The 137,775-nt window shown below is 43.4% G+C and overlaps 7 protein-coding genes across 12 annotated transcripts; 3 read left to right on the top strand and 4 right to left on the bottom strand.

Annotated features, from left to right (window-relative positions):
• The first annotated feature begins 16,935 nt into the window (after positions 1-16,935).
• l1cama (L1 cell adhesion molecule, paralog a) lies at positions 16,936-54,716 on the top strand. Of its 4 annotated transcripts, XM_030056328.1 has the most exons (28): positions 16,936-17,067; positions 30,008-30,408; positions 34,133-34,235; positions 34,780-34,982; positions 36,522-36,644; positions 37,815-37,985; positions 38,858-38,972; positions 39,344-39,528; positions 39,929-40,060; positions 40,437-40,583; positions 40,684-40,795; positions 41,553-41,710; positions 42,162-42,321; positions 42,838-42,962; positions 44,618-44,719; positions 45,217-45,414; positions 45,518-45,588; positions 45,712-45,937; positions 46,761-46,876; positions 47,309-47,522; positions 47,863-47,985; positions 48,250-48,426; positions 49,207-49,320; positions 49,459-49,608; positions 50,081-50,212; positions 51,445-51,517; positions 51,698-51,709; positions 51,983-54,716. In XM_030056328.1, exons 2-28 carry the CDS (start codon positions 30,279-30,281, stop codon positions 52,236-52,238), a joined length of 3,828 nt encoding a protein of 1,275 aa, XP_029912188.1. In that variant the 5' UTR covers positions 16,936-17,067; positions 30,008-30,278; the 3' UTR covers positions 52,239-54,716. The 4 variants fall into 4 exon arrangements, with proteins under 4 accessions (XP_029912188.1, XP_029912190.1, XP_029912189.1 ...); XM_030056330.1 differs by lacking the exon at positions 50,081-50,212; XM_030056329.1 differs by lacking the exon at positions 51,698-51,709.
• A 571-nt stretch (positions 54,717-55,287) lies between these two features.
• ribc1 (RIB43A domain with coiled-coils 1) lies at positions 55,288-58,570 on the bottom strand. Its single transcript, XM_030056216.1, has 7 exons — positions 58,372-58,570; positions 57,865-58,082; positions 57,584-57,698; positions 57,117-57,235; positions 56,264-56,500; positions 55,968-56,134; positions 55,288-55,402 (listed from the first exon to the last, which is right to left on the bottom strand). The coding sequence occupies exons 1-7, from the start codon at positions 58,568-58,570 to the stop codon at positions 55,321-55,323; spliced, it is 1,137 nt and encodes a 378-aa protein (XP_029912076.1). The 3' UTR covers positions 55,288-55,320.
• A 590-nt stretch (positions 58,571-59,160) lies between these two features.
• Positions 59,161-70,814, top strand: smc1a (structural maintenance of chromosomes 1A). The gene is made up of 26 exons (XM_030055592.1): positions 59,161-59,552; positions 59,978-60,166; positions 60,654-60,766; positions 61,194-61,397; positions 61,738-61,976; positions 62,165-62,423; positions 62,684-62,824; positions 63,738-63,820; positions 63,940-64,039; positions 64,372-64,479; positions 64,642-64,827; positions 65,250-65,429; positions 65,831-65,977; positions 66,243-66,380; positions 66,476-66,592; positions 66,684-66,790; positions 66,870-67,011; positions 67,124-67,269; positions 67,397-67,550; positions 67,643-67,750; positions 68,399-68,555; positions 68,762-68,916; positions 69,058-69,209; positions 69,334-69,403; positions 69,520-69,630; positions 69,868-70,814. Exons 1-26 carry the CDS (start codon positions 59,444-59,446, stop codon positions 69,946-69,948), a joined length of 3,696 nt encoding a protein of 1,231 aa, XP_029911452.1. The 5' UTR covers positions 59,161-59,443; the 3' UTR covers positions 69,949-70,814.
• Positions 70,815-72,679: 1,865 nt separating this feature from the next.
• Positions 72,680-94,648, bottom strand: cacna1sb (calcium channel, voltage-dependent, L type, alpha 1S subunit, b). Its single transcript, XM_030055141.1, has 45 exons — positions 94,464-94,648; positions 92,722-92,827; positions 89,383-89,522; positions 88,388-88,521; positions 88,048-88,200; positions 87,751-87,956; positions 87,416-87,519; positions 87,144-87,289; positions 86,973-87,054; positions 86,704-86,864; positions 86,368-86,593; positions 85,906-86,113; positions 85,317-85,437; positions 85,067-85,181; positions 84,876-84,975; positions 84,723-84,792; positions 84,130-84,262; positions 83,802-83,931; positions 83,651-83,710; positions 82,737-82,843; positions 82,497-82,584; positions 82,260-82,367; positions 82,090-82,142; positions 81,700-81,846; positions 80,960-81,161; positions 80,582-80,740; positions 79,882-79,992; positions 79,712-79,795; positions 78,971-79,018; positions 77,727-77,753; positions 77,506-77,631; positions 77,314-77,379; positions 76,952-77,043; positions 76,716-76,875; positions 76,447-76,574; positions 76,207-76,303; positions 75,956-76,058; positions 75,741-75,842; positions 75,428-75,561; positions 74,772-74,897; positions 74,347-74,555; positions 74,140-74,204; positions 73,825-73,871; positions 73,653-73,745; positions 72,680-73,015 (listed from the first exon to the last, which is right to left on the bottom strand). The coding sequence occupies exons 1-45, from the start codon at positions 94,646-94,648 to the stop codon at positions 72,680-72,682; spliced, it is 5,598 nt and encodes a 1,865-aa protein (XP_029911001.1).
• A 1,157-nt stretch (positions 94,649-95,805) lies between these two features.
• tmem9 (transmembrane protein 9) lies at positions 95,806-100,076 on the bottom strand. Its single transcript, XM_030056558.1, has 6 exons — positions 99,917-100,076; positions 99,613-99,758; positions 99,410-99,501; positions 99,143-99,251; positions 98,479-98,610; positions 95,806-97,820 (listed from the first exon to the last, which is right to left on the bottom strand). Exons 2-6 carry the CDS (start codon positions 99,703-99,705, stop codon positions 97,680-97,682), a joined length of 567 nt encoding a protein of 188 aa, XP_029912418.1. The 5' UTR covers positions 99,706-99,758; positions 99,917-100,076; the 3' UTR covers positions 95,806-97,679.
• Positions 100,077-118,313: 18,237 nt separating this feature from the next.
• On the top strand, positions 118,314-127,062 carry c1ql4a (complement component 1, q subcomponent-like 4). The gene is made up of 2 exons (XM_030055844.1): positions 118,314-118,924; positions 126,285-127,062. Exons 1-2 carry the CDS (start codon positions 118,379-118,381, stop codon positions 126,462-126,464), a joined length of 726 nt encoding a protein of 241 aa, XP_029911704.1. The 5' UTR covers positions 118,314-118,378; the 3' UTR covers positions 126,465-127,062.
• A 2,990-nt stretch (positions 127,063-130,052) lies between these two features.
• LOC115361664 (myosin light polypeptide 6) lies at positions 130,053-137,136 on the bottom strand. Of its 3 annotated transcripts, none has more exons than XM_030055207.1 (7): positions 136,966-137,136; positions 136,514-136,541; positions 133,109-133,252; positions 132,649-132,822; positions 132,286-132,363; positions 131,730-131,777; positions 130,053-130,664 (listed from the first exon to the last, which is right to left on the bottom strand). In XM_030055207.1, exons 1-6 carry the CDS (start codon positions 137,113-137,115, stop codon positions 131,749-131,751), a joined length of 603 nt encoding a protein of 200 aa, XP_029911067.1. In that variant the 5' UTR covers positions 137,116-137,136; the 3' UTR covers positions 130,053-130,664; positions 131,730-131,748. The 3 variants fall into 3 exon arrangements, with proteins under 3 accessions (XP_029911067.1, XP_029911066.1, XP_029911065.1); XM_030055206.1 differs by having other exon boundaries at positions 131,743-131,777; XM_030055205.1 differs by lacking the exon at positions 131,730-131,777.
• Between the last annotated feature and the right edge of the window lie 639 nt (positions 137,137-137,775).

Raw genomic sequence — 137,775 nt, 5'->3', positions numbered from 1 at the left:
CACCCGCTCCTCCTTTTCTTTTCTTTTCTTTTCTTTCCTCCCTCTCTCCACTTCTTCCCCTGTGGTGTCGGCTCTCTGCTATCTTTTTATCTTTCGCTCTCTGGCTCCTAGCATCTCGTCAACTTTCTCAACACGTTCTCACTTTCCCACTTTGCTTTCCCTCACACCCTGTCTGCATATTTTTTGTGTGTGTGTGTGTCTGCAGCGCACACCAACACCTCACACACCTCAATTTGAAGTATCTCACGTCATGCCTCCCTCATTACTCCCTCCGTGAGACAGTATACTCTCCTCCCTTTATGTTTTAATCTGTTGTTCTCCCTTTTCTGAATATTTCTGGTGCACCCTCTCCCAGCCAGCCTCTCTACACGCCCATACTGCAGCAATTTACTATATTGCTTTTAAAGTTGATGGAATTCTCTCTCTCTCTCTGTCTCTCTCTCTCTCTGTCTCTCTCTTTCTTTTGCTGACCGCATCTATTTTTCCTGCAACTCTGGTCTTTAAATCGTTCATTCATAGCTTTAGTTTCTCCCTCTCTCTTTCTCTCCGTTCCCTCCATCCTGCTCATATATCATTCCATCGCTCGTGCCACTCTGCCAGCTGACTCACTTACAGTGGAGTCTAAAAGGAAGGGAGAGTGGGAAAAGGAGCCGAGAGCTTTTGCAAGGGCAAGTAAGGAATGCCTTACAGATGAAACGCTGTAAGGCGCAGCGAATGAGGGCTTGGACAGTTGGGGGTGTGTGTGTGTGTGTGTGTGTGTGGGACGGGGTGACAGCTGAAGTAAATGTCTCCTTACAGACGCGCTATGTGCTACAGAGGTCAGAGTGATGGATTTATTCCCGCTCAGCTCGCTTTAAGCCCTCTCTTATCATCCCCATTTCTGTGGAGTCAGGAAATAGACTCTGGAGCAGCGGAATAATAGAGATCCATATGCCTCTACTTTGGAATAGACACGAAACTCCGGCTGCGTAGAGGTGAAACAATCAGACAGAGACAGAGGAGGCATTAGCTCTATTGATCGGTCTGAGCAAGACTTCCTCCAAATTGTGCGCTAATTTCCCCACCACCCTCCCATCAGCCAATACTTTCTAAATATTACATTGGACTGGTTTTAACAGCCGCGTCTTAACATTCATATTTATTAGAAATGGCACATGGGGTCCCCTGGACTCTGTTAGGTCAGCTTAGGTTTTGATTTTCCCAATGATAAATCAACACTTAAGCCTGCTCACCTGACAGAGAGAGAGAGGTTCATTCAAACATGGACACACACACACACACACACGCATGATATGAACAGTAGTACAGTGACAGGTCTTCACATGTGCAGACTGAAACATTCATAGGCTTTAGCAGCGTAAAAATACATAGGTGCTGCAACATTTAAGTCGTACATAAATATCTGTTTCTTCCTCTAGTGATCACATAGGCAGATTGTCGGTACTGTCCAGTATCAGATTTAAGATACATTCCACTTTTGCATCCTAGACTTTTCTCATCATCACTCCTCCATAGATTTTTTTTTACAAATATATAAAAGGCAGTATCAGTATAGGTTTAAAAATACGTTTGGAGACAATATTTGGTTGATTGTGACAATGGAACTTGTTTTATCTATCTATTTATCTTTTCGAGGACGGTGTCTCTTAATACAACTGTAAAATTAGCAACAGGGTGGAACTAACATGGTCTGCTGTTTATGAAAATACTCAAGACAGGTCTGTCTGAAAGGCTTATCCTGTTTTGTACCTGCAGTTGTATTACAATTCTTACAAGAAATGCACATGTATATTGTCTGTTATGGGTGGTAAGATAGTGGTTATTGTGTCATCGGCGTTCAAGACCCCTGTTTCTCTCCAATTTTGTCCCCCTCTCAGCTTTTCCATTGTCTGTCTCAGTGAAAAGAGAAGCTGCCTACTTATTTTGTGGGTATAAAAAAAAAAGAAAAAAAAGAAAAAAAAAAAGCCCAGACTGTGGATTTGAATTTTCCTCAGATTCTGCAGTGGTAACTTTCATTCTCTCCAGCTCATCACAGCACACTACAGCTAAGCTACAGATAACCTCATCATCTCCATCCCATTTTGCGGTCCGATCTCACAACTAGCCCTGGCGTGCACGCAGCCGCAGTTTCGCCCCAGACTTGTCTCCCGCCTTTCTTCGCTCCTCCGGTCTCATCTGAGGATAATGGCCGAGGTTCAAAACTACCTACGCCGGTGTCATCAATCATTATCCTCGCGCCCCGGCCTCTGCTGCCTGCTCTTCCTAGCAGCTTTTGTCTGCATGCCTGGCAGATCCTGGGGCACGACGGGCAGATGGCACTTTTACGTTGGAGAGGCCTGGAAGAAGAAAAAAAAAAACAAAAAACATGGTAGCTCAGTGGAACCTGGGGCTTTTGAATTTATGATGCTGCTCCATTTACCTGAGCCGCTTTGCATACTGGAATTTCGAGTACAAATATGTCGAGTTTGAGTGTGCTGGTGCTCCAGTGTCAGTGTCTTTCCGTTTCCTTTCCTTTGTCGTCAGGATCAGATAAAAAAAAGACAGCACCATGTCACTATTTGTGTGTAATCAGCACCAGTCGCTCTACAACAGAGCGGGCACCGTATCGTATAGCAGTTCTCCGTCACCCTGCTTGCTGGATCACAGTTTATCAGCTCTGTAACAATTGCGCTTTCACGTCAAAACACAGCCAGACAACCCCTAGATTACCCGGCTCTTCATTACCCTCAAATCACTGCATCTCTGCGTCTGCTCGTCCCGCCTCCCAGACACAGATAAAAGACGACAGTAATTCATGACACATTTTTATTCACCAGCGTTACATAACTGTTGTCTCAGTCAAGGCTTTGATTACACTGTTATTAGCTGAAACCCAATCGATTCCTTAGCGACGGAATAAATTAATCCAGTTTATGTGAGATCACTAATAGAAACTCTCATATGGCCATTACCTCACCTGTCTGGGATATTAGCTCTTGTTTTGGTGCAGGGGAGAAGGGAGAGGAACTGCTAGAGGGCCATAGGCTGTGTGCTCTATGCTAATGTTAGTGTTATTATGCTGGCTCCACTTGGCTGAATATAGGAGCAGCTATAAGTGTGCTGTGGCTCTCTGGCACTGTGGCTATGGGCTGGAGCCTGGCCCCACTAATCCAGCCACCAAGACTGTATACAGAGCAGAGGAGAGGACAGAGGGAGTGGATGGAGGATGGGGAGGGAGGGAGTACAATAAAGGAATGGTCAAAATCCACAGAGAGCAAGGCAAAGAGAGCATAGGATGAGAGAGAGGGAGAGAGAGAGAGAGAGCAAGAGGGAGGGGACAGGGGAGGAGGGAGGCAGGCAGAGAAGCAGGGTGATGTCACCTCTATCAGGCAGCCAATGAGAGTCAGGGAGGGAGAGAGCGGCTGAGAGAGGGTGTGTTTTTCTATCACTGCAGCATCAGCACAGAGGGAAGGGGCACAATCAATTTGATAGAGAAGAAGAAGAAGAAGAAGAAAAGGCACAACTAGATAAGGAGAGGGGGGCAAAAGGACGCAAGGAGTTACCAGAGGAGAGAAGCATCCCTGTGAAGGTAAGATCCAGGAGCAAGCCGTGCCTGTTGACACGCACAGTTTGTCATTAACAGGAAAGAGAAAAGGGAAGGCTGGTGTGCAGATTAATTAGGCTGCTGGGTGGAGGTGGCTTGTTATGGAATCACACCTTTGGCATGTCTGTGTATCCTCTGGCAGCGCATGATGACACCCTGGTTCATGTAAATGACTTTAATAGTTTTACATGAACGCCTCTGGCACCCATCTATTTTTTGTCGGGTGTGTTGGCGTTTGAAAAACTGTACAGTTACAGTGATTTCAAGAAAAATTGCTTGAAATACAGAAATATTTCTTCATTCTATGAGTGTTGGTGGGGGTTGTGACGGAGTGTTTTGCGTTGTCGTATTGCATTGAATTACTTTAGATTGTGTCAGTAAATTATGATGGCAAGTAACGGCTGATTTGAGTAACCTGTTGGTACACTGCTTTTTGGGAAAGTTTTTTTTTTTTTTTTGGGTGTGTGTTTTCTTTTTTTGCTATGTGCGTCCTTATATTGCTGAGTGAACATTCAGTGTGTTGCATGCAACAGGGTCTTCTCTATTAATATTGAATATACAGCAGTGCTGTACGTTACTGTGCTGCCTCGCTGACCACACTGCACGCAGTACTGAAAATTAATCCTGAACACTATCACTCAACCATATAATGCTTCCTTAACATTACTTTCAAAGATTTTACAGCATGATTTCGTTATCTATGTCACGCCTACACTTATTTGAGTTTGACTGCTTGTGGTTTGGAAGATTTTAGGTTAAGATAAATGTGATTGCACTTGCTTGTAAAGTATCAAGGATGTTTGTGTGTTTTTATCATTGCAAGGATTATTTAAATTCTTTTAAAATCTGCCTCATTGCTATACATATATTGCAAATATGCATCAACAAGTCTACTTTGTAGTTTTCTACCAAATGTAAAAATTTGATATGCAAATATACTTGCAATCTGTTGCATTAAATTGCATATAGTGCATATTCAACTTCTTTACATTTTCCTTCCAGCTGTGAGTAATTTTCCATGCAAATTTGCTTTAGCTCTCCCTCTGCCTTTCTACCTTAATATAAATCTCTGTCTTCCCACACTCCCCTCCCCTCCCCCACCTAATAGCTGAGTGGCTTGATGTTGTTAAATACAGCCTGTGATTGCAATGTGTTGTTATGGTATTCAGTGGTGGTGAGGAATAAGCTCGACTGGATGGTGGACAGCACTGCACAGTGTTACTCTGCTGATCTCGCCTCCTGCTGCTGCAGTAGGCCTGTTCTCTGTCCCTAGGCAAACAGACAGAACTGGGTAACCTTAAACTACACACTGTGGAGGGAATAAAGAGGGAGGTGGGTAGAAGAGGGAGAGAGATTCATATATCAAAGACGCGTAGATTTACTCAGACATACGTTGCCGGCACACACATGCACATGTTTGATATGAACAGCTGAACAAAGATGCGTCTGCGTTTGTACACACTCCCGTACAATGACAGAGAGAGAGATGGAGGGGGAAATCAGGGGAGGTGAAAATAAGGGTGGGGCAGCGCTCAAAGCAGACTGTGGAGGTGTGTCCGTGAAAAGAATGCACTCACCTGGCTGGATGCCAGACATCTGCCTGCTGCCACCCTCTGTGACCTGTAACACATCTGTTCTACCTGACGGCAGTGATTAGGCAGCGCTGCACCACTTCTATTAATCGCAGAGAAAACAACAGCACTGCCATAACCAGGTGCTAAAGGCTATGAATGTTTCAGTCTGTTGGTTGTGGATGTGCATTTGTCTGTGTGTGTGTGTGTGTATGCAGGCCTACCTCTGTGAAACTGTTCATATCACGCATGTGTGTCCATGTTTGAGCGAACCTCTCTCTGTCTCTCTCTCTCTCTCTCTCTCTCTCTCTCTCTCCTTCTCTCTCTCCGCCTGTCTCTCTCTCTCCCTCCCTCCATGCCTCAGTAGCCTGCAGCCTGTCCCAGATGAACCGAGTCAGGGGACCGGAGGGGAGGGGAAGCGCTGCGCCTGACAATGACTTGTTACCATCTGTACAACATCCATAAACATACTGCACTGCACACACACATACACAATAGATCAAGATATAGCTACTGCTGAAGTGTGTATGTGTGTGTGTGTGTGTGTGTGTGTGTGTGTGTGTGTGTGTGTGCGTGTGCGTGTGTGTGCACTCTGTGGCAGAAATGCCCCAGAGAGCCGCTGCTGGTCACATTATCATACTATTTAATGCAACAGTGTTTGTATGGCAGTGGCAGGCAGTTTGCAAGACAGTCCTGTGAGCTGGTGCCGTGGCGGAGATGCTGTTGTCGGAGGAGCTGGCTAGACTTCAGTGTATGATTACCCTCGCTACAATATGGCGCAGAAAGTAATCTCCCCTCTGACGCTAGCTGGTTAATTGAGCTGTTCCATCAGAGAGATGGATGGACAGAGTGATTTACAGGAAGGGAGAGGGAAATGGAGGCAGATGCGAAATGGAAAGAAGCAGCAAGGGGGGGAAAAAAAGGTGAAAAAGGAAAAGATAAGGCAGAGGAGGAATAGAGTGGACTCTCCTTTGAAACACAAAGCACTCTGTCTCCAGTGATGTATATGTATTGCTGTGGGTATTGTCTGAGAGGAGAGAGCAGAGGAGGGATCAAGTAGGATAGAGAAAAGGGCAAGGTCACATGGAGGAGGGGTTGGAGAGAGAAGGAAATTAAAGGTGAAAACAATAAAAGTAGGATTTAAAAACATGTTCAGAGATAGTAATTGTGATTAATATTGTGACCAAACCAGAGAGGTGGAGAACGCTGCAGTGTATGGCCATATATTTATGGTTTTGCGCTATTAATTTTTATGGGATGATAATGGCAGAGACTGGCCTGTTTCCAGCCTCGATTTGTCCTGTGGTTGAAGTGGAGAGATTGTGTTGTGTGGGAGGACAGGGAGTGATCTGCTCTCAATCTGCCAGTTAGGAGGAACTGCAGGGAGGAGCAGTGCTGCACTGGCCCATCACTCCTAAACCACCTGTTCTAGCCTCAGGGCACCACTGCCAGTTATCCTGCTCCCCAAACACACACATGCACGCACACACACAAGCACAACTGGATAAGCGGTGCATGCAACACAACAGTCTGCAAGTATTACACATAGTTACGAGCGCACAAACAAACACTCTGGTAAATATACACTGCAGAACACCCTGTTGCAGTGCACCAAATTAAACATTCTCTAATGCTGCCTCGCTGGCCTGATTACTTAGCATCTGCTCCTGATCAAAGACCGCACCTGTCACTTTCTGCAGATTCATCCATTAAAGCAACGGTAAGGTAAAAGGAGGGGTTAAGAGAACGAACTAACTCATAGACTGAAGTGTCAGCAGCAGAGGTTTTATCTCTTAGCCTCCTTTTATCCTCCGTCGAGAATAACGGTTGTAAACTGTTGTTGTAAACTCACAAGTGCAAATTCAAAGGCTGGCAAGTCAATTCCTTTGAGGGTTGTTGTTTTTTCTGTGTCTGCTCGCATTTGCGTGCAGGCGCGCGCACACACGCCTGTGTGTCTTCAGGATGCTGTCAAAACGGAAAGTCGGTTTCCTTCCAGTTGCGGCTCAGAGGCTGTTTGATTTAGATTGTGCAGATGGGAGTCGGCCCGCTGGGTGTCAAGTAGGGGATCGTGTAGGCCCGCTGTCAGGGTTTGGGTGGAGAATACATTGTGGTGATTTAAAGAGCCAAGGGTCATCTGGATTGACAGGCTAACCACGGCTACATGATTATAGAGAACAGAGGAGGAAGGAAGAAGGTCTGCAGCGGGGGGAGACGAGATGTGCAGAGGTGGAATGAGGCGGCCTGGGAAAAAGACATAAAGAGGGAAGGCATCGATTTAAAAGCGAGCAGGATGGCATGGAGATGGTGTAGCGATAAAGGCTGTGTTGGAGGATCAGGCTGATGAGACAGGGTGGAGGAGGATTGTCAGAGCAGCTTCTCTGAACTACCTTAGCGTGCCAGTCATCACTTAAAAGTCCCGTTCCCTCCGCTTAGACATGTAGAGCAAACCTGTCAACCTGGGCAATCCACTCCTCCTTTACTGCCTCCTTTTCTCCATCCCTTTCCCCGTCTCTTTCTGCGGTGCGTTCCTTTGGTTTCACATGCCATGTCTGTAGTCGTGCAGCGGTGGTCTCCAAGCCCACTCTGGGGCCTTAATCAAAATAATGACTGAGATTCATATTGGCCTTCCTAGAGAGGGACCCTTAGACAAAGACTCATAAATCCAACCCAATTATACAATTGAACCTGCAACAGAGAGGAGGGCACAAATAGAGCCATCGTATATGGAAATTAAATTAATTTGACAGAGTGAATTACCTTATTACAGCTCTCAGCAGTGATAGTATGAGAGAGGAGAAATGGGAGAATTCCCTTGGGTAACAAATATGATATTGGCTGTTAAAAATGCCCAAACTGAAACCCCTGTAGCAGTTATTGCTTTAAGTCGTGAGAGGAATTAATAACTGGCAATCCAATAAGTCAAATATATATAGAGAGCACAGATGGTGTTATAGAAAAATGTTTCAAATTAGGAAAAAACTAAAAACCTCTGTATTGCTTAAAAATGGGTATAATCTCCTTATGTCATTAGTGTAGATCATAGATTCAGATTTTTTTTTTTTTTTCCCCATGAATGGAGTTTCTTAGAACCGAGCAGGAAACCAGAAAACCAATAAAGCTACAGATAAGAGTGAGGATGAGAGGGAGCCTGATCTTCCTGGCTTTCATTGGCCTTGATGCTCTCCTCTCCTGTTTTTTCGGCGTCTCTGACAAAACTATGTCTTTGTCTGAGCGGCAGAGAGAATTCCCCTTCCTCCATCATTTCATATGACCAGAAGTCAGCTCCCTCAAAGGGGCTTTATTGTCCAGATCAGCGGCCAAAATTAGACTCAATTGAACCTCTGTATGCGTCCTTATTATTTATGTGTGTCTATGAAGTGTTCTGTTGATTGTCAAGGAAGTGTGTCTGTGGGTGTGTGTGTGTGCGTGCATGCATTTGTGCATGAATGCATTTGAATCACCCGTGTGAAAGCTACCACTATGTAACAGATGGCCCCATGAATGCATTATTTACTGTTGGCTTATTGACTTTTGTTTGTGAAAGTTACAGTGTCACACGGCCACATAAGAGACACACATAATGTCTGTTGGTTTATTGGCTTTTTCCGTAAAAGGCCAGTGCTGTATAATCAGGCAGTGCACAATGTTTCTTCTGATTTACATGCCTTTTATTTCACCCCTCATCAACCGTTATAACTCTCTTTATTCCTTCCATAACTGTTAAGTGCTTTCTCATCTGCGAATAGTTCAGAATGCAGAAACGTTACTTTTACCAAGAGCTATGAGGAGACAGAGCGGTAACGTGAATGTCACCTTTACATGGCCTACAAATTATTGTGGATTTTGGAATTTTGATCATTACTTTGGAAACAAAAACAGCCAGGCCCTAATGGATCTATTAAGCCCACATACCCCCAAGACCCCAAGGAATACTCAAACACTTTTGGGCAAATGATCCTTTTTCTGATTTACCCAAGGTGGGACAAGATGTTCGATACCATTTTCACCTCTGTGTGTCCAGTGGTCTCGTTCATATGAGTAGCATTTTGTGTTAGCTTAGCATAAAGACTTGAAGTCTATAGGAATCATTAGCCTAGCTCAGGCACAGTGAAAAAAATAAATAAACAAACCTTGCAGCACCTTCAACGCTGTCTTATTTACACAGTGTATCATGTGTACTTGAAATACATGTTTTATAATTTAAAAAAAAAAAAAAAGCGAGAATTGTTTTCAGAGAAATTAATTTCTGCCGGATCTTCTTCTACCTTCAGCAGTGTGCAGATCACAGATCACAGGTGGAGGGATACATGTGTTCAGCGGTTATAGTTCCACCATATAACTTCTCCGAAAATGGCTCTGTTTTTTTAATTCCAAGATGTGTATTTCAAATACACATGATGCACTGTAAATATGAAAGCTTCAGAGGTGCTATAAGGTTTATTTTTTTCACTTTGATAAAGTCAGACAAAATTAGAGTTCAAGTCTTTATGCTAAGCTAACAGGAGATGCTAACACAAAGTGCTGCCTATAGGAACTGAATTACTGGATGGACGGAGGTGAAAATGGTATCCAACATCTTGTCTCAGTCTGGGTAAGTTGGAAAAAAGGTATTTTGCCTAAAAAGTGCTTCGATTTCCATAGCTTAAAGGAAAATTCCATGTTGCCATCGTGAATAAACCCGTATGTGTCTCTATTGTTTGGCATCATTTGTGCCAGGACACTTCCCTACACCATACACTGTGTAAGAACCGGACTGAGACGTGAGTCATCTCCTGCTTAGTTGATAAAGACGGAAAACATCACACAATGACCATGACAATTACATAAATTCTTTTGACATGTTTAATGTTTTTACATGTTTGCAGAGCATTTCTCAGTTTTGTGTAAATTGCCAATCAGTGGAAGTCCAAAGGTTGTGTAGTTCACATTTCTCAAACAAACTCCAAAAGGAGGTGAAATGATGATGCAATGTGGCAGAGCGTGAAAACCGACTGCACGTTGTCAAGTTCACACGCTGTGGACGACACCCTCAGCAGCTGATATTTGGTTTGACAGAGTGAGGCTTTCTCAAAATACTCTCACCCTAATGACAATTAAGAGTATGAAACTTTCAGAAAAGGAAGTGCAGTGGCTGACGGCTGCGTGGTTGCAAGACAGGAACGAGCACCAAGGAGAAATGTTTCCCCCCCCCTGCAGAAAACGGAGGCGCCACCCATCGTCTTAATGTTGGATGAAAAGGAGCTCTTAATGCCACATCTGTGATAAGAAAGGACACTGAATATGGTTGCAAATGAAAAAGCAAGAGATCAACAAGGAACACTCTCAAGAAGCAAAGAAATTCTCATTCAAGGTGGGGGGGAAACTGCACAGAGTGAAGGAGGCAACAGCGAGAAGACGAAGAAGAGGGAGGGCTGGAGTGGCACTCAGCTGTCAGATCAACTACAGAAGAAGAAGCTTACCCACCTGCACAAATGCCTGGAGAACATACAAATAGAATTATATCCAGGTAAGACTTCAGTGCTTGAATGGTAGGGGCAGTAGGAGCTAAACAAAAATGTGCTATAACCTGGAGGTGCAAACACTGAGGAACTATCTGCCACTTTGGCTCATCAACAGCAACGACACCTATCTGCAGATGTTGAGAAGAAAATACAGAAGTTTCTTACCACCACCTCTTGCCATATGCTGCCGCTTTCTGTGTGTGATCACTTCGGTGTGTGTGTGTGCGGTGTTTCCCGAGGCTCTCCATCATGTCCTGCAGCCTGCTTGACATCCCGGTCACAGAAGAGGAACGCCCACCACAGCTTGGTGACCTTTACGAGGCGGGAGGAGGATACTGACTTAGTTGTTAGGACAAGCGTGACATTTCAATCCACCGGTTGCATCCCCAGGTTCTGAAGCATGTAATTAATTACAATGCAGGGGTATTCGTTTTCCCAGGTTTTTCGACTGTCAATACGCGGCCTTTTCTCTCCACTGTTTATTTGTGCAAGCTAGATCTCTGGTATGGCAGTCTTGAAAATAGTCTTCCTATTTGTTCGCATCAGCTAAAGCACCATCCAGGGTATTCTTATCAAATAATTTTCTGAATTCTGTTGCCACCCTTCTTCTTCGTTTTGGAATCATACTTGGCTGTGAGATATCATGTCAGATGCCCCAGCGTTTCCTGCGAGACAGCCTCGGCACATCTTGCTGCTTCGTCCCGCTGAGGAATTGGCTCAAAAAACGTCTCCCATGTCCTAGTACTGTTGGTTCCTGTCTCATCTATGTTCAACCTTTTGTTTGCCAGACTCCTCCACAGATTTCACTGCATTTCCTTCCGTAATAACTTTCATCCCAGCCCACTTTTGTTTTCCGAGCCTGCGCTGAACTTTATGCGATTAAACTGCACTATTTACTGATTTTGGACAGCTGACCTTCATTTTTGTTCCTCACACCGGAACACCAGCTCCACCTGCCAGCAGAATTAATTTCTTGGCTCGGATCTGAAGCACTTACAATAATGAAATCACAGAAATAAATTGCTAAAGCAGTTGGCTCGTCACAACCACTGTTAGATCCCATCCCGTTCTACATTGACATGGAGAAGACCGCACACCAAATAAGAGCAATGAAATAAGTCTTAACCAAGTGCACAGAGCTCATCCTTAATACAGGGGGTGATGTCCGACATGTCACAGGTATTCAGCCACATTTACAAACTCATATTTTGCAGAGGAGGGGGTCTACACATGTTATTGCTTCATCAAGACTAAGGAGGCTGTCCAGAAAAACGTTGAAGACATTGGGTCATTGGGGTCAAGTTGTTGGCATGTAGCTCTTTGTGCTCCCCTGGAAGTGATCACAATGCCGAGGCCAAACTTTGTACATTTTGTCCAAACATCCAGGAAGCCTCATGCCCCTGTGACCGAGTGAGCAACTGGCCACCGAATCCTTGGCCAATAACCGTATGGTAGCGTCAAGATTGTATTGGAGCTTATTTTACTGGAATTCGCCCTCAAATTTCCCTGGAGCTCTGGCAGTCCAATCTGGCGACACTGCGGCTCCAGCGTTGTACACTAATTTGTCACACTGGGTCTATAATTGCAGTGATAAGCAGGGAAGTAGAGCGTGGTATGTTTGGGAAGAGGACTTAGCCGAAAAACAAATGCAGACAAGAACGGAGACAGAGGCTGTCTGTTAGACTTATTGAGGCGTTAGAGGAAGTGTGCTGAATTGAGCGTGATTGCTTGACATTGAACGGCTAACGTGAATGAGTCACTTGGAACAACTTCAGCGCAGGGCTTAGCTTGATCTTGTCAGTCCTAAAGAGGGCTTAGCTGAAGTGCTTAAATTTACATGGTAGAGCTGGGCGATACGGACAAAATCAAACATCATGATGTATTTGACCACCTCAATACATTTGACAATACGGAATGTATAATTAGTGGTGCTTTCATAGGATATTGTCATTACTAATGTAGATATGATGACAAAGCAGGGAGAGCCAGCCTAATAAGTGCAGAAAACTGCATCTTTTTACCGTAATGCAGTTGTTAAAACCGGCAGAAGGCAACACTTACACCATGGTTTGAAAGAATATCCAAAATCCCAGATGATATCAGGTGTTATATCATGATATTGACATAATGTAGTTATATCACCCAATTCTATTACAGCTATTGATTTTGTTTCAGATGGACTCCCACACTCTTTACCTAAACTTCACATGAGGCGAACTGCATCACTGACTGTCGCACGTGTTGAAAGTAAACAGGCTGACGGTGTTTCTTTGGTGTCTCTGTGGTGTTGTGACTGTAGTTTCCAGTGGGCGCTTGATATGCTGTGTCAGCCATGATATATTCATTAGGGCTGGATTACCGAAAGTGGGAGGGGATCAGGTTTTGAGTGGGTTGTAATCCCCATACACTGGCCTAATTTAATCTCACCTACTGTGCCATCCTATTACACACTACACCCACCACATACACACAGACACTGGCTGGAGGAGAGGAGACGTAGGGGGGCGAACGGGAAAAAAGAGGGTAACATAGGACAAGAGGCGTGAAGAGAAAGGAGGATAGGGAGGTAGGAAAAGAGCTGGAGAGAAGAATTGATTAGGAGCAGCAGGAGAGAATTTCAAATAGAGAAAAAGAAACTGAGAAAATGGCAAGGATTAAGTCAGGAGAGGGTGCCATGATGAGAGAGATGGGCAGAGAAAGCCAGAGGGGAGAGCATACATTTCGATAACTTCATTTTGCTGAGAATATATTGCCTCTGTTTCTCTCCTTCCCCAATAAGCCACCACCTCTTTCAGAGGCAATCTTAAAATAACTCTGTTTGTATTGAATTTATGGCATAGGTTTATGTAACGTACCACTTTGGTGAAAGCCTTGCATCTTCAAAATGCTGCATCTGAGCAGCTAAAAAACACAGCCCTAAGAAACACAGTTTGACCAGCATGCATTTTTTAGTTCATTCAATTGATTTTTGAAATGATTTTATAAACTCAAGGTTCATAATATTTTCTCAGCACAACGAGTAGGATGGACTCCCTCAACTGCGGCCGTGAGGTTTTCAACAAACAGTGATGATACTGAACAACTAAAACCATAACATGTTCTGTATTTGGTCACATAATCTGCTGTGGCTTGAAGTTACCCTCTACCAAACTTGTGTGTGTCAATGAATGACTCAGTGTGTGGTTAAAAAAAAAAAATAGCTATTGTAGGGAGGCTTTGAGCAGTGGAGCAGTCCACATATTGCTCTATCCATAAACACATTTATGAATTACATCCCTGTCATCATCCATTCTCATCAGCCTAAAGCCTAGTATGGCACTGTTGTGTGCCAAAATATCCAGCCATTGGAAACCAGTCATTTTGATTTTTTTTTTTTTTTTTTTTTTTTTTCATTCAATGGATTTCATCATGATTTCACTGATTTTTTTTTTTTTTTTTCAAACCTTATTTATTTAGTTAAAAAATGAAAATCACCAAAATTCATCATCTGTATGATCTCTATTACTGGTATTGTTTTTTTTTTTTTGTGTTGTGTTTAGTCACATAATCTGTTCAAGGGTCCCATCCATCACACTTGTTTGGCATCAATGGATTGAACATTTTGAAAAATTAAAAAAAGGGATTGAAACAATTTTGGCCCTGTCATGAAGATGCAACTCGTCCACGACGTCTACAGTGAGATAAGCTTCACTCAAAGATGAATGAATGAATGAATGAATGACTGAGCAGTGTCATTGAATGACTGTGTGTAAACATACAATTGTTCAGGGAGACTTTAAGCACTGAAGCATGAATTTATCTCACCCATTCTGCTATGTACATACACATTTATGGCCTACATCCCTCTCTTCATCCATCCTCATCAGCTCATTGCCAAGTATAGCCAGAGTGAATGAGGTCACGCTGGCAGCCGCACACACTATGCATGAGCTACCTGAGATGAATGCTCTCTCTCTCTCTCTGTGTGTGTGTGTGTGTGTGTGTGTGTGTACTTGTTTACCTTTGGTTAATGTGAGTTTTGTGCTTTTCCATCAGCTAGTTGGTGCAGTTTGAATTTGCATCGACTTGATCCGAGGTAATTGGGCATGGAGCTACTGAGAGTCTTGTACAGGGTTGGAGCTGGAATAATTACACTCTGTATCTGGCCATGAAACTGTGTTTACATCAGTCACCGTGCTCTGTAAACACAGCAGGAAAAAATCCAAACTGTAGAACAAGCTTGTGATTGTGGTCAAACTTGTTATGGGGTGCAAGTAATTATGTGTTGTTGTTATTTTTTTTTATTATTATTATTGTTTTTTGAACTCAGGTGGTGAGTTGAACTTGATGCTGCAAGGTGCAAAAGCTACTTTGCTGCTGACTGGCGGGGTGAGGGGCTGAAGGGAAGCCTGACTGAAGTGTGAGGAATCGATGCAGAGAGATGGGTTGAGGATAGCACTTAATGCAAGGACAAGAAAAGAAGGGCATTCCCCGAGAGAAAACACAGGTGCAACAAAAAGTCAGAATAGATTTTATTCAGGGATGCAGATGTCACACGGGGAGAAGGAGGGAGAGGACGGAATAAGTCCTAGTGAGATAAAGGGAGAGGCGAGAGGGAATATACAGAGGGCCCGGACATTGTTAACGAGCTTAATGAGGTAATTATACACATAAGCAAAGAGCTCATCCTCCAGGCCATACAAGGTTGGGTGGGGCAAAGCAAGCAGGAGGGGAAGTGCAATGCAGGGTGAGTGGAGGGGGGGTTGGGGGGGGGCATTGCTAACTAAAGAGAGGAGGTCTATTATCAGTGACCTTTTAATAATGTTGATGGTACCGTTAAAGTGTGATCCCGCTGCAGGCGATGAGCCGAGCCGAAGTGTGAGAATGTGGAGGCTAAGACGGGAGGACAATGTGGTAAGATAGAGAACGAAAGATACAGGGAATAGAGTGAGATAGTGGGGGGCGAAAGGAGAGATATCCTGTCGTGATTAAAATGTCACCGAGTGCAGAGGCACACATGCCATGCACAAACACACACACACAAACAAACACACACACACACACATAATTCACCTGAATCCTCTCAGGCTGTGCACAGAGTCACTCGGTGACACTAATTACATAACGGAGATGACATCCTCAGATTTGGATTACAGAATTGCCTCCAGACCGAAACGATATGATTGAATCAACAAGTCCTCAGCACCGGGAGGATTTCATTCTCTATGTGCATCCGTCCCTGTTCCTCCTCACGACTCTAAATCTCCTCCCTCATCCTTCCCTCAATCTTTTCCTGCTCTTTTTTTCCCACCTCTTCCACCTGTTCTTCTATCCCTGCCTGCGGCTTTCTCCCCGAACCAGCAGACCAGACTGTCTGTGTTTTATTCATGGCTGTGTAGTGAATCCTGTGGTTAGGAGGGCAACGACAAGCCAACAGTAAAAAGTGACAGGGCTTTTGCTGGTCCTACTGCCATCACACATGCTGTTCCCTCGGCGTCGGCCCGACAGCCTGCCTTCGGGGCGCGCCGTGTCCGCGAGTGTCACAAAACCTGGCTTCCCCTGTCAAGTTGAATAAATGAACAACAAACTTCAAGGTACTTCGGAGCGTGCCAGAGATGTTGTCATGCAAGAGTCGCATCGTTCGGCGGGGTGTTTTGTGATAAGTTGGCTGATGCAAGTGTAGCTGGCAGACTGGCTGACCATGTGTCCTAAATAGGAACCAACATGGTCAGCGTGGGCCGTGCTATCATGACGGCATAATTAAGTTACCAGACTTCATGGCAGAGGGTTTGGTGAACCACAATATCATCAGAGGCCCCTTTCGCCCATGAGAAGTGTGTGTGTGTGTGTGTGTGTGTGTGGCTGGTGTTTTGCTCCTGTTTATGCAATTCACCATGTTTGGGAATGCACAAGTATACACAAGGGCATCCAAACCAGGCCGTGTGCCTCTTTGTTTTGCGGGTGTGTGTGTGTGTGTGTGTGTGTGTGTGTACACTGTGTAGCTATGTGGATTGTCAGACCTCGTCGGCCTATCTCTGCATGAGAAGCTCATCAACTGGTTTTCCAGCCGCAGGGAAAGGTCACTGCAGCTTCCTCTGTATCCCCTCATCCTGTCTCTCTACTCTGTCTGTCTCTCTCTCTCTCTCTCTCTCTCTGTCTTCCTCTCTTCTCTCTCTCTCTGGAATAGAGTCCAGCCTTTTCTGTCATTTCTTGTAAATGAAGCAAAGTGGGAGGGAAAGAGAGAAGGGAGATTGGAGTGGAGCTCTGGCCACAGCTGGGCTTTCTGTGAGGCTGCAAAATCCCAGGAGGAAGAAGAGTGGAAGAGGGAGGAAGAAAGTATAGAAGAGTAGAAAGAAAAAAAAAAAAGAGAGAGGACCACAGACCCACTCAATGATTTTATTGCATATTGTTGCACTCACGTCCTCACTTTCAGGTGAGAAGCTAAGTTTTTTCATTTATGTTGCATTTCTTTCATTTTTGTGACATATTAACCTTCTCAATTTTGGATCCAGTGTAGCTGATTAGTGCGCCTGCTTCCTTGTAGCATACTTGGAAATTTCTCAGGCTTATTAATATCTGGTCCCTTCTTTTCCTGGTTGAGGCTGATGCTGTCATTTACACGCGGCCATGAACGCCCCATACTCCACCAGGTGTTGGCGGTCTCAGCTGGACCAAGTGGAAGCTGAGGGAGTAGGGAAAACACTGAGGGATTTTTATTTGTATTTTGTTTATTTTGTGTTTTGCCAGCAGCTTATGTGTAAAATTAACTCTAGCCTGGAGATGTAGGTGTCGAGTTACCGTACGGTAAAGCCTGCATGAGGACCTTTTTGGAGTGGCTGTGGGCTTGGTGGCATCACCTGCTTGTCTAGGATTTTCCTCCTGTTGCTCTTTTTAAAGAGCAAAAATGTATTCTTTTGTAAATAGCCATGCAAGAAAATAAAAAAAGAGCTCTAAACCAAGTCTTTAGACTGCTCTTCCTTGTTTCCTGCTGCTCTACACTTCCCAGAACTGCTGGTTGTCATCCTCAAAGTTACGGTTCTCAGATCTTTCCCCCCTACACATATACACTCTCCCCTCTGGATAGAAAAATGCAAAAATAGATAGAGTTGTCACTCCCTTTCACACACACACACACACACACACACACATGCACACAAACAGACAGATTGATACGAACACAGACGGGGCGGAACAGGTTGTCTGTTTACTCTCTTTCGCTTCGTGCCTTGTTGAAAATTGCTGCGCATTCCGGAAAATGTCACGTCCTTGATCTCTTTGCACCACTACACAGCGGTGTGTGGAGGGCTGGAGCCCGCGCAGTGACGTGGGGAGGGGGATTTGCCCAGACCGCAGCAGAGCCGGGGCTGCGCGCCTCAGATAACACTGCAGCCTTTGATGGAGCCTGGCCCTCCTCTGTTGGAGAGGACGAGCTGCTCCGCCTCAAATAGATTTCCACCACGGACCCCACTGGTAATGATTGGATTTAGTTACGGGGCTGAAATGGTTTGCTGATGATAATGATAACAGATGTGATGGGAGTTAGTCAGCCGCTAAGGTGCAGGGGACTGTATTGCTGCTGTGCCAGTCTGTGCAAATGTCCCTTTAGACTGGAATGGCTTCCAGAGGCTTGATAAGAGTTGATGGTACAGGTTGATAGGATGCTACCTGTAATTGCATCCTGTATAATCGAGGCTGTGCGATTGTAATGAAGATGTAACACAAGCCAGCTGGAAGACATTGTTCCATAGGCTTCTATAGGCAAAGAGGAGAGGGGTGGGGAAGGATAGTACGGGCGCTGAGGGGAGTGAGTGTATTTCCTACTGTTGAGACTGATGTAAGGAACCAGGAGCAGTCAGCAGGGTGCCGAAAGAAGCAGAGAGAGAGAGAGAGAGAGAAAGAACGAGAGTGAAAGCGAGAAAGGAGTGCAAATAAGAGATAGACTTTAGGCAACAGACAGCAGTCGGAAAAGAGGAAGTCTTTCAAGTACAGATAGCGTGTAGACATAACGGGAACTGGAGAAAGCCAAAGACGGGGAAACAGTGTGAGAAAGAGACACGGGAGACAAGAGATGAAGGTGGGGAGAAGAAAAGAGGAGACACAGGAGTACGAGAGAACGCAGGAGAGAGCGATGAAGAGAGAGAGAGAGAGAGAGAGAGAGAGAAGAAGATAGGGGAGTGGGGGCAGGAGAATGTACGTGTGGGAGGGGGGAGGGGAAAGAAATATTTGCTGTGTGCGGCTGGGCTGGAGTCAGGGGGTTGTCATGGTGATAGAGGGGTGAGAAGAGGAAAGGCAGGCGGGAGTATTGACACCTAGACTCGGTACACACACTGCCGAGATGCACACGCTCACACACATCGATACACACACGCACACATCCTACAACAAACAAAATGAGTCATGCATAACGATACCGATCCCCGACCTCCTAAGCAAACACACACACATGCGCGCAAACACTTTCTTTCTCTCGTGCAAACACACACACATGCACACACACACACACAGGTGGTGCCTGCAAATCAGCTAAGGCCAACAACCCAACATTACAATGGCTCAGATCTCCATGCAAAGTCTCCCATGTCTCTCTGCCCTCTTTTATCCTCACTCCACTCCATTTGAATGGCAGGCAAATCCCCTTAAACTGACTGCACTTGCCAGACAATTACCCAAACCATACCATTCAATGCACAGGCTTTGGCGTGCAAGTGTGTGTGTGTGTGTGCGAGCGTGTAAGTGTTCACACATCTGTGCTTGGCTACATGCCTGCGTGCGTTGAGGATGGAGAGAGAGAGCGAGGAAAGACAGGAACATGCAGTCGCGTTTGGATCAAGATGAAGACTGATGTGCGGAGAGGCAGCAGCTCTGGTGGGGCATGGTTCTCTGAGCCAGCGCGCGCTGTTACATAACCAAAATAATAACATAAATAGAATAATAAAATTGGTTCGAAAATCAACCCAAGAGCAGCGTGAGCAGTCGAGGATGGAGGTTTTACGGTGTGATCTCTCCGTTTGGTTCTCGTCGAAAGCCGAGCTGCAGACTAGAAACTAGAGTTGGATTCATTTACAAAAGATCTTTCTCTTCTTTTGTCTCCAGTCTGCCTCTTACTGGTTATCATCCATACTCCGTCTCCCTCCTCTCTCTTTCCAGTCCAGAGGCATTTACCTGCCTTTCAGTCGGGTTATAGCTCCTGCCTCGCCCCCCCACAAGGCAGAGCATTTGATTAGATCAGGAGCACTTAAGGGGAAGTGCTGCTTTTGCAACTTTTAACAAAGTTAATGGAGTTGCCAAGAAGCAGTTGTCTGTGCTGGTTAATCACTATGATGATGTGGATCGCCGGACCACGTGAGCCATTACACTAAACAGCATCCTTCCTTCCCCTCCTCTAGTCAGTCAACAACAACAACAACACAAAATTGGATACATTTGCGGTGTTGCAAGATAGCATTAATTGTTTTTTTTTTAACACATGATTTGCAGATATGTATGTTTCTTTCTCTTCTGCATTCGTTTGATGATTCTGACGATAATGCTACTTTTGGTTTTTGTAGATGTGTACATACTGAAAAAAACCTGCATCCTAACAAATGTCATTTCGTCTTATTCTGTGTTAAAATCTTGTTTTTCTTAGAACAACTGAAAAAAATCTGCCAATGAGATGAGCTAACCCACTTGTTTCCAATGCACTTTCACTTTTTTCAAGAGTTTTGCTGATAACCATCATAACTATGACGAAACAGTGCACAATAGGGCAGCTCAGCCCACTAGTATCAGGAAAATTTTAAGACTGAATGAAACTAAGACTTGATAAAATTGTGTTTTTTTTTGCAGTTCATGCATGCATGTGTGTCTGTGGATGTGCATGTGGATGTTTTCATTCATTCATTTTCTCTAATTTAATGTGCGATTCTGAGCTTGCCCTTACAAGCCCACAACCCAAATGAGAAAAAAACAAATCAAGCCTCTTTCCCACAGTCATGGAGCCACTGGGGCGCTTCCATGCAAATGTTGAGTTACGCTCCGTGTGTGACCTTGCCGTGCCCACAGCTCATTTCCCTGTGGTGGCGGTGGAAGAGAAAACTGGCCCGGATTACATCCAACCTGAGGAGACCTTGACAAATTTCTCCTGTGAAATCTGAATCTTATCGCTACGTTGTCTGCAGGGAAGTTTAGGGTAGAAACTTCACCTTTGTGTCGTATTATGAAAACAAACCGAGCCGCTGATTAGAAACTGGAGGAGAGAGACTTGTTTAGTCTCATATTCGGTGTTAAAATCTTGTTTTTCTCAAAATAAGTGAAAAAAAATTCTTTACTCCACTTGTTTCTGGAGCTAATCGACCTTTCTTGAACCAAGTGTAATGTTCTTGATTAATCTGTCTCATGTGAATGTATTGAAACTGAATTCTGAACCAAGTAAAAATGCACTGGAAACAAGGGCTGGAAATATAGCTCCATGCCAGGATGTGAACATGTGTGTGCACTGCTGTCTTTGATGCAATGCACGAGCCTTGGTAGGGAAATCCAACACTGTAGCACAGGTAGAAATGGTAGAAAACTAAAGAATAACTTAACAGATAGAAATATGTCCCAACACCTCCATGAAGCAGTATTTCAACATCCATATATCCCACTATCTGCACCATTTAACAAAAAAACATGGACAGTCAGTGGGTGAGGGTGCAGATGCAGATGATACCCTACTTCTAGATTCCATAATACTTTCAGAAAAACAGAAAAACGCCTCATAATGTGACGATTTCCCTGCTATTATTGTCTTTTCTTTGTTCGTTTTGATTGACAGTGTAATTGTGATCTACCTCTCCTCTCAGTCGCCATGACGTGAGTGTCTCAGATGGTTGACCTGTTGTGGAGGGTCGTATAGGTCATTAATCTCACACACACACACACACACACACACACAAATGCACACGTACGTACACACTCCTCCCCTCTCCGCAGGGCGTGGCGTGCTGATCGTCCCGGCGGAGGCGACCACGTGTCCTTGCATGTCACACGAGCTGCGGGCAGCTGTGCTCTCCAGCGCTATATGGGCCACTTATCACCTGACCCAGGGGACCCCTCCCTCCATCCCCCCTCTCTGTGTGTCTGCCGAGTGACTGACGGCGCGGCCCCTCCTTAAAAATCTCCACCTGCAAACAGACAACACAAACCCAACCTCGCCTCTTCAGATCGTGCAACAAACAAGCGCACACACACACATATGCTCCGGTTCACACCTGAGGCACAGCTCTGCCTCCTCGCAGCCTTTTCTCAGAGCCTTAAAGCTTTTTTCTTCTGCTGTTTTCCTTCATGGTGCGTTACGTGCGCGTGGCTGACTGGAATAATAATAATAATGTAACGCTATGGAAAAATGTGCACAAATACATGTAAATTTGTATGTTTCGTGCTCTTAGGCATATGCCACGATATGGTTATTCAAGCATCCGCCTCGGTGTCCTTTGCTCTTCAGTGCTGTGTGTGTGTGTGTGTGTGTGTGTGTGTGTGTGTGTGTGACGTTGGTGCAGGTTGTCATCTCCACCAGCATTTCGCTCCCGTCTCTGGTGTCTAACGCTGGAGGATGCTCTACTGATGTCAGCTGTTTTCTGCTGGACTACCTGACAAACAGACTAGACTCTAGTTTGATCCCCAAGGCTCTACACACAGACACACACAGACACACACACAATACACACATGCATATACACAAACAAAATCTCTTCTTTTCGCCCGTTTATTTCCTCCTAATCCTTCTCACTGAAGGCTGAGCGGCCATAAACACACACACACACACATTTATTGGAGGATCTCTGTGGAGCTCCAAGCAGTGCTGTTTTCTTTTTTTACAAAGGTAAAAAAAAATACAAAAACAAAACAAAAAACCAAATGAAAGTGGCAGTGAAGGTCAGGATGTGCGTCTAAATAAGAAAAAACAAGAGCGAGGCTGTTTGGCTCCAGAGGAGGAGGAGAAGGAAAGAGAGTCTGACGGTGGGAGATAAAGAGGGAGAGAGCAGGAGCTGCAGGATGAAGGCAAACACAGAGCAGGAAGCGGGGAAGCAGAGAGAGAAGGTCACTTCTAATAGCTCTTTCCTGCTTAATGCCATAATGTCACGATTGCTCCTCTTTGCTAACGGCATTACCTTTCTGCTGTATGTTCAGCACAGCGCGCACAATTAAGTTTCTGTGTGGAGCCCTCCGCGTTCATGATGCTGCTCCCAATTTGCCGCGCACTTGTTTGTCTGATTAACAATGTTAAGGGTCCATGAGAATGCTAAGAATGGGTGTGTATGTGGTTGTTTGTGTGTGTGTGTGTGTGTGTGTGTGTGTGTGTGTATAGCATCTTGTGTCTTCTGCGTGGCACCTTGGGTGTGTCTGTAATTAGTGCGCTTTGTGCTGCCGGCGCAAAAGCTGACTGATGCTGCTGCTAACGAAGCAAATGACACCCACGGGCAGGGTGTGGAGAGCGTATATTTGTGTGTGTGTGTGTGTGTGTGTGTGTGTGTGTGTGTGTGTGTGTAGGTATGTATGTGTGTGTGTGTGTATGTGTGTGTGTACATCCATGTGTTTATCACTCAGTCTGCAGGGAAGCTTTGAGTTAGCTGTGAGAAGTTTTTTTTTTTTTTTTTTTTTTTTTCCATTCATACCCGTTGAGATGCCTTTGTTTTTTTTGTTTTTTTTGTTTTTTTTTCTTTATTGTTCTTCCTGTTTATTTTTCCAACGAGACTGGGCAGTGCCTTTTGTTTCAGTCTTTATTTTACTTTATTCCAGGTGAGGTGAAAAGGAAATTGAATCTGTTTAACATTGCAATACAAGTGTGCATAGTGTATGATTTTATCCACCAAAAAAACAAAACAAAAAAACATTCTCTTTGTTTAGTTTTTGTTTTTTGTTTTTTATTAATGATGCACACTCGTTTCCGGTTACAAATTGACAAACACACGAGCCTCAGCAAATTACCTTATCAATTGTTGTGCTAAGTGAGCAGGAGCAGGCGTGCTGGAAGCAGAGAGAGAGCTGGGGGCAGCACTCCATCTGCAAGACCGGCTCCATTATCTGACAAGGGATTAGCTGACCTGCTGACACACAGCCTGATCCTTACTGATACACACACAATAACACACATGAATAGACACATACACACACACACACACGGCCATACAGGGAACCCGATACACTCAATTACACTGAGCCCACACCCCTGCTTCGTGATGTTAGAGGCGATCCCATTTCCAAATCTCTCGCGTTCACTTTGCTCGATTTCAGCTTAAATGGTTACCTGTCTGCGCCGTTCTCGCTTTCTACTCCTTCTTGTTGTTTTTTCCGCTTTTCTTATTTCACATTTTGTTTTTTTAACTTTCTATGAATTTTTCAGTTTTTTTTTTTTTGGCCTTACTTTGTGACAATCTCCTGTTGGTGTTGCCTTTCTTTCAGTCTGTTGTTTCTCCATCCCTCCATCCCTCCATCCACCTCTCCTCTCCTCTCTTAATGAGTCCACTCCCCCCTACTTAAATTATTCACCGCTTCTTTTATTCTACTATTCCCATTGTGTCTTAAGGGGAAAAACATCAATAAATAAATCAAGCCAGCGGTAGCTTCCTTTACAGTCTTGGCCATAGGAGAAATGATGCGGTGTGTGTGTGTGTGTGTGTGTGTGTGTGTGTGTGTGTGTGTGTGTGTATGAACGAGAGAGAGAGAAACAGAGACTGGGAATCCTGTACCTCTGTTTTGTCTTTGTACCTTTTAACTCTCAATCTGACAAGCTTGAGGAGGATTTAACCTTATAAAGATCAAAATCCTTTGAGCATTTAAGCTGAAATGCTTCCTGACTGTTGCTTGATGTTGTATGATGCATGTGTGTGTGTGTGTGCACGCGTGTGTGTGTGTGTTGTGTATCCACATGTCAACCTGTGTGCGCGCGCGCTGTAAACACTCGCAGACATCCATTTTGTACTTATGCGCGAATGTGTGTTAGAGGGGCAGCGTGTGTGTGTGTGTGTGTGTGCGCGTGTGCATCAGCAAATGAGCGGGTGTGCGTACGTGCGTGCGCATATGAACTAAGCAATACCGCAAGCCCGTTAGTGTCCATGTGTATGAATAACTGAATTTGTATGTACAGGGGGGGGGGATGCTGTGTTGGAGACCCTGTTGTCATGGCGACCAGAATAGAGAGAGAGCGAGCGTGTGGCTGCCCCCACCCTTTTCCCCTGACAACCTTTATTTTCTCCAGCTTTTTGTCACTCCAATATTAACCCCTAACCCTTGACAGAGCAGGAGAGGGTGTGTGTGTGTGTGTGTGTGTGTGTGTGTGTGTGTGCGTGTGCGTGTGTGTTTGTGTCTTCAGCAGAGGAGCTGCAGGTTTTGGAAAACGAGAGAAAGGCAGCCTGGATGCTATCACCCCGTTTGACACTAGTGGGAATTGTAAAATAGTAAATGGTGGAGCTTATGCTAATGGTGGTATTGATAAATGTGCTGTCTGTGTAACCTGATTCCAGATAAGCTTTAGCGCTGCGGCCTTTTTTTTTTTTTTTTAAATTTATTTATTCATTTTTTTGCTGGTAAATTTCCATCTGGATTTATCATGGATCATCATTCTTGAACTGCAAATACTTGGCATTTTAAACACAGAGCACCGCCATGAAGGAGGCATTGGTTTCTGCGCTGCAAAGCCCCCTTTCCAATAAAGTGGGAGATATTGAATTAATCAGCCATATTGCCTATTGTCCAAGGCAGAGTGCTGGTGCTTCAGTTTATTAAATTGACAGAGGGGAGAATGCATTGAATATAGAAAGAAGAGAAGGAGAAGAGAGAGGAGTGAGGAGTGGGGTGGAGGGAATATGAAACGTATTGTGAAAAGTGATTGGAGGGGGGAGCGTAAAAAAAGCTTTTAGTGTCAGCTACCAGGGGGGTTGAGAGAGTGGAGGAAGAAGATTGATAAAAAGGTGACAAGCAAATGGGCACTCATCGCTCCCTGGCAGCTCCTATTATGCGTCCGGGCTCCTCAGCAGAAACACTTTTTAGAAAACCTGAGAGAGAAAGAGAGAGAGAGAGAGAGGCTTGTAAGAAACGCAATCTCCTCTGCGGCGGAATGATGAAAGACGTGTCCGTGTCCCGCGCGCCAAACAGGTAGCCGGTATTATTTCGAGTGATTTGTGGTATTTTTCTGCTGTACCGACAAAGTGGGGCCTGAGAGTTGTCTCACTGCAACAGGCTCATGCATTAAGTATGACCCCTGCCAGAGAGAGGAAGGGAGGGAGGGGAGAGGAAGGACGAGACAGCCCCGACCGAGGAAGCCAGGTATGGACGGAGCCCATCCGTCTGGGACCAAACCAAAACTATGGAAAGGGTTACGTATGAATTATGAATTCGGGTGAATTTAGGGCAAATTGTGCCGACAGGAAAGAGATGCCCATGAATAATTCACTCTGCAGGGGGGCCTTATCATCCACCCCCCGCCAGCACCACCTTGTTCCTCAGACCCCCTCCTTGGCTTTTCCTCGTCGTTGACCCTTGTAATCTCTCTCCCACCGTGTCTGTTAATGCCCAACTCTGTCAGTCGCTTCCTCCGAGTCGAGTGAGTGCCCTCTCCTTCTCCTCGCTGTGTCTAAACCACTCTCTCTCCCTGTCCGTCCATCCCTCGGTGTCTTTCAGCCTCAGACAGTCGAACCCTGAGGGACGAGGGAGGGAGGGGTGGGTAAAGGGGGGGGGGCATGTATTCATTTATTTTTCTCCCCCTTTCCGTCCCACCTCCTCCCCCTACACATCTTCACAGCTGGAGGTGGTTAATATTTAAAAACAAGCCATGACAGGACACGAGACCTGCACACATGTTTAAACAGGCGCACAGGCACAGGGCGCAGACGCGCACGGGAAAAAACGCGCGCGGAAAAACGCACCCTCGCACGCCCAACGAAACAGAATCGAATAGTGCGGCTCAGTTGATCAAAGAGCCGAGAAGCCTTTAGAAGTGATGTTTGCATGACTCACTCTGTCTGTCGAGAGCAAATATACCAGGCTTCTTTCATATCGGCATCAACTCCTCACACTGATCTGTGAGGCAGCGAGCGCAAACAGTGAGGATCTCTCATGTTTATGTAGGTGGCGGGCACAATGAGGATTTGAATATATGTATAAAACCTGGAACATGATTTCATTCCTGCGGCTTGATCTCCTGTGTTTCCGATAAGAAGGCCTATTCAGCGCGCTGCTGCTGTGCAACTGAAAGGCCTTGGCATTGCCCACCATGTCTGCTTGATGCTAATTATTACGTTTTGCAAGGGAAGAGTGCAATGTCGCATGCAGTGCATGACAGGCGGTGTGCACACCAAACTGCTAATGCTGCAATTACATTTCATCAATGATAGAGACACAAACAGCATTAGCACAAAGTCTCTCTGTTATTTGTATTTTTGTAAGCGAAACGCCTCAAAGCAAGGGAGCCATGAATATTTTATTCAGTTGCAAAATTGATTTGGTCAACTTGGCTTGTTTGCTACATGGCCTGTTGGCAGCCAATTTGCTGCAGTCAGGCTTTCTTGTGGGGAAAAAAAAAAAAAAACACAGACTACGCCCTAAATCACAGCCACAGTGCCGCTCGCTCCACAGCGTCTCTTTGATTGAGTGACTTGTGATGACACCCGATGATATCCCGGTGGTGATAATAGTTTTTAGAAGCGCTCCCAGAAAGTGTGCCGGGTCAGCTTAGCCCAGCTGCGGCAGCTGTCCTGGAGCCGACCTTTGACCCCGTCCAATGAGGCAGGTAACAGGGCTGCGATTGGATCACTGACAGCTGCACGGCGGACACACTGAAGTCGTGAAATCAGGCATCTGCCTCCGTGTCAGTGTCACTCACCCCCGTGATAATGGAGCGACCACAAGGCTCCATACTGCATACAAAAGCCTGGAAGTGTGTGTCTGTGTGCACGAGTGTGTCTGCATTTGTGTGTGTGTGTGTGTGTGTGTGTGTGAGTCAGTCTGCCTCGGTCTTTGTTCTGTCAGCATGTTTGGGTGGCTGGGTTACCCTTATTACACAGCAACCTTGCAGACCACTCCTCCTCCTCTCTCTCTCTCTCTCTCTCGTACACACACACACACACACACACACACACACACACACACACACTCTACACCTCTCTCTGCCTCTCTCATAGTCTCTCCTTTACACACTCACACGCCTCCCAACCCATTATAGTGTTCCCCTTTGCTGCCTTCGTTCAACATGACCAGAATATTCTCTGGCAAGGTCCGCCTCCTGACTGGGACCCACTGGAGCATGCCACTTTATCTGTCTGATCTCTTCTGTCAGACCACTCTTGTGTGTATGTACAAGTGTGTGTGTGTGTGTGTGTGTGTCTGTCTGTCTGCCTGCCTTTCTGTCTTTCTTTCTTTCTTTCTGTCTATCCATGCATTACCAGCTTTTCTTTGTAGATTATTGTCTGTTACTTATGGATGTTTCTCTGTTTGTGTGCGTGTGTGCCTGACAGTGAATGCATGCACACACACACACACTCCCCCCCTTTGTGAATTGTGATTGGCGTCTTGACAAGCCACGGGGTGCCACATTGTTAATCAGCGTCGCGCTCTGCTCCGCTCTCCTGCTCAGGCTCCTTTGGGCGAGGTGCTGATGGGCATGATCCCACCTTAGATCACATTAACTCTGCGACAGGCCTGGTACTCACACCCCGCCTTGCCACGCTCCATTCATCTACCTGTAATGGCATTTAGGAAAAGGCCAGTTAAGACCGGATCACTGTAATTGGGCCCCCTGTATCCCTGTTTTAGAGATCAGCCGCCACTAATGCGGCGCTGGCCTGAGAGAGGGATGGTGGGAGAGAGAGAGAAGAGCGAGAAAAAAGGGGAAAGAAGGCTGGTTCATTGATCGTAAGGGCCTGCGTGTGTGTGTCTGCGTGAGTGGATGGGCTGGATTAGCGTCACAGCTGTCACCCACTGTCGTCCCTCCTCCTCCCCTCCTTATGCATCCTCCCTTCATCTTTTCTCCCTCCTTTACTGCTTCTCTCTCCGTCCTTCTCTTCACCTCTCAGTCCCGTTCCCCTCCCCTCCCTACGCCCCGCTGTTTCTCCCATCTTCCCCGACTGCCCTCCTCCCTCCTCCTCTTCTTCCCTCCATGCTTGTTGTACCAGGCTTCTGTCAAGGTGAGCCACCGAGTGTAACGGCTCATTTAATCCCGATGCTGTTAGTTTAAACGGCCTTATTAGGGACGTAATTCGTGTTTGGTCTTTAATTTCATCTCATTCGGCTCTGTTGATTCAAACGTATTTACGCAGCGTGGGAGAAATCCCTAAAGAATCCCGTCCTCCTTTCTACTGCGTCCAAGACATCGTTCAATACATTTTCCGCTGACTGACAGTGAGATATCCACGCCAATTAACTGGCTGGCCATTACCCACAAGATAAAAGAGAATGAATGATAATCACCACTCTCCATCCCCGGCTCCCTCTCCTCTCCTCTCCTCTCCCTCATCTTCGTCTCCCCTCCACTGTCTAACCTTCCCCCGACTCTCCAAGGTCACCCATCACTACAGTTTGGCACTGCCAACAAACAGCGGCGTGCGGAGCCAATACTCTTTTCAGTGAGGCTGCCATACTCGTCAGCCGCCGTTTCACTGCCAAATAAAAAAAGGTCCTCTCTCTATTATCCCCCCTTTTTCTTTTGTCTCTCATGTTACGTCTCAGTCATGGTGTGCCGTAACAGCTCTTTGTGTGTGATACCGAGTAGTGTAAACAGTCAGCGGGCATCGCCACGTGGTGCCGCGGGGGAGGACAGCCCGCGTGTTGTGGCAAGGACCGGCTCCAAGGGTACAGATGGAGATCGGATAGCCGCCTAGCAGGGGTGGCTAGCCTCACTTGCTATGACTGATAGCATCTTTATCACACACTTATCACGGCGCAATCAGCGGACTCTGCTCGGAACGGCCCGAAAAGCGCCCCCGACAACGCGGCCCCGACCACTCAATCTAATTATGAACTATTTGTTTGTGTGTCATGCTTATTATCTGATTTGACACTCCATCAGTCTGCGTTTGTCCGTCCGCAGCCCATATGGATGCTGGGAGTGTCGGGCTCTGTTCAGCCTCTTGTTGTGGTATTCTGTCCATCTGTCTGCCTCAATGGCCCTTCCATATGGGCCACTGGTCATGTAATTAACCAAATGCACATTTTCTGCAGTGACTGGTTCTGTGATAGACGTTGCTGGTGGCTTTACGCTGTTCATTTTTGACTGGGCTGTTTACTGCGTGTCTCTTGTCTGTCTATAGGTCTGACCACATGGTGCAGGGTAATTTTTCTCCCATTCTGACACATGGCCCCTCTCTGCCCCTCCCTCTCGCCTTCCCCCGCCTCCCCCCTCTTCTTTTATCTTTCAGAGAGGAGACCAGCAGGGGGGCGTGGACCTGAGGTGAAGAGGAGAGCGAGAAAAGAAGAGGAGAAAGAGAGTGGAAAAGAAGGAGCAAAGACGTATACATACATATGAGAGTGAAAATCGAGGCCCGCCAGAAGAGAAATATATAGACACACGCTTGCTCAGCAGGAGCGTGTGTGTGTGTGTGAGAGAGAGAGAGAGAGAAAGAGAGAGGTTGCCGTCGGTGTGCGTTTACGTGTGTGAGAGCAGGTGGGACTTTGATGGGACAGTGAGCAATGCCTCACACGCAGCGACAGCAGGTTGGCAGTAGGGGGCAGTGCACCTCTCTCCTCCCTCTCTTCCGTCTCCTCCTCCTATCCCTCGCTGCCCAGCTCAGCCACGCAGCCATACACATTCCTGCCAGCTGTGAGTACAGCTTCATATTGTACCGTTCATAACAATGGAAGCCGACCGGCTCCGTGAGGTTCAAAGAATCTGTTTGTTGTGTTAATTGCATTGTTGAATCATCAAAGGATTCTGATAATGATCTTTCATCCTGATTAATTTGTGCAAATGAGCCGAATGATCATGTTTCTGTTTCAGTAAACGTAATACGCAGGGTTGGATTGTGCTATTAACCACGACAGGCTACAGTAACCAAGGCCTCTTTGGTTCTCTCTCGTTTGGGTCTGTGGTGTGTCTAATTACTTTGTAATTGATCTCCACTCAGAGCATTGATTAGTCACATCATCGATCTTGTTTCCTTGGTGCAAACTAGTATCTGATTTGGGAGTAATTTAATCAAAAATTGTGTTACATGAGTAAAATCCAGGGAGATTTTTCTTGCCGCTTTCTCATTTCTCTCTCCCCCTCAGTGCAATATGTAGGCATTAGAAATACATCTGAGATTGTGGCCCTGCAGGGAAATTGATCTTCATCTTCTCTGCTGCTGCTGCTGGCCTGCCCACAGAGCTCCGATTGAGAGAGAATATTGTTTCCACTGCTTCTTTTGTGCCTTGCTCTTTATCTAAGGCCAGTTGCAGTGAGTCACAGTCCTTCACCACCTACACAGACGTACAAATGTGTGTGCATAAACAACACACACACACGTACACACACATACACATATTGTCAAAATGCTGATGAAATGCCGTAAAACACCCAATCTAATTCCTGGAGGGGCGAGGTGACGCAGAGGTGAGAGGTGGAGGAAGGCAGGACGTGGAAGGAGGAGGAAAGGGGGGGCAGGTCAGAGATGTAAAAGGTCAAGGTGTCCCCTGCCTTTCAATTAGCGAGCCTCTGCCATGTCAATGAGAGTCACTGAGACGGTGACGAGGATCAATAGAGGAGCGGAGCTGGACTGACGGTCAGCAAGGCAGGGGTTAAAAGCCATGCACCATTACAGGAGACATTACACTGCTTTATGGTCTCTATGTCATAATCGTTGTTCAATTATCAGTGAACCAGTCTATCTATCTATCTATCTATCTATCTATCTATCTATCTATCTATCTATCTATTGATCTGTCTATTTAGCAATCTATCTATTGATCTGTTTCTCTTTCTCTCTGTCTTCTCCTTCCTTGTATTCGCTTCTTGTTTACTGCCACTGAGATGTTTTCCCCTCTTCTCTCTCTCTCTCTTTCTTGCCACCGCTGTGGACTAATAGACCGCATACATGAGCGTAAGTGCTTTTAACTTTATTGACATCTGTCCGTCTTAATTCAAGCGCTGGCAAAACCCTAAATTGTCATCACGCCCCAGATAATTCTGCCAGCCAGCTCACAATAGTAAAAAAAAAAAAAAAATCCTTTTGCACTGAGCTTCACTTTAATGAATCTGCAGTGTTATGCGTATGTATGTGTGTGTATGTGTGTGTGTGAGACAGTCTGTGTTTTTATGTATGAGAGTGCGTGTGTGGGTGTGTTGTTTAGCTTCACTGGCTCCCACTAGGTGAGATCCCTATAGGAGCGGGGAGGTGGAAGTGTGAGGAGCTCCTGTCTGTAAAGAGGCATCAGGGCTGTCAGATCAAAGACACGAGGAAATAAAGAGGAGTCAAAGCACTAAGCACCGACTCCTCTCCTCCTCCTCCTCCTCCTCCTCCTCCTCCTCTGCCAATAATGGAGCAACGCCCCACAGCCCAAACTTCAATTTGATCAGCCGAGGAAATGGGCTTATTTCCTCCATCGCTGGGAATTCTTTCATTAAATTCCCTCGTCCTCTCTATCCCCCTCTGTGAACCTGACCCTCGTTTTTCCTCCGTCTCTACCTCCCTTTCCCTTTGTTTCTGTTGCTCTTTATTCCCTCCATTTCTCCGGCTCTCTGTTCGTCTCCCCTGTCTCTTCGGCTCTCATCTCCATCCCCATCCTCTCATTCTTTACCGCAGTCCTCAACCCCCCACCACATCTAGGGCTTTCCTTTACCCATTTACCTACATAATGTAAATTCATCCTTGACTCCGACTCTGTCTCTTCTCCTCAGAGTCAAATTAAGAGCTCGACCATCAAGCGGTGGTCGAAATAGTACCACAAATTGTTACTAAACTGGAAGCACTGTTACATTGCTAATATTTTACTTAAGTTGAAGTAGAAGTACTTCTGCAAAATCTACTGAATTGAAAGTGAAAAGTGGTTGGAGTAAGTTACTTTATCAAAATAACAACTTTATTCGGTGTGATCTTTTCCATGCAGTTATAAAGGATGAGAGTTCACTGTTGAAACTACATTCTTTTAAAGGTGCATTCTGCAAAATTAAAGTGAGGACCCTCTGGATTCAACTAACGAATCTCAAATAATTGCATAATATGATGGTTGAGTCTACGTGGTTCTAATTGTTAGATCAAATTACTGTTATCGTTCCCCTTCTACTTTTTTTTTTTTTTTTTTTTTTTTTTTTGCCAGTTGAGTCTAAATGGTCCACACCTCAATTTTTCGTGGTGCTCATTTTACTGGAAATTTGGAAAAGGCAAAAAATAGAACCAACAATGTAGAACCAGTCTCCTCTTCTCATCTTTGCTGACTGAGCTTTTATTGTGAAAGGTTCCACAAGCTGCCATTGATCATTTGCGCTCTGTAATGGATGTGGGTTAAAATGTAGTGAGGCGCGATACTCAAGCAAAAAAAATGTACTTAAGTAAACGTAAAATTACTGACTTTGTACACACGAGTACACAAAAAAAGCTTCTCAGTTACAGCAACATGAGTAAATGTAAATGTGATTAGTTGCTTCCACCTTCCACCTCAACCAACAAGTACCACCAGACTGTGACCTCGACTCCACTACAAATGCTCAGCATGCATAAGGGAACATAGTTTACTCTGCTGAAGCTGATTGAAAAAAAAAAAGAGTGTATAAATTTCTGTGCTCAAGTGTTGCAAGCCGCCACATAAAAGCTGACATGGCCCATAAAGCATGTGGAGGAATCATACATGTTGGATCTTTCTATATATTCACACCACACGGCACCATGTTGGCTTTTATGTGTCTTTTATAGAGTCACTGGTTTATGGCTGCTGTTAGACGGCGGTGACGGAGAAAGAGAAACCTCTTCTGGTGGTCATTACTTTTCTCCTTCAAAATCCCCCACTTCATTTCCCCAAGGCTCATGTTGCTTTCTCTCTTTCTCTGCCGCTCTTCGTCTCTCAGTCTCACGGGGAGCTCTGCGCCGTATATCTCTTCTACATGAACTCTCCCTCTTACATTATGCTGTATCAATTTCCTCTCATCTCAGCCCATTTTCTCTCTCTCTCTCTCCGCTTTCTTGCTCTCACTCTTCCTCTCAGCCTACATTTCATCCCTTTCTCTTGGGAGCCTTTTTAAGTGATATTGACTGAATATATCTATCGGCAGCTGTTAAACTATGAAAATGAATGGTGACTCTGGTTATTCTATTCTGCCTGCCGGGCCATTACCAGTAGCCATAGGAATGTGTATTACATTGGGGTAATATCAGTGTGTGTGTGAATCAAGGTGGGAGTTATTACAGCAGCATGTAGCGGGTCACATGACCGCAGCAGGTCAGGGACACAACTTTAACACTGTGCTCTGTGTGTGTGTGTGTGTGTCTGCTACACATGTATGTCTGTTATACATGTGTGTATGTTTTATGTGTGTGTGTGCCCACATGCTCGTGTGACTGACGTCCTCGCAGTCAAAACACCTCCAGTGATCACCACCCAGCCGGAGTCTGTGACTGTCGCCAGTGTTGACGATTTCGCCATGAGCTGTGAAGCCTCTGGAAACCCTGCTCCCATGTGAGTTAGCACACACACACACACACATGCAAACACACAGAAATCATGGCTTGACAGTCTTTTAAAGTAGTTATATTGACCATGCAGAAGCCTAACCACTAGTTTTCCTTAGACATAGCTGAGATGTCTGACCTTCCCTCTCCTTGTGCGGCTGACATATACATATTACGATTACATGAAGGCACAGCTTCTCCCGCTCACAGTTCTCATTTCAACAGGGGATAAATGTCATTAAGCCGTCAAGCGATCTTTTCAGAGTGTCTTAGCTGCTCTCAAGTGGAAAAGTGCTTCAATTTCCAAGGAAAAGATTAATATCACAATTACACAGCAGAAGCCTCAGACTGCCACCCTTAAGGGGCATCTCATCCAAATTTTGCACTTCATTTGTTTCCTCATCCTCAGTGACATGTAAGGACATCCCATGTGTGTCTCCTTAGACTACTTTCAAGGAAATGGAAATGATTATGTCACTTTGATATTTCAGTCATTATTCTTAGCAATGTGTTTTTTTTTTTTTTTTTTTTTTTTTTTTTGTATCTCAAAGTTTCCGATGGACAAAGAATTCGAAGGAGTTTGACCCACGCAGCGACCCAGAGCTGAAGATGTTGGAGGACTCTGGTTCATTTACACTCCGCACTGGCCATATTAGTATGGAAATGCTGAAAGAGTACAGAGGCAAATACACCTGCTACGCATCCAATGAGCTGGGGACAGCCGTTTCCAGCGAGGCTCACCTCAGGGTTGAATGTGAGTCAACAACTACATGTGTAATTACCACAAAGAACGCCGAAAGTTGATATTTTGTCCAAACCTCCCACTGCCCCTCTGTGCACACTTTTCAAAATTTTGCACCGAGTCAAATGAATGCATGTTTACTGGATTTCTGTAAGCAGCATTTATATATTTCTATTCAACTGAATGGAACTGGAATTTATGGACAGCTGGCATATGGCTTAAACAGAAATATAAAAAGATGGATATGGACATATATCCACATAAACACATGTAAGCATAATTCAGCTCAGGTGCTGGTCCTTAGGTAGCAGCAAGTAGTTATGGAAAATGGATGGACGGACTGATAGGTGATATACTCTTAGTCGTTTAAGGTTGTGTAAAAAAAAAAAAAAAATAGTTTTAATGACTTAAAAATGTCTGCGCCCTCTCCTGCTGACTTTTCACTGTTCAGTTGTTAAACTTGAAGTGATCAATGAGCGCTTACTGAGACCCAGAGAGATCAAATTTTGAAAAAAAAAAAAAAAAAAAAAAAAAGATACTGAAATGTTCAAGTTGAATGGTGCTGATTCAGTCATACAAATTACTGTTTACTGCTTTGTAATCAGGCATCTTTAGCCATGAAAGAGGAAACAAACCCACTGGGATATTATCAAACAAAGCCAACAGTATCAGATTAAAGCTCTTACAGTTATTTGTATAGATGCCAGTTGATGTGTCAGCAGAGCTCTTGATAAATGCCTTCAAGGTCCAGTTTAGAGAGAAAGGGCTGAAGTGAGCCGGGGTGCTGGAGGTTTTATCAACAATAACAGAGATGTTTACAAGGCCGTGAACATGAGTCCTGGTATAAATCTGTTCCTGCTCTGCTTCATAAAGAGCTCATTTGTTCGCAGATGGAGCCTCACATGGAGGGCTCCGAGTACCGCCACCCAGAACATAATTACATGCAATAACATGTTAATCAGCATCTCATGAGGCATACGCTCATGCAGGTGCATGCACGCACACACACACACACACACACACACACACATACACACAGGCCCCTGGGCAAAAGTAAAGAGCACCTATGTATATCCATCCACCTGTGTGACTGGCTCTCCCAGCCAACCTCCTTCATTCACAGTTTCCTTGACAACGGTTTCCCCAGAAACACTCTTGAGTTGATGTCATGCGAAGCACTCTTCAGTTGCTAGTGACAAGACAACGGCTCATGTGGGGTTATCAACAATGGGAGTATGGGAGGGGAGAGAGAGCAAACACACATGACTCACAAAGCCCATCATCCCTCTGCTGTAAGACAACAGGCAGCTTGATGCCCTCTCTGAAGGTGGGACGCGTCAAATCCTTAAAGTTCCTCAAATGGGGCTCTATAAATAATGCCTCAGCTCCCGTTTCTCGCCCCTGCGGCAAGGAACGTGTTCGTTTGCACAAGCATGCGTGCCGACTTATACTGTGGAATGCATCAGGTGACCTTCACGTAATTGGGTGTGCGCAGATGCATACGTGTTTGACTAATGAATGTGTACTTTTTCCATGTTTACCTCGCTTTAGTCCCCCCATCCCTGCAGAAAGAGAAGAGGGTGAAAAAAAAGGAAAGCGAAGGAGCCGGTATGGTTCTGGAGTGCAACCCCCCAGAGAGCTCCATGCAGCCAATCATTCACTGGATGGACATGAGTGAGTGCATCCATCTCTCCTTCAACCGCATCCTTACACTCTCTGCAGTAAATTTGCAGCTTAGGCAATCCCTCCAAGCCATTTATCAAATCAACTCAAAATTTATTTATAAAGCACTTTTCATCCAGCATGTGAAGTGGAAGATGTTTCATAGCGAAAAAAGGTGCAAACCACCACAAAAAATAAAAAAAAGGATAAAATGCAACTGTAAACATACCATTAAAACCATCATTAAGAGAAATACACAATGCTATGTTTATGTTTATGTTCTTTTTAAAAATGTTATATTTACTTTGCAGCATGCAAAAAAATAACATCTACAAACACACGCAGCCCACATTCAAACACACAACCACACAAAGAAAAATAGAAAATGAGAAAAAGCCAGACTAGAAAGTGATGAATAAATCAACGTTTCAGCCTGTATCAGCTGATCATTAAAGAAAAAGAATATGATGAAGAATAGCAAAACAGGATATCACACAACAGGGACTTCAGCTGACAAACGGGAGAGTCGAGGCGTCTAATAATTGAGCCCCGTGTACTCTCAAATTTTTCATTTAAACTGTGTGTGTTGCTGTGAAGCCTCTCAACTTGCATCCCTGAGGCCATTTCCCTAAACCATCTGGAAAAACAAGGAGTGCTGGTAGCCTCCCATTCCTTGAGAATTATTCTCTTTGCTGCTAATTTACCAAACATAAGAATCTGCTATACAATGTGGGGAAGTGCAAGAGAAGCTTCTTAACAGTCAAACAAGGCAATTAGTACATCAGGTTCAGTCAATCAATCATAAATCTTACAGTACAAGTAAAGCTATCCTGCCAAATTTGAAAATTTAGAGCACCTTTTTAGAAGTCCACCTGTCACAAATATTGGATGCATTATGATACATTTTGCTAATCTTTTCTTTAGAATAATGTAATTGCAGCAGGTTTTTGAATTGAGTCCACTGCAGTCTGGCATTACTAAGGATATATTCTTGCCCCCAATCCCTCTCCTCTTTTCATAATCACTTTTTTAAAAATTTTATTCTCTCTCTTCCTCCCTTTTCTACTTACCCTCATTATTTCACTGTCATTATGCGCTGTCTCGCTCCCTCTTTCTCGTTTTTTCCTTTTCTGTTATCACTCCCTCATCCCCTTTGCTCCCCTCCTCCCTCCCTCTCTGCAGGATTGCACCACATCCATTTAAGTGAGCGAGTGGTGGTGGGGAGTGATGGCAACCTATACTTTGCCCACTTGATCCCGCAGGACAGCAGGGACGATTATACCTGCAACGTGCAGTACCTGACAGTGCGCACCATCCTACCCAAGGAACCCATCTCACTTACCGTCACGCACTGTGAGTTTGGCACTGGGTTTCTGCATGCAACTTTAGGCTAAGACTGTCTTTGTGTCATTTTAAGCCGATGGACTGGGATCATCTTAGTGGCTGAGAGCGCTGTGAGAATCTGGGCTGTGAGCAGAGACCAAAAAGGCAAAAATGGGTCTTTAATTGCTACTTTGTGTCAATTTCTCTGATGGAAAGTCGCAGTCGGATTGGGTATATTAATTGTTTAGACAATACTCTGCACTATTCGATGGAAAATTTGCATCTCATAGCCCAAACTAGCGGATTTAAAATATTTTTGAAAGAAATAAAGAGAATTTCAGTTCGGTTTCAGAGGGTTAACTTACATATTGTAAATCGAGACTCACACGTACAGATATGACTATAAGTGGAAATTCGACATCTAAATCAAAGTCAGCTCATTCCCATGTGTTGGCATGCTGTGCTGACGAAAGCAGTGGCCACATCCAGCAGAACGTCCCAGAAGCAGCGGGGGGGCTCTCACCTCCTCAGCCCCAGTGGTAATGAGATGCAGCTCACACTGAGACACGGCTAGCAACATCTGTGGCCCAACTAGAGGTCACATAGATCACATGTTAACATGTGATTGTCGATGTGACCTTGTGTGTGTGTGTGTGTGTGTTTTGAAAATGCGTATGATAAAGTGTTGTTAGATGAGAAAGGTGAAGTCGCCTCCATGATACCCAGCATGCATGTGTATCATGTCGGAGTCTCCAAAGTGACTGCTGTGTCAGCAGCACTATAGACATACATCTCTAGGCCAACTGGAAATTACCCATACATATGCATGACCCTCCTCCTCTTTCTCATTCTTTCTATCTGTCTCTCTCCCTCTCTGTCTGTCTCTCTCTCTGTGTCTCCAGCTAACTCAGTAGTGCGGACCAGGAGGCCCGTCATGATGAAACCTAAAGAATCCCATAGCAGTTATGTTGCCCTCCGCGGCCAGACCTTGACACTTGAGTGCATCGCCCGAGGCCTGTGAGTGTGTGTGTGTGTGTGTGTGTGTGTGTGTGTGTGCATATGCATGTTTCTGCCTCCATCAATCACCAAACTTATTCCATCAATCAGTCTAACCTACCTCTCATCTATCTTTCTCCCCCTCCTCCTGCCTCCCCGCTCTCCCTCTCTTTGTCCCATTATTTTCCTGTCTGTCATTCCTCATTCTCCCACCATCGTTTCATCTGTATCCCTCTCTTTCCTCTGAGGACATCTCTTTTACTCTGTCTCTACCTTCTCCCATCTTTCTTCTTCTCTTTCACAATTCCCTTCTCCTCTGTCTCCTCCTTCCCTCCCATCCCTCCCTTTTCCTTGCCCCCCATAACTGTCTTCCTCTCTCTCCTCCCCATCAGTCCGACTCCCAAAGTGTTGTGGCTGAGGAAGGACGGAGAGCTGTCCGAGTCCCGAACCAGCAAAGAAATGTTTAACCGCCGCCTTCACTTCACCAACATCACCGAGAGCGACGCGGGAGAGTACCAGTGCACGGCTGAGAACTCGCAGGGCACGACCCAACACAGTTATACCGTGATTGTGGAAGGTACGACACACACACTCATGCACACTCGCAAATAATTTTCAACTTAGAAACCAATGCAGTGAAATTTTTTTTATGTTATTATGAGCATGTAATGAATTCATTTAGACAGACACTCAATATTGTAATTGCAGGCATTTGTTTTTAATAGATAGAGAGCTGTTGAGTGGTATTTTGTATTTTTATGTATGTGGAAGACACATTTTGAACACTGAAAAATAAGCAAATACACATATAAACAATCACTCAGGCACACAAGCAAGCATATATCTTTTTTCCCTCTGCTATACTTGAGTTATTCACCTTAACATGATTTCATTGTTCCGTGATCTTAATCTGTCCTGTGTAAAGCTTTTGGTGTCGTGACATTTAAGATGTGGTTCATATGTATTGCAACTACCAGCGACTCCCTACTGGACCAAGGAGCCGGCCAGTGACGTATACGCCCCAGGAGAGACTGTCAAACTGGACTGTCAGGCAGGCGGCATCCCAGCTCCAAACATCACGTGGAGCATCAATGGAGTCCAGCTCTCAGGTCAGGACACACACCTACATATACTTATACATCATGCATATACACATCTCCAACCATGACTCAGTGAAAAGGCACTCTGGAGAACTCTCATCCTCCCAAATGGTATTGAAAGCGCACATAGAGGAAGCTAACATTTTGATGCCACATTATATAAAATCTATGTAAAGATATAAGTGCCTTTTTCCATGGGTCATCTCTGCTGAAGTGGCTTAGAAATCCTTTTTCGCCTGTTAAATTGTCCCACTCTGTTTAGCACCTTGGGCTGATATGCAGGAGATCCTCTTCATGCTCTCATCACTGTGAATGTGCTGACTGTGTGTGTGTTTGTGTGTGTGTGGACTGCGCTTACTGTATGTGTGTGTGTGTGTGTTAACAGCAACAATCCAGGACTCCAGGCGCACTCTGACACCAAGCGGGTCTCTGATCCTGAAGGATGTGGGCTTCGGAGACACCGCCATCTACCAGTGTGAAGCGACGAACAAGCACGGGACCATCCTCACTAACGTCAATGTCTATGTCATCGGTGAGCATTTATTCTCTGCATGGCAGTGTGTGATGTTTCAGTGTGAGTGTGTGTGTGTGTGTGTCTCATACCCCTGTGTGTGTGTGTGTGTTTTTTTCAGAGCTGCCTCCACAGATCATGACTGAGGATGGGAATTTGTACACCGCTACAGAGGGCCAGGAGGCCGTGCTGGACTGTGACACCTTCGGCTCTCCTAAACCTAAAGTCATATGGTGAAGCACAGGGCTCATTCTATTCTACTCTATTCTATTCTATTCTATTCTATTCTATTCTATTCTATTCTGTTCTATTCTATTCTATTCTATTCTATTCTATTCTATTCTATTCTATTCTGTTCTGTTCTATTCTGTTCTGTTCTGTTCTGTTCTATTCTATTGTTGTGCATTGTATTGTTTTGTATTCTATTCTCTTCTATTCTAGTCCAGTTTGTCGTCTAGCTAATTTTATGTAAAATTTTAGTTACATTTTATGTCAAGCCCCAGTTAAGCATTTCTAAATGCTGTTAAACAATTACCAAATGCTTTCTAAGACACATAATGGTAAGCAAACATAAACATAACTTCAGTATATATATATATATATATGGTGATGATATCCTTGTGTGTTTACCATTGTGTTATAGTGTGTTAGAAAGTACTTGTTCACTGTTTATACATTATTCATAAATGCTTTATTGGCTGAGTTAAAGTAAAGTATTTCTCAAATTTCAGAAGGGTGGTTTTTCATAATTTTTCATACACAAATTCAATTGGTTGTGGTTGGTAATTTTGCCTGCAGTCAGTGTGCCAGGAATTGAACCATTTTTTTTTTTTTTTTGTACATAAAAGCACCTTGTCTGGTTTAAGAGTCAAAATGGCTGGTGAAAGTTGGTCTTGGTGTGAATATTACTCTCTATTCAGTGTTCTTACTTCATACTGTGGGTTCAAGTGTTCGTGTGTGTGTGTGTGTGTGTGTGTTTGTCTTGCGCAGGGAGAGCGAAGGCGCCTCCATACTGGCTGATCCGAGGTTTAACCCGCTGACCAGTGGAGGGCTGCAGATCTCTAATGTGAGCCACGACGACAGCGGTGTCTACTCCTGCTCTGTGGAGAACACCAACCTGACCATCAGTGCAACATTAGAAGTGCTCAGTGAGTGAGACACACACACACACACACATACACACACACACACAAACACAGCAGCAACAGCAGCAGCAATATCAGACTCCAATAAAGTGAGGAATCACCATCGAGGAGGCATGACACATATATTTTTTTAGAACGGTGCAATTTCTTCTATTCTACTGCAGTTTCAATTAAGCAAATAATAAGATGAGGCCCTTAATCTCAATGAAGACATCAGTTGTGGCATGGTGTTATATAATGCAACAAATTATTATATATTCATTTCATATATTCATTATATATTCATAAAAAAGTGTAACATTCGCATTATGTAGTAACAGCTGCATTATTCAATTACACTAGTATTACAAAATAGTAGAATAGTATTACAGAACTGTCACTGAGCAACTGGCCTTATTCATACGTCATGTCGCCTGCTTCCTCCCCCTGCACGCCTCCCTGCCGTCTCCTCCAGACAGGACAGTGATCCTGTCGCCTCCCCAGGCTCTGAAGGCGCAACCTGGAAAAACTGCTATCTTCACCTGCCTGGCCCAGGTCGACGCCAAACTCTTCCCCCCACTCATCCAGTGGAGGAAGAGTGGGCAGAAGGTTTTTCAGTCGTACAGTGAAGACAAGTAAGACTAGACGTATTCACATTAGATATACACACATCGGAGGTTCAGGACTCCCCAAGGGGTTGCAACACTATTAATGAGATAGGATAGAACTAAATATTACTCCAAATTCATCATAATGTCTGTTTTTTCTTATTTTTCTCAATTTTTCTTATATTCTTTTGAAATATCTGTACTTTTAAACCCGCAGCCCTCCTTTGATCATTAATGCCATAGCCCAAAAAAGGAAAAATTGTTCTTCAGTTGAATTGTATTTACAGACCAGGAAAGAGGTTGTTAGTAGGCATAGGTTTGTTTTAATGAATCACAATCCAAAAACATTGCCAACAACTGTAAGAAGATGATAATAGTGATTGTTACGTTAATGACAGTAATTAATACAGTGGTAAGGACAATTAGAAGAAGGAAGAGGGATGATGATCATGAGAACGATGGGAGGTGGGGCTGATCATCATGATAAAGAAGAGGATAACAATGATGACCAAATGATGAACATTATTTTTCAATTTGCTTCAGATACACATTTGAAGGGCCAGACCTGATTGTGGCCAATGTAGAACCAAAGGATGAAGGTGTGTACACCTGTGAGGTCATCACTAAGTTCGACATGGCTCAAGCCAGCGGCTCCCTCACTCTTGTTGGTAAGAACATGAAATGTGATCATCGGATTATTAAAATCATATATCTAAAACTGACTTTTCTACCTTGCATACAGCATTGAATTAAATGGTTGAATGCCTTTATTGTCACTGTAAACACAACAAAATTAAGAGTCCTACTACAGTAAGGTGCTCACAGTAGCACATATACACCACATACATTTATTCCATTCATACAATAAAAAAGATAAACAATAAATAGCTGTAGTATTTAAAAATAAAAACATGTCTATAGTGTTAAAAGAACAAAGCTATGTACAGTACATGGTTGAGTATATGCACAACAAATAAAATGTAATAAAATGTAACGGAGGCGCACATAAAAAACAGTATAGCACATCGCTTACTATGATATTGCACATGTATTTTACAGTTTTTCTCAGTTGCTTTATTGCATTTCTCAGATCATTATTAACATTTGCACAAGATTTAGTGCAGTTCACGACACAATTAGTGCAAACTGCAAAACCTATTGGATAACCTGCAAAAGCGTGGCACTTGTTCAAAGTGATTAGTTTATGTCTCAAGAGCAAGTATTTATCCCAATGAAACTGTCCATGTCATCAAAATGACAAGTCCTTACACCATTGTGTACAAGATAGTCAGATGCCTTTGTCATGTTCTCATTACTCTGTAATTGTTTTCCGATACCAGATCTTGGTGACTGAGATGACGGTGCTCATGACAGCACTTTACAGTATTTGTGTAGCCCGGCTTTTTGAAAACTATAGGCCTAAAGTTACACACTCTAAATAAAAATTACATATTTCTGTATTATGTGAAGTGATTGATTACAGTATACAAGGCACTGAATACAGTATGATTCACACTTTTATTGTGCTCTTTTCAATTGCAACTTGTTTACAGATATTGTTACAGTAGGCTATAACAAAAAAAAAGCCTTTTACAGTATTGTGCAAAAGAAAAATGGCAGTAATTTACATACAACAAACACATGGGATTCAGCTGTGAGTGACTGAAGAACTGGCTGATCATTGGTTACAACTAATTCTTTAACCATTCCTCCTCATCAGTGAAAGTTGAGTTTCAGCTAGGCAAATTACTGCAGACATCTCCAGAAAAAACATGATAGACATGAATATAAAGATATGTATATATAGATGCGTGAAAGATTTTGACAACTCGTTCAACAATTTTGCATGTAATGACTCAAGCAATGAAATAAGGACTGTTACTTTTATAGGGAATGGCTATTCAACATGCAGTCAGTATAGTGTGTTGTGATGGCATGACGTAAGCAGATGATAACTTTACAAAACAACAGAGAATTGCACTTACAAAACTGCATGATGTACAAAAGCATTTGCTCTTTGTTTAAAGCAATGAGAAACTGCAACTGTGATGAGCACAAGTGACTTAATGTTGTGGAGGTTGAATGAGAAGTTTTGAGAATTTCAATTCTGATCACTAAAGCAGCTGAGAAAAACTGTAAGTGTGTTTGGTATGTTTGCAGTTCAATGTCCTTATGGCTGTCCTTATTTTTCAAAATTGACCAGACCCATCTCTTTAAACTTTAAGCATTTAATACTATGTGCCTAAAGCATTCACATCATATTATAGTATAACTGAAAGGCAGTGGTGATATGTCAACCTGAAATGGTTGTTGTCGTCCTCAGATCGTCCAGACCCCCCTGTCCTCCTCCACATCACTGATCCCAAACATCGGGAGGTCACCCTCAGCTGGACCCCTGGAGATGACCGCAACAGCCCTGTGCTCGGTACAGTATACACAAATACTCACAGCTATATTATAACATGCAACTCTTAAGTCATATTTTCCCATGTTTTGATTCTAGCACATATTCGAATGCTAAAACTGCTCTTACCTGGACTCTTCGTCAGAATAACTGCAGTCAGTCCAAAGTGTACTCAGAATTTATTTGTGTTTTCCAGGAAACTTGAATTTCGTAATTTATCTTGCAGAGTTGGTGATTTCCTCTGCAGTGCTCCTAAGTGAAGATGTGCACACACAAGCGCAAACACAAAGCATTTCATCTTGTCTAGCTCCAACACCCTGAGCAGCAAACACATATCATTTATCTCCCTCCGGCAAAATGAAGTGCTGCTCTATTTTCATTACTTTGACAGAATTATTTGTTCCACAGCAGCAGACTTTTTTGATATGACTTCATCTCCACTAAGTGTTTATTCAGGTTTCTGTTGGTTCACTGATATTAACTTCCTCTCTCTTCACTTTTTGTCTCTTTCTCTTCAGAGTATGTGGTTGAGTTTGAGGACCAGCGTTCAAAGGAGAGGGGCTGGGAAGAGCTGAGGAGAGTAGGGGGAAACACAGAGAGCGTTGCCCTCCCCCTGCAGCCGTACATGTCATACCGTTTCCGGGTCATCGCTATCAACGATGTGGGCAAGAGTGACCCCAGCAAGCCCTCTGAACTCCACAATACACCTGATGAAGGTTAAAGTCATGGCTTTGGTTATCTGTGTATGGATATAATTCTGTGTATTAAGTGTTCTGTAATGGTTCAGCTGAGGTCTGATGATGTCTTTTCCCCCCGCAGCTCCAGACAGTAACCCTGAAGATGTGAGGAGTGAGTCCACAAACCCAGACACTCTGGTCATCGCCTGGGAGGTAAAGTAAACCCAATTAACTTTTAATTAACTCAAGCAGAAGCTGACGTTTTTTGTTTTTTTTTTTTTTTTTTTTTTTTGGAAGGGGCTTGTGCCTTACTGGCTGCTGTCTCTATCGCTGCAGGAGATGGACAGGCGTAACTTCAACGGACCTGACTTCCAGTACCGGGTGATGTGGAGGCGAGCGGTCGGCAGTGGACCCACCTGGCACACCAACTACACCACTGCACCACTTTTCATTGTCAACAACGTCGGCAACTTTTCCGCCTTCGAGCTCAAAGTCCAGGCTATCAATCAGAAAGGGGAGGGACCTGAGCCAGATCCTGTGATTGGCTACTCGGGAGAGGATGGTAAAATCTGGAGTCGGAATATTAGTCCAGTCATTTTCTGAAAAAACCTAGGACAAATTGCAAGAGAAGCAAACTCAACTGATTGTGTATCCTCAGTTTGTCCTGAGTGAAGGAAAAAAGTCCCAAGAAATCCCATTGGTGGAAAGTTTTGAAAATCACCTATTTATGACCACATATTACCAAAAAACACTGTTTTTAACACACAGGGGAAAAAGGTTACTATATATATAGTAACCTTTTAATTCACTGTTATATAGTAACATTTTAATTCAAGGTTACTATATATATATATATATATATATATAGTAACCTTTTAATTCACTGTTTAAATGTCTCTTCTGGCATTTATTCCTTATATTCTTGATTAGTGCATATCAAATCAGATAATGTGTGATATGCATGTGTAAACAGAATAATTCAAAGAACTTGTAATTGACTTTTTTTCTTGTCTTTGTGTGTGTAATCAACTTGTGAATTTTTATAGTGATATCTGAAAGTAAAATTTGGAACCCCTTTCCCCTGTGTGTTAAAAAGGCTGTTTCTTGGCATAATATGGTCATATATAGGTGATTTTCCACCAATAGCGTTCCTTGGGACTTTTTTTTCCCTCACTCAGGACAAACTGAGGATACAAAATCAGTTGAGTTTGCTTCTCTTGCAATTTGTCCTAGGTTGACCCCAATTTTGGCCTAAAATTACTGGACTATCTGTATGGAATTACCTAACAGCTGCAGTATTCATTATTAACCCACTGAGAATGGTTGTGATGTTTCTTTTTGTATTCTTCATCATTCATCTCACTCTTTCTGTCACTCCCTGTCAGTCCCACTGGAGGCTCCCATGGATGTTGGCGTGGAGCTTTATAACAGCACAGCCATCACGGTGACCTGGGCAGCGGTAGGCAAAGAGACAGTCAGAGGACGCCTGCTGGGATACAAGGTACTGATCATGTGTCTCCTCTGTTTGGCCGAGTATATTCAGCTCCTACCTTCATGAATAATACATATTCTCAGTTTACAACAAAGGGAGCCAAAACATCACCAGGCAAAAGCTTTAGAGAAGCGATGTGCTCCAAGAGAAGTGGAGGCTATTTGAATTAGACGATTTCATCTTCACAAAGCACGGCTTCCTAGTTGTACCGCTCATCTCTTTGGCCTGCGAAATACAGTATGTTTTGTTTAACACTATAACTTATCATTATCTTTTTTTAAACAACTCCTAGAAACTCCAGTTTCAGTGATGGTTCATTTTGAATGTTGCCTTAGACAGGAATAGCATTCATTAAACAAACATTAAACTGTTAGAACATACTATAGAAACCATCAAAGCTCACGAAGAGGAAATGATGGCTGGCTGATTTTCTGCCTCCAGATCTACTTGACCATGATCGGCTCCAATGGCCACCACCGGGGCCGCAGGGCCATGGAGCCAGAGACCACTATGGTGGAGACGGAGCCCAATGAGCTGACTAAAGTGATCAGCAGTCTCAGGCCGTACTCCCTCTACACCCTGGCAGTCACTGTATTCAACAGCAAGGGAGACGGACCCCCCTCTGAGACGGTGACCTTCACGACTCCAGAGGGAGGTGAGAAAGAGAAAAAAAAAAAAAAGATGGGGATGGGTGGGGAGGGGGGAAACATGTTGGAAGGGCAAGATGACTCAGAGGTGATAGTTAAAGGGGGATGAGTGGCTCGGTGAAAGCCAGCGGGTAAAGAGGGTGAGAGGAAGAGAGGGAAAGATTGGGAGTGGCACCAGAAGAACTGAGGGAGGGGGAGCAGTGAAGAGAAAGAAGTTGAAAGTATCGCAGGGGTGAATATTATTGCGCAGACAAGGTGAAAGAAAACATGACAGGAGATCCAAATGGTGTGACAATGCCTGTTAAGACAAGTGCGATTGAATCAAGCCTGTGTGCATGTTGCCGCCAGCTCCTGGTCGTCCCATGTCCCTGCGGCTGGACAGCCCTGCAGAAACAGAGATGACCCTCCACTGGACGCCTCCGGCCCACCCTAATGGAATCCTCATAGGATATATACTACAGTACCAAGAGAGTGAGCATATTTACACTTGATCACTATCTGTAAGAATTACCCACTGCAAGACAGCGTACACAAATCCACCTCATAAAAAGGGCCAGAAATAAATGCTGTGCAGCCTGGATGATAATACATTCCCAGCAGAAATCAATAGCGCTGAAATCCTGTCAAAACGAGGCTGCTAATGATGCTCATCAGTCAGTCCCCTGTCACCCAGAACAATGTGTCAAAGATCTGGCGCTGATTGAACGTTGTGCCCTTTGCTTGTGTGCTGAACAGTTGTGGCGGGTGAGGAGAGGCCCGTGCAGATGCAAATCATCAATTACCCCACAGCGACCCACCTCACCGTGAAGAACCTGGACCCACACAGCCGCTACCGCTTCTACCTGATGGGCCGCACCGCCGCTGGGGACGGAGAGCCCATCATGCGAGAGGGCGCCACCACCCTGGATGGAGGTACTGCCTCAATCTGATCACCATGTTCAATATCATTTTATACCACCAACTCCATCGCAGGAACTGTCTCTGGATCACAGGAGCCATTTTAGTGAATCAGGAATCCTTACCCCTGTTTGCACCAGAGGGACTAGTTCCTCTTTTGACCCCAGAGGCTGAGTTCCTGGGCCCCAAAACGATTACTGCAAACAGGGTAGTAGTAGTGGTAGTAGTCTCCGAGCTCCTGAGCACCCCGATTGGTTAAACACATGACACAAATAGCATGAACGTATCAACCACAACATTTTAAAAAAACAAGACCAAGTGAATGCAAACCTATGCTGCAAACACAAATGATTAAAAGATTGCTCCATCAAGATATTAATTGGCTTGTAACAGAGAAAAACACGCTGCTCATCGCCGTCTGTGCCTGAACACCATATCACAGCGGATCTCCATCGCCCTACTACGTAAATGCAGTTTCTCTTGCTTTTCCAGCGTCCTCAGACTCATTTTCAGTCCAGACCAAATGCAACATTACAGCCCCCCGGAAGTAAAAGTCACAAGCATTATTACAGCTTTGAAATTGTCCATGCTTTACTGTTTTGCTGTTGTCAGTTGCAAAACAATAGGATACACACTTTGACCCCAGAATCCTCTTCCAAGAGCAAGACTCAGGATTTTTAGCCTCGGAACATTTTGATGAAAAAAGGGGAATGTTGTGCAGAGATGTATGACTGTCGTTTCATGCCAGTAACGGATCATAATTTTGATTATTTTCTGCCTGAATCCATTTTTTAGTCCCTCCTACCAACATCAGCCTGTCTGTGGGAGAGACGTTAGTCAACCTTAGCTGGGTGGCCAAGGAAAGGCACAGGAATGTGGGCTTCCGGATCCACTACCTCAACATCAATGGTAAATACTTGCTAGAAACGCCTGCATCTGACAAACCTCTTTCCACTGAACCTTGTGAAACCGTTAGTTCCTTGTGCGAATAGCTTCATCGTCCCGAACAGCAGAGAGGAAATCTAGGTTTATGTTGTGGTTCTGCAGGCAGTGGCAAATGGAAGGAGACGGAAAAGGTGAACACCTCTCAGTCTTTCTACCAGCTCCAGGGCCTTGCACCTGGATCTCATTACCACCTACGCTTCACCTACAGCAACGTCACCTTCTGGGAGACGAACATCACGACGGAGGGAACAGGTACTCCCAATGCTCTGCCTCCATTCATCCCTTTTTATTTCATCTTTTCTCCCTCCCCTCTGGGCTTCACACATCTAAATATAAAGCCTGATCCTACAGAGTCTTCCAGCTCCCTGAGCTGCCTGTGAAGTGCTTTCAAAATTTTAGGTGAAAAGAGAGCTTGGTGAGCCATATGAAATGATCCATTAGCAGTGTTTGTTTGGGGCATTGTGCTGTATTCTTTGGTTCCCTGGTGAAATGTCACTGTGTCTGTCAGAGTGCTGGCTGACGGGGCCCCTTGAGCTCTCGCTCTCTCTCCCTCTAGATGTTGCTCTCTCTTTAATCTTGTTTCCCCTCCTTTCATCCTCTTTTCATCCTTTTCTCCCTTCTTGTGCTTTCATCCCGTCTCCCTTCCTGTTTCTACTCTCCCCAAAATTTCTCCTTCTCCTTCTCCTTCTCCTTCCCCCTCGTCCCCTCTTCTCTCTCTCTGGAGGAGTGACAGAGATGCAGCCAAGCTTCGCCACACAAGGCTGGTTCATCGGGCTTGTGAGCGCCATCGTGCTGCTACTGCTGATACTGCTCATCCTGTGTTTTATCAAGAGAGGCAAAGGGGGAAAGTATTCAGGTAGGACTCACCCACTGAAACGAGCGGTACCAATACATCAACAGAGAGCGTGGGCTGTCAGAAAATCTGTCGAGTTAACTCAACTGTACAGTTTTGATAACAGCAAAGTGGTAGAGGCCTTGGAAGACTTGTTTGAAGGATGCACTAATAACACTGCGGTCGTTCCTCTTTCTGAGCCTGTCACTGTTTGACAATTATGCGGCATTTGACACATGGTCTAGGGTGGTCTTTGTCTCTGCTGTTTGTGCCAATTGAGCCACTTCTCGCTCAGGACACAGTCAACACAAGCTTTGCTGATAACACCGGACTGTCGAGAGCCATAAAGCTTTCTGACATTGAAAGTGACATCTCAGTGGAAGCGGAAGTCAGGCAGCTAGAGGAATGGACCAGAGCGAGTCAGATGCTTCTTAATGGAAAGAAAAGACAGTAAAATAAGAATCAGCAATGTTAGAAACTCTCCCCGGCCATCCTCTCTAACTCGGGGCTGACAGGGAGTCCCCATGGTGGAAAATGCCAGATACTTAAGTTTCCTCTTGGCCAGCCGCCTCAGTGGCAACCTGAAAAAGACCTCTAAGCTGACAGCAACACCATGTACTGAAAAAGTTGTTTGATGTGCATTGCATATTCTACACTTGTATTACATGAGTACAGCTACTGGGAGTCATGAATAGTGGCAAGGTTGAGTGGCTATAATAACCAAATGACATAATAGCGTCCATCAGTGCAGCTCTCCGACCTGCCACTCTTTGACTGGTCAGGGAAATACACTGACCTCATCATCTTCTCCCAACAAGGAGGACCTTAGTGGCTGGTCCCCTTGGAAAGACGAATTTATTGTCTGCACTAAAAGCAAGGACTAATTGATTAATGAATGCCACCATACCCACTGGCATCAGACTTTTTTAACAATGAATAATTTAAATTGTTTGAAATTTTAATAGTGCTATTTTTAAGCAGCCATTATACTGTGAGTCAGACCAGGAATAACGTAAAAAAACTGGAACTCTCGGCTGCATTAAAAAAAGTCTGTCTGTCTGTCTAGATACAGCCCATTTCTACCTTCCCGATGCACTAAATATTTTCTATAGACTAACATTGTCACTGCAGCTATCTTGCTATCTGATACATGTCATTATCAGCATCTGACACAGTGGCTTTGAGAGCAAAGCAGTGGAGATCTTTCTGATTAATGGACTGATAACGAAATCCAATAATCTCTCTCCTGCTCCCAGTGAAAGATAAAGAGGACGGCCCGATGGATTCAGAAGCGCGGCCTATGAAGGATGAGACCTTTGGAGAGTACAGGTTTGTCGTCCCGTCGTTTAGACGCACATCGTTTCTTGAATGCTGTATAATATTTCTGTGCATTATTTACATTCTGACTCCTAACACAGCCCTGATTCCCTCAGTGTTGTTTCTTTTTCCTAACCCTGTGTGTTCCTTATGCTGTCCCTCTTTTCCCCAATGCCTGCTCCTGCTTTGCAGATCTCTAGAAAGGTATGCTGTGATATGTCAGCTCACCCTACCCCCTCTCAACTACCATCCCATCCCAATTCCTTACATATCTTCTGACTTAACTTTCAGCTTTTGTAAAATCATAGTGCAATTTTTGTCCGTTTTTATGCACTTTCAGATGTATGAAGGAATAAAATATTCAGTTGTTCAAGTCGGTTGCTTGATTAGTTAAGTGATTCTCATTCTCACTTTTGCCGTCCTCTTTTCTTTTCTCCCTTGCTATGTCTCATTCTTTCATCTTGCTTTGCGCGGTAGTGACAATGAGGAGAAGCGTACAGCCAGCCAGCCGTCCCTGTGTGATGACAGCAAGCTGTGCAGTCAGGACAACCTGGACTACAATGGCAGCAGTGCCCTGACCACTGAGCTCAACATGGATGAGTCCCTGGCCAGCCAGTTCAGCCGGCCCGGTCCCGAAGCGCTCCAGGGCCTATCAGACGGCTCGCCCCTCAACTCCACCATCGTCTCCTCAGCCAACAACGGCATGCCCAACAAAGTCACCATCCTCAATTAACCCCAACACATCCACTTGAGACTGTCAGACCAAAACATGTCAACACATATGTGCCCGTGTTCCCTACTGACTTGGTGATCTGCAGTTTGACTAACATACAATCAATACATTGACCATTCAGATGCCCCTTGCAGTCATCTGATCGACTATCGGACTATTCTGACCAAAGGCGTGTCCAAAGTAGTGGACGATGTGATACAAGTCTGACTGACGTGACAACAGAGCGACTCTCCAACCTAATGATGTCCTTTGACCCCCTACTCTGTGTAGTTTACAGCATACCTGAGTGACTGACATTCATCTCTCTCCCTTGTTTTCTCTTTCGTTCACTCTCCAAAAACAGCGCTCTAGAAAAGTGAAGACAGAATGTCAAAGAAGTAGACGGCAGAGAGGGATTTTAGGTACGGTCCTGCAGAGATGCAGAGTAGTGCATTAAAAGAGAGGGACGACAGTAGAGGCTATGTGGGGGAAGGGACAGCACATGCTGCTGGGGAAAGTCTTAAATCCTTGATATTGTTATCATGTTTTATATTATTATTTCACACACTATTTTCTATGTCTAAAGCCATTCGATGTTGCAGACTCTAATCACCAGTGACATTTTTATTTTTTTATAAGCAAGTTTGAATACAAAGCATACTTTTGGTTTTCTGCCAGTTTTATTTGTTTATTCATCTTTTTTTCATGTTGTTTTCTACATCATTTATAGAATTCAGTAGTTTGTGATTTCTCTTCATTTGTACCATCATGGATCAGGATGATTTCACTAAAACTAACTGAAGGCAAGTTTCTTATTATAAATAACATTGGATGCATACAAGGAACTTGCTGTGAAAATGCCGAGTAGCGTGTGGTGTATATAGCTGCATCTACATCTATCTATTTAGCCATAATACAGTATTATAGATATGTACATGCTCCTTATAAGTTCCTGTGCCTGCTAGGTCTGCATAGAGCACCAGACTGATGTCATTACTTTCTCGCCTTTCCACCAGAAGTGTAATGTCATTATTGGTATGATATTGTAATTCTTTTGTGTAGAGACCTATGTGTAGCTTTCTGTATCTGTCTTTGTCTCTTTCTACAGTGTATTAAAAAAAAACAATGTTGTCTCTAATTAACAATCTTTCCATACCTGTCCATCTCATACTACACAAATTGTGTAAGGAGCAGTATTAATGTATATTTACAGATCAGGGAGTGGAGTCTTGTGGGCGCACACTCTCAGTTTTATTTTCAGGCCCTCATCAATGCAAGTTGATGATGCAGATAGGCTTACTGATTGCCAGTTGATGTATAATAAAGTCAAGCAGTTGGAATTTACATCAAACACAGAGAATGTATTCTTTCTAGCGCTGGGTAGAGATCTTATTTACATGCCAAAAACTCTTTTGAAATTATGAAACTAAAAAAAAAGCAAAAAAAAAAAAAAAAGCAGCTGTGGGGTAAGAGAACACAGGTTTTGGTATGGCTACGACAAGACGGAGAGCTTTTTGTCACTGAATGTAAATACAAACCCTTAAAGATTGTTTTGATGAACCCAACCATGTTTGATAAAAAAAAAAAAATGTGAAAAAGTGTGCAGGTTTGAAAAGCATTTAAGTTCGTTTTAAAATGTTGCAAGTGGTTATTTTTCTTCTTTGTACTGATGCTATGAATTCACACTTTCCTTCCCTATTTGACGACTTATTGCAGTGAGATTTGGCTGTTTTAGAGAAGATAGTTCATAGTCGAAAAACAAATGAAAAAAAGGAAAAAAAAAAAACATTGTTCTGTAGATGTTTGCAAACACTTCACTTCAAAATTTGAAAACTAAAAAAAAAAAAAAAAAGTACATTAAATCCTATTGTCATTTAGTGATAGTAGTAGTTACATTGCAACAAAAGCTAGGATTGTGTTCATGTCCACATCTGGTAATGCAGTGCAGTGCAGTGAGTATCTGTGGAGGCTTTGTCTGATGCAGTTATGAAAGTCAGGGATGCAGTGAGCCAGTTTGTGCATACCACGGGGAGTACCTATATGCAATGTTGCTGTCTCTGCACTCCCTACTCAAACAATAGCTCGCTACTGGCCAAACACCACTTATTGACAATCCCAGAGAGAGAGAGAGACTATGGGATGTCTGTGGCTTGTGGCGCTGAAGGAGGTGTGTGTAAGCTCCCTGTTGTTGGTTGTACAGACACACTCAGGACAAATAAAACTTTTAGAAAATCTATTTTCATACAGGAACGATAAATGTCACAAAATATGCCAATATTCTATCTTGACTATCTGCTGCTAAACATCTGTGTTTGTCGGTGTTAGGGCAAATGTTAGTTTTGAATGAGGGATGAGTGTACACACACAGATACTCACTCCACTGCCACTCGCTCTTTGCTTTCCATGTGTTGAGGGGGAAAGCTGGGGACGCCGGCCTTTGCTTTCCCACGGTTGTGCTTTCCCTTTTTATAGTTAAAAGATTAAAAAAAACCTATTAAAAAGTGAGTCAGTGCATTTAGAAAAGAACAGCAACAGCTTCCTCAGTGCTCATAAGCAGACAGATTTCAACAATAATGCCTAAGTGGGAGTGGGAGGGGAGTGGGATGAAGGGAGGAAAGGGGGAGAAAGGAGGGGTAGAGGGGATGTATATGTCACTGCCGGGGTGGAGATGTGCCTCTGTGTGGTGTGTGAACTGCACCATTAGCACAATGGGACTGAGGGGTATGTATTTGTGCCATGAGAGAAAGGAGTTGGGGGTGGGTCAGCTTCTAACTGGACTTGTACTGCATATGGGGCCAATATTATTGTATTTGCATTATAAAATCAACCACTGTAACTGGATATATAATAATAAAAAAAATAAAGTACCTGGAACAATCTGTACCAAAGTCCCTCTCTGTCATCAGTATTGACCCGTATCATTTACAATAATCAATGCATTTATTTCACCTAAAAATAATCAGGAGAAACCGAATACCCCTATTGTAAGAATTATTATCAGAAGAACAAAAGGGAAAAGACACTGAAATAATCAGTTGACTTTACTAGGTAGCACATAATCACATTATGAGCACACACAAGGCCATATGAAAGGTTGAGGCAGTCAGCGGGAGCTGGTGTTGAACTGGCAGAAATAGTCCACAGTGGGTTTGTTGGTGTACAGCTGCTTGTTCAGATACTCCTGACTGGGACAGAAAAAAAGATAGAAAAAAATACACAGTCAACAAACTGGTTACTTAACCCCTTCAGCGCTTATTTTCTCCTGACATTTTCCCTTAAGTGGCTTCAAAGTTAAAAATAAATAAATAATAATAATAATAATACATATAAATAATATATTTTATAAAATATTATACAATTGTTTCACACATATTCTGTATGTGCTAGGTGCAATGCTTCATTACATCATATTTTTATTAAATGACTTTTTCAAACCCAAGATGCCATTGTTTTATGGCTGCAACATCAAATAGAACCACATTTGGTATCTTTTGAAGCCTTGGATTCTCTACAATTTAAAATAATGTTCTGTGGGTTTGAAACAAAACCCAGCCGACCAGCAGGGTTGAAGAGGCGAAATCTGAAGTCTGCATTAGAACACCACATCCAAAAAAAAAAAAAAAAAAAATCATACACTGTGTATGCTGACCATTGTATGTTGCATTACATTTCTCTGTTTTCTGTAGAGTGTTGTTAAGTATGTGAATGTAAGTGTGTGTGTGTGTGTGTGTGTGTGTGTGTAGTGCTCACTATGCCTGCTGCTCTCTGGCCAGCTGCTTGTTATCCTGGTCCAGCTGAATCCTCTTCTGTCTCCGCTGTTCTGCTGCTCTCCTCTCCTCCTCCTCCGCCTCTCTGGACAGTTTCATTTGCTGGAGGTCCCAGGCAGCATCCAGCATCCTCTCAGCCTCACGCTGTCTCTGAAAATGACAACAAAGAAGGTCTAGTTCTGAGATGTCTTTAGCAGCAAACTGTGGGCTGCTGGGTTGTACACATTACGGTGCTGGCACTCTACAGGACTTTTGTAGGAACGCAGCTGACTCCCGCACCTGCCTCTCAATGCGCTGTTCTTCTCTTTTCCTGTGGATGTCGCTCAGCTGCTCAGCACTCATCCCCCTCCATCTGTCTGTCAGGACCCTGTGTGGCCCAGCTCCGCCAACCTCTCTCTCCGCCGCCTCTGGACACTCGGTCAACATGTCTGAAGTCAGCAAGTGCCACATCTCTGCAAGGCCTCCCCCTTCTTCTCTCATACGCCGCTCTTTCAGTTTCTCTGCCTGCTCTGCAGCCTGTTGGGAACGGGATGAGTTTAGGCCTAGACCGCTGTTTGAGGGCCAGCTTACAGATCAGTCCCTTGATAATTAGGATTAGAATGAGGTTTGTGAAACGCAACCTCTAATCTGTGGTTACTTGTAACACAGGCTGTTGATGTGTCAGCCATGTGTTGAATGTTCTCCTGAGAGATCCACTCAGTCAGCTGTGCTCACTTGTGCGTAAAGCATGTGAGCGGTTATTAGAGAAACCACACAATTGTCATGAAAAACAGCATGATCTGAAGGATTTCTAATGATGCCTCCCTCCTGAGGATTCAACTCAGTGCATTCAAGGCAAATGAGAGGAAAGCTAAATGAGGGCTTTTAAAAACAGGCTGGCCCCATGCATACATCAAAGCAGTTTATCCATCCATGTTGCTCAGCGCTAACTAATGTGACGGCCATCGAGCGAGTGTGTACGCATCATTTAACATCGTCAATTAGTTATTTTAATTCCAAAATCCCACCTGAGTACACCCTGTCACAGCTCAACACTTGACTGGATTTTGCCTTAAGCATACATGGCAGGTTGTGGTGTGTGTGTATGTGTGTGTGTGTGTGTGTGTGTGTGTGTGTGTGTAAGTGCATGTACCAGAGCATGATTGTAGTTGCTAAGTGCGATGCGAGCAGCTCTCTTACACTCCTCCTCTAGTGCATCCAGCTCAACCGCCCTTAGGTCCTGATGTACTAGCTCTTTGCCCATGAGAACCTCTGTAGCACACACATACATACACACACACACACACACACACACACACACACACACACACACACACACACACACACACACAGAGGAAATTACTTACTGTGTGCTTTACACACCCACATTACCCGTACACTGCTCTTCAACAACATGCTCTCACACACACAGCCTGCTCTTCAAGAGAGGCATCCATCATGCTACCTGGGAAAATGGGCCATGCGTAGGAGTGTGTCATTGTTTGTGCATGCAGCCATGAAGCGTGAGCATGATTTACAGAGGCTATACTCTACTGAGATCACAATGTGCATGCCTGTGTGTGTGTGAGTGTGTTTGCATGTAAGTGTGTTTGTTTTCACCTTTCTGCTTATCCTCCATCCGTCTTTTCTCATTATATTCCTTTTGGATTTGAAAATCTCTCGCTGTCTTTTGCATTTGTGCTCTCCTCTTTTGCTCCTCTCCTATGCCCTCTCCCTGTAAATAAAACAAGCAAACAGTACCAGAGGGTTTGAATTATTATCTGTTATAATATACACTGGATAATTTTAGATATTATGATTTATATCACTAACACACACTGGATTCTGTTCCACCGGTGCTTTGATGAACACCTAGTACCCACCCTTCACACAGAACCTACCTGGAAGATTTGCATACTGGCAGGCCCGAGCTCAGCCTCCGGAGTAGGGAACTTGAGCGCCCCCTTCAGGTTGCATTTGAGATCAGCATCCGTGGAGTCCTCAGCACGTTGATGAGTGGCCCAGTGGTAAGTGAGGTCTGCTTGCAAAGCTGCTCGCCTCTCACTCTCATCCCTCTCTTGTTGCAGCATCGCTTCATCATGCCTCCTCATCAGCTCATCTGCATAGCATTGAAAAAAACTTTTATACTCTAGGACAATATATAAAAAATATAATGTAATAAATATTCTAAGTTTGCTGATCATATTCTGCACAGCATTTTATGAGGTGAAGAACTTAAACCTAACCTTCTCCAAAGAGCACCTCATCCTCTTCTGCCTGATTGAAGACCCACACAAAGCTTTTTTTTTTTTTTTTTTTTTTTTTACACAGAAGCCCTGGTTGTGAGCCGAGTTTGTCATTCAGTTGCTGTGAGTCTCATCCTGTTTCCACCCCCTTACTCTATTTACCAAAGGCCTTGTCTCGTTGTCTCTCCATGTGCTGCTGATGTTGTTTCTCCCAGACCTGCTGGTCCAGGGCCCTCACGTCCAGGCCCATCACGCGGCTCCGGGGGTTGTAGATCCGAGCCTTGCGCGCAGTTTCTGCCGCAATCCGGCGCTGAACAGCCTGATCCGCCGAGCGGTCTACCGGTAAATCAACCTTGTACATGTTCACAGTTTCTAAGGGGCCTGTGAAATGAGATGGTACAGCATTAAAAACAATGGCTGTGTAGAGGCACGGATTGCATGCAGAGGTTATTGAAGTGTCCTTGTTTTGAAAGAAGTGATGCTGACTGGAGCTGGGGCTGTGACCTCCCCACCTGGAAGCTCCACCGACTGTGAACGACAGGAGTATGGATCGGATGTTGGCTCATGATGTGAACCTTAGTCGTATTTTGTTTCCTTTTGTGTAGTCTGAGCACTTACCACTGACAGGTGTAACTAAATTATTCCAGTTATTATCAGAGAGAACAGCTCCTTCACCAGGCTACTGCGGTTGTGTTTGGACGCTCACAGTAACCATGGCAACAGCTTGACATGCAGCTGTGAATACGACAGTAACTGGCACATGTACGCTATACTATAACTAAAGTATGTACTCTAGCTATAAATATATATAGCCTTGTAATTATTCAACATTGTATAACAACTTTTTACTACACTTTTAAGCGCCCACAGCAATATTCACTTTACCAGCACTGTAGGTACAATCGTTTGATCTCGCGAGAAACTACGTGGTTTGTCTCGCGCGCTCTTGCGTCTTCCTGTTGGATTGTAAAATGGCGCATTGTTGTCACAACCGTAGCAATTTATTTGACTGACATTAGCAAGCAATTTAAAGTTAGTCGGCTTAAGATGCAATTTTTAGTGCTACTTATGCACGTTAGAGACACTGACTGAATAGGAAGGTTCATGCTTTCGCGTGCATACTACTCCTTTGACACCGCTCGCCGGGGGAAACATCGGCTGCTAGCATTAGCTGACATTTAGCTAAATATCATAGTGCAGATTTCCCGCAAAAGCGGAAAAAAATCAAACGAAGATGGGTTATTTAAAGCTGATAGAGATCGAAAACTTCAAGTCCTACAAAGGAAGACAGATCATTGGACCTTTTCATAAGTTTACTGCAATCATCGGACCCAATGGATCTGGTATGTTATGCTAGCTAACGTCAGCTAGCGACTGCTGCTGTATCTGCAGAGCTGCATGCTACCTGTGGCTAATGTTAGCGCTATATCAAGTGAATGGGTTACTTTGTTGACAGGAAAATATTCCCAGTGCCGTGTCTGTGTCTGCGTGTATATCGATCATCTGTACTCGGTGTGTGTTGTCTGCAGCGCCGCAGTCTGATTTGATTGTTTCACTGTCGCCGCTGCGGTTTGTGTTGAGTAACATTTAGAAGGTGTTCAGTGAACCACCTTCACTGACGTGGTTTGTTATGCACACAGTCGTGTTTTTGTTTTTTGAGGCTTTTTATTTTTTCGACTAAGTGTCTCATTTAAAGATTTCTTAAACAGTGATGATTTATTTTGAATGTTAAGGGTCAAGGTTACTCATTGTTTGTGTCTCGTCTTAGGCAAGTCAAACCTCATGGATGCCATCAGCTTCGTGTTGGCGGAGAAGACCAGTAACCTGCGTGTGAAAACACTGAAGGATCTGATTCATGGAGCTCCTGTGGGCAAGCCAGCCGCCAACAGAGCCTTCGTCAGCATGGTGTACCAGGAGGACAACGGAGAGGAGCGCAGCTTCACCAGGGTCATCATCGGTATGGACGTGCTGTACATCAGTGTTGATGAATAGTTCAGCTGCCTCATCAGGGCTCAACATGAATGCTTTTCAGTGGTAAATAAAAAGTAATGGTCTTGACAGTTTAGTGCTGGCACTAGTTGCCCAGATTAGAGGGCACAGGTTGTACTGGCTCTCTAGTTAACCTTGCCTGAAGAGATTTGTTGGAGACTGCTGCAGCCAAAAAGTTTGAGCGATGTTTCCTCAGGATGTTATCAGCAACCTGTAGCTAGCCAACAGCCAGGAGAACAGCTACTTAAATGTGTGTGACATAAAAAAACATTTTAAATTATTTGCACTTACTGCTTGTTGTGGCTTTGCAGAACTTTATAATTTCCAGTATAAGAGTATATTATCATAGCCATGTATTTAAAACATAATGTGGAGACGTGTCATTTTTTTTGACAAGTAAATGGTTATTCCACTTCAATAAGTGTTTGATATAAGTTGTATTTTGTGCACACCAGGTTCCTCCTCTGAGTACCGCATCAACAATAAGGTGGTGGCCCTGGCTGAGTACAGTGAAGAGCTGGAGAAGCTGGGCATTCTTATTAAGGCTAGGAATTTTCTGGTCTTCCAGGTAAGGTCGTGTTCACAACCTAAGGCATCACATAACATAACATAACATAGTCATTACTGCTTTCACATAATACATATCCACTGAGCCACAGGTTTACTTGATTAATCAGTAAGGCATAAGATGTTGTGCTTTGGAGTGATTTCAGTACAGCTAAGAAGAATTGTTAGGCCCCGCCTAAATTGGCTTTTTGCTTTTATTGAATTGTAGTAACATAGCACTGCCAAATTAAAAACATGCAATCAATTTTTATTTAGGGGTGCTCTGGTTTCTCACCTGGTGGAGTGTGTACCACATATCAAGGCAGTGTCCTCACTGCAACGGCCAGGGTTTAAATCTGACCCAGGCCAGGTTTAAATATGCTTTGTAACATGTCAGCAGTATGCTGTTTGTAACCCCCACTTTTGTTCTTTACTTGTTCTCTTTGTAGGGAGCTGTGGAGTCCATTGCCATGAAGAACCCGAAGGAGCGTACAGCTCTGTTTGAGGAGATCTCCCGCTCTGGGGAGCTGGCCCAGGAATACGACCGCAGGAAGAAGGAGATGGTGAAAGCAGAGGAGGACACTCAGTTCAACTACCATCGCAAGAAAAACATTGCTGCCGAGCGCAAAGAGGCCAAGCAAGAAAAGGAGGAGGTATGTCGTCTGTGCATGGTGTATATATATCTCTGACTACCATGTCTCATTGGCAGCACTGCGATTTCTAAATGTTGGCACCAGGACAACTCGTGGTCACAACATTGCTGCTTGTTTGAAACTATTACCTCTGCGACCTTTTGAAAAATTTAACTGACAATATAATGTGTTAAAAGTAAAAAGGTAGAATTATGCAGCTAGTTTACTCACAGTCTGGAGTCCTGAAAAAAAGATTAATTGTAAAAACCCACAACCCTGATTTGATTTTTGCCATTTAAATGTCATAAAAACACATTTTAACTGAGTTACTGTCTTTCCATCTGTCTCTCTTGTCCACCAGGCTGAGCGTTACCAGCGTCTGAAAGACGAGGTAGTGAGGGCCCATGTGCAGTTGCAGCTTTTCAAGCTGTACCACAATGAGACTGAGATTGAGAAGCTGAACAAAGAGCTGGCCCACCGTAACAAGGAGATTGAGAAGGACCGTAAGAAGATGGACCATGTGGAGGAGGAGCTGAAGGAGAAGAAGAAGGAGCTGGGCAGGCTGATGAGGGAGCAACAGACCGTGGAAAAGGAGATCAAGTGAGTGGCAGTGATGCAAAAGGTGTTCTCTTGTCAATCAGTGATGAGGGATTACTTATATTCAGGCACATAAGATCCTTGCTTGTTTGACACACCTTTCAAATCACGTAGCTTACACGTCACTTTAAAAGAGGTACTTTGTTATAGGCTTTTGCTCAACTTATCCCCTCTCCCTTCCCCAAAAACAGAGAGAAGGACTCTGAGTTGAATCAAAAGCGGCCACAGTACATCAAGGCCAAAGAAAACACCTCCCACAAGATCAAGAAGCTGGAGGCAGCGCGCAAGTCCTTGCAGAACGCCCAGAAGATGTACAAGAAACGCAAGGCAGACATGGACGAGCTGGACAAGGAGATGAGAGCAGTGGAGCTGGCCAAGCAGGAGTTTGAGGAGCGCATGGAGGAGGAGGCACAGAGCCAGGGCCAGGACCTCACCCTGGAGGAGAACCAGGTCTGATATATAACAGGCTTCTGGAGGAGTGAGTTGTGTAATAAATGAATAGCCCGAAAACTTTTCATCATCTTGACTGTGGTTAGTGGGCAACCATATTTTATGCATCAGCACTAATAGTCTTTCAAGATCATTCGCTGAGGTAATATTGGAGCTCGAAGAGGTGGTTTGGTACTTAAATCATGTGATCAGTGTCTTAAAAAGCTGCTGTGCTCTTAGGATCATGATTTTCTCAGTCAGACCTTTGTTTCTCTCTACAGGTCAAGCAGTACCACCGCCTGAAGGAGGAGGCCAGTAAACGTGCAGCCACGCTGGCTCAGGAGCTGGAGAAGTTCAACCGCGACCAGAAGGCCGATCAAGACCGCCTCGACTTGGAGGAGAGGAAGAAAGTGGAGACGGAGGTACTGCAGACCTGATGATAACAGCAGTCTTGTTTGGATATGCGAGGCTCTAGATAAACTTTTCACACTGGCGCCTCTACATTTAATAGTTTCTTACACATGCACATAATTTGGTTGCACCCAAAATTTGTCACGATGTTGCAGAAGTCAGTCAATGCATCTGTGCGTGCATCATTGTGTGTTAAACTTAGTTATCCTCTCCGCCTCCTAATGACATTTGTTGCCACTTCTCAGCGTTGAAGCTTGGTTGTCAGGAGAGCAGCTCTGCCGACATCTCTCCTGCTTTGTATGCGTTTCTGGTTTTTGCTTTGAAGTTTGAGGGTCTCATGCTGAAACTGCATTCCCCACTGAGACCCCTGGTCCACACTGTTTACAGTAAACCCAGTAGCTACATTGACCTACTTTATCATCCCGTTGCCAGCTAAACTCTTGATTCACTCAGAGTGAAAGTGAAAGGTGTAGGTCTTGGGCTTTTTAGCGGACTGTACCTGTCCCACTGGGTTGGACTCGGAATCTCCTTGTTATGCTGACACACACATCAAAGATGTCGATGGTTTGGCATTCTTCCATGTGAAATATGATCATACTAATATAACCTTCATGGTAACTATTTTGGAGTGGTAGATGCATATACTGCTGTTAGTTTTCTAGCTACATGTGATTGCATCATAGTTTGTAGTTTCGGGGGACAGAGAAACTGAGAAACAAATGCTGCTGATATGTAGCCCAAAGCAGGATAATAAAATAATACACACAAAACTAATTATTTGGCATATTATGGTTGTTGGACCAATTTTTAGTTACCTATTAGAACAAATTGGTCACATCATAGAGCCCTGATGTGTTTGTCTGCACTAGTATTCACTGGTTGACTAGAATGCACAAACTTCAATATTTTGTTGTTTCTCTCCAGGCCAAGATCAAACAGAAGATCCGTGAAATTGAGGAAAACCAGAAACGTATTGAGAAGCTGGAGGATTACATCACCACCAGCAGGTATACAGCGCCTCATGCACCGAGCCCACAATCCCATTTTTATGCTGGTTTGACCCGTGCTGTGTCTAGACTGGTGTCTGACTCCCTCATTCACACCCTCTTGTCCATGTTCTCCTCAGGCAGTCTCTAGATGAGCAGAAGCGCATGGAGGAGGAGCTGACTGAAGAGGTGGAGATGGCCAAAAGGAGGATTGATGAGATCAACATGGAGCTCAACCAGGTACACAGCACACACACACACTGGGACAGAGAGAAGAGCGGTTGACTCCAACTGGTGTTGTCTGTGGTGACTCTCAGTGCCAGCAGTGATTAGAGACCTTGTTTCAACTGGAAGACTTGATTTTAAACCCCCATACTGGCAAGCTTTTCTACTACCAGAGTGTCAATCCACATCCAAATATTGCATGGGGTGTCTGAGCAAGTCTGAATTCATGCAAGCTTGGCGGGAGGGGATTCACTTCTGTACCTGACCCTGCACTCAGGAGCAAGAATAAAGAGAATTTCTCCATGGGTATCAATAAATAAGGACGCCGCTGTCGGCCTTTTCTGTAGGTTATGGAGCAGCTGGGAGACGCGAGGATCGACAGGCAGGAGAACAGCCGGCAGCAACGCAAGGCTGAGATCATGGAGAGCATAAAGAGACTCTACCCCGGCTCTGTGGTAAGGCGTCTGTGGTGTTTTCACTGTAATAGTATCTAATATTCCTATGTACCTTTTCCGTTATTGCAGTTTAGTTTGAGTATAATATGAGCTAAGCTTGATATGAATAAAGTATATCCAAAATTCGCCACTCTCTTTCTGTTACCCTCTGGTTTTCTCTAGTATGGTCGTCTTATCGACTTGTGCCAGCCCACTCAGAAGAAGTATCAGATTGCTGTGACCAAGGTGTTGGGGAAGAACATGGATGCCATCATCGTTGACTCGGAGAAGACTGGCAGAGACTGTATCCAGTACATCAAGGAGCAGAGAGGAGAGCCTGAGACCTTCCTTCCCCTTGACTACCTGGAGGTGCGTAATGGAAATGGTGTAGACTGGAGCTAGGCATCCATCAGAGATTGTTTTTATTATCAAGACATATCAAAAGAGCATTGCTGAATGGAATTTTAATAAGCATTATGCAGAAAACCTTTATCGCAGTGAAGACAGTGTTTTAAATAGCATTAAGACTCAATCTTGTGTCAGTCAGTCAGATAAAAATGTTTTTTTTTTTTTTGTGTGTGTGTGAGACATTTGCCTGACAGTTGGATTGAAACAAAGCTACTTATTAAGATACCATTAGGAACACTGTTCACAAGCCAGGGAGTCAGAAAAGTGAAGTTTTTTGTATAACGTAAATGTTTTTGGTTTAGAGTGGCCTGTGATTTTCCTGATGAGAATGATGCTTGTGATATTTGAGTTGTAATTTTGTTATGTCTCTTGTCTTGTCACAGGTGAAGCCCACCGATGAGAAGTTGAGGGAACTGCGTGGAGCCAAGCTGGTGATTGATGTCATCCGCTACGAGCCGCCCCACATCAAGAAGGCTCTGCAGTACGCCTGTGGCAACGCCCTGGTCTGTGAGAACGTAGAAGACGCCCGCAGGATCGCATTTGGAGGGCCCTACAGACACAAGGTACACACATTAACCTGTCCTTGAGCTGGGCAAGGCAGATGACGTTGAATACATTTTTTCTTTAAGAAAATTGTAAAATAGATCCGTGAGCTTTGGGATCAAGTGTTTTTGAAGGCCAGTGTGTATTTGGAGATATTTCTATGATCGTGGAAATGCTCCCTTCATTTTTCAAGAGATTTCCGAGAATTCATTTGATTATTAAATAGATATTGAAACTAAAAATTCTTGGATCCTAACAGCTGATTAATTGATTAACCAACTATGGACAGGTAGTCTATGCAGAAGCAGTTCTAGCCTTTGCAAGGTCATTTGCTGAGGTTTCATATATATAGTCAGCATTAGAGTGTCAGATGAACTTTATCCTTTCCTCAAACTAATCAGTGTTGCCTCTGTGTGTCCAGACTGTGGCTCTGGATGGAACCCTGTTCCAGAAGTCTGGAGTAATCTCTGGAGGAGCGAGTGACCTGAAGGCCAAGGCCAGGCGCTGGGACGAGAAGGCAGTGGACAAACTCAAGGACAAGAAGGAGAAGCTCACTGAGGAGCTCAAGGTAACCTTCAGTTCTGGACTTTGCTACAGAGGCAGCAGTGGCCTAGATACTAGAGAAGCCGGTGTGCCCCCAGTTGTGAATGGGCACACCTGTGAACCAGGTGCTCAGTCGACCCATGTTTGATAAATAAACCTTAAAGAAAACAATCTGTTGATTTATGAGCAAGGGCTAATACATTCAAGGCAAATAGCAGGAAGCCTTTTAGTTTGATGGATTGCCAGTGGAGGTGGTGCCAACTAAAAATCTTGTAACATTTTCTCAATAGGAACAAATGAAGGCCAAGAGGAAGGAGGCAGAGCTCCGTCAGGTGCAGTCTCAAGCTCACGGTCTCCAGATGAGGCTGAAGTACTCCCAGAGTGACCTGGAGCAGACGAAAACACGCCACCTCTCCCTCAACATGCAGGTACAGCTGGGACACACCTCAGTATGTCCCTCCTCCTGTGGGTTGCTGCTGTGGTGACTGTTGAATTAAAATATGTCTGATTTGTGTCATTGCAGGAAAAGTCAAAACTGGAGAGCGAATTGGCGAACTTTGGCCCTCGCATCAACGACATCAAGAGGATCATCCAGTCCCGGGAAAGGGAGATCACTGACCTGCGGGATCGCATGAACCTGGTGAGACTGACTTAAAGCTCGGTCCATTTAGGAGCCTGTCTTCATACCAGATTCTGTAAGACAGGTCATTGTAAATGTTTTTGTTTTCCAGGTGGAGGATGAGGTGTTTGTGGAGTTCTGTAAGGAAATCGGAGTGAGGAACATCAGAGAGTTTGAGGAGGAGAAGGTGAAGAGACAGAACGAGATTGCAAAGAAGCGGTGAGTCTTGTTAGAAATTCAGAATGACCCGGTGCACCCATGTAGATCAATATGTAGTAAACATAATTTTATCTAACAGTCTGGAGTTTGAGACCCAGAAAACCCGCCTTGGTATCCAGCTGGACTATGAGAAGAACCAGCTGAAGGAGGACCAGGAGAAGGTCATGATGTGGGAACAGACCGTCAAAAAGGACGAGGCAGAGATAGAGCGACTCAAGAAGGTGAAATATACGATGGGGATCAGAACTCATTTTTGCTTTATTACATGTTCATTACAAGTGTTGTTGCCGTCTTTGGACACCAACTTCATTTGTCTCTCTTTCTGTCTTGTAGGAGGAGCACAGGCACATGAAGATCATAGATGAGACCATGGCTCAGCTGCAGGACCTGAAGAACCAGCACCTCACCAAGAAATCGGAGGTCAACGATAAAAACCACGAGATGGAGGAGATCCGCAAAAAACTGGGTGGCGCCAACAAGTCAGTGTTGTGTCTTATCATATAATAATATTTTATAAACACTTTTCTCCTAGAAATATACAGATTTTATTATTTATTTTCAGTAATTAGTCATCTTTGTTTTGTTTTGTTTCTGTGTGTGTTGCAGGGAGTTGACCCAGCTCCAGAAGGAGGTGACAGCCATTGAGACCAAACTGGAGCAGAAGCGCAGCGACCGTCACAACCTGCTGCAGGCCTGTAAGATGCAGGACATCCGGCTGCCTCTTCGTTCTGGAACAATGGATGATATCAGCCAGGGAGAGGTACACACACACACACATTATGATCCCATGTACACTGACACACACATGATTGAAGCTGAAAATGACCTCCCCCCTTTGGTTTGGTGTTGCAGGGAAGCTCCCAGGCAGAGGAGTCCAGCAGCCAGAGGACCTCCAGCACAGTCCTGGCCAAAGAGGCTCTCATAGAGATCGACTACAGCAACCTGTCTGAGGACCTGAAGGTAGCTGCTTATTACATCAATACTGAAAACATGCACACAAACAGAATTTATTGGAGAATACGTTATTATTTCTGTACACGGGGGCGTGTACAGTTTAAGGCTTGCAGTTGATATTCAGCCTTATCGCATAGGGCCACAAATATCATGGTATACTTGGACATCTGCCCAAGCATACAGTGTTTTTTAAACCATAATATAAACATTACTTCAAAAACATTTGAAAGGCAACTGCACTTTTTCACGATATTTATTTCAATTTCACATTAGTGGCAATTTTGTTGCTGTGATGGCCCACCACCGCTCAATGTTTACCGAGCAAACACTGCATACATACTTAAAGGCACTGCATATGCAAGTGTTATTTACTATAAAATATTCATCATGGTTTATCTAATGATCATAAAATGACTGCAGATCAAAGAGACGAAAGATAAAAGTTTGCCCTTGGCTAACGGATGAACATTCTAGTACATTCTGCTGGCATGTGAACGTCACCGAAACTCATTTAGAAAAGTGCAGCGAAGATGCGAGGATTGTAGTTTCCTTTATAATAGTTAGCAGAGCTCTTCATAGCTCTCTCAGCCTCTGTCATTAGAAAACTTTGCTCCAGATTCTACTTTAAAGTAAACTCCGCTTCTCTCTCCACAGGACGCTCTGTCAGAGGACGAGATCAAGGCAGAGATGAACACGCTGCAGCAGCGCCTGAATGAGCAGCAGAGTATCCTACAGAGGATCAGCGCGCCTAACATGAAGGCCATGGAGAAACTAGAAAGTGTCAGGGACAAGTTCCAAGAGACCAGCGACGGTGAGATGACAGAGAGAAGTGGAGGGATGGGGGTGGGCAGGTTGCTAAGAGAAAAAGGGGAAGAGACAGCGATATAGGGGAACAAAATGAAAGTTAGACTTGCCACAAAAATGCTGAAGGCTGTTTTCTCATTTCAATACATATCTAGAGTGCTTAATAAAGTTATTAACTTAGTGAACTCACGGCTCTTCCCGTGTGTATTTCAGAGTTTGAGGCGGCCCGCAAGAGAGCCAAAAAGGCCAAGCAGGCCTTTGAGCAGATCAAGAAGGAGAGGTTTGACCGTTTCAACGCCTGCTTCGAGTCTGTGGCCACTAACATTGACGAGATCTACAAGGCCCTGTCACGCAACAGCAGTGCTCAGGTAAGCACAGAAACGGACTGATGTAATGAACACATTTTATTTCACAGTAAAATTTTGATCCATGCATTTTATGAAAAGGCATGTTTCGCTGTGTATTTGAAGGAGTACCATTTACAATGTTCCTCTGTTCCTCTTATCAAGGCTTTCCTGGGCCCAGAGAACCCCGAGGAGCCCTACCTGGATGGCATTAACTATAACTGTGTGGCTCCAGGAAAGAGATTCAGGCCCATGGACAACTTGTCTGGAGGAGAGAAGACTGTAGCCGCCTTGGCCCTGCTCTTCGCCATTCACAGGTAAAAGAGGGGAGGAGCAGAAAACAGTCTTTTTAAAAACACCTTTCCACTCAATTCATATTTAACTTCATTGAAAAGTAAAATGTTGGAATATTCTAACAAAATCTCCTCCTCGTTTACGCAGTTACAAACCTGCCCCCTTCTTTGTCCTGGATGAGATCGACGCTGCTCTGGACAACACTAACATTGGCAAGGTCTGTTAACACATTAAAGTAAATTTCATTAGTGACACAAGCGCTGCAGCTTTTTATGACATATTGCTCGTCACAAGTTAAAAATTCGTCTCCTTGTATGCCTCTGCACTCCTCAGGTTGCCAATTACATCAAAGACCAGTCAGTGCAGAATTTCCAGGCCATTGTCATTTCCCTGAAGGAGGAGTTCTACACCAAGGCCGACTCTCTCATCGGAGTTTATCCAGAGGTGTGTTCCTCAGTATTGCCAGTGCAGATCAGATTTGCATAAAAGATACAAAGTGATATGCACCTGTGAAGTGGAGACACTTGACCCATATCGAGAGGCATAAGGCTCATTAAACATTCAAGTGCTCTTGTCATGTAGACCATTTTGGACCTTGAGCTGTAGTTACATACATATTGAAACATTTGCGCTACATGTGAATGATGTTATAACTGGTTTTCCCTTCCTTTCCATCCACAGCAAGGAGATTGTGTTATCAGCAAAGTCTTGACCTTCGACCTCTCTCAGTATCCTGATGCCAACCCAAATCCTAATGAATAGGACAAGCGCTCCCAGCACTGGCATTTTGGCAAATTGGACTGTCAGTTTGCTATTCTCTGGATTGATAATGTATTCTGTAGCCAGATTATGTATCAGTTAGGTCATAGATGTTATTTCCTCTTGTTTTTTTATGTCCATGTATTTTTTTTGGATTGGAATAGTGAGTTAGTGGGAGATTTTTTTTAGACTGGGGTTGTGGAGGGTACAACATCAAGTTATTTACACGGCTACAACCCGAATATATGTGCATTTATACATGTCAGCCCTTTCTAATTGTGGCTGTAAGCTAAAACTATTGATGGTTTTTGCTCATGCAAGAGTTTCACAAGCAAACATGAAAATCATTATCATGTCAAAATGGGGTTTTAGTCAAAATCAGATTTTGTTCATGTGGCAAAACCTTAAAATGATATGATATTACATGAAACATTTTGTTTTCAGAACTTTTATACTAATTATGGCTCCCTTTTCAACTGCTATAAAGCCCTTGCCTGTCCTTTGGTGTGTGTTGTAAAGGATGTATTTGCATTTTCAAATGTGCTACTTTTGACCTTTTTTAAAGCTTTATCAGGACGAATATTGTCACCAGTACGGTGAATACATTCCGGTTTGCGTCAGCTGCAGCTAACAGCGCAATAATGAGATCATGGAGCTTGTTAGAGCTGCCCATGGAAAATCACTGGAAAGGAAATGTTTTGAGGTAATGAAGCTGTGTGAATAACAACACACCCATTATATTCCTTCAGTAATATTCTTAATCAGCCCTAGGCAAGTGGAGATCCTGATTCTCAGTATACAGTCAGAATGTTCTGTGCTACATGTCTATTCCATTATATTGATTGCTTCAATAAATAAATTGGAACTAATTCAGCTCTTTGGGTTTTCATCTTATCACCATCATTATTCTTACTTAAGATTATATACATTGTTCATAACATACTTTTCTCACTATTTTATACTAAATGTAGACATTTAACTCATTTGCTGTATTTTCTAATCTCAGAGGCAGCAGATGTAAAGAATATATTTATTTAGAATTACAGTGCACCATGCATTTTGCTGCAGTAGTTTCCATTCCATAAGCGGGAGTCTGTCGAGCCACGTACGGCTATTTATAGAGGCTTCTCAGTTTTCGCACAGTAAATTTTGCAGCCTCTGAATCATGCACTTACGTCTTTCACCAAGACTCCCTCTGGACTAATCATCACATTTCAAGGGATTTTAATAGTTAGTTGTTCTTATTAATAGTCAGCTGGAGTACACTCACCTGTTGTCTGGGCTTTGCAACCCCAAATCACATCTTATGTTGTGTCAACAGAGTGTCAATCTTTTATTTGCTTGCAGAAAAGAAACCAACTAAAACAGCAATGTGTTTTGAATGACATTTATTTTGCCAGTGGCAAAACACCCATCTGACAAATCATAATGGCATAGACTCAAAAGTGACGGAGATGCATGGTAGGTTGAGCTATAAAGTGCACTCAAACTATCTCCAAAACACTGAACATGTGAGAGAAAAGAGCAGGCTTAGAAGATAAGTAAAAAAAAGAAACAATCTCTTCTTGAAGGCCTGTCAGGCTCTGCATAAAGGCACAAACATAAAACAACGGAGAAGTGCAATATTGCGTCAAATTTTGTCCATACAGTTTGAATAAAACCAGGTAAGCCACTGAGCAGTGGGCTTTCAAACTAAATCCACCATACTCCAGGTATGCTGAAGATTTACACATTCTCTGCATGGGTAAAACTAAATGTAGCCTAACTGACCTAAAAATATTCCATTTATCATGTAGATAGAAACAAATATAAAACTTGTAAGAGTAGAACGACTTGAAAAATATTCATATGCACTACCCAACTATAGTATGGCATATTACTTAAATACCTTAATACAAGTAAATCACTGACAATTGTAAATTTTATAAATTAAATGTGTTGTTTCTTCCCCTTTTCAATGTGCTGATACAAACTGCATAAAAGAGCAGTGGGGAGCAGGAGAAACCCATCACGTAAACTCAGTAAGAAGAGACTAATTAAAACGTGTCAGACAACAGAAAAAGAAAACCCACGCCTTTTATTCGCTGTGTGCTGCCAGCACCAGAACCCATTTCAGGAGCATGAACTGAATAATTCAGATTCAGCTGCACTGTTGCACATTCCTGGGCCTGTTTGCACAGAAACTGGGCTGTGGGTTCCTCAAAACTGAGTCATCTCCCAATGTCCTCGCTGAACAGTAGCATAAGACTGATGCCCACTGACTCTCTGCAACCACACAATCATATCAGACACCATTTCAGTCACCATATACTCACATTCACCTCTCTCAGTGAGGCGTCACTAAGACATTCGACTCTCATGGTTGTCTAGGAACTCTATGGAATGGATTACCTCATGAAACAATACAAAGAAAGAAGTTCATCAATCTGTGCGTGCACACATAAGTTAATCTTTTTATTTGTTGCAATAAATCTGATGATTGAAAAAGATGTTTGGATTATCAGATGTATTGTTTCACCTTGGTGAGATTTCCATAAGTTTCAACCACAGTCGACAATATATTAAACCTGAGCCAACCTTCTAGCCACCTTTTAGCCCTGAGCCAGGCTGCAGGGTGTAATTTGTCGCAGGGGCAACAAGCTTGCTAAGGTAAAGTAAGGTTAGGTGGAGCCACCTACACAGTGTTGCCAAGTGTAACATCACAAGATAACCTCATAAATTCAAGTGACAGTGTCTAAACTTTGGTGTCAGCCTCAGCTGGCTCCCGTGCAGATTGGACAGGGACAGAGGGAGGCACAGGCACCGGACGCCTCTTCCTCTTCACTGCGACGTCTGCCTGGCCCACTTCCTGTGTCATCTCAGCAGTAACAGAGGGAGCAGAGGGGGGAACTGGGACGGGACGTCTTTTCTTGACAGAGGTGCTCTGGCCGGAGCGTCCACTGAGAATGCCCTGGGCCATGCCCTCCATCTCAGCCATGGGGATCCGCATGGCTTCAGCCATCTCCTTCTTGGTCACTGACACAAAGCCTGGGTCTCTGGCCAGGGAGGCCAGGCCGCCCTCTATTAGAGCCTAGAGCACGGAAACAACTTGGATATTGACCTTTCTTGCATGGCATATTTACATTACACTGATTTACGTCTGAATATCAACTGCAAGCCTTAAACTGTTATATTATTTCTGAGTTCTCTCATTATCATGCAGCAATTCCGTGCCTGACATTTAGTATATTGTTGTAATAAAAATGTGATAATTTATTGAGCAGCACCCCTGGAGGTGTCATTTTTTCCCCACCCATATTCTATTCATATACATTAACCACACTAAACCCTTGCCTATCCTTCAACATCTCTAAACTATGCCTACATGTAACCATTTCTCACGTCTTGCCTAACCGTAACAATCTTTAACTTAACACCTGAACTTTTTGGTTGGCCAATTACAGCCCATCTGCTGGCAATATGAGTCGGAAAAAATGGACGCTCGCTGACACACAGGCTGGAACAGAGACTTTGCAGCAGACAGACCGTCTGCCTGTCTGCCTATGTCACGCTGCGGTTCCTGAATATAATACTACAATAGAAATATAATACATTTATGAAGCCCTTATCTATGATGAAGTAGATGATAATGCCTCAGGGCATTCTCTGCTAATGGTGGTGGTAATTACTGTGTGATAAAAGAACCAGGCAATTTCTCTTTCACTAACCTCCTGGACGAGCTGGTCAGCTGCAGGCAGGCCTTCAGCAACAGCATGGGAGCACTGAGACTGGCTGTCTCCATAGTTAGGGTCATAGGGGAACTGTGGACAAAAGACACATGGTCCATTTCATGCTCCAAAATGAATTCTGTACGCCAGTCAGGCTTTAGTAAATCATTACCTGGGTGATGTCTGTCCTCACGACGAAGTTCGAAAAGCGCCGGTGTTCTAAACAAAAGTGGGCAAAGAAAACAGACAGAAATCAATCTACAAATCTGTCTCTGCTCTGTTAGACCTAAATCGAATGTAACCTTAAATGTCATTCGTAGCATTTGTGTTCATCCCACTATTCATGTCAAAATGGCTGTGAAAAACGTCTATTCTCAGATGTTTCAGGACATGGACATCATCATCTTTCCACATATTTCCAGAGTTTCCAGACCTTCATAGATACGCTGTGACTGTGTCAGCCCTATTGGAAGCCCTTTGGACGTACCTGGCTCTGCATCTTCACTGGGGTTGTAAAACTCCACTGGACTGCCTTCTCTCTCAAATGAAAATCTGGAAGAAGTCGAAATGAGTTACCACCAATCACCCTCCTCTTTACAATTAAAAAAAAAAAAAAAAAAAACTGATTCATGTCATTCTGTTTCAGTATTTAACATTCAAACATGAACATAGGTTCATTAGTCTCGGCACTCACTCTGCGAAGGCGTTATTGTTTGTGTTGCTTTTTGGGGCAGTTGTGGGGAAAAACTCGGTGGTGGGGGTGAAGGGTGCAGAGTCCACCGGAGACTGGGGCTGGCTCTCAGAGAACTGGAGGGGCCGGTGGCAGGTTATCTGGGGGGGCTGAGCACTGGCAGGCTCTGAGGGGAAGGAGTCCACCTGGTTCCCAAACAGACCATGGGTACGCTGCAAATACAAAAACAGAAAGACAAGCACACATGCAGACATAAGCAGCTGGTAAGGTAAATTAACTCGTTAGTAAAATGTATATCAATGTTAGGGCAGGATCAGAATGAAGTACTCTCTGGATGCTGTATGACAATATGGAGCGTCTGCATGAATGTACAGCAGGCTTTGTGTGATTTGTGTCTCTCCTGCCCAGATGCAGACAGTGCCTCTCACCCTATAGATGCCCTCTTCTCCAGCCTCCTCCATAGCTCTGTCCATCTCCTCCTCGTTGTGCAGGTCTCCTGAAATGGCCCTGTGCAGTTCCATAGCCGCCTCTTCCTCTATGGTCCTCAGACCAGCCTGGAAAAACATGGAGACGAGGACCGCACAGCAGAGGGTTAACAGGGAGAGGGAGAAGAGCGGAGATGAAGTTGAGCGCAGACTCGTGTTAAAAATAAAGATGAAAAGCAAGAGGAGAGTTACAAGCAGGGGTATAATTAGAGAAAACTACATTCAGTGCATTAACAACAGTAATCAATCTTTTTGATGTGATGCCATGGAATACTTTATTGATTTATTTACTCTGTAAGAAGCTAGAGTAGGGAAATTATATGCACTGACCTTGCAAACATGGCATATATTATACTGAAATAATGCTGAATAATAAACTGGTAATACATCAAATTTTGACCCACAGCTCAGCTATACATTCTGGAGTTATATCCAATTACTATGCAGTAATTTCCTGCCCAGACTCAGCTGCACAAAAGTGCATTAACAGTTGAAAGTCACTTCATCAGTGTGTGCATGCGGATATGGGTCCTTAACCTGGATCCTCTGGTTCAGTGAGATTCACTGCGTCACCCTGCTGCCCCAGCTGGTTTCCTCACCTGGATCTCTGGGCCTGAGGCGGACTTCTTAGTGGGCCGGTAGCCATAATACTCCTCTTGGCGCTTCATGAACTTACGGAAGTGGTCTTGGAGCAGGAAGGTGGCATAGAATTTCCCCACGGTCACCTCATCATCTAAAACCAAATGAGTCACAATATTGTGTAAGATTGTTGATTTCAAATGATTTTTATCTCTAAAGTGACTTTGAGCGCCACAAAAATCTCTATACAAATAAAATGAGTCGTTATTATTGTTGTCAATAATAAGAAATGTTGCTCTTTATAAGGTTTATTTCCAACAAAGCTATTCATACCTCCAATAGGGGGAATGACCTGGTCGAGCAGTTTCATACTGGTGCGTTTCCAGATTTGCTTGATGATGGCTCGCAACTCCTCATTGGCCTGCTCAAAGTTACCTGCTCAAAACAAATCAGGGAGATTTGACAGTATTAAATAATGCCAAAGTCGATAAGTCAGCATGAAATATACTCTTTAACAGTAAAAGACAGGTAAGGATGATGAGCCGCACCTTCTGTTTTGATCTTGAGGGCAGTTCTGACCAGAGCAAACAGCGTGGCGTTGAAGGTGACTGTGCCGTCGCTGTTCAGAGGCATGTTCATCCCAATTAAGCGCTACAAGGAGGAATTAAAGAGAGCTGTTGGTGGAACAGGGAATAACAGAGCACCAAAACAGCCACAAAAAGCGACCTGTGATTTGGATATAACTCAAACACACCAACATCACCGGCAGAAGGTAATTTGCTCTGGTTGATGACTGTACCTTGCACGCAGCGCGATGAGGACAGAACTTGCCAAAGCCAAGTGGAGGCTGGATGCGTCGTAGCAAAGTCACCACGTCTAGATGTTTGATTCGGCCCCTTAAAATCAGAGACATATTACTTTCATCTTCAGTTACAACCATTTAAAACCTGATTTAGACACAGTGGGAGCTCCTTAAAGATGCAGTAGGTTATGGAGTGGAGGTTAGGTTTTTCTACAAGAATCTCTAAGTGAGCCTCACGTTGCTTCAGGGTCGTATTCAGCCCAGATCTTCTTAAACTCGTCCAGATGATGTGGACCCAGCAGAGACCAATCACGGGTCAGGTAGTCAAAGTTGTCCATGATGACAGCCACAAACAAGTTGAGGATCTGCATGGACAAAGCATGGCATGATATATATTGATTTTACATATAAGTTTCAGTTCAGTTCCATAATATTTCTGGCTGAAAATATTCATCTATTTAAAACATTATGGTTGATTTCTCTGTGATTTTTCAGCCACTGCTCACCAGGAAGGCACAAAGACAGTAGAAGCTGAGGAAGTAGAAGACAGCGAAGTTGGCCCCACAGGTGTACTCCTCTCCTGGCAGGAAGTCAGACTTGGGGTCACACTTCTTCCCATACATACAAGCCAGCATGATCTCCTGCCAAGCCTCTCCTGTGGCACACCTGGACGCACAAACCAAATCATGAGGTCTCAGCACAGTCTCGAGCTTTTGAACCACATCCGGGCCCAGAGACTCACCGGAAAAGCATCAGAACAGCCTGAGGGAATGTCTGGAAGTTGTTGTTGCGGTTGATTTGGGTGCCGTCCACCAGGGCAATCTTTCCAAAGATCTGAAGAGGGACGTTACAAGGATCGATTCAAAGGTACCAAGTCAATACCACAATTGCTCAGTCAATACCAACACTAGTGCTTTTAGTCTCAGCAGTATCAACACAACTCGTTCCTTCAAGCTGTAACTCAGTGTTCCTATTCTAATGTGGCCTTAAACTGCATTTTTAAATACTGAAACACTTAAAGTTGCAGCAGTGCTTACAGGACTACCACTGAGTGTATTTAAATTACCACAACCTACCACATCACTTAGTTGTTGAATATTGTACCTGCATTCCAATGACAGCGTAGATGAAGAAGAGCATGATGATGAGCAGAGCCACATGTGGGAGAGCCTGCAGGCACAAAAGAAAAAAAAAAAACACACACACACACACAAAATCAGGTTTTAGAAAGGACTGCTGAGAAGTGCAGACGATACTAAGGACGACGATGATGATGATGAAGACAGCGCAGCAGACCTGGAAAGACTTGATGAAGGTCCACAGCAGATTGCGGATGCCCTCTGATCGATTGAGCAGCTTGACCAGACGCATGACACGGAAGAGTCGGAAGAAAGTGATGGAAACCGAGGCGTTCTCAGAGGCCTTCCGACAAAGAGACGAAGATGATTAGGCTGACAAAGAAACATAAGAAAAACAACCAGATCATGGCTTTAAAGATGTTTATGATTTTGACTTACCGCAATTGCTTGCATAGGATTTGTCTCCTGTGGAAAGTACATCAGAAAATGACAGATGAGTTATACTTGACAGAGGGTGTACTTTTACAATCAGCAGGTGCATGAAAGACATGGCATCGATCAACCTCTATGTCTTTCTCATATCCTAAAATAGTGCTAGTACAGGAGTCTATTTTTCCACCTTTGGGAAGTCACAAAGCTTCCAAAAGGCAGGTCTTGGCTGCTGACAACTTAAGGCATGGTAGCAATTTGTAGGTCATGCAAACTAAACTAAACAGTATACACACACTATTTGTCAAAGTATTAACAGTTTCCAGAGAATCCAGCCTCCAAAAACATTTGCTATGTTTAGATTATACATTGTTGACAGGGTGTCTACAGGTGTCTACAGATATATTTTAACAATATTTAATGAATTTTTGACAAATCATCTTTTTCTTATTCAATTAATCCCTACAGGTCAGTGTCAAGGTAAGTATGATATATCTGGTGCAACACAGAGATAAGTTTTAGGTAAGGATATGGTAGGTTATTAACTAGATGATTCTATGATTACTAATTGTGACATTTTCATTTAGGTTAGATATTAAGGTGCAACGTTTATAAATCTAAATATTACTTTTCCCCCAGTGAACTAGGGAAAGTTAGTACAAAGATTTTCTTGGATTTCTGTCTAACGGTAAATAGGACAGGTAAGGTTGGGTTCATTTACAAAAGACATCTTCCCAACAGGTAAGTGGAGCTGGTAAATAAAAAGGCAAGTTCAGTGGTAGGCGTAGTATTACAGTGTCAGAAATTTTGACTGTGATGCAGAAGAACTGGACTTATTTTGACAAAAGAAATAGATGGCTATATGAAATTAGATATTTGTTGAAATTCAGAGGATAAATTCAAACGTACAACTATTTAATGACTTTAAAGGGCTGAATTTAAGACATTTTAAGACTTTCTTGCAGACACCCTGGTTGAGTTAGAAACACAACTGGATAAACCGTCATACAACTCAGAGCAATGTTTGAACACATTTGAGCTGATACCTTGAGGAGTAAACATACATTGCATTGCAAGATTAGACATTAGAAACACAAATGCCTTCAACACATCTCACCAGCGGTAACCCAGCCTGAGCCACACGAGGTTCAGTACAGTTAAGTCCCGCTAGTAAAACCAAAAGAGAGCATAGTGGAGCGCGCACACAGCAAGGCACATGCAGCAATGCAATGCAGTGCAGATCAGATATTTACAGCACAGCCATGAAGACAGTACAGTCCTCCACTGGCGGCCAGGGCGGTCTGTGGAGGATAGACACATGAGGGATTACATGAGTGGAAGAATGTGGGGGAGTGGAGGGAAGAAGGAAGAGACAGCCAAAGAGAGAAAGAGAGATAGACAGAGAGAAAGAGACAGAGAGGAAGAGAAATGGGTTCCGTGTGGAGAAAACTGTGTTTTTGTGTTTGCAGAGAACATGAGAACAATGCAGTGCAACAGTGCAGAAGAGACTTTGACCAGAGAAAACATGGATTTTGTGTAGCAGTACCAAAGGTTTTAGAGACTAAATAACTCAAATCATTTCAATTATTTATAATATGTGCTCTTTGAAGGTGCTCAGACAACACACAAACATAATAACAGTACTGAAAGTGGTGCATTGGAGAACTGAGGGAGCAATGGAGAGCTTGGTGGTTGGGTGATGGAGCATTGCAGTCAGTAAGTTGTGGGTGGTGATGCCTTTGAGGTTGCGTGAGGTGTTGAGCGGGTGGGGCGGTGGAGCGCTGGCCAACAACGGTACTGACCATGTCCTGTGAGCTAGTTCTGCTGGCCCCAAACAGCTGTTGGGCCACGATTATATGTCTCTGGGTCAGAGTGTTGAATAAACATTCGGTCATTTCAAACACAGTCACAGTACTGACTGGGATTGTCTCATGAAGGCAACAAAAGGGATGTTAAATATTGAGAAACCTGAACTTTTTATCATCTGTACTCACATCGACCTCACTCAGGATGACGTCAACGACACTGCCGACCACGATGAGGAAGTCAAACACGTTCCACGGGTCTCCAAAGTAGCCCTGCATCGACAGATAAAGCAGTTCTGAGACTGGGGGACACTAGATTGGGCGGTTGCCGTTTGAGCAACAGATGCTTGGGTCTTTACCTTAGCTTTGAAGGCCATGAGTTTGAGAATCATCTCCACAGTGAAGAGCACAGTGAAGATCAGATTCAGAGTGTCTGACAGCTTGGTGACATGGTCTGACTGGTTACAGTGCTGTTCAAAGGGGAAAAGATATTCAACTGACATATAATTACAGAACATACTGACACATCTTTACAGATACAGGCTCTAGACAAATATACCAGCTTGCTGATGTGCTGGTGAAATTTTATTTTCCATGCATATTTCTTTGCATAATGTAACTCATAGTTTCCAGTGCCACATGAAAAATGTCATCAGTGTGAGTTTAAATGGAAAGCTTACGTGTGCCTATTTCAGGAGCTTTCCCACACTGAGGAACAAATTTGTGGGGGAAAGACTGAACGGTTGGAAGCGTTGTCATTTTAGTAAAAAGCAGTCAAATTTAAAGATACTGAATATCAGCAAGGAATACTGGCTATGCAGCTTGAATGGTAGCACCATCTGAACTCCTCCAGGCTTAATAATTCTATTTTCTACACGATCAATCAATTAACCAATCAAGAGGGAACCACACTTTAATTTCATTATTCAACCTGTTGTATAATGACAAATAAACTTCCTTGTATCCTTGTATCCTTGTATCAGCGCTGAAATACCCATTTAGGTGGAACCCAAGTTTATGCCCAGCAGTTTAATTGCGACATGATCTTGATGCACATACCTGCATCCCCAGACACAAGGTGTTGAGCATAATTAAGAAGAACATGAGGTACTCAAAGTAGCAGGAGGTGACTATGTACCAGACCCTGTACTGGTACGGGTTCTTAGGGATGTAGCACCTCAGAGGACGAGCCTTCAGAGCGTACTGCACACACTGACGCTGCAGGGGAGACAGGACAGACAGAGGAGAGGCAACGTTTACAATGACATGAATACAAGGAAAGGGAAACAAGACCTATTAATGCATCATATAGAAACTGTATGACCAGGGCTTCAGCAATAAAGATTTTCCTACATACCACCTTGGAGTTAATCCTTTACAAATTTCCTTGGTAACCTTTAGACTCTGGAGACGGATTATATGCCTCTACAAGCGTACCTGGTTCTTGTCCAGCTCACAGTTCTTGTACTCCTCCTCGCCCTGCTCCTGGAATGTGACAATGACAAAGCCCACGAAGATGTTCATCATGAAGAAGGCGATGAGAATGATGTAGATGATGAAGAAGATGGCCATGTCCACACGATTGTTGAAGACAGGGCCCATGTCTTCTTTGTCCGAATCTATGGCTGTGTATAACAGCCTGGGAAGGGATGGAAGGGGGCAAAGACAGACGAGTTTAGGTTGATAGCGGAAGAGATTAAATATTTAAGATACAATTTGTACAGAAAATCCATAATTCAGTGGCTAAACAAGTCCACATTCGCTACAGAGTTTGGCCATGTTACGTGAATCCATTTAGAGGTTATGTGACTATTTGTTACAGGCCATTCCCACACCCCCTTTTTGCTGATTGACATGAATATTTACGCACACCTTCACACAGATATACTTGACTTCCATGCCAAATTTCAGCCTCATATGGTGAAAACTGTGGCTGCCAGCGGCTGGGGAAATATTTGTGGACCAAACGACTGACAGAGCGAGTTATATAGCGGCTGGTTGCAGCTAAAAACATCATCAGTGACATATTGCCGCTGTTTCTGTGACTGGCCTCGGGCAATGAAATTACCAGCAGCCACAAATCCACATAATAAAATATTCTATCTTCAAATTCAACCAAACGGACATGATTACATTTCAAGATACAGCTTGTCGGTCAAGAGTTCCTCTGTACTCACTGTGGCCACCCCTCAAATGTGGAGACTGTGAAAAGAGCCAGCATGCCGTGGAGCACGTTGTCAAAGTTAAAGTCACTGTTGAGCCATTCTCTCTTGGCCAGCACCGTCTCCTGAAGGGAATTCTCAATGTGCTTCATGAAAACTCCCCTGGAAGGCGAGAGAAGGATTGCAAGTAAGTAGTGTTTGTGTTAAGATCTTGTTCTGATGAATTCTTCATTTTCCTCAGTGTTTGTAAAGTGTTTTTTAATGTCATGTTGTAATGCATTTTGTTTGAGGACCCCAGGAGGAACAGCTGACTCCTAAAGAATCAGCTGCAGGGGATCCTACGCATGAAAAAATGAGTGAATGAATGAATTAACAAATAATTTTAAAAAATGTGCCATGTCTTACTGGCATTCCTCCGCAGTCACTTTGGATGGGTCTGTGCAGCTGTAGAATTTACCCTGGGAGTGAAAGGAACAGTGAAACACTAAATACACACCTACAAGTTGATTAATTTGGAAATATGACCTTTATCTTGTCACACGTTATGTTGTCTGTATCATCTTTTAACAACCCACCTTGAAGAGTTGGACTCCTATACAGGCAAACATGAAATTCAGCAGCAGGGTGACCAGGACGATGTTGCCGATGGTTTTGATGGCCACAAACACACACTGGACCACGTGCTGTCAATGTAGAAAAAAACAACAACATTCAGGTAAAAAATAGGTCAACCGACTGGATACCCGAGGGTTCATCTACCACAAGATGTTGAGGTGTGGATTTTTGGGAATAAAGAGATGCTTGTGTTTTACCTTTAACCCCTTGGCTCTGTTTATAGCTCTCAGAGGCCTCAGCACCCTCAACACCCTGAGAATCTTCACCACAGAGATTGCACTGGACCTGCAATCAACATGACAAATAACTCCCTCAGTATCCACATTTGGGATTAATAAATGCTATAATATGGAACTAAAACATGGCTAGTATCAGGGACATACACAAATCAAGTGTGCGGTAAAGGCACGAAAATAAAACTGTAGACTTGAACTCACTCCATTCCCATAGAGAGCAGGGAAACTCCGACCACAATCAGATCCAGGATGTTGAAGGAGTTTCGGCAGAAGGAGCCCTCGTGCATGAATGCTCCGTACACCGTCATCTGTCAGTCACAGGAATTAGTTTGATCCAATCCATGAAATCAAGCTTTTTAAAGGATATGTTGTCTTTAATGTTGGATTTTTTTTTTTAATTTTCAAGTTACGCCATCTATCTCTGTCTTGGTTGACTAATACTAATACTGAATTTAGCATTTGCCATTTAGCTGGTCTGTTATGAATGAGAATTAGCTAGCTGCATAGTGACCCTTTCATTTTCTGATGACATTATCTTGTATTAATGCAGATGTTACACTGCTGAGCATAATGCAACGGCCCTACTGTTCTATAAATTTACTTCTATTTCTTGTTCATCACCTAAGGTACTCTGTCTTTCAAAACATTGACTATTTCTGTTGACAGTGCGGCTCAACATCTCTCAATACCTGAAAATAAGGCTTTACCAATATATCCGCCCGCAGATATATCAGGCCAGAGGTGACTCTTCAATAGTAATTGGATATCAGCCTGTGAATGCTGCCACCTTGCAATATGATGAAGGTGAAAATAAGACTATCGCTTTACAGCTTCAGGGGTGGAAGTTTATAAATCTGCAATTAATCCTGCCTCGCCCTGCTGTAAAAGGCTGCAAACACACCCAAAATAATTTCAGTAGTTTTGGTTCCAGGGTAACGTGATGGTTTAAATGTCGTTTGAGAGGATTTTCTGACTTGCCAGGGGTAAAATTCTGGGGGGCACTAAACAAAATATAGGCTATGAATAGATTTCATGAAAATATTTGTATCTGGCATTGTACGTCTTAGAAAATTATAACATGAAAAATACAGTGTCTTCCATGCTGATGACTTTACCTTCAGTACAATCTCAATGGTGAACACAGTTGTGAAGACAATGTCGGCATAGGCCAAGATCTGGACAGAGGGACAGATGGTAGGGTAAGTGATGTATTTCCAGTTTATTCAACAATTAAAACAAATTCTGTAGTGCTGCCTGTATTGTCACCTGGTTCCTGTAGGACTTGGGGTCGATGGGATCTTCAGCAGCCAGAGAGATGGAGGAGAGCAAGATGAACAGGAGGATAAGGTTGGTGAAGGAAGTGGCGTTGATAATCTTGTAGCATAGCTTGCGGAACCTGGCTCACACACACACACACACACATATGCACACCAACACAGAAGCATAAATGTACGTACACACAAAGACACACATATGAACACATGCAACAAGATGTAGTCACCAGTGAGCCGACTCATGCCAAAGCTGTGTTTTCATAATCAGTGACAGTACTAAATTATAAACACTCAAGGGGCTGTTTTTGTTTGGTTCCTACTTGTTCTGAGGGCCAAAGATGAAGAAGGAGCTGGCCTCAGGCAAAGGAACTGCTTCCTCCTTCAGCTGCAGGTCAGCCATTGGTCGAGGCCGAGGGCTGATAGGGATATCTGGCTCCTCCTCTTCGTCATCACCTACAGAGGGAGGTATAGATTGGCAGACTTGTAAGTCTAAACTATAACAATGATAAACTGACTTTGGCTTATTCGGCTTAAGAAAGTAAAAATGCAGTGAAAAGATGAAGCACTCATGTTGGTGAAAGGGATATCAGCTAAATTCCAGTAGTGAATCTTACAGTAGGCTTTATATGGTAGTGACCACAGTATGTGAAAACAGCCTAACTTTAGACTCTGACTATAAATGATCTGGGGAACCAGCTATGTCTAATAATAATAATGAGATGCTGCTATACTTGTACTGTAACATAGCCAAGAGGGGAGCACGTGTAGACGACCAGTGTAATGAATAAGAACACTTTGCTTGTGAGCTGCTTTTGACAAAACTACACAACCGAGAAATCCAAAGAAAAAACGTGACAGAGGTGACAGAGACAGGACTGAGAGATGCAAATAAGGCAGATGTTTGTCAGATTACCTGGGAAGTCTGCCGGAGGGAACGGATCTTTCACTTCGTTAACGTTGGACTCAAACTCATCAACTTTGAGCTGAAAAAAAAAAAATGAGCATTGCAATGACTTATGATCAGTGCAACATATCTGTGGTAGGTAATGATATGAGGAAGACTAACCTTGGCTGTGGTGGGCATGCCCTCGATCTTGGCCCTTTGCTCAGCCAGTTTCTTAGCTAGCCTCTCCCTCTCCTCATCGGTCTTGTCAGGCATCTTAGCTCTGAAAGGCAAGAAAGGAACAGACACAGACACTTCAGCTAATGGGCAGCAGGTTCTCTAACTGGGTACATGATTCAGTCCAGTCTCTTCACCTTAGTAGCTTCTTCCTCAGCTTCTCTTCTGCCTTTTCCTTCTGAGCTGAAGTCAGACTCTCAGCCTCTGCCAGATTATCAACAGCAATGGCCAAGAACACATTGAGGAGGATGTCTGGGTGCACGGAGCTCAGGAAAACAGCAACAAATTTGCACAAATCCAGTGATGTAGCACTACAGTTTAACTTTTTTTAAATTGCAAAAAATCCTGTTGGACTTCAGTGACATTGTGAGTGTATGAGAAGGATACAGTTCCCACAGACGTAGAGGATGACGAAGTAGATGCTGACCAGGATGCCAGGGAAGGTGGGACCTCCATGGGCCATAATGCCGTTGTACATGATGGTGGTCCAGTCCTCTCCTGTTAGAACCTGAGAGGCAGACAAATGCTGCTAAATTACACCACAAAATAAGCTAAGCAAGGTTTCAAGTGATCATAGCATTTATGGTTTGCATGGAAAGATGCAATGATCCATGCATTGAGTGCATCAGTGCTTGCGGTTTTGCTAAAAACACTATGAATTGTAATTTTTTTCATCAATATTTTTTTTTAAATAAATACTGTTTTAGTAATTCTATTGTCTGATTTTTTTTCCACATTTCATAGGAAAATTCCATCACTGGATATATTAATTCAATAGATAAAAAAAGGTGAATCAAATCTAAATCCAATTGAACTGTTCCAAAAAAACAAAAATCTTTCTTAAATGAAATTACCTACTCATGAATCATGAATCGAACTAAACCACTGTTGAGCCAAAGATCGGTACTCTTAATGATTCGAGTTCCTTCAAATTCAAAGAGAGTATCTGTAACAGAGGAGTGCTTAACCAACTCACCTGGAACACACTGATGAGAGCCTGAGGGAAGTTGTCGAAGTTACTGCGTCGGGGTCTGTGGTCAGGGAAGTTGAATTTCCCCCCAAACACCTGCATGCCCAGGAGGGAGAAGATGACGATGAAGAGGAAGAGAAGGAGGAGGAGAGAGGCAATGGAGCGGACAGAGTTGAGGAGAGAGGCCACCAGATTACTCAGAGAGGTCCAGTACCTGGTAAGACAATGGAGAAGGAAGACGTGGTAGCAGGGTAAGAATTAAAATCACAACTACAACAAGTTCCCAGCCAAATTAAACCAATACTGTTAGATTAAATGCAACATTAAATCATTAGTTAAGTATATTTTTTGCAATCCATTACATTTGCACATCAGGAGCACAACAAGCATCAATTTTAGGACATCGGTTATAAAAACTAGAGAAACAACTGTGCCATGATACATCACTCTGAGGTCAAGGGGACTCACTTTGTGACCTTGAGGAACCTCAGCAGCCTGATACACCTGAGCACAGAGAAGCCCAGGGGTGGCACGGCATCAGTGGACAACAGGATCATCTCCAGGATGCCACATAGCACCACAAAGAAGTCAAAACGGTTAAACAGGGACATGAAATACGCTCTAGGGCCCAGAGCATACATCTTCACAAACATCTCCAGGACAAACAGCACCAGCAGCACCCTACTGGCAATGTCTGTTGAGAAGAGACGAGAGAGAGACATGTAGAGGAAGAATAATGGAGCAGGGAGGGACACAATCTATGCAGGGAAAAATGCTTTGGTGTAGTTGAAAGGTGTGCCAAACCTTGTGTGGAGGTGAGCCAGTCAGGCTGGTGGTGGTACTCTGTAGCTATGGCCAGGGTATTGAGGAAGACGAGGAACATCACCAGCCAGTAAAAGGCCTTGGTTTTCACATATACCAGGCATTTCATCCTGAAGAAACGATTCCAGCGACGGGCCAGCCGACTAAACACAAGAAGTCATTTTGGCTTACTGCACCACAGCGGAAACTGGATACTTACATTTACACAGTGATCTTGAATAGCGTATAAAAGCCTAAAGAAGCAGACTCACTAGTAATAAACAATTCGACTCTTGCCTTCCAGGTCATACAGGCTGTCTGTTTCAGAATCTCCATTGGTCAATGGCAGGAGACCTGTCAAGAGGGCAAAGTTTGAAATTCACAAAAGCCTGCTGAAGGTATCTCTACATGCGATGAGGATTAAGGTGTTTTATAGTGCTGACCTTTTCCCTCTCGGTCAGCGTCCAGGACCTCAGCGTGAGTGATCCACTCCATGTAGCCATGGAGATCCTCATCCAGCTGCTGGCGCTCTCGCAACTTCTGGAACTCTCCACGCGACTTGGCTTTCTCTCGTTCCTTGGTAAACTCTCTGATTGGAGAGACAGAGGGAATGTATGGCATATATCATTATGTCTCTGTTTGCTCAATGGAACAAGCAAGATGCAGAGACTAGAGACAATGATTAGAGAGTTATGTAGGTAAAGAGTTGCCCTACCCACTGAGCACGCCCAGAACCAGATTGAGCACAAAGAAGGAGCCCAGTAGAATGAGGGTAATGAAGTAGAGCCAGGGCCATTCATTACCTATGGCATCATTGACCTGAAAGACAACCATGGCGCAGTATTGTCAGTTACGAACTATGATCTCTTTAGGCATATCTTCACATTATCAGCACCAAAAATGTAATAAATAATTGGTCAAATACAACAGAAATTAATTAGCTGGTTAATGAGGTGTGGAGGACCAGAACAAAAATGGCAGTACTATTTGTTAATTGCCCAGTGGTAAATCTGGAAATGCAGCTGCAACGATGTTCGAACTGTCACTGACCCAGTAGAGCACACGAGTCCAGCTCTCCATAGTGATGGACTGGAAGACAGTAAGCATGGCAAAGCCAAAGTTATCAAAGTGGGTGATGCCGTTGTTGGGTCCTTCCCAGCCCGGCCGACACTCAGAGCCGTTGATGGTGCAGCGGCGCCCGTTACCAGCTTGGGCACAGGGTGCAGGCAGCTCGCCCTCCGCAGTAGCATAGATGTCTGGTGGGTAAATAGAGGAGAATATTACTTATAATGAAAACATTTATAGGCCCAGGTGCTATTTTCTTTAATTGTTCCCGTATTTACACACTTGTTCCAACGTAATAGCAGGTCTTATGCATCTTGCACTTGAAGAGCTCCAGGCCTACGATGGCATAGATGGTGATGAGTAAGAAGACGAGCAGGGCAATGTGCAGCAGAGGCAGCATGGCTTTGAGGATGGAGTTCATCACCACCTGCAGACCTGCATAGGAAGAGTGAAACCAAATCTTCACACTGAACTTCGCAACTGTTTCCATTTATGTCTCAGAGTAATCCGTCTTGACAAATTCTTCCAAGTGGATAAAACAGTGTAGCGTACAGAGCATGCAGGGTTGGGGTTATTTTTGTCCTGCCTGAAGGATGTGTGTATTGAGGTGTGTGATTCTTACTGGGGACTCCAGACACCAGGCGTAAGGGTCGCAGCACTCTGAAGGCTCTCAGGGCTTTCATATCAAACCCCCCACCTTTCTCCATTGGTACACCTGCTATCTTATTGATGGTATCCAAAGCAAAAGTGAAGAGGCTGTAGGCAAAGAAAAAACAGCCATAAGCGATTTCCTCTATAAAACAGTATATTTCACTGTAGTAAACTTAATACCCCTGGTCAAAACCAAACTCACTGAAACAATAATCACTTTGGTAGCATGATCTGCTGTTGTGTAGCATCAGATTTTATTTTGAAAATAAAAAGCCAATGCATATTTTTGCTTTGATGTTTTGAGAAGTATTATTGAGGCCAAATGGGCAAAAAGTGAATCACCTCCTTGGTGGCAAGTAAGGTTAAGAACAAAGTCGACTGGACTTGATAGCAGGATTTCAGAAGACATTTCGCTGCCTCCTCCAAGAAGCTTCTCCAGCTCCTTGGTAGCTCATGACCAAATTTTCCCATCAGGTTTCATGCAAATTTGTCAAGTACATTTTTTTTGTTACTTCCTGCTGACTGGCTGGATGGTCAAGGGCCCCCAGTCGGAGGTTTGACCTCCTTGGTGGAAGTAAGAAGCATTTTATATCTGAGCAGAATTATAACACTGGCTTTATGGTGCAAATCAAATGCAACTTCAATCCCATGCAACTTTTTTGAAGTTTGCAAGAGAAACGGTCAATGAAAATCATGGTTTAGGTTTGAATCATCATTTGGAATCCATATTGATGTGGTGACAAAACCAACAGTGAAACTTTCATCTCAACCTGCAACTAATTGCATGGAAGCTGCACTAAGCTGTAAAGCCAGAATTTCGCTTTTGACAAGACAACATTTTCAGCTGTTCTTGTTGAGGTGCCCATGTTTGTAACTTATAAAAATGACAGATTTGGTCAAGGGAAGCTGTGTCCAATGTGCCTTTGCCTGTTGAAGTATCAATCTGCAGCCCAGAGCTCATCTTACCCCATGAAGACGATGACAAAGTCCAGTATGTTCCAACAGTTCCGTAAATAGGCTCCCTCATGGAACACGAACCCGTACGCCACAATCTTCAGAAAGCACTCTAAGGTGAAGATGATCAAGAAGATATACTCCAGACTTTCCTGGACAAAAACACACACAGAGATCAGGAAATGAGATTTTATGATACTCTCACCTCTCAGAGCCCGTTCTTTGTGAAAATATGCTGAAGAAAGCATTAGGCAGAATGACTGGAGTAATGGAAATCTGTGGCATTTATGCTGCCTCTGGAGGGAATAGCAACAGACATTCTGCAAAAAATTGTGTTGTTATTATTTGATATCATTAAGTGTGATAGCCCATAACTCATCTTGATGTTGATTAAAGAAAGGCTGGATGGATGACTTACAGAGATTAGAGGAACCTAGAGAAATAATTTAACATGTCAGAGATTTGTTAGACCGTGTACTGAGCTGTAAACCATTTGCAAAAAAAAAATCGAAATGCCTTGCTCAGAGGTGACAGGACTAGACGAATGTTAGGTTGATTGAATTCATAAGTATGGTAAGAAATTGGGCCTGTACCTTTGTGTTTTTAGTATTAGTGTTGTGTAAAATAAATAAATAAATAAATAAATAAAGAAGATACACAACAGTCACAGCACCAAGAATGGTTTTCCTCAGATAGTTTTGTGTGTGTATATTTTACAGTGACTGTCACAGTAACAGACAGTAGAGAGGAACACACAGGCAGGAGGGCTAATATTTCCACCACCCTGTCACAAAGGTATTATTTTGGTACCAAAGCACTTCACCTTGTGTCAGTACTAGAGCAACTTGCTATGAACGCATTCGATAAACTCATTTCTCTAGCTGTTCATTGAGGAATTCAGTACAAACACAATAGGAGGAGGAGCTGTGATGTAATATCACTTATGTTATAGTTCCCAAGTATTTATCCCCTGCACTTGAAACCCAATTACCACATAAGCTGATGAGCTCATTTGAATTATGCTATAAATCCTGCATTTATTCCCCTTTCATCCTGTTAAACAAAGCAGGTCATTTATGCTCAGCTGAAATATCCAGCTGCATCTATTCAGTCCATATCTCTCTAATCAGTTACAGCTTCCCAGGCCAAACTTGAATACACGAGCAAGAAAACATACACATGTATATTAATTGACTAAAAAAAAAAAAAAAAAAAAAGAGATGTAGTCTTTAATAGCCAAGTGGGACATCTTGGAGAGCCAGCTCATGTGAAGTAGTGGGTCACAGTTTTATGAGCCCATCATATTTGATGAGTAAAGGCTGGGTTACATGAGGCAGTATTTGAGCTCTCCCATGTTTTCACCTGCGTCTATGTGGTGACACTTTCTGGGCCGACCTACTTCTAACAGCAACGAATGGGTTGGGGGGGCCGACTTCAACTTACGAGACACCCCTGGCTGGCTCCTCTTACATCCCTCTCATCTCTGGAATGACACACTAAGAAGTCTGAGGGATATGGGATTAGGCGGGCATGGGGGCCAGAGGAGGAATCTTAAAGAAATGGGATCAGTATTAAGTTCAGGTGCTGCGTAATGACTTGGGGAATTTGGCCTGCGGTGTAGGTCAGTCAGCTGTGTATTCTCTAGCGTGATGTTAGCTTTAACTTGGCTGTGTGTTATGGTGTTGTCCAGGATGGACTGACCCTATTGAGATGTGAGTGGCAGGTGTTTCGCCGGGGATGCTATACATTAGCACTTGTGCTTAAGGTCAGGGCTCTTAAACAGGGTCAGAGACAAGTATGCCACCCCTCACATACCTTCAAACTCTGTCACGTCTAGCCCCTTAAATACTGAAATAACACTGTTGATAAAATACCGCAATTTAATAACATTGTTAATTGTAATTAGGAAACTGTATTGTGAAAATAGAGTGTGAGGTCTGCACTACCCAGGTGCAAATGCATCCTGTGCTCACTGTACTGCACACGCTCAACCATAAACTTAGAATCACATTCATCATCACAAAAAAAAAAAAAAAAAAAAAAAAAAAAAATCCCTGGCATTGTGTGATCTATGGTTCAGTCTCAGACCTAAATTGCCTGCACCCCCACAGCAGTGTCAACACACACCTATCAGGTCTAAACATAGAAACCCCAGGACACACTTCAGGAGCATCTAGGGTGTAAACACCTGCCACCCAGCTAGCTTTACACTACTTCAATATTAGAGAACCACTGAGTCACCTGCCATTTCGAACGGGGAGAGTTACTGAGCCATTACTGACCAATAATTAGGATACTTTAATTTTTAATACATTACATCCCCGTCTTAACAAGCCATTAATCCTCATATTCAGTCTTAAAATCTTGTGGGGAAGTGATCAAGTGGGGGAAAAAAGTGCCAGTGGGAAGAGATGATTCCACTTCTTTCTAGTGTAGGTTCACTTGTTTCAGGATTTTTTTTTTCTGGGGACAACACAGGCATCAAGAAATTTTTGAAAACAAGATTAGCATTGGAAACAAATGTGACTGTCTCATCCTAGTGGTAGTTTTGTCATTTAAGAAAAGCGAGATTGTAACACTGAATGAGACCAAAGGACTTGTTAAGGTTATGGGATTTTAGGTTTCCATGTATACTGTGTGTTTAATAGGAAATATGCAAACACAGTCTACACAGATATAAAGTGAGCTCAGGTTTGATGGAGGGTATATTCCACATTTTTGTGGCAGCAGACACACAGGCATTAACAGATAATCTCAGCTGATGTGTGATATGATTATTACTGCACTGAACACCCTTAGCTACTTTGGAAAAAATTCTACCTGTATCAGATCTTGGGAATTGACAATTACTTCTCATGTTTTTGATCCATCATGTTCTTCAAAACCCTGTTTCTGATAACAGATGGATAGATTAACATAGCACAACCTGAGAAAATGTTCCACTGCAGGTGTGTGTGCACATGAGGCTCCAAGTAAAGACGTGACTTGCATTTTGAGGCATCTTGTAAATGGGACTCAAAGGCCAGCTGAAACACTGTATAATGTTTGACTCCATAGCCTCAAAACACACAAACACACCAGTTTGTTGAACAGAGCTGCACAGTCATCTACTGGCCAAGATAAAATACTGGATCCTCTAAATATTATTAAGTGAAATATTTTGTTGATTGTATGGGTAAAGATGGCATCCATGAGTCAAGCACCTAAATATCAGTGTCAGTTTCCTTTCCACATCCTGCCAGGATATCATACACAAAAATCAACACCAACATTCATCCGCTTCGCCAAGACTCCTCATCAAGACCTTTTACTCATATTTAGAAGCACGTGTGTGTGTGTGTGTGCACTCACCAAGCTTGAGTTGGTGTTATTGCTGTCCTCCTCGGGCATGGGCAGGAACACAGCCAGAGCCACACAGTTGGCAAAGATGGTCAGTAAAATGATGATCTCAAAGGTTCTGGGGGAGGTGGCTCAGGACCATAACAACATTACACAGGGAGTGCTGATACAATCCCAGATCCCCAAAATGTGCTCATGCTGGCATATTTAGAAGCTGATATACCATACCACCATGAATTTGTGCTAATGTTTGAGCTCATGATACTCATGTGCGAAAAAAAGGGATGAAAAATCATGGTTCCAGAGCCAGTTTTAGAAGATAAATGTGCCACTCATCTCTAATTCATATGCGTTGTTCTGCAAGTGCCAATCATGTTTCAGTGAGCTCTACAGCTTTGATAACATTGTTCAGTGCCTCCTGATGCTCTGTGAAACTCCATTGCTTAAAACAGCCTGTTAATCTGCCGTCACAACTGTATGTGAAACCCTGTCTGCTGCTCAGGCCCATTCTCGCCCATAGGGGGCTCTGTGAGAGAATTCCCCTGCCAGCTCAGCATCATGTCTCCCTGTGATGCCGCGGGACAGCTGCACTGCCCCAGAATATTACCACACCGTTTAACCACAGTCCACTTATCAAGAGAAGACACAGCAGTGGCTTCTACTGTGATAAATCTGTCAGTTTCTAAAATCTGTGAGCACTGGAAGACCAAGCAAAATAATGAGAAATATTTATAAGCATTTAAATGGGTTTTAAACTATTTCTGGAACTTTTTTTATGCCCTGGGCTATGAAAACACACAGCAATGTGATTAAAACACAGTGGTAAAACTTTCACTTGACTTGGCTGAGCATGAGTGGAATTTAACAGAACACAGCCCTAGATATAAGATCTGAGATAATGCAACAAATCACAATATGACTCAACAATTATTCTCATTAACTCCATAATGATGTTTTCAAATTCATGTTTCTAACTCCAAAAGTTTCAGCTTTGAAGACCCCTATCATTAGATAAACTTGAGAAATATTTTTTGTATGAGTACGTGTGACCTATAGGCTATCTGGGAATAGATGTCTGACTAACAGTAGGAAAGCCCCCAGAAAAACCAGATCACTCAGCAGCCGGCTTTGTCCTCAAGCTTCAAGCATTTACAGTCCGGCAGCATTTGAGAGCACTTTCCATACTGAAAGCATAAAACCCACTCGCCAGGACACTTATAACTAATTTACATGGCTTCATTAATTGTTTCTGTCTGCCAGCTGTAAATAGCTCGGGGTTAAGCGGCCCTCCTGGTGAAAAGACTAGGGTTACATGCTTGACGTTGACACTGGACAGGCGGATACATAACAAAAGTCTTAGCACTCTGGGGAGCACCTAAACAGAGATTTGGCTCGGTAATGCTCCTCACAGCTGGATTGCATTGCAGCTGTCAAGTCCCCTGCATATTTATGATTTATGTGTTGAAGTAAGTGTTGTAGTTGACAAGTGGCAGCCTGCATCATTCATATCAAGAGTCCTAAGTGCAGGAAAAAATATATATACACCATGAGAACACACCATAAAAATATAACACGAGGAAAAGACAACGAATTCTTCAGACATTGTGCTTTCTTTGACAAGTGCTCTTGAATATCTTCTACTGTTTGTAGGCCAATGTCTACACAACCTTAGAAACACAAGCGCTTATATGAAAATAACTGTGTAGGTGTGTGTGTGAGCGTGTGTGAGTGGGACAGAACAGTTTGAAGGATACTTCCACTCCACGATGTTGATGCAGGCCTTGCGGAAGGGGTTTTTGAGCGTGAAGAAGAAGAGGGAGCGTGCAGGTCGAGGATTGCCCCCCGTGGCCTGGAGCTTCTTCAGCTTCTCCCTCTGCTTCCTCTTCAGCTCCTCCTCGTTCATGATGACCGGCTTGGCCGCCTCTTCTTTGGCTGCCATCTTGATGTCTCCTGAGACAAACTCCCTGCCTTGGAGAAATGTGTCCTCTGACCAAATATTCCCAAAAATGACACAAAGTGTAGCTCCCCTGTGTTATAAATCCTCCGATCCTGTGTGTGCTGACCCCACAGGCCTTGCTCCCCTCTTCTCCTCTCCCTCCAGCTCTGTCTCTCTCACACAGAGCCACAGGCCTCTCCTCTTGTGGCCAATGGCTTCTGACACTAAAGTCCACCAGGCAGGGAAAAATAATAGGAGCCCAGAGCCCCTGGAAGAGCAGTTGGCCCCCACTGTAGTTTAAATATAGACTGTGCACCACTGACAGGCCATGCTTGGGGATGGCCAAGGGAGCGGGGGGTAGAGAGGGGGAAAGAAGGGGGTAGGTGGGATCAAAGGGGGTGGGGTCAGGCAGTAGGGGCAGTCAAGAGCACAGGAAAGGGGGAAAAAGAAGCAGACTGGGGGGTCTTGAACAAGCAGCTAGGCATCCCTGTCCAAAACAGACTGCTGGCCCCTAGTCTTGCCTCTTTAATTGCAAGGAGACGAGGAAAGCGAGCAGAGAGGAGGGGAAAGATGTATGGATGTTTTTGACTGTCTTGTGTGACACTGAGCAGATGGAGGACAGTGTTTAGACTCATTAGGGTCGGATGAGAGCAACGGGCCAGAATACCACAGAGGAGAAATGATTAAGAGAGCACTTGGCCTCAGAATAACAAGTCCTTACATAACGTATTTACATGTGGAGGAGTCTGATAGATCCTTGACCCACAAAGTTAGTTTAAGAAAAAAAAAACTGACAGAAAAAAAGTTGACACACTCCCAAATCTACTGGACATGACTGGACATCACTATACAAGTTCAATTGTTGAAAGAAATTTTCCGACAGCTGTACACCAATCCAAATCTGAGAATGAGCCTGATGACAAAAAAAGTTGTGATTCTGAACGTTTGGCTGTGAACTACTCCAGCACTTCAAATTTCACTCACCAGTGCAATTGTGGAGCCCGCATAATGTGTTCTCTGTCGCCCCCAAGTGGTAATCAACAGTACTAGTGACAAGACAAGGTAAGAATCTGCACCCAAGCCAAATCACTTGTCTCTGACAGCTAATGTTAGACCAGTAATAATACTAATAATAATAATAATAATAAAAAACCCTTGTGCTCAACCAGAATATTTTTTTTTATTTTACACCAAGCACAATGTATAGACATAAACAAAACATTCAGTGCACCATTCCAGTCAGACAGGAATGGCTATAAATACACAACATTGATTGAAAAAAAAAAATCTTACAACATCAAAATACATAAGTGATATGAAATTATGTTTCAAATAAATTATGCAAACACTTCAGCGATCAAAACAAACCTTCATAAATACAGTTCACCAGTGGTCATCCTACGTGAGGTAATGCCTTCCCTCACAGCGTGCCCTTCTGTGATTTATTGAAAATTTCCCAACAGAGAGCTTCAGTAGTGAAACGTGAGAGAGAATCCAATGGCACACAATAATGCACATGACACAATGACGCATCATGTGCATCAGTTTGTCATGTGCAACCTATCAGGATGCGGTTAAGCGCTGCCACACGAAACCACATTACCGACGTAGTTCACTAATTTAATTCATCTGAGAAACGCTGTAAAGCTCTGTTTAAAGGTAGCTGTGATATGCCCTGTTCTCTGGTTCTCTCTTTGTATGGGGGAGTGTATCCTATCAAACCCCACTGCAAAATCTAGCGCATAGGTTTTATTCACAAAAAAAAAAAAAAAAAAACTTGGTGGAATTTGTGTTTTTATTGATTAAAATAAGAGAAGCCCAAGGATTCCAAATGAAACTAGTTGACTTAATGCAGATGTGACTCCCATATCAAGTGTGCATGTAATTCTACAGACTACAACTTTGTATATGTTGTGCATTTTCTGTTTGATTTTTCACTATATATGATAAATACTGTGTCATATAAGCCTGCGTAAGTGGGCTGGGGACGGCACATGGCACATAATTAAACAATTATCAATCAGATCAATCAATTAAAATCAATCAAGTAAATTAAAGTTAACTCTTTCAACTATCTCACAGAACTCAAACTCTTCCAAATCGTTAGACTCCACCAGTGAATTCTGCACTCTAAGTTTAATTTATAACAACGTAACTGCTTCGTTGTTGATCATGTACGTCAAATATACTGGTGGACCCTACCAGTGTGTTTTGCAAAGTGTGTAAATTTATGGATAAGCACGGCAACATGACACTGCCAGATTTTGCAACTGGTGCAATGAATCCTCTCCCAGAGAAACAGAGAAAGAGAAAAAGGCACATGTTGTGGCTATCTTAAAAGGTACCAATGTCAAAGCTATAAAGTCACAATCCCAAGTCACAGCTAAGAAATGAACAGTCCTTTTATTAGTATTTACTGAATCTGACTTAGTCACTCTGCGCCGCAAAATAGGCCAAATAAATAATTATATATAGTGTTAAAATTAGGCAAAGTGCATTGCTTTGCAATAGCATAAGTAGGGCACTGTCACTGTTACCTTATCCAGTGAGTATCCAGTGCTACAAGAGAAACTGCTTGGTGATTAATTATTTTGGCAAGTACGTAAAACAACAAAATCATAATTATCGTCAAAATCATAAGAAAGCTTAAAGGCTGATCATAGTGATGCTTAAATGGTCAAAAAAGTGCCAGCATTACATAGAAGCATTCCAACCTATTGCATTGTTTGCAGAAAAAGCTTTAACTCTCAATTTTGCTGAAATGATTGAACGATGAATTCAGTGAGATTTTGCAGGCTCACAGTTCTATACCACAACTTAATCTAGAATATTACGCTTAAATAAATTAAAACTATCTACTCTTGTGAGATCAGTATTTCTAAATGCTCCTCTATGAGGTAAAAATCGCAATTCAGAGTGTGCAGCGCGTTGAAATGAGACAGGGATTAGTAATAAAGCAGCTGGTGACAGTGGAATAGCGCTGAGCCCGTGGAAATCGCCTACGCTAGCCGCGGTCTGAGAGCAGCCTCGGGGTTTAACTAAGCATCTTGTGGCGGTCAAACACAGTCTTGCGCTGCTCCTGCACCTGCTTCTTCCAGCGCTGCTGTGCCCCCTCGACCCGCTCCAGCACAGTGTTCCCCCTGCCCTGCCCGCTGTCCACCTGCGGACGCATCTCCTGAACACACACACACACACAGCATGGATACTTTACAATCAAGAAGAACCCTTCAAATGCAACTGGAACAATCCATACACAGAGAAGTGTTTGACTTAGGTCTTGTTTGTGGTTGCATTAACCTCTTAGGACTTGGTGTACACAAGCGTGGACATCACATTTTGGGTTATATTACCGTGGTAGTTAATTCTGCTTACCTGAGTGTGACAATGCAACATGCAACAGTGACAATGCAAAATGCTTTGAATGTTTTAGATTTTGTTACAAGCATATGATGCCTTACTGTAACTGTGACTGTCCAAAGGGGGCAAAAATGTTGTTACTTCATTTTGTTTTTTGCACTGTGATACTCAAAACATGATCAAAAATATGTTTGTATGTGTAATTAATACAAGACAAAGCAGTCAGGACAAAAACTGCAATGTTCAGGGTGAAAATAAAGACTTTTGCACTCTGTTACACAAAGGCGACTTTATTGTGTTGTAAGGATTTGGACATCATTTTTCTCTAAAACTAGACCATGTAAAAAGATGATGCTTAGTTTCCATACTGATCAGGGTCCAATAAGCCAAAATAGCAAAGAGAAATAAAAAATGCATATCAAACAAGAGCTCGGGTCTGTGTGAGTGTATGTGTGTGTTAGTGAGTGTGTGTGTACCTCAGAGTCTTCCTCGTTGTGCAGTGGCTGGGTGTAGGGGTCATGTTTGCGGATGAGGGGATCCACAAGTAGCAGGAACAGCATGTAGAGCAGCAGGGCGCCCACCACAGACAGGTAGATGATGATGGTCACCTGCAACAAGCATTAATAAGACCAACATGAGTCCCTGCTGACAGCATTTTAAAGTCACCAAGCTGATATTTCTAAATTACAATGAAAAGGTTAAGAGACGGTATCAATGTCATTCATGCTTTTTGAACTTATCCTCAGTGGCTAGTAATTATTTTCTATCATCCCCTTAAACTTTATGGCCAACAGGGACTCCAAACAAGACACTCATTATTTCATCATGCGTACAATTATATTCACTGTGTGTGGGTCACATGCTGGGGTCAAACATTTGTTTGTTTGTTTTTTTCAGAGCAAGAAATTTTGATGTTTACGACAAAAAGGTGTTTGTTTATTACATTTTTGCCTGTGTTGCATGCAAAGAAAAAGCTTATCCCACTTTTCCTTTCTCAGCTAAAAAAGTGTTGTGATTAAATACAACTGCAGACAAATGAAAACTTTAGATAGTTCATATCGAGGTAAAGATGATCAAGACCCCCAATACTCTTCTGCTTCTTAGAGGCGTGATGATTTGGCACGAGTGTTTAGCACGTACCTTGATGGTGTTGCTGCTTCGCTCCTCGTATTTGCACTCACACAGCAGACAGTAAGCCTCCACATCATGGCCAGGCACGGGCATGGGCTCCACCACATGGAGGCAAGTGCTGCAAAACAAACAGAAGAAGAAGAAAAAAAAAATTATAGTACAGAGCCAGATCCTGCTGCTGCTGCTTTCCTGGTTCACACAATGTTAAGACAAACACTGTGCAGCGATGTTAGGGCAAAACCAGCAGAGTGTATGCAGGCGTGCAGGGTGTCTTACCAATCCTTCTGGGACACATTTCTGTTGTAGATGTGGCCGGTGATGTTTCTGTACGGAGGGCAGATGCACTTGCAGCGCACGTCCTCAAAGCTCTGCCAGTTTGCAATGAAGAACAATGAAGTCAAGGTTAATGGCGTCCAATGAGGAAACTACTGCTGCAAACATCACCCAGCAGATATGGAGAGGTGCCAGCGGTGGGTTACCTTAGCATGGACTGAAACAACAGCCTGCATGAGGAGCAGAGTCATGACGGGGACCACGACATGGGACCAGGACCCTTCCCTCCAGGAGGACATGTTCCCACAGGCGAGAAACTCCGCGCTGGCAGCTGAAAATCTCCGGCAGACCCCTGTCAAACAGACATTAGTCACCGCTGTTAATGAGCACGGCAGGCCGGCCAGCTAATCAACCAGCAGGAGAGACGACAACTGCGGAAATGCAAAGTTAAAGGTCAATCCTCGTCCTTCTGCAAAGGAAAAACAAGACGCAGCTGCATTGTTGACTTACGTTGCAACAGTAGGTGCTGTGAGTAGTTTTGCTAGGCATCAGAGTGAATACGCTAGCTTGTAAAACACAAACACAGTGTCCTGATGCTGCAGTTCGCCAAGCGCAGCTCCCCGACAGCACTTCTCTGCCTGCTTCTTCCGGGTTCTCCCAGTGACGTCACCCAGAACCCCAAAACGTAACGTGTAGCCATACTGCCACCTACTGGCCACAAATACAGACTAAAAAAAAAAAAAAAAAATACATTTATAAAATTGCACTCTATTTTCTCACTTCGTCTTGTTCATATACAGAAAAAATGTTAATGTTTTCCCTACTATTTTTTTTTTAATATTAAAATTTGAGTTAAGATTTATTTTTGTATTTTGTTTTAGATCTGTATATACTGCACATTTTCCATAAACATTCAGTTTAAACTCTTTTTTTTTTTTTTTTACTGTGTGTCCTTTTGAATTTGAGTATTTCAGTGTTCACATTTTTATTTATTTATTTATTTATTTATTTATTATTATTTATTATTTATTATTTATTTATTTTTATTTTGTATAAAATGCGATTTGCAGTACTTGGCAGAGTCAAATAGAAAAGTGACCACTGAGCATATTATAAAGATAGACCATTGATGTAAATGGGGTGATAACAATTCACTATTAGTCTAAGACAAACCTTATTTTTGGTCTTTGTATGTCAGTGAATTGCTGTGAAACGAATCGCCCTTTGGAGACAATAATGATGTTTGAACTTGGACTACTCAAGTACAGTTTATTTTATCTGACATCATGAGAAACAAATCAGTGTTGTAGTATAAACCAGTTATAAGTTTGAACATACAAAAATGCTTACAAAAAGTTCCCAAGACATCAGCAGACGTTCAAATTGACATGGCAGCAACCCTAAACTTGTGTGTTTGTGTGTTTGTTCCTTAGCAGTGGCTCGAACAGTCTGTGGTCTGTGGCTGGGAGCTGATTGAGGCGTGTGTGAGTCATCAAAATCTTCCCATCTTTGAATTGACACTGTTTTTCCTCAAATCCTCTCTCCCTGGTGGAATTTGTAATGTAACCCCCGGCTTCTTGACCCAATCAATACCTCTATTTCCTGGTAATCCTGCTTTCACATCTCTCTGTATAGTAAGCTTCTCATACCTTTAATAAGCCATAGAAATCAATGGCTCACAAATTCAGCCTGAACCACTTGAACTGTTGGCCATAGAGATCAATTGAGACCACTGTTATTTTTCTAATGAGCTATGATATCAGTGTGAAGTGCACAACCCCATTCCCTGAACAACCCCCATCATTCAGGTGACCGTGGGTTCACCTGATCTTGTGAATATTGCACCGGCACAAACCTCAGTGTGCTCTTAAATATATCCTCATGCATTTTGGACAATACAACAAATCCTAAACTTCAATTTCTGACTTCATTCACCTGTACGTCCTGCTCACGTAATCTCCGTCCTGTCATATGTGACTTAGTTATCTGTCTCTTGTGATGCACAGCCTGGGTCTTCACACTTTTACATGAATTACAGCTTAAAAAACACTGACCACAGCTGGTTGAGAGGTCTAATTACTTGTGCTGACCTGCAAAGGACAAAGGTAATTCTTATCTGATGCATTGTACAGCCTATATTTGGGTAGATGTATAATATTTGCTAGTATAAGAAAAAGAAAAAAATCAATTTACCTTGTATACAACGGCTTGATTAGGTCTTTGCTGTCAACTAATTTAGACAAATGCAAATGTATGACAAACAGCTGCTCCACACACACTATAATATATCTAATGACAATGACCTCTTATGGAAATACTGCAGAGAAATCCACTGTATAAAGAGGATGAGAGGACATCAGTTCCTCTTGTTTGTCAAGACACCGTAAGATATTGATTAGATCAATCCGTTCAATCTATTCAATTTTCATGAAACTGAAACCGGCAGGCAGTTTGCCCACTAGGAGATGCTATAAGGCCCAGAGCATAAGGAAAAACTGAATCCAGACCAGCATACACCGGAACAGCAGGGATAGGTCCAGACAACGGGGATGCAAAACGAGCTTTCTCTCTATTTTGAAATCCACAGTTCAGCCATGTCATCCAGTCTGTCACGCTGCATGACAAAAAAGCTTGAAAAAGCATGTCAACACTGACCTTGATTCACACTTCACTGTTAAAATTATATTACCACATTAGCGTCTCGTCTTCGGCACACAGAGTACGGACAGGTCTAATATAGTTCCTGGTCTGATTCACTGTAGAAATCTAATTCAGTCTCTAGGTGCTTGATGATATCCAAATGAAGTCATACATGTTCTAGAAACATACCTATTTCTGTTCTTATCTTCCCACTCCTGTACACCCTCTAACCTTTCCGCATGGTTCTTTTTGACCTTTATCACATCATCTGCAGTGCCTTTTTGCTCTCTCCTCTTCCTCTCTATCATGTTATTGTGGAGAACACTGTTTGAATAACAAGACTATTGCTTGGAAGTGATATTTCACACTTCCAGATTCTCCTCTCCTCTCCTCTCCTCTCCTCTCCTCTCCTCTCCTCTCCTCTCCTCTCCTCTCCTCTCCTCTCCTGAGGTGATACATTGTGGGCCGCAGGACTATTCTAATAGACACACATGGTAATTACAGTAGTGGGAGGCAGTAGACAGTGGTGGTCCAGGGACAACACAAAACTATAAATCACAACTCCTGGTTCCGCCCTCCTGAGCGTAGCCAATCACGCTCAACCAAAAAGCAATTCTGCCAACATGTGTTTGCACATTTGTCTTCATCAGCAACTGGCTTGTTTTGGGCCCCAGCGACTGAATTTTCTTGTTCCCATGGTAATCAAACATAGACTACTTCTCAAGTGTTTGTGTTAGAGTCAAAGTCCGCTGTAGCAGGCTTGAGAGGACAAATCAGCTGCAGCAAGTAAAATGAAACAAGCATAGGGTAGCAATGTGATCGTTTACCTGGGCGAGGTGTTTTTTTTTTTGGTTGAACATCATTGTTTTGATGAAGGTGAGTGAGGATAAATCTGCACTGCAAAACAAAACAACAACAAAAAAATCCATTGTAACAAGTAATTTAGTCTTAAAATCTGTTTTTTTTTTTTTTTTTGTGAAACAAGTGAAAAAAAATCTGCGAAAGGAATGAGATGAATAAACGTGATTCCAACACAGCTTCACTTTCTTCAGGAATTTGCTTGTGAGAGAGAATAAATATGCTGAAACAGGGCAAAATATGGCAGCTCAGCCCACCAGTATCAAGAAAATGACACTTGATTCAAGAAATTTGTGGGAGCAGGGTGATTAGCATTGGAAACAGGATTATCTCATCATGCTGCCAGATTTTTTTTTTTACTTGTTCTCAGAAAAAGATGAGCTTTTAACACTGAATATGAGACTAAATTACTTGTCGAGATGGCTTTTTGCAGTGTAGTCTATCAGGCAACATATCAAGCATAATTAGTACCTCAATCACCTTGATATCTTCATAGCAAAAATAAAGTAAAATATCACAGTGATGGCATTTCAGGTGATGTTTTCCTCTATAAACAGTGTGAAATGCTTCAAGGAGAATATGTCTAAACCACAGAGGTAGCCATAACAGAGAAAAGTAAGAAGTGGACTTGGAGTACAGTGTGTGTCCTCTCCTGCTTTATCCATACAGACAGCTGCCAGTCACCCAGCTGAGCCCATGCAGGGGAGAGGTGTCTGCTGAGGAGCCGGTGTCAGCAAGGTGAGAACAGAGCCCGGCTACGGCGAGTTGAGCTGAGCGGAGCTGAAATGGATGCAGAAGAGAGCGCGGTTCCTGCCTCTGAGGGACACCGATTCTCAGCGAGGAAACAGAGACTGCTGGAGCAGGAGACTCAGCCAGACAGAACATGAAAGCCAAGAGTGGCCATGACACATGATGGACACACACGCAAGCTGAGAGGCTGCCTCCTCCTCCTCCTCCTCCTCCTCCTCCTCCCCTCGCCCCCCTGCTCGCTCCTCTTCTCCTCCAGCAGCACTGCGGAGACACAGGACTCCTGAGGAGGAGGAGAAGCGGGAAGACGAGAGATGATGTTTGAATTGCATCTGATCCCATTTGAACTCTGGCCCTCCATAATGTGTTGGCCTTTGATGTTGCCCAACATGTTTAGAGGGAAACGGGGAGGCTTCAAAGCGGGTTTCATGGGCCAATCAAGGAATGTTGGCATGCTGAGAGGGGAAAAAAAAAACAAAACAAGCAACCTGCCAGAATTCCCCATACATCTCGCAAAAGAGACCAGAGGGTCAGGTAGGGAAGACAGCTGAAAACAATAGCGAGAAATGAAAGGTGACGTGAATTGAGAGGTGGATAAATAGCTTCAGGGAAAGATAGAACTTTGTTGTCGGAATAAAGGGATGAGATAGGCTTTGGTCTTGCGAGCGCTTGTCAGGACGGTCGATAAACTGTCAGCCATTAATGTCCACATTTCAGTGACACCGCTGCCAGGCACGAGACTGATTTACACATCCGTTTGGCGCATGGAAGTCACGAGCAGGAAAGTGCAACACATCTGGTGAATCGAGGCGCTGAGCGAGGCAAAACGAGAAATATTGTCCGAACAGACCCATGTAATGACACTACTTTCTGTGTCAGCTGTTTTAATTAGGTGTTTAATTGATGAAGGGATGATGGATCAGAAAATGTCAGGTCTGATCCTTTGGTGGGGGTCCTCACATTTGGTGATGCACTGCAAAAACTCAAAATCTTACCAAGATTATTTGTCTTATTTCAAGTCAAAAATGTCTTATTACTAGTCAAAATATCTCATTACACTTAAAATAAGACATGATCACCTCAGAAGTAACTTGTTTTTAGACAATTGTCTCTTGTTTCAAGTGAAAATTTGCTTGAAACAAGTGAAAATTTGCTTGTTTCATTGGCAAAATTTGTTTCTTGTTTCTAGCTAATTTTCACTTGAAACAAGTGAAAATTGTCTAAAAACAATTTACTTCTGAGGTGATCATGTCTTATTTTAAGTGTAATGAGATATTTTGACTAGAAATAAGACATTTTTGACTTGAAATAAGACAAATAATCTTGGTAAGATTTTGCGTTTTTGCAGTGTGTGTGTGCTCTTGTGCGGTAGAGGGCCTTTCTTGACATGATCTCTTCGTAGGGAGCACTATGCTGCATTGTGCCTGCTGAGGGTGCGACTAACCCCCCCTCCACTGACCATCTTGGTGCCATGGCTGCTGATCCACCTGTCCTTGCTACAGCCCACATCTGCAGGCACAATGAACGTTATCTGAGGGGGCCTCCTCCTCCTCCTCCAGATGCCAATGTGACTCACCTTCCTGTGCTTCAGCATTCGCCACAATCTGACCTGGCAGCTCAGCGTCGTGCCACGGCCACACCGCCCCTGGGTGCTCTCACAAATACAAACATAAACAACACCGTCCAATCGACATCGATAATATAAAGAGAGAGTATATGCCAGTAGGATATAATTACAGGTAAACATCCCGTATATGCATTGATCAGAGTGACAAAGGATAAACACTCACTCTTTGTCTTCCCCTCTCCCTCTCTCATTCCCTATTCTCCCCTTTTCTCTGAGAGCAAACAGGACTTGCGGTGAATCAGCTGTAAACAGGGAGATCTGAGACCAAAGTTGTCATCTCACAGCTTCAGAAATCAATAGAGCTCTGCATTCTCCCTCTAATCTCACCACACGTGTGGAGTGAGCTCGGGCTGACTGGGCACAGCAGAGGGGCCTGGGAAGGAGGCAGGGAAGCAGACAGAGAAGTAAAAGAGGGAGATGGCAAGGAGCGAGAGGCTGAGGCAACAGGAAAAGAGGGCTGGAAACGGGTGCGGAGAAAATCTGGGAAGAGAGAGAAGGAGAGCCGAATCTGCAGTCGATTGCTTTGGACTGTGGAAAGGCAGGCTGAGGTTAAGCGAGGGGTGAGATTTATGCACTGCAAATGTTAAGGTTCTGGTTCAAGAATAGTCAACTTGCTGATGTATCTGCAGTGCAGCGCAACATTTGGGGCGCAGTAAAACAACATTATAAATTTTACAGCGTTTGAAATGCTGCACAGACCTTGTGCGGCTTTACTGGTTAGTCTCTCTCTCTCTCGCTCTTGCTTTCTCTCTCTCTGTCTCTCGCTCCCCCACTTGCTATTTGTAATTCAGTGCATTTTTTGCCACCCTTATTAGGCGCGTTTCCTTGGACCAAATTAATTCGCTCCACCTCTCCCTCTGCTTTGCTCCTAGGTAGAACACCACTACCCCACACTGTTTAATACCCTCCATCATGTCTCATGTCTCTCTCTGTCTCTGGCCTTTATTGACTCAATCAACAGGCTCTCTCTTAACTAGGGAAGCAAGAGTGAAGAAGCTGGTTAACGTGCCGGCGGAGAGGAGGAGAGAGAACAACGAGGACAGAGAAAGGGAGGGTGGGGGGGTGCAACACAGAGAGGTGGAGATTCAGATTTTAGTGAGAGAGGGAATGAAAGAGGAAAAGACAGAGAGTCAGGAGGAGGTGGGGTTAGGGGGAGACGCTCCACTGCCTGGCTGACAAACAGAGGGTCCCTCCAGAGCCAGGCAGATGAGAAGGAGAGGAGGAGAAAGGGAGAGGGGTGAGAGAAAAGGAGGGGAGTTTGATGTGGGCAGTCAACCCCACCACCCTCCGCCAGCCTTCCTTCTCTTCCTCCACCCCCAGCAGAAAATCTATGTCTGCTCTCTTAGTATTCCTCCCATCTCTTGTGATGGCTCTGCGGAGGGGAGAGCAGACAAGTGGACTGCTAGTGAGGCCCTGGCCAGCCGTGTGTGATGCTAGCTGGGAGTTTTTTTTTTTTTTTTCTTAGAATGGGGTGTTTGCTTAGGGCTGACAGGACGGACAGAGCGCCCAGCCACTTGAAAGCCCCCACTAGGGACCTAAGCCGGACACATCCTCTCTGCATACCTCCTTTCCTCGCCCCTTCCTCTTTTTCACCTGCAGATCAATGGCTGTGCTCCGTTTCCTGTCTGTACTCAGACTGGATTACAATAGAGTTTTCATTGTTCATACATTTTGTATCTTTCCCTCTATTTGTGTGTGTTTGACACAGATATCCCCAACGCGTGACAGTAGGATCCCTGTGCAACTTATGGATAAAACTATCCAACGGTTTATCATCCTATATGGTTCCCTTTTGGCCTCCTTTAGCAGCTGGAGGTGGAGGAGACACAGGCTTATGACAAGAAAGTTGCTGGTTTGAATGCCAGGGGAAAAAAAACAACTGAGGAAATACCCTCCCCTCCACCAGCAAATACCGTCAGTGTGCCCTTGGGCAAGGCTCGAAACCCCCTGCTGATCCAGTGGAGCTGCTCAGTGGCTGACAGAAGGATGGGTGTGTCTGTATGAATGTGAAACAGCCTTACTAGAAAAGAGCATGCATGCACAGTTGACTTTCCCTGGATAAAAAAAAAAAAAAGGTTTAAATAAGTTGTCCTCGCTTTCATCCCTTAAGGCAGGCCTGTCTGAGAGATAATGTGATCATTTCACCACATTTTAACACAGATAACTATCATCCTGTGGCTGCTACACAAAAGTTCCAGCGTTATTGATTACATGTGTGCTTGTAATCTCTCTTACCACTTCGGCGCCATGGCCGCTTAAAGCTCTGTTGTCTCCAATTCTAGCATCCTCCTCCAAAGTAGCCCGTTTCTCTGTCACCTTGAGCCCGGTTCGTCATGCTTGTGTGATCGCTTTAAAGGTCACAGCTTGTAGCCACTGTCATTAGCTGTCACTCTCCCACCCTCCCTCACGCTCCCTGCCTCTCTCCTTCTTCAAGTCACTCTCTGTCATGCATTTCTGTCTTGGGCTCTGGAAGACAGATCAAAGTGCCATCCTTAGCTGAGCTTTGAAGGTTGAGAGCGGAGAGGGACAATCCCAATGCCGGCTGAGTCTGCTATGTGGCTGCGTGCGTATGTGGTATTTGATGTGCAGACGCAGAGATTAGAGACAAGTTGATCAAGGTACCTTGGAGCACAGTATTTAAGTGTTACATCATATCAGACAGTATGCCTGTTACAATTATAGCTTTGTCTGAAGTACAGTCTACGGCTATTTGGGGATATTTTCCATTGCCCGGGGAGAAAATGGGAGAGATGTGTTTTTCGATTCTTCAGCAGAGGCTAATCAAAGCCTGATCGTGTTGATCGCGGCTAGGATTAATTGTATTTGTCATTAGGGACATGGAGAACAGTAACACAATACTGTATTCTGAATACAAACGCTGCGTTTAATGAACTCGCGTTTGCAACTGCACACCAATGAATACCCATGCAATAAAAGAAAATTCAACTGGAATTTTGCCGATGCCCGAGGGAGGAAAAGTCAAACTATTGACAAAATCAGACAGAAGTAATACGGGGGTGCCTTACATTCCATCACACACAGCTCGATCACATGTGGCTAATTGGAATGTGCTTGATTGAGAGGAAAGAGAACGAGGAGAATAAGTAAAGAGACAGCAAACACAGGTGTGGCGTTTTATCAGTTGGGGAGGTGAGGGGTAATCACGGCAAACTTTAATCAGTTCAGATCAATTATTCATGGTCAGGGGCCTAGCGAGCTGATTTCTAAAATGCCCCTTCTCTCTCTCTCTGACAGCCCTGTATGAATTATTCAGGCTGCATTTACACAAAGAACTCCATCTCTGATACCTGATCAGTCAGTTAGAAACATTATGCAACAGGGAATGTCAATTAGAAATGGGGAAATGGGTCTCCTGATATGTGCACAATAAAAATTAAAACAAAGCTACTAACAAGTAACCGGATAAAACACACCATAAAAAAAAAAAAAAAAAAAAAAAAAAAAATTGGAAGAAATTGAAACTCTATATCCTTGGGAGGCTATCACTCATTCAGAGGTCAGTAATTCAGACTGGAGTTTGATTCAGAGAGGAGCTCTGATGAGTTCTCAATATTAATGAGCTCAACCGAAGTCAGGATTTGTCCCCTTACTGTCTGTGTGTCCACTTATCAATTTGCTCAAGTGAACTCCACCCACAGTGCCAACTACATCAGACTTTCCCTTTACCAGGGACTCCGCTTAGCTGCGTGTTCAAACTCAAATCATCTCCCTTATGGATTGCTGCAAGTCTGTCCTCACTGGCTTGGATAACCCCTCCCTGTCCAACCCCTGCTACTCATCCAGAACGCTGCAGCTCACATCATCTTCAGCCTCCAAAATCTCAAATGTCCCATTCCGCCGCCGGCTGCCGCTACCTGCCGCTGGCTGCCGCTACCTGCTGCTGGCTGCTTGTAGCGAAATTAAAACTCTGGTTCTGGTGAAAAAGGCCGTCAAAGTATCTGTGCTCAAGGCCGTCGTCCAGCCCCGCACAACAACCCGTGGTCTGTGTTGTGCCACTTAGCTCTCCCTTCGCTTCCTGATTATTGCTCCACATAGTCAAAGCTGTTGTCCTTGCTGGTTTCCAAAAGGCTGAATGACCTTACCTCCCATCTCCTGTCTTTCGTCATACGCTGAAAACACCTCTTTTAAGTATCTCATGTCACCCGCTCCCTACAGTCTAATTCCTTTCAGTGTTTGTATTGCTCCTTATCATTTATGTTATTTATTTTCACAGCACTTATCGCTAACTCTTTAGCCCCACAAGTCATAAAAAGGCATGAAGGCAAACCGCCCTGACCCTTGCTGTCCCAATCACTGGTTGCTTGTGATGATACTGATCCAGGAATTTCAGCGTATCCTACCACTGTGCTCGCTGTAGATGATAATGTTAATCAGGGGTCCCTCAGGGTTTCTTGAAGGGCTTCCAGGGGTTTCTTTGCCAAATGAGAAATGGCTGAAATTCAATGTAATTTCAGTGTCATCACTTTGAATCTACTCGTAAACAGTGGCGTCTATACACAATGTAATTCTAAACAGAAACCAATTCGTTTCATATCGGGATCCCTGAAAAATCACTTCAAATTGAGGTCCACTGTTTATTGTGAGACAACTTGAAAGCCCTCAGCTAAATACCCTAACCGACTGAATGGTGATTTTTCCTGAGATTTACCCCTCATTGTCTTCAATTATATAAACAAAAATCAAACAAATAAACAAACCAACAAACAAACAAACAAACAAAAACATTATACCCTAATTTTACACCAATGTCATGTACATGTACTGTATCTGCTGGTTGCAATGCTTCACTGCAGCAACATCACACTTACACTGAGTGAGACATTCAAGCCCAAGATTCTTTATGGTATAACTTCAAATAGAAAATATCTTTATGTCTTGAGCAGCATTTTATATGCTTTTCCCTGTGATTCAGCAGGACATATTTGATATCTTTGCATACCTACCTAGAATTTAAAATAATGAAGTTCTGTGCATTTGAACAAAGCTGTGCAACATGCATTTGTAATGGTGAGCCCACCAGCGGGACTGATGGCAGGATTTAAGAGGTTTAAAGCAGCACTAAGCGATTGCCAACAAAATTCTTTGTGTTTTAGTTATGGCTCTATGGAAAACTGTTTTTATTGTCTAAAATCTCTCAGAGGTCCTGTAAGTGATCTGGGTTACAAGAAAAGGATAATAAACCCGAAAATTAACAGTACTGTCATCACCGCTGCCATTGCATGCCGCTACACTGTAGGACATTTGAGGACACAATGTCTCAAAAGTCATTCTGAGAGCTGGCTGTTATGAAGGGGGAGGAGGGAGAGGAAGAGGGATTAGGTAAGGTACAGAAGGGGTGGTCATGCAGAGAAAGGCAGATAGATAGACAGTGGAGAAACGAGAAAGTGTAATTCTTGCCTGGCACAATTCATCATGGAGTCCCTGACAGCCAGCAACCATAAGTCACCAAATGATTGCTCTCAATAATTCATACAGATCGCACATGTCCTCCCCTCCCTCTCCCTGCCCTTGTAATGCATTCCCACGACACCAGGTCAAACCAGTGTCCATTGACACCCTAAGCTCTTTCTCCCTGGAATTTGACTTGACCAGGCCTCCGTATAGCTGCCGCGCATGACAAAAGGTTAGGGATGGGTGGAGTGAAGAGCAAGACATGTATTCCATTCCTGCCGGTGTCTCCTTAGTGACCCTGCATCTTACAGGCTGCATTAATAGGCTATCACTATTGACATCTCCATGGGAACATCCCACAGCATCACTAATACACAATTCGCTGCAGTTTTCTTACATTCCGTTAATATCTTCCCATACTGTGGCGAAGCTGAGAGGCAGCAACGGGTGTTGTCTGCAACCATCTTGAATGTCTATGCATGTGCATTTTTAGAAACAGCACAAATCAATGCCAAGTCAGTCAGTAGATGTGTATTCTGCAGTGAAGTCAATGAAAAATATGTGACAGATATGGATGGTAAAGAGGATTGTTATGGTGCTAGGCGTAGGGGACATCATGCCGCTGGGTTTAAAAATACTGTGGTAAACCGCAAATGCTAAATTACATGACGTCTGGCTAAAAATATCAGTACGAGAGATCATACCACTGGGGTGGCGAACACACACACAGATCAGCAACTCGAAACACAGCTCTGAACTGGAGGATTAATTGAACGAGGGGTAGTAAAGATCAGACCCTGACTGAAAAAAAAAATGATGAGGTAGATAAATGTATAATTTCCAGGAGCATGTGTCTTGATTGGGATAGTTGGACAGTCCATTCATCCTTGTCATGTCGCTGTCAGAGCCCGGCTTCAGACGAGTGATGACCACTCTTGTCAGACCCCACACTGTCCGTCTCTCTCTGAGTGATAGAAATGTAGAGTGCGTCTGTACAGAAGGACGGATCAATTTCTTTCACTCTGTCCTCTGCGTCTTCATGCCTTCCCCTGTCACACCTTGAAAAACACTGTAATCTTTCCTCCCCTTAAATTGAAGATTTGAACCCCCCCCTCCTTCACTATCTCAGTCTTAATCCACGTCCTTCATACATTCATAAGGTATTTTGCGCTGACATCTGTCCCTGCTGTGTGTCACTTCTCAACCTTTTCTGTGCATGCGTGTCCATCATCTCTTTTGTCTGCGGCTGTGAGCTCGGGTGATCGTGTGTTCGGGGTGTGTTTATTTCACTGCGTGTCACAGGAGGGGCTCGCCGTCAACTCGGGGATGCTCTGAAAATGTCATTGTTTGGTTGTGCTCTGCTTTATGACACAGTTTATACAGTGTGGATGATTTTTGCTTCCCGAGAGGCCTCCTGCTTTGTCTGCCTGGAATCGTGAACGGTAAATAAGTGGTAATGGGAGTGAATGGGAGGGGAAGTCGGCGAACGTTTTTCTGTCATCACTTTAGAAGGTTGCGACCCCAAAGCACGGTGGCACAGAGCTGCTAAATTATTCAGGCTGTGTCTCAAGCCCCGATCTCTGGAGAAGACGGGCCTGTGATTGCTGGGAGCGGACTGACTGACATTTGCACATGAAAATCGGCTCTGTTTCCCCCAAACACCCACTCTGCTTAAGGAAAACAGTGGAGGGACCCTGGTTCTCCGTGTGGGGAGGGGGCAGCGCTGGAGAGCGGGAGGCTTGGAGTAAGGTGGTGTAATTAGAAGAACACTGCTGTCACAAAGCCTTACTCACCACACCAGAATGGCAGTGTTGCTTTTTTTTCAGCGATGTGCTCAGCATTTATCAATAGTAAACAATGCTAAGTTAAGAATCTCACTCAGCTCAGGCTCACTCAACATGAACCTCTTAAACTCTTGGAGACATACATTTATATTCGTGCACAGCATGGGACAACAGATATGACTGAGGTATACCGTATGGTGAATCTGAACTTTGGGGTAAATTAATATCCTAAAAGTGTCAATATAATGAGCACAAATGCAGCTTGAAAACTGAAGTGGCAGAGCAGGACCTGGGGGACTGGCTGACTCATAAATCATCTTGCTGAGTGGGGTCAAGGGCCATTTTACTCAGACATGAGCAGAAATGTGATTTAAGTTATGGGAATATTTTCTCACCAATAATGTAAGAACGCAGTGTGTGCATCCCAATATATGTATTGACAAAATGCCAAAGTTTTGTTTACAAATAAAATTTCAGATTGCATTGGCTCATTGCATTGGAAAGAATCGATGTGATCAAATAGGCTCTAGCAGACCTTGATTAATAGTTGAATGTCTCTGATACTTTATACTGTATGGTTTGTATGCTTTGGACTGCCAGCAAGGAGCATCATAACCATTCTGAAATTGCAAATCAAGATTTGTTTTATTACAATCTTGAAGAGGTTGCTGCAAAAACAATCAATTCCAATCCAAGTAGTTAATTGTTGCTTGAACAATTAAAAGTGGAGACTTTTTTTTTGAATCAGAGACTGCTTCACAAATGTACATAAAGAAAGAGAGAGAGAGAGAGAGAGAGAGAGAGAGGCGAGTGAGAACATTCCTCTGTATGCTGGACCATGTTTCTGAGCTGAAGGCAGGTTGTGGTGGTAGTGATGTGTGTGTGTGTGTGTGTGTGTGTGTGTGTGTGTGTGTGTGTGTGTGTGTGTGCGTGTGCGTGTGTGTGCGTGTGTGTGTGTGTGAGGGTTCTCCTCCCTCCCTCCTCCTCTGTTCTTCTCCTCCCTCCCCATCAGAAGGGAAGACGAGAACAGAGCTACAGAAAGAGTGGGTGAGAGAAAGAGAGAAAGAGAGGGTGGAGCATTGGACAGATGACAAATTGTGATTAATAAATGTGGTCCAGGACGGCAGTGTGGAGGGTTGTTATTAATAGAGAGAATTAGAGTGGCTGTGCAACTCAATCTGCGCACTGTCACTCTGCATCAGGCCCCATAATCAGAGCCTAATGAAACAGCACAGCACCAGGATGTAGACACATCCACATCCACACACACTGCTTACAAATCTGCACTTACTGTACAGTACGCACACATGTGCAGGGATGCTGGGGGGAAACAATATATTTCATATCAGAGTGCGAGAACCAGTGTGACACATGGACTTGTATATAAACAAACTTCACACTGATTTCTGAATTATTACGCTGAAAATGCTCTATATTTTCTGTGCAGCAACACCTTTATTTCCAGTTTTCTTTCCTCTCTCACTGCACTGTTTATGTCACAGCAGTCCTATTTTCAAGGGTCAAACCAAACATAGAACTACTGTGCTTTTCTTTCTCAAACACTGTGTGACGCTTATGTCTGCTGCCAGCGTGCAGACTACATCCTTTCCCCTGCCTCAGTGTGGATGTCCTCTCCCAACATCTGTTTCTTTAGCCGTGCATTGCCAGTAGCTTCCCTGCTTTTGGACAAGCCCCAAATCACCTCTTCTTATCCCTAATGACCTCTAAATTGATTTACATGAGAGCAATCTACATAGTAAAGAATAGGTGCGTGATAGCTGGAGTCCTGTTAGTGTTAACTGGGGAAGCTGTGAGCGGTGGTCCCCTTGGGAGTGGCGGCCCTCAGGCAGCAACCTGCCTCTTGGGGCCAATGTGTCATCATCCTTCAGAACTGATGCTCAGCATGTGTCTGTCACACTCCCTGCTCTGCATCTCATAGTCATAGTATGAATGGAGTACAAGCTATTAATACTATGCTACTGAGGAACAGTTTTCTTTTTTTTTTTTCATGTTGCTTGTTTATTTTCCCTTCCTTTCATAAATTAGCAGAATTAAACCAAGTGTATAGTAATCTGAATGTGGCTGCGGATGGCTGAATTGAAGAATTAGTGTGTCTATAAGAAACCATGCAGACAAACCAGTCACAGCAGAAGAAAAATATAACATGAGTAATGTGGCCATAAATAAGTCCCTGCTCCTTCCCCACTTGTTTACACAGAACAGAGGAGAGAAGTGATAGAACCTGGATTATGCAGACGTGTGCACAAAAGACAGACAGAGATTTATGCCGGGTATATCATAATATATGAGACCAATTAAACAAACTAATAAGTCTAACGCTCCAATACTGATTCGCCTGTTGCCCTTTTGCTGTTGGTAACAAAGGAGACTGTTGGAGTCACACTGAAGCATGCAAGTCACATCATAAAGCAAATGTGGGTGGGCAGTCTAATGGGAAAAAAACATATTTCATCAACATAATGTTTAAATTTTGGGTGTATGTGGATGCGAAAGGGAACAAATCAAGGGGAGAATAGGGAGGGAGAGAGACAGACAGCTCAAAGACATGCGCATATTTCAATATTAATCACCTCAGTAATATTTTAACAGGCTCTAAAAATCCAATCCTGAGCATATTGCCTCTGACTGTTGGCAATCATTATCTGTCCCGTCGAGGCTGCTTAGGACCTCTGAGCACTGTTCTACGGGGCCAGAATGACTGACCCGCAAACTGGGACTGACATGACATTTAACTCATCCCTGTGTTGGGCAGCGTTGCTCAACTCTGCCAACGTTTCCCAATGGAAATATCTCAGCCCAGCACTTCACCTCTCCCACAGCTTTCCACGCTTCCGGCCTCAATTCCCCCTTAAATTCAACCCATCCTTGGATAACTACCCCCTAACTTGCTGATTATGGCTGTCTTCTTGTCTTCTGGAATGGGATGAGATGATCCCTACATTGCCAGACAGTGGCCACCACATCTGAAGAGAGAGGTCGAGTTGATGGTGCTTGATGAAAAGGGGAGTCATCAATACTGTATGTAGACCTATTCCTCTTGCTCCTCTTGCTATTAAACTTTAAACCCACAGATTCGTGATTATGCCTGTCAGACAGGTTACACAATACTCCAAGGAAATTATAATATGAACTAAAATCTCCCAAAGCTGTTCAGGAGTATCTTGGCAATAAAAGATGGTCATCAACGTATGCTGGTAAATGTGAGATGGTTTCTAAAATATTGGGATACATATATTCCATCGCATTATCACTGGAACACCGCTGAGTAACCACCACCGGACTAACACTTTAACACTGAAAGGATTTTGACGCCAGGCTACAAAAATACCCCTCCCTTATGAGGGGAAAAAGCCCATGCGTTTGCGCGTGTGTGCATGAGTGCATACTAGTGTGTTTTTAGGTGTGCACATGTGTGTGTTCGTGCGTGAGTGTGTGCAAGGTTTAGGTAAAGGGAAAAGATCAGTACAGTGTGTGGGCCAGGGTGTCTCACTAATGAGGCCTTATAGCTGTGGGATGCGAGTCACACACACAGACAATGGTCTGGGGAACATTTAGCGTCTCCTCTCCACGCCTCACACATCATGCCGAGGAGGCTTTTACTAAGTCACCCTCCTCTGTCCTGCTCCCTTGCCCAGCATACAGAAGATGAAAACATCTGCCTTCGTTTAAAATACTCTGGGCTATCAAAAAAAAAAAAAAAAAAAAAAAAATCTTTGCAGAGAAACTCTAACAACAGGTGAATTTCAAACCCAGAGAAGACAGATGGATATAGGGAGAATTTCATTGCAATTGAGCCTACTTTGATACCCATTTACCGCAACATTAATGAACCGATATATATATATATATATATATATATATATATATATATATATATATATATATATCACAGAGAGAGAGAGAGAGAGAGAGAGAGAGAGGGAAGAAGGGACGCTTTTCTGTTTTTCAAAATGTTTTTTGGTCAGCCCCACTGCCTGGCAAAAAATTCCATTATTCTGCTTTAAACTGGAAAACTGCCTTTTATTTTAGACATGATAGCGCAGTTTTTCATTACAAATAGAAAGGAAAATAAAAGTGCTGCTGTGATAAAGGATAGGACAATGAGAGCGCAAGAGAGAGAGAGAGAGAGAGAGAGAGAGAGAGAGAGAGAGAGAGATCTTACAGGTGTCGGAGTAGGGCTGCCTGTGGACCAAACACTCGCTTGCGAGAGGCGATAGCCTACAGTGGATAGTCACTCTGGACAGGAGCGACAGAGAAGCTGCGCGTCTCTCAGCTGGAACTGTGTCAAGAACAAGTGTGAAGTATTTCCATGGAATCTATTTTTTAAGTTAGCGACATTTAAACTCCAGTTTTCTACCTGCGCAAGGACAGGGGATTACGACCTGATTCACAAACTCTCACCACTTTCCTGGCATCTCCTGCGCCCAGCGGCTCTCCAGCTCTCCACTTGGCACTCCAGCAGCCCAAAGTCCTCCAGTCGTTTTGGTGGGACGCGGATTGGACTGATTAAGTAGAATTATACCTTCAACAATATTTGTGGACTATAATAAGCAGCTGGTGAGTTTTTTCTTTTTACTTTCTATTTGTATGTGACATTTTCTTCAAAATTCGTTATATAGGCGGATATACAAAATGACTTCCAAGTATTTCTCAGTAATTACTAAATGTGTCTACTACATATCAACAATCAGATAAATTATACTACATATCTCTGTAAAATACTACAGTCTTTGAACTGGTTATTTCATATTTGACGAACAAAAACGTTTCGATTTTATTGTCGATTTCTGGCTGTTTTTTTTTTTTCTGATTCATTTATTTAATTCTAAGACCTGGCATTCCTTGAATCACTGTGCAAACAGCAGCGAAGCAGTGGCGAGCAAATAGTTATTTAAGTGTCTTTGCTCTTTTTGCCTTTCCTTTTCCACAGATATAGCCAGAGGAGCAATCTATCAAAAACACACCCAAGTTGATTAAGGTGTTAGGCCTACTAGTCTCCTGAAAACCTGTTTAAAGAGGACACAAGGCACCAAATAGCAGTGGCGGATCCTAAAACGATTGTGTCAGGAAAAAGATCCCTAAATGAATGAACTTTTATCACTTTGACCCGTGGCATTCAGTGAGACATGCACATGAAGTGAGACCTTGTGCTTGCTAGGGGGGGCCTTGAGCAAAGCAGCTTTTTATTTGAATAAACTGTAAATTATCCCTCACACAAACCAAACACCACCCCACTCCCTCCTGAATGAGCTGACTTTGGCATCTGCCATCATTTCGGGATACTTTTAATAAGCTCTGGTTTCAAAACAACCCTCGTGCTGCCAGTAATGGTTTCTGTTTGATGCTGAAAACTGAAGTGACTGGAGGACAGCAAAAGGTGAACCGGATAAGATAAATGATGGTTTCTATAGTGTGCAATCCCAAATCTGAGTCATCCAGATTTATGCCTAGATTACCGTAAACATTGTGCTGTCAACAGGTTTCGTCTCTTCACCAACAGACATTTCAAAACCTCGGTCCTGGTCCTCTGGACATCTTTATTGTCCCTGTTGGATTCCTTCATTCCCCTATTATTCCCCTCCCAACATTGTCAGCTCTGGCTGTCTGCCATCTTGTGTTCTTTCCTATACTTAGCTTTCATTTTGTGACCCGAAGAACCTCATGCTTGTTGCTCTGCTTATGCTGACGTTGGACCAGTGATACCCCTTTTCTCCCCGAGTCCTCTTTGCGTCCTTCTCCGCCTTTTCATTTTGAAGTGTTTCTCTGAAAGGCTCCATCCTGGCCGGCACTATTCCAGCCAAAGGGGAGGAGGACTTCCTAACGCTGGCTGCCTCTCGGCTCAGCCGCAGGAAACGCGTCATTGGGGCTGCAGTAGGTGTGGCCATGGTTCTAGTGCTGCTGGTGGCCATTCCCCTACTGGTCCACACAACCAAAGCGGGCAACACAGGAAGTACAGGGAGCCATTATGAAATGCTTGGAAGCTGCAGGATGGTATGTGACCCCTACACCACCTCTCAAACTGGCCAGGAGCTAACAGCCGTGTCTCCACCACCCCAGGATTACTCTGGGCGGAAGACCAAGTCTGGGCTCCGTGGGCCTCCAGGTATCCCTGGCCCACCCGGAGCACGTGGTCCACCTGGAGAGCCAGGCAAACCAGGGCCACAAGGGCCCCCAGGTCCAGGTCCTGGTGGCTATGTTCCCTCACTCTACACTCCCAAGATTGCCTTCTATGCAGGGCTACGCAAGCAGCACGAGGGGAGTGAGGTGCTGAAGTTTGATGATGTGGTGACCAATGTGGGTAACTACTATGAGCCCACCACTGGCAAGTTCACCTGCCCTCTGCCTGGCATCTACTACTTCACCTACCATGTCCTGATGAGGGGGGGTGATGGAACCAGCATGTGGGCAGACCTGAAGAAGAACGGACAGGTTAGTGTGTGTGTGTGGGTGTGTGTGCAAGCCTGCGTTCATGTGTGAATGAGAGTGTTGGTATGCATGCGTATGCACACCCACGTCCGTGCAACAGATCTTGCATTTTTCTCCTCTGTTGACCATCCCCTCTTACCATTGACTCACATTCACCTCTATAACATTGGGCACTTCAAATTCACAGCACATTCCACTTAGTGGGTGGCCACATGACAGCTAAAGAATGAAATAGCAATCTTCTTCCTCATTAAGGAGAATTCATGCTTTACACTTTAAAATCGCAGCTACAAATATTTGCATTTCCACATGTACAGTAGCTAAATGACAAGTGGCAGAATGCTGCCGCCGCCAAAAGGAACACTCTAATTAGTAAGTATCATATACAGAGCTTGATTATCGCCAAAACAGAAGTGCAAAGGAGCACAGGAGAAATGTCTGTCAGTGCGTGGACCAGTCAGTTTACACCTCAGATAAATAAATAATGAATGTAAAATTGACAGTCCACTCATCCACTCCCTCATTCCCCAGACACTAATTAAAGACAGAGGGGCTGATGGGGGGAGAGGAGAAGGGAGGTGGGATATATCACAGGGATTTCTTCGGAGGACTCCAAATTCAGGAAACATCTTCGAAGTCACTTTATACATTCATTCATCAAAGACTTTAGATGCAAATACACTACACAGACAATACTGCGCCACACAAACACCTCATCACCACGGCTGCACCAAATAAAGCAGAGTTAGGAGAGTTCATTTAGACTTAATTCAATGAGATATGAAAATTTTGAAAAACAAAAATAGTCTGCTGTTAGAATCAGTCATTCCGTCCTTAACCGTCCTTTGAGAGTGTTTGTGTGAAAATCACAGAGGTGACCATATGTGTTTAAGGCTACCTGTGTAATGTCCTGTATTGTCATTCAACTCACTGGAGCCTGCTAAATCATTCATAAATCTTAGATTAGATCCCCTGATCACCAGCTATGCCTTCCTTTTCTAAGCCCTCTCCAGCTTGTTCATTGATTCTCCATTAATTATCTTTTCACTCAACTCAATTATTTAACCTCACCTTGCTCCATCTGACGGCCATCAGATGGCCCCCTTAAACCATTCCGTTAATCAGAGCGCTCATTTAACAGGAATCTACATATGAAGAGTTACTGGTAGGTGTAAAATGTAATGTAAGTGAAACACTACAGTGTACCTGATCATGTTTGGTGTTATTTTGAAGCCCTAAGGCAGACTAGTACACTGCCTGAGGCCGTATAAGTGTCAGTCAGAGGCTGGTGTTTATTAAATGGACAACATGTCAGACAGTTTGCATTCCTGGCTGCAGAATTAAACGGCCTGTTTAACCATCGCATCTCCGTGGGTGCCGCAGCTTTATCAGAAATATCGTCTGCCCATTGTTTTTTTAAATAATAGCATTTCCATAGCCACAAACACTTGTCCCTCCTAGGTTTCTGTCGTGTGCAGCTTATAGACCCCACCAAAAAAAATTATCATTTATGGCTTGAATTTATTAGATGGCTGATCAAAGGGACTGAGAACGCGTTGGCAACGAATGCAGACCCAGAGACATGACATGACAGGGACATGCTGAGACAGCCATGACAGTGAAAGGGAGAGCAAAACAAGACAAGTGAGTTGATGGAAAGATCAGGGGTGTAGGGGAGGAAGATAGATGACTTAATGGAGGTGTGGAGACAGTGGGCCGGTAGACGAGGCATCGGGGAGGCCGGTGGTGAAGGCCAGGATGAGATCAGGCCTGATGACCAATGGACACCCACTCGACACGTCTCGGCTTGACAAGTGATCAAGGCCGGCCTGAGAAAGTAAGAAAATTGGTCTAGAAATTGTGTTTATGTTCCGACTTAATGATTACCGATGCCTGAGATGTTGGAGACACTTTGAAATCAGTATACTAATTAATTCTGGGACTAATAGATTTCCCAAGAGAATATTTCATAAGTAACTCCACCTGCATCTTTGCTAATGACTTCATAAACTGGAATACTGTATTGCCACAATTGCTGCCGGGCTACATGTCGTAGTTACACGGTTGAAACTAACCAGATGGTACCATGTGACATGAGCGTGGCGTGATGCGATGTTGGGATCTCAGAAGGACATGCTGACTGTAGCAGGGTTTCCATGTGATTCCTGCAGATCCATTGCTAATTACTTGATCTAAATCCCCACTCTGTGCAGCCAATCTGCGTACACCACAATCTAACAATCACAAATCATTGCAGGATGACAGGACTTCAGAGTCGAGGGGATTTGTGATTGAAGGGAGTCACACTTCAATTGCTGCCGTGTTTGAAACAAGTCCATAATTGACTTACAGTACAGTTCCACACGCCTAATTTGAATGTTTGCGTAACACTCACACAACTAACCGAGCCTTATATAATAAATCACTTGGTGTTGTACAGCATTCCTGCAGAGATAGGTAAGCGGCGAGCTCGGCCAGGGAGGATGATGCTTCATGATTTAATATTGCTTATAGCTTTTCTCATGTCAAATAGTTGAGAATGTGCTTCCTCGTGCTGCCACTGCTATTGTGAATGTATATCCTGCTTAATCACTCCATTCCTAATTCATTACCAGAGATATATGGGGTACACGCTAGTTAATATGCCAGGTCAGTTGCAAATGTTATTAAGTGAGCACAAGTCAGAGCTAATGTTGGCATTCTTTATAGGTTGTCGCGTGGGGTGGTAATACGTCATGGTTATCTACTCGGTGGAACATCTCCCCTTTCTCTCATTAAGTGTTGTGGGCCTGCTCATCTATTAATTTATACTTCCATAGAGCTCCACTGTATATCTATGTTTAATATCTTGAACACAATGTTCAAAGTAGACAAATTGGGAACACTTACAATAACCATCATTAATAAATGGCAAATTGGTAGTTGATTAAACTTATGCTAATAGTTATTTTACCACTAACAAGCAAGGAAAGGATAATTAATAACATTTGCTAATTATTCGCATTATTATGTAATTTTATCATCAGATAATTGTGCTTCAGTGCTGGAAATGCGTTAAGTGGCACAAAATGGAAAAACTCAGGTCTAGTGCCAGTATGTCAAACTGGATGAATGCACAGCGGCTGAGTAAATATACTCAGTTACTTTCTGTGTGCGTGCATCATCACTTGATGATGTGTGTTATGATGTGAGCATATGAGCAGAGCCAAATGTCATGTCTCTATCTGTGTTTAACATTGCTTAATTATTTTGTGTGTATGTGGATAGCATTACTAATAAGTAGTGAACATTATTAATTATCATTTCGTCATTTGCAAACAGTAAAGTAACCATTAACTAAAGTTTAATTAACTATTAAATTTACCATTTATCGGTTACGGTTTGTTAATAAGTATTGCCAACAAATAGATACTGCCTCGGCTCCGATTTAATCTTACCCTTGTGTTTTTCACCTGTCGCAGGCTCTTTTAATAGCTCAGTTAAAGGTCAAGTTATTTCACACAGTAGTGTTAAAATGTCATCACTCGCTGTAATGACCAGTATCTGTATTAACTTCCCCAGTACAGAGACATAGATATGCTAGTGTTGAAATATAATTAGCCTTTGGAGCAAAGAGCAAGGAGTAAGGTTGGCTGGCACAATTTGTTCTACAAAGACAAGAAAGTGGTAAAGTTTTTTAGTGCATGATAGAGAAAGGGAGATATTACAGTGCTTTTGATCAAAGACATTAATTTAAGTAAGTCATCTGTGCTTTCTCTGTTTAAAGGTATGACTATTTATGCACTGTAGACCTAAGGCTATAATATGAAATGCGAGGTGTTAGCAATCTTAGGGAAATTTCTATGCTGCCGTAGCTTGTGTCCATGTAATCCCCCGGCCCCCAGAGGAGAGAGAAAACCGATTCAATAAATATTCTATTTCCAAGCAGCCCCCATCCCCATCCCCACTCCACCCCTGCCTTCCCCACATCAGCTATGTGCTGGGGTCCCTTAGGTAAGTTTAACAGCTACTTTTCTATTGTCTCCGCTCTAAGAGGTCAGTATATCACAACGAATGAATCCTGTCAGTTTTATTACCAGTGGAGCACGGCACCACAGATAAAAACAAGACTTCATATACCCCCACATCTCCCTGGTCTCACAAAATAGCCTCGCTTGATCAGTCTGTTACTCTAGCCCCCTCCCTCCCCTTTCCTCAACCCTCTGGCCCTTGTTGTCGTTTTTTCCTCCCTCTCCTTTTTGTCTATCCTTGTCTCTCTTCTGCGCCACATCTCCGCTTGTATAGAAAATGACACTGCAGCTGCTCCCCTCCCTCCTCCCCCCTCCTCGCCTGCGGCCCCCTATCCTCCCAGGCGTGTTTACCGGAGGCCCTGTAATGAAAGGGCCTGGCAGAGACAGAGACAGCCACAGGCAAGCCCTGGGGGCCCCTGCCTCGCGACTCACAGCCCTTCTAGCTCCAGGATCAGCTCAGTGTGCGCCTGGTTCACATGGATCACTGTGTCCTCCAGCCGTATCCATCTCCTCTGTCGGCTCCCCAGCCTAATCCCACCATGGCTCCCCCATGCCTCTCTGTCTGGTATCTGCATTAATGGATGACTTACATTATCGCTGCACACACAGGAGTTGTATGTTAGCCGATTCATATATCACGTATTGACAAAATGATTTCTGTGCTAAGTGATGAATATTCGTACTATTATAAAAAATCAACAGAGGCCCAATGCATTAAGTCATGAGAATTAGAAAAGGCCTAAGGGGGGAAAGCGCTCCCTCCGTTACACCGCTTGGCCAAAATAATGAGCAGGATGACATATGCCTGGTGTCAATAGGAAGTCACAACAAGAGCATCATTGTCAGAAGCAGCCAAAGATGCAAATGTGATATTGGCTGTCACTACACATGTCAAGGAGAACGACAATATAACCTTTACAGATGACAATGGACTGCTATTGTTTTTTGAGAGAGGGTCTTATGAGGATCCAAGAAACGCCTAATTCTGCGTAGTTAATTGCTCGTTCCTTATGCATTTGCAAGTAACTCAAGAGTTCTTGTATGCTTTGATTTAATCTAATTCTGCAAGGTTCTGAAATATCTCCTAAAGCTGCTGCAGGAATGCCTTAAGTAATTCTGGTGTATGCTTAACTAGTTACATTACCCCAATCATCACCAGCAACAACAGCACCTGTTACCTTTGTGGTTTTGTAAAGGTAAACCTGATGAAGACTGATGGTAAAATGCATTACTCTAACCCCTATACATTTTGCTTTTGCCTACAAGAACATTAAATATATGAAAAATGTATGCCTATTCACCTGAAGAGAGAAAATAACTGATTCAATTAACGTGTTTATGTATAAGCCTTTAACCACAGGGAGTTGTAATGCAAAGTGTGCACTGCAAACAAACAAAAAAAAAGTAATTTACTTTCACATTCAGTCTTAAAATCTTTGTTTTCTAAAAACAAGTGAAAAAAAAAAAAAAAAAAAAAACACACCAGTGAGATTAAATAATCTCACTTGCATCCAGGGCAGTTTCACTTGTTTCAGGAAATTTTCTGGGAACAAGAATAAAAATGTTGAAATGGGCAGATGTAAGAACAATGAGCTTTTAATACTGATTATAGAGCTAAATGACTTGCTAGATTGGAGATTTTTGCTGTGTGTGTGGAATGTAATGAAACAAGACCGCGCCTGTAGTGTAACCCATAGCGGTGGTCAGTTTTTCTGCGTGGCAGCCAAGCTGTGAAGCCTCAGGAGATAGACTGCCCCGCTCCCTTAATCAATCTGGTTTAGAGTGGACAGGGACATGCTTAACCGCTGGCCACCAACATGCTGTGTTGAATGCAGCACTCGTGACCTGCATCTCATTTAAGAAGACCTACAGATACTCACCAGGCGATCCTACACAACCCTGGGGCTGATAGATGGCGAGCATATCCAAAATGGATCTGCACTGGGAAAAAGAGCATATTTTTAGTTACAGTAATTCAGACTCTGTTGCTCAGCGATTGACTGTTTTCAAATTGATGTGTGTTCGCTGGGGAGAAAGGGCCCCAGTGATGGGAATGACATGATGGTAGTTGAGTTGCAGATCATATTCTGTGGCTGTCATGGAGATGTGCGTGGCTTGTCTGGCTGCTGACAGAGATTGAGTGCTCGTAGCCTAGATGGACACCGAGCCAGACACAAGGCCACTGATGGCTGACATATGTCTGATGATTGGAGTTGGTACACCAGAAATATTGATACATCCTGCTTAGGAGGTTTTTGCCTGTGTAACCTAGCTTATAATTACGCTTTTTGCATTTGTCAATATTTTTTTTTTTTTGTACAATGATGAAATGTTTGCACACAACATTAAAGTTTGTACAGCAAAAGCAAACTTTAACCATTCCTTTAGATTTCTCCTGTTCACAGCACTCACTCAGTCATACCATACATGAAGCTCGCTCATGAATCTTTTGTAACGTCTGCATGTATATTTCACAAATACTGCAAGACCCATTCATTTAGAGTATGTTACACTACAATCGTTATAAAACATTAAATGATGCAGCAATGTAAGCGTGACACATTGCTTATAAAATTTAAATTCTCTGAAATAGTAAATGAACAAATCCACTGTTTCCTCTATAATTGTAACTCAATCTTGCCATGTGTGTTTAAATGTCTACATGAGTAAACCCAATTAAATGTGTTAACAAACAAGTAAAGATCCACTGCCACTGGGTCAATAAGACCAAACTCACAAACAGCATGCAAATGTGAAACTGTCTGGCTCTGGCATAGCCACTCAATATCATGCATATTGAACTGGCCTAGGATCATAAGTAACAGGTCAATAGCTGGTGAAGAAAGTGTTGCTGTTTCTACGATTAGCTAGCTTCCCCATAGACAACTTGTTGTCCCGCGTGAGTCTGCTTATCTCCACAACTCAATCAGATTGCCATCCTCTTCTTAGCTCTGAGCCGAAGCCACAGCAGAGCTGTCCAGCTGATCAATAAGAGGCAGGATGGCCATGTTCTCAATCCAGCTCTGGGGTCAGAGGTCAGAGTCCCATCCATCTGTTTATCCAGCATGTACACCTCATCAGGAGGTGATATCATACTCATGAGATCCTCACTGGAAGGCTGCTGATGGTTGATGATGATGACAGGTGAAAAAGAAAATGTTCCAAGAGAAATGAGGGGAAAGAATGAAAGATGTGGTGGTGTTAGTAATAGTGATTTAGGGATAGATTGTCATTTTGAAGACAAGAGCTGTTGAGTATGGAGAGGATGAGTGAGAGGCAGCGACATTTGCAAGTGTTTGTTAAGTTCCATCCAGGTTCTAATTATCAGTGTGTGTGTCCTCTGTGGCTGACAGGTAAGAGCCAGCGCCATCGCTCAGGACGCTGATCAGAATTACGACTACGCCTCCAACAGTGTGATCCTGCATTTGGACGTGGGCGACGAGGTGTGTGTGCAGCTGGATGGAGGGAAGGTCCATGGAGGAAACACAAACAAGTACAGCACCTTCTCCGGCTTCCTCATCTACCCAGACTGAGCCGAACCACGCTGAGAGAGAAAGGAGCGGTTAGAAAATTGCCAACATGCACATATGCATATGCACACTCACAGACACTCAAGCAGACACACACACGCACACAGACACGTATGCACATATACACACACACATACACACTTGCAGAGATGCCTGCAAGCACATGTGCACCCAGGTGTACACACACACACACACACACTCATGCAAGTAACCACACACACATACACCCTGAAGACTAGAGAGGTGTGAAAACCTGTGAGATGGGAGGAATTAAGTGGCATTTTGTGATATTGAGCCAATCATCATGACCAAGTGCATTATTGACCCCTTGTGTGTGTAAATATGAGTTTCAGAATATGTACAGTATAGGTGCACATAACAATTGCACGTCGTGGCTCTGACATATCGAATATATTTTAATGTGCTCCATATTAACTGACATTGTGAAACCTACAATATAACCAACACCATCGGTCTATTTGTTCTTTAATGCAATCATGGTGTTGAGGTTGGCATTAGTCAAGATTACCGAGCTGAGGAAAAGGAAAACCCTCTGTAATCCAACCTTTACCTACATTTACCAAAACACCTCTATTCCCCGCTCTCACGGCCTCTGATCAAACGGCCTGCCTGTCTTTTGCAACCCTGTTTTATCGAATATTTCTCCCCTGTGCGTCAAATTGAAATACCTCAGTTGAAATAAATAAAGTCCCTGTTGTGAATCACCCTGCATTAGGACAGTACTGATCAAAATAAGGCCATCTGAGTAAACACAGATGGATGACCTTCCTTTCCTATTCACACCACGACACAGGATATCACATGGCTTGCCAACGCAAAACACGACATACGACAAAGCAACAAAACACAACACATTTAATGGATGTCAACTGAGTTGTGTGTGATGAAGCCAGTTCTAAGTGCATTATTGACTCCTTATGTGTGTGTGTGTGTGTGTGAGAGAGAGAGAGAGAGAGAGCGAGAGAGATTGCGCATGTGAGTGAATGGATAATATGGGTAATGGGTAAGATAATGAACAGTGGAGATGTGACAGCTGCAGTATTTTCCTTATATTTAATGTTGTACAGTAAATTACAGACATGATGCTGTAATCACGCTGCCATACCCTCTTAGTGCATTATTTTCGAGAGACCCTTTCAAAAGTAGCATCTTCTGTAATACACACTGTAATCCTGGGATGGGACACCTGATATGCTGAATAGTTTGAGTAGACAATTAAAATATCTGTATCATCACTGTCCATTTCACTGTTCCTACATGTTATTTTGGGGTGGTGAAGGTCAGGGCGGAATAAAGGTGTGTGCATTTACATTTACATTTACAATTTACATTTACACTCACACACTGACACACACACATGTACACATTTAAAACTTCTTCAGGCTCGTTTGAAGCAAGCAGTGCGGATTTGGACATATGGCATGGGTGTGTGGACTCAGAGGGGCTGGGATCGAAGCAACAATGGCTGACCATAGCTGCCGCCTGCTCCACCATGGATTTCCAATATGTCTTAAGACACTGCCTAAGACACAAACATTAATATATTGATCTGAGCTTATAATACAGCCACCCTCTACAAAATCCAGCCAATATGTACATTTCAAATGTAACAATATCTTGATCCACTGCACAAACAGTCGAAAAGTTGGTTCACCGCGAGTGAAATTCTTTAATGTTGATTCTTTAACACGAGTTTGAACCGGCGTACCAAAACCATTTGTTGCGTCGCCAACCAACGACAAGAAATAAATCTAGTGAATTGGTGAAATGCTTCTCAAATATTGATGGTGTTTTTCCCTTATCTCATTGGTATTCCCGCAGAGAATTTAGAGAAATCATGCTGTGTGCACACACAGACACAGAAACAGACACACACACACAAACACACACATATACACACACACACTGGTCCAGCTTCTTTGGGTGAATCCATATTTCTGAATCCATATGTTTAGAATGCCATGGTAAATAGTTTAAAATGTCCAACATATTAGTGACCTATTAAATTTTATTAATCAAAACCATTATTCTGTGTCTCTTTTTCGGTGTGTTAAAAATCAGTATCTGTCACTATTATGGTTGCATTATTTTTTTTTTTTAACAAATCCAGGAAGAGCAGTATTTGGAATTGTAGATTGCTCGCACATCCTTTTTTTTTTTTTTTAAATTAGTTCTCAGCTTGAAGACTGAACTTATTTGTGAATGTTAATAATAGACTTGAGGTTTGTGAATAATCTTACCTGTGCAACATGTACTTTAAGTCAAGAACAGTAGAAACTGGCTGAGATTCCTGATATAAAACAAATAAAAAAATATACCTAAATACCTAAATACCAAACAGTATGCTTACAAAATAAACAAAAACAAAAAAAAACAAATCCAACAATATATTGGGGGCTATAAAGATGGCGGTACAGAGTACAACAGTGTATTATAATACAAAAACATTTCCTCACTCAATTAGCAACTCTCTATACACAAGTCGTGGTTTACAATATCCGCCTTTAAACAGTTCTCAAACCAATGGCAGACTGACATCTTCTCCGTGTAAAACAGCGTGGACCTTGAATGCTACCTAGATCATTCGCAAAAAAAGTGAGGGAGGGAAGCGTCTAATTAGACTTGAGAGCTGATGGCATTCTGGACTTAAAGGCTTTGGTGAATCTGTTGCTTCTGAGCAGAAGAAGGATGTAGCCGCACCATGCCTGGGCCCACCCCCTGGCTCTCCCTCCTGGCAGATTCTAGTTGAAAGTTAATTGGATGGAGAGAGGTCTGAGACAGGCTGCACTGAGGCCCATTAGTGATTCCCCTGTCGAATGCAGAGCCACGAGGATCACAGACTCACAAATAGGCGGATTAAAATAATCAATAGACTTGACTTACATCGAATACACACACACACACACACACACACACAAAGTAATTAGTGGACAACCTATTCAGCAGTGGACTATGATACCCTCCTGAACCTTAACTCACACACACACACACACACACACACACTCACACACACATAAGCTTCACACTCCGATAGCTGTGGTGCCTAACGAGGGGAAATAGTTGTGGCTGCTTGTGAGGAGAATGAAGAAAAGGTCAGGGAGCCGCCAAGCAGCATTCTGCACTGGTCATATCCTAGCACTTTGTCACCAAATCATTTGTATTGAAAAAACTCAACATGGTCACGTAAACTCTCGGATATAAAAAGCAACCTTTATTTGACACTGAAATGATCTCACTGGGTACATTTACGCTGTTATACCAATATGCAAAACAATTTGCTTGAAAACTAAAATAAAGTGATGTTAGATTTACTTAAGCACTGGGAATTGCTTTCTAGTATCTAAAAATGCAGATGATGAAGATATATCCTCCTTTTAAATGTTTTGAACAATATACTACTCCAAGGTGATCGACTGAAATATAAAATTACAACAGCAACACTGCCCTCTTCTGTCAGTGTATAAATAGTGCAACACTGTACCGCAACTCATCATTAAAACCCTTAAAAATAAGTGGCATCAAATCGTTTTTGACCTTGTTTCCTGAAAGAAATCAGCACACAACAACCAATTTAAGTTTTAAGGGGAAAAATATTTATTAAAATTCAGCGACAAATTAAGGGGAAATTAAAAACATGGGAACCAGAGGAAAGGTTATTTTTTTTCTACCTCATGATTGTATGGCTTTTCAACATACTGGTTTGCTGCATAGCTCTGGCACCATTATGGGGAGGGGGGGTATGTTCCAAGCAAAAGCAAGTTTTAGCCAATATTACAGTAGATTGCGGACATTCACTCTACATAACAATGTGCCAACCAACATCGACACACTACCAGTAGTTACATCATTAACCAAAGACAGGTAGTCTTAAGTGCTGCCTCTTGGAATGGTCCTGTACACTGTCTCAGCACAAAGGCTCCTAACTGCATGCAAGTTGGTCAGACATGTGAATAGTCCTGGCATCGAAAGCCAGGGTCATTTGTGGTCTAAAGTGGGGAATGTAAAGGCACTTCTTAAAATAAAAGATGTGAAATAATCCATGAAAAGGGATTCATGGGAAAACTGCGGCAGATAACTGCAAAATAAAGGTACATGTGTAAAAAAAAAAAAACAAAAACAAAAACAAAAGGTAAAGAGATGGTGCTCTTCATCTTCACCCGTTCATGACCATCCTGACCAGTTCTGTGAAGAGAGAGGAGAGGGAGACAAACGTGAGATTGACAGTCTAAAGCTTGGCAGAGACCTACTCCAACTACAGCATCGGGAGCTGAGGCCCCCTGCTCATCCAGCCTTGGTGAGCCATGGGGTGGGAGATGCTGCACTTGGAGAAAAGATCCCTCCATATTCTGTCTACTCATTAGAGAAAAGAAGGATTGTACAGGGGATGGAGAGAAAGAGGTGAGGTAATCATCTCTATCTCCTACTCAGCCAAAGCATATGGGTTTGGCCATGTCTAGGATCCAAGAAGAGTTGGTTAGAGAAGCCATCCTTTGGCGTTTTGTTTTCCTGAGCTTGAGAAGCAGAGAGAAGGGTAGAAGACCAAGGGAGCTACAGTCAGGTCAGATAGCGCCCAGCTACAAATCAGCCTCCATCAGGACAGAGAGAGAACAACCAGCACAAGACCAATTCACTGCATTTCTCTGGTTAGTAGAAGGAGGGACTGGTTCACTCTCCCAAAGCTGGTGATTATTCTTTAATAAAAAACAAATCTTGTAAATATGTCCAACAGCATCGCCAAAAGCAAAAAGACTATTCTACTGTCATTATTCATGTGTGAATAATGTCAGTAGGAGTTGGTTCCAACAACTTAGGCCATTGGCAACCTAGCTTTCCCAGCTCTGAGCACCGAGTGACACCAGTCCCGTCCCTGCGTACCTATCATAACCCCCAGGAAACTGAGGGGGCGCCCGGACATGCAGAGGGGCATGCTGCAGCCATGGGCCAAGACAGAAGGCTGCAGGAGAGAGAGGGGCAGAACAGCAGGAGGCTACACATGGGTCAAATCCTCAGGACTAAAGATGAGAGGGACCACAAGGCTTTCCCGTTGGGCAGCTAAAGGTCAAATCTACCTTTCAATAGCATACTGTTCTCATGCACAACGGCACTAAGGAGAGCAGGAGTAGAGCTGGTCAGGGTTAAAATGCCCTAGGGGAGTGGATTATCTAACAGGGAAGCTACAAAGAATAAATAATAAAATAAATAAATAAATAAAGCAGGAAAGCCTAGAGGTGCCATCTCATGGTATACCCAATGCCCGTACCGGCCCTCAGCCTGACATGATGTGGCGGACAAAGGCTGTGGAGGAAAAACAGTTAAACAACATCAGCAGCTGATATTCACAAAAGGCTTTGTCAGCCAGTCATTCGTTAAGTCATTAACCTTAAGCATTATGTAAGTGTACCTGTTTTCTTGAAACATTAACTTTGATAAAGCTCCTTAAAAAAAGAGAGACTACCTTGAGGCATCATAGAGGTCACCAAATGTCAGTTTAAAGTCATGAAGTGCTTCCAGTGGCTGCCTTTAGCAAGCCAGCATCTGCTTCAACAGAAACCTGACACTACCGGTTTTTCCTCAAACTACCGCTCTCAGCATTTACACGGTATTTCAACTCTGAAAACAGCACACACACACACACACACACGGTGTCACAAATGACCAAGGTTTCATAACCGCGTTGTCAAGGCGGGTTATAATTGTCAGATTGAGCGGTTTACAGTTTAAAGGCAACGGCAGCGTCACACACCATCTAACTAATTAGTATCTGGCATCCCATCCTCTTCCTGTCTATTTATTTCTCTCTCACCTTCATAATTGATGCAGCCATTTGCATCTTCGTGTCCTGCCACGAGCGTCTCCACTTCCTCCTCTGTCATCCTCTCGCCTGGGAGTAGAAAATAGAAAATAGAGCAGAATTTTGTCTTCAGCTTCACGATGTAAATAACAGGTTAAAATGTCATGGACAACATAACACAGAAAATTAAGGTAAGTTACAAGTCAAGTAACATATCAGAGCCTCATGTATCCTTGATATCTGAAATTCCTGTGCAAATTAGAGATGATGTGATTTTTGAATGTGATAAGCCAGTATTTTGGGTTTCCAGATAAATACATGAACAAAAATAACTCTTAATGTGTGCTAAAAAAAAAAAAAAAAAAAGTAACCTACCTAGTGTGGTGAGGACGTGACGTAACTCTGCTCCCATTACTGTGCCGTTGCCCTCCTTGTCAAAGACGCGCAGTCCTTCCACAAAATCCTCGAGGGAGCCCTGGTCCTTATTCTTAGCAATGGCCTGGAACATGGGCAGGAACTGCTCAAAGTCTAGCATCTTGTGGTTCATCTCTGCAAAAGACAAGTGAATCAGAATTAACGAGGGAAGTTACAATGAGCTTACATCTTACAGCACTCGTTACAATGCAACTTGTCAAAAGCACTCCAATTATAAGGATTATGACAAACAAGCCCAAAAACTCAAAACAAATTATAGGCATTTTCCTAGAGGGAAACTGTGGAACGAAAACAATATAAAACAACCAAAACATGTTCAAATAAGACATTAAATTCACATTCCTTGTAGAATAAAGCATTAATAAGAAAACTCCATTAAAGTGTAGCCATTTCCCCTCACCCTCTGCTTTGGGGTTGCCCAGGACCTTGAGCACCTCAGCGTTGACAGGATTCTGCCCAAGGGCCCTCATGACATCCCCACATTGGCTGTAGCTGATCTTCCCCTCGCCTGTCTTGTCAAAAAGCAGGAAGGCCTCCTTAAACTCTGCAGAGAACACAGACCCGTGAAGGGTTAATGAATCAAAGACATTAAAAAGAGATGACTTAATGTGGATGGAGCGATGATATGGACAGAGAGTTAATTGGGAAAAACTGAGAAAACAGAAAAGCAACAGGACAGACAGTGCAGAAACTGAGAACAAGCGGTACAGAAAAAGCCCAGACCTGATGAGTGACATTAAGTTTGTTTATACCTGGCACACTCTCGTTGATAGGTCCAAATATTTCCTTTGGTGTGTGCCGTTATTATTTATTTTTCTTTCTGCAATTACGCCGGCCTGTTTTGGTCTGTCTTCTCTGGGTCGGTTAGATCAATATAGCATTTGAAAAAGTAAAATGAGCAGGCAGGGCACACAGCACCAGACTGGCAAGCCTGATCAGATTTCGCAGGCCAGTCTACCCGGGATAATTAGGAGTCTATCGTTTAGACTAAATGAGGTCAGAAGAGCGGGTAGGGTGAGAACAAAACCTGAACAGAATGATGTTTAGACCTACTCAGGGAGCTTAAATGACCCTTCCAGTGATTCTGCACATTTAGCACATTATCTACAAAATGGCACACTCACACACTTCACGTTTCTGCTAATCTTCTGCTAATTTTAAAACTCATATACCATTTTTGCTACTTTCTATCCAGCGATTGGAATTCCATTAATTCCACCCTGATACGAAAATGAACTTTCTGAGACTTCAAATTTTCTTCACAACAGTCAGCGTAAAAAAACTCAGCCACATTACGTTTTCCTAAAAGCAGCAGCACTGTTGTGTTTTCATGATTTGAAACTGGGTAGAGTGAAACGGTCCCTGTGCCGGAAACAGCCCCCTGGGAAATGTTTGCTCTACAGACGGTGAACTGTTAGTTCTGCGGTTTGAGAACTGCAACAAGATTGTTAGCAGAAACAGAACATTTTAAGGTGGGTGTGTTAACCAAATATTCATTTTTAAAAATCGTGGGATTTTGATTGTATGTTGTGAAATTTTTAATACCCCACATGATTTGAGAAATGGCTTGTTGCGATGTAAAATGTAGGTAAATCGTAGTAAGCAGGCCAATACTTCAAAATCACTGATATTATCCTTGACTCTTAAAAGAAAACAGGTTGTGGGTCTAATTAAAAGTTAGTTTAATCACCATATAGATTAGGTGCTCCATTAACGTGACACACAAGGGGAAACGATAAACTGGAATCAGATGGGGGAAACCTATATTAAATTCCAATCTTAACCATACCAAGACTTCTTCAAATTCCCTGGATGTCACAATTTGGACTTGAATTTTAAACTTTCAGTAAGATTTGAGCAAGGGGCGTTATGCTTCATACATATACGTGCATACTCAAAACATACATCAAACTTCCAACATTTTATGTTTAGGAGTTTTGATGGTTGAAATCCTACGGTCATGTCAAAATGCTGAGGCTTCAAACATCACTTCACATCGATTAGTTTTCAAACAACTTAGAGAAAACCATGCAAAGAAATTGTGCATAACCAAGGAAACTGTGTCTATCACCAGCAAAAAACAGATAACATCTCACCTGGCTGAACAATCTAAAAGTGATCATTGGCTTGCTCATCCATTTCTTATGAGGAGTTTTCACACCATGTTATCATCTGTTACCCCATCACTCCTTTTATGGAAGCAACCAAAAGACTGACTAATGAGATTAATGAGGGAACAGTGTGACACAGTGTACTCTGTCATTCGCTCTCCCAGCCAGAGTGAGAGTCTGTCTAGCAGATGAGTCTCAGTGGTAGTCTGCATTTTCTTTCCAAAGGTTCAAAAGTCTTTACATGACACCCCCACGTCTTGCCAGCGTCATTTTCATATCAATATTTTAGAGTGCTCTGGAAAAGTCAGTATGCCCTCAGTGTTATCCAAGCCTTCCAAAGCATTCAGGTTAACAAGCACTGATGGCTCTTATTGTTGTTGTTTAATGTAGCCTATATCAGCTGTCATGACTCAGTCTTTTCACCATGACGAACATGTCAACTCCAAACTGTGATGCTGGGGAATAGGACCCCTTCAAACACTTGAAGAACCAAAGAATAAAAGTATTGCCACATTCACATAAATTATAGACAGTTGAATACAGATTTATCAAAACAAATGAACTGTCTTGATAAAGTGCAGATGACTGAATCATCGACACCATAAATACAGTCTATAATTATGTAAATGTCCAAGTAAACTTATTTTTGCAATGTTTTCACCCTTCACAAGGCTGATTGATGTTAAAATGTTAGGATAGATTAAACAAACCAGTTTGGCTCAAACAAACAAAGAGGGTCTTAACAAAAAGCTTAGCCAAGATTTTGCAACCTGGAAGAATTGGCTTTGGGGATTATGCAATTACATGGGGCAGGCTGTTTGTACTAGTGTGGCATAAGCTACTCCCCAAAAGCTCAGCCACTGTTGTGGAGAGTTTTCCTGTTCTCAGGAATGTGCCTCTTCCCTTCTGGCCTGTGAGCACTTATCCCAACACCATATTTGGTATTAGAGGAGTGGAGCAAAGTAGGAGGAGAGTCAGCTAGCTATAGCCTATTATGTCAACAGTGATTAAACAAAGCAGCCAGAGGATGAAAATCATCGGCCACTGTGTCCAGCACCAAAAAAGGGCACACTCATGGAGATGACCTGCTTGAGAGATAACAGGCAAACACTACAGTAAAGAGCCAAAATTGGGAATGCATGCATTCCAGTAGAAACAAGACCTACGAGAACAGATGTGCACTCTGGCTATGGAAAAAAAATCATTATTGCTTATTAATGGAAGACTATGCATAAACAATGCAACACACGGTCAAAGCTGGCAAGTATAAACATGATACATCAACTAAGACACATTTATTTCGACGTACTAAATTAGCAGTGCAAAGCAACTCTCTCATCCACAGAGACACATTGTGTTTATCCAGAAAGCGACAGCATGCAGATCACACCCTCCAGACTCTGAGATAGCCATCAGCACTGAGAGGGTCCCTCACAACCGACTTACCATGAATCTGATCCAGGTTAAATTCAATCTGGAAGGAACAAGCAGTGGCAAGTGGAAAGTGATGAAACAGTACGCAAGGAAAGGAGGAAAACTTTACCACAGTTACCATTACAGGGTGACAGGCGAGCATAGAGCAGGTGACAGAGGAGAGATACAAGGCAAAGTGTCTGAATCTGAACCAAGCAAAGATGAAGGCATGCAAAACAAGAAGCACCCGGAGAAGGTCACAACACACACTTGCAACTCACCAAGGATTTGATCTTCCGAGAAGTCAGACTGTTCAAAGAGAGATTTATTAGGCTAAATGAAAATTACGCTTTTTTCTGCACAGTATCATCAGTAACCGAGCTGGCTAAGTTAACGAGTACCCTTTTCCAGTTACTTAAACTTAAATGCACCTCATTCCCTAACTGTAGGATATTTAGCAATCATAACTTTGCATACAGTAAGTAAAAGATGTCATTGTTATTTATTATTATTATTATTTTTTAAAATGTTGGCTAGCTGTTAACGTTAGCAAACCCGGTTAGCTTCACAACTTCCACTTCCGCTATCCGCAGTAACGTTAAGCAACTAGTTAAACGACTCGAAACATTCAGCGTTTTATCCTCACAATGCCACACTAACTTCCTCAAACAATGTAGGTCAAAGCTAAAACCACAAGAACAAGAGCTATTTGGACTGAAACCGAGTGACCCACCATGGCTGTATCCGCTGAGGTGTGTCCGAGGAGTCGGCAAACCCAAGAATGTGAGGCGGAGCAGCGAGCAGGGCAGGGTAAGAGGCAGCCGCGCGTCACGGCGGCGCAGTGCGCATTACGCACGGCACGCACAGAGCAAGTATGGCGCATGGGAATGGAGATCCTAGTGGATGAATGCATGATTGCAATGACTAGCTCTTTGTTTGGAAGTTTACCAAAGGAAGTGGGATCTGAGGGCCTGTGAGATTATGGACTGATGCCACGACTGCCATAGCCTTACACACTGCACTGTCTTCCCCAAACAGGAAGTCTGTCCTCATACTGGGTCACTGTGGTGACACTGTGGTCAGATGGATGCTGCTGCTGCTGTACTGCCATGGATGTCATTTGACATGACCCACTTATCCACACTAGGTTAAATGAGTCAGTCCATAACCCTACATATATAATTTGCAGCACACACAAAGCATATAGCGATGGCAGCAAAGCTAAAGCCCAGTTAGTGTGACAAGTCTAACATGGGATCATCATGAGATCAGATACCTTCACTTCAGAGCACTTCTACCCAATGCATTTGATTTCTTTGACTGTCTTTTTACACTGAATCAAGTTAAAATGTGTTATCTGACTAATCTATGCCTAATTTTACTTAACAATACAGGGCATATGGTGCCCCTTCTGACTCCAGTCGCCTAATGTTGCAATATTTTAATTTCTATTTGTTTTATGTCTGACAAGGTCATTCAGATTTTTTTTAAAGTGTACTTGAAAATTTCATAGGAATCCAGTAAGCATAATGGGCTGTTAAAG

Source organism: Myripristis murdjan, chromosome 7 (genome assembly GCF_902150065.1).
Source record: "Myripristis murdjan chromosome 7, fMyrMur1.1, whole genome shotgun sequence".
In the NCBI taxonomy this organism is placed as follows: Eukaryota; Metazoa; Chordata; class Actinopteri; order Holocentriformes; family Holocentridae; genus Myripristis; species Myripristis murdjan.
The sequence above is the reverse complement of the archived record's forward strand: the minus strand, read 5'-3'. Positions and strand labels throughout refer to the sequence as shown.

Coding starts and splice junctions, on each gene's coding strand:
- l1cama (XM_030056328.1), top strand. CDS start 30,279: ATGCCTCACACGCAGCGACAGCAGGTTGGCAGTAGGGGGCAGTGCACC. Junction 40,061..40,436: donor CAATGGAGTCCAGCTCTCAG/GTCAGGACACAC, acceptor GTGTGTTAACAG/CAACAATCCAGGACTCCAGG. Junction 49,609..50,080: donor CATCACGACGGAGGGAACAG/GTACTCCCAATG, acceptor CTCTCTCTGGAG/GAGTGACAGAGATGCAGCCA.
- ribc1 (XM_030056216.1), bottom strand. CDS start 58,570: ATGTACAAGGTTGATTTACCGGTAGACCGCTCGGCGGATCAGGCTGTT. Junction 56,501..57,116: donor GCAACTACAATCATGCTCTG/GTACATGCACTT, acceptor CGTTCCCAACAG/GCTGCAGAGCAGGCAGAGAA. Junction 55,403..55,967: donor GCCAGAGAGCAGCAGGCATA/GTGAGCACTACA, acceptor TTTCTGTCCCAG/TCAGGAGTATCTGAACAAGC.
- smc1a (XM_030055592.1), top strand. CDS start 59,444: ATGGGTTATTTAAAGCTGATAGAGATCGAAAACTTCAAGTCCTACAAA. Junction 65,978..66,242: donor AGCTCACTGAGGAGCTCAAG/GTAACCTTCAGT, acceptor TTTTCTCAATAG/GAACAAATGAAGGCCAAGAG. Junction 66,381..66,475: donor ACCTCTCCCTCAACATGCAG/GTACAGCTGGGA, acceptor GTGTCATTGCAG/GAAAAGTCAAAACTGGAGAG.
- cacna1sb (XM_030055141.1), bottom strand. CDS start 94,648: ATGGCAGCCAAAGAAGAGGCGGCCAAGCCGGTCATCATGAACGAGGAG. Junction 77,380..77,505: donor CCTTCATCAAGTCTTTCCAG/GTCTGCTGCGCT, acceptor TTGTGCCTGCAG/GCTCTCCCACATGTGGCTCT. Junction 77,044..77,313: donor ACGCTGTCATTGGAATGCAG/GTACAATATTCA, acceptor GTCCCTCTTCAG/ATCTTTGGAAAGATTGCCCT.
- tmem9 (XM_030056558.1), bottom strand. CDS start 99,705: ATGTCCTCCTGGAGGGAAGGGTCCTGGTCCCATGTCGTGGTCCCCGTC. Junction 99,502..99,612: donor TTGTTTCAGTCCATGCTAAG/GTAACCCACCGC, acceptor GCAAACTGGCAG/AGCTTTGAGGACGTGCGCTG. Junction 98,611..99,142: donor GAAGCAGCAACACCATCAAG/GTACGTGCTAAA, acceptor TGCTTGTTGCAG/GTGACCATCATCATCTACCT.
- c1ql4a (XM_030055844.1), top strand. CDS start 118,379: ATGGTTCTAGTGCTGCTGGTGGCCATTCCCCTACTGGTCCACACAACC. Junction 118,925..126,284: donor ACCTGAAGAAGAACGGACAG/GTTAGTGTGTGT, acceptor TGTGGCTGACAG/GTAAGAGCCAGCGCCATCGC.
- LOC115361664 (XM_030055207.1), bottom strand. CDS start 137,115: ATGCGCCATACTTGCTCTGTGCGTGCCGTGCGTAATGCGCACTGCGCC. Junction 136,542..136,965: donor CCTCAGCGGATACAGCCATG/GTGGGTCACTCG, acceptor CTCTTTGAACAG/TCTGACTTCTCGGAAGATCA. Junction 132,364..132,648: donor TCACGTCCTCACCACACTAG/GTAGGTTACTTT, acceptor TTCTACTCCCAG/GCGAGAGGATGACAGAGGAG.